Source organism: Loxodonta africana, chromosome 26, assembly GCF_030014295.1.
Source record: "Loxodonta africana isolate mLoxAfr1 chromosome 26, mLoxAfr1.hap2, whole genome shotgun sequence".
NCBI lineage: Eukaryota > Metazoa > Chordata > Mammalia > Proboscidea > Elephantidae > Loxodonta > Loxodonta africana.
In genome coordinates, this window is record NC_087367.1 from 673,235 (window position 1) to 808,343 (window position 135,109).

At 41.2% G+C, this 135,109-nt stretch overlaps 2 protein-coding genes across 8 annotated transcripts; one reads left to right on the forward strand and one right to left on the reverse strand.

The window, feature by feature from the left end:
* Nucleotides 1–48,286: 48,286 nt before the first annotated feature.
* On the reverse strand, nt 48,287–59,658 carry LOC135228692 (uncharacterized). 3 transcript variants are annotated; one of them, XM_064276987.1, is made up of 3 exons: nt 57,631–59,658; nt 56,841–56,886; nt 48,287–53,838 (listed from the first exon to the last, which is right to left on the reverse strand). In XM_064276987.1, the coding sequence occupies exon 1, from the start codon at nt 59,656–59,658 to the stop codon at nt 58,987–58,989; it is 672 nt and encodes a 223-aa protein (XP_064133057.1). In that variant the 3' UTR covers nt 48,287–53,838; nt 56,841–56,886; nt 57,631–58,986. The 3 variants fall into 3 exon arrangements, with proteins under 3 accessions (XP_064133057.1, XP_064133055.1, XP_064133056.1); XM_064276985.1 differs by having other exon boundaries at nt 48,288–53,838; nt 56,841–59,658; XM_064276986.1 differs by lacking the exon at nt 48,287–53,838 and having other exon boundaries at nt 56,492–56,886.
* A 577-nt stretch (nt 59,659–60,235) lies between these two features.
* On the forward strand, nt 60,236–102,874 carry XPO1 (exportin 1). Of its 5 annotated transcripts, XM_064276981.1 has the most exons (26): nt 60,236–60,350; nt 62,882–63,013; nt 67,832–67,933; nt 68,860–68,889; nt 71,467–71,539; nt 85,219–85,280; nt 85,510–85,554; nt 87,567–87,748; nt 88,651–88,699; nt 88,782–88,901; nt 90,105–90,233; nt 90,929–91,087; nt 93,099–93,296; nt 94,446–94,584; nt 94,768–94,949; nt 95,034–95,190; nt 95,269–95,432; nt 95,717–95,851; nt 96,187–96,370; nt 96,679–96,785; nt 98,160–98,354; nt 99,193–99,361; nt 99,899–100,033; nt 100,114–100,273; nt 100,365–100,461; nt 101,840–102,874. In XM_064276981.1, the coding sequence occupies exons 2-26, from the start codon at nt 62,888–62,890 to the stop codon at nt 101,984–101,986; spliced, it is 3,246 nt and encodes a 1,081-aa protein (XP_064133051.1). In that variant the 5' UTR covers nt 60,236–60,350; nt 62,882–62,887; the 3' UTR covers nt 101,987–102,874. The 5 variants fall into 5 exon arrangements, with proteins under 5 accessions (XP_064133051.1, XP_064133052.1, XP_064133053.1 ...); XM_064276982.1 differs by lacking the exon at nt 68,860–68,889; XM_064276983.1 differs by lacking the exons at nt 67,832–67,933; nt 68,860–68,889.
* The last annotated feature ends 32,235 nt before the right edge of the window (nt 102,875–135,109 follow it).

Consider the following 135,109-nt stretch of genomic DNA (forward strand, 5'->3'; position numbering starts at 1 on the left):
GGACTTGTTCTAATTCTTTTCAGCTTCACCTTGAACTTGCATATGAGCAACTGATTATTATTTCCACAGTTGAGCCCTGGTCTTGTTCTGACTGATGATATTGAGCTTCCCCATCTCTCTTTCCACAATTGTTGTCAATTTAATTCCTGTGTAGGGTGAATAGCATTGCAAAATTTAGCAACCCTATATCAACTGCAATATTTGGGACACACTTATACTAAAAAAAATTATTCACTTTATCTGAAATGCAAATGTAACTGGGTGTCCTGTATTTTATCTGGCAACCCTTCACATGAAGATTCGCACGTGTCCATCACCCTAAGAACACACACCAAAACAATCTTAATTCGTCATCCTCCTCCAAGTGGTACTTTTCAATCCCACCATGCCCAAGCCTCCTTCCACCGGAAACTGTGACAACAAAACCAGACCTACATCTCCTGTTGCCCTTGACAGCTGTGTTTGAACCTGGTGTGATCTGGCCCCTTCCTATCCCTTGCCACCTCCACAGCTGATTGGCCCTTATTCAAGGGTGGACCAATCCCAGGTTGACCCAAGGGCTTACTACAACTGTCACCTCTGATCCCAGAGCCTATCCACTCTTCCAGCTGAACTCCAGCAGCCCCACAGCTGCAGCAGTGTCAGTGGGCCAAGAGACCCAGCACCCGAGACCCAGGGTCCATCACTCTTGGTTACTCTGTGGTTCAAGGGTTCCTAGAAGTATTGAACACAGCCTCTGCTCAACGGTCTCAGCATTTCTTCTTTGTTACCCTGACTATCATGGGATTCATAAATGGGGGTGTAGGGGGACAATGACCTAGGGTTGCTGCCATAGCCAGTGAGGTGGGGCATTGTAGAAGTTCTGGAACAAGGGAGCTCATCCGGCATCTTAGGTAATACAGTGTTTCACATCTGTCTCTCCTAGACTTTAGAGCAGAAGCTATCACTTTTATGTGGTATGCTGAAAACTATGAATGAATGAATGAACCAACAATCAAATGGCGTACAACAGGAGATAACTAAGCAAACTGTGACACTTCAGCTACATGGGATACTACATAGCTACTTAAACTAAAAAGTATATATACTATGTGGACACACAGAAATGTATATACGAAACTGTGTAAGTTATCCAGTGCTGCTACAACAGAAATAGCACAAGTGGATGGCTTTAACAAAGAGAAATTCATTATCTCACAGTTTGGGAGGCTAGAAGTCCAAATTCAGGGTGTCAGCCCCAGGGGAAGGCTTTCTCTCTCTGTTGGCTCTGGAGGAAGGTCCTTTACATGAATCTTCCCCTGGACTAGGAGCTTCTCAGAGCAGGGACCCTGGGTCCAAAGGATGCATTCTTCTCCTGGCTCTTGTTTCTTGGTGGTATGAGGTTCCCGTGTCTCTCTGCTTGTTTCCCTCTTTTATATCTCAAAAGAGATTGCCTCAAGACATAATCCAATCTTATAGATTGAGTCCTGCCTCAACATAACTGCCACCTATCCTACCTCATTAACATCATACAGATAGGATTTACAACACAGAGGAAAATCACATCAGATGACAAAATGGTGGGCAATCACACAATACTGGGAATCATGGCCTAGCCAAACTGATAGATATTTTGGGGGGATACAACTCAGTTCATGACAGAAACCAATTAAATTCAGGAGACAGTACACAAAATCATTTGTATTCTGGTGACAATCATGCTAGAATCTACGCACAGAGTGCAATCAAGACAGGCAGAAAATTTGGAGTCATAAATAGTTTAGAGGCTAGTACTCAGTAGGGGATTTTTCTGTAAGTCTGCTCCATTTCAAAATAAATGTTTTCTTACAGCTGAGAATCCAGAGGGACCTCAGCCTCTGAAGCACTGGAATAAATAAAACCACTGGCCTCAGAATTTGAGCCCCTATTAAAATTGGCTCAAACTGAAAGCTTTTTCTTATTGGAAGGTACTGTTTGCTCTCATGCCCCCCATACTCCATTGTGACCGAAACAGTATCTAGTCAACACAAATTAAAGGGAACACTTAGCCATGACCTGGTTTGTTTGCTGAGTAAAGACCCAAAGTATTTATTCTCATTCAACCAGATAATCCCTGTTGTCTCTGCATTTTATGTTTGAATCCAAACTGTACTTAAGTGCAAGCCTAGTTCACACAACTATAAACTCAGAGGTCCATATGAATTCCTCTCAAGACTGAGTTTTCATCACAGTCCCCAGCTGAAACCTTCAGTGGCTCCCGGTTGTCCAATGCAAATCCCTCAGCCACGAAGATGCCTACAGAATCTGATGCCAACTGGCTTTTCCAGTCTTATCGTCCCCTAATTGCTTGTGTCTGACTAAATTTGCCTCTGGTATTTTGCCTATATAAATGCCTAATTCAAGCCCCATTTTCTTGGTGAACTCTCCAGGTTCTCCCTATCAGAGGAGAGTTTTGTAGTTCATAAAAATAGCTTTTCTACATCCTAATTTAGTGAGTCCCCCACGTGTCTGTCAGTTTGTCGTACTGTGGGGGCTTGTGTGTTGCTGTGATGCTGGAAGCTATGCCAGCAGTATTCAGATACTAGCAGGGTCACCCATGGATGACAGGTTTCAGCTGAGCTTCCAGACTAAGACAGACTAGGAAGAAGGACCCTGCAGTCTACTTCTGAAAAGCATTAGCCAATGAAAACCTTATGAATAGCCGCGGAGCATTGTCTGATATAGTGCTGGAAGATGACCCCCCCCCCCAGGTTGGAAGGCACTCAAAAGACGACTGGGAAAGAGCTGCCTCCTCAAAGTAGAGTCAACCTTAATGATGTGGATGGAGCAAAGCTTTCGGGACCTTTATTTGCTGATGTGGCACAACTCAAAATGAGAAGAAACAGCTGCAAATACCCATTAATAATCGGAACCTAGAATATACAAAGTATGAATCTAGGAAAATTGGAAATCATCAAAAATGAAATGGGACGTATAATCATCGATATCCTACTCATTAGTGAGGTGAAATGGACTGGTATTGGCCGTTTTGAATTGGACAATCATATAGTCTACTATGCTGGGAATGACAACTTGAAGAGGAATGGTGTTGCATTCATCATCAAAAAGAACATTTCAAGATCTATACTGAAGTACAATGCTGTCACTGATAGGATAATATCCATACACCTACAAGGAAGACCAGTTCATACGACTATTATTCAAATTTATGCACCAACCACTACGGCCAAAGATGAAGAAATAGAAGATTTTTATCAGCTGCTGCAGTCTGAAATTGATTGAACATGCAATCAAGATGCATTGATAATTACTGGCGATTGGAATGCAAAAGTTGGAAACAAAGAAGAAGGATCAGTAGCTGGAAAATATGGCCTTGGTGATAGAAACAATGCCGGAGATCGAATGATAGAATTTTGCAAGACCAACGACTTCTTCATTGCAAATATCTTCTGTCACCAACATAAACGGCAACTTTATACACATGGACTTCACCAGACGGAGCACACAGAAATCAAATTGACTACATCTGTGGAAAGAGACGATGGAAAAGCTCAATATCATCAGTCAGAACAAGGCCAAGGGCTGACTGTGGAACAGACCATCAATGGCTCATATGCAAGTTCAAGCTGAAACTGAAGAAAATCAGAGCAAGTCCACAAGAGCCAAAATATGACCTTGAGTATATCCCACCTGAATTTAGAGACCATCTCAAGAATAGATTTGATGCATTGAACACTAGTGACAGAAGACCAGATGAGTTGCGGAATGACATCAAGGACATCATCCATGAAGAAAGCAAGAGGTCACTGAAAAGACAGGAAAGAAAGAAAAGACCAAGATGGATGTCAAAGGAGACTCTGAAACTTGCTCTTGAGCGTCGAGCTGCTAAAGCAAAAGGAAGAATTGATGAAGTAAAACAACAGAAGATTTCAAAGGGCCTCTCGAGAAGACAAAGTAAAGTATCATAATGACATGTGCAAAGAGTTGGAGATGGAAAACAAAAAGGGAAGAACACGCTTGGCATTTCTCAAGCTGAAAGAACTAAAGAAAAAATTCAAGCCTCGAGTTGCAATAGTGAAGGATTCCATGGGGAAAATATTAAACGATGCAGGAAGCATCAAAAGAAGATGGAAGGAATACACAGAGTCATTATACCAAAAGGAATTAGTTGATAGTGAACCATTTCAAGAAGTGGCATATGATCAGGAACAGATGGTACTAAAGAAGAAGTCCGAGCTGCTCTGAAGGCATTGGCGAAAAACAAGGCTCCAGGAATTGATGGAATATCAAATGAGATGTTTCAACAAACAGATGCAGCGCTGGAGGTGCTCACTCGTCTATGCCAAGAAATATGGAAGACAGCTTCCTGGCCAACTGATTGGAAGAGATCCATATTTATGCCTATTCCCAAGAAAGGTGATCCAACCGAATGTGGAAATTATACAACAATATCATTAATATCACAACAAGCAAAATTTTTTTAATACAATTTTTATTGTGCTTTAAGTGAAAGTTTACACATCAAGGCAGTCTCTCACACAAAACCCATATACGCCTTGCTACACACTCCCAATTACTCTCCCCCTAATGAGACAGCCCACTCTCTCCCTCAACTCTCTCTTTTCACGTCCATTTCCCCAGCTTCTAACCCCCTCTACTCTCTCATCACCCCTCCAGGCAGGAGATGCCAAGGTAGTCTCAAGTGTCTACCTGGTCCAAGAAGCTCACTCCTCACCAGCATCCCTCTCCAACCCATTGTCCAGTCCAATCCATGTCTGAAGAGTTGGCTTCGGGAATGGTTCCTATCCTAGGCCAAGAGAAACACACAAGCAAAATTTTGCTGAAGGTCATTCAAAAACGGTTGCAGCAGTATATCGACAGGGAACTGCCAGAAATTCAGGCTGGTTTCAGAAGAGGACGTGGAACCAGGGTATCATTGCTGATGTCAGATGGATCCTGGCTGAAAGCAGAGAATACCAGAAGGATGTTTACCGGTGTTTTATTGACTATGCAAAGGCATTCAACTGTGTGGATCATAACAAACTATGGATAACACTGTGAAGAATGGGAATTCCAGAACACTTAATTGTGCTCATGAGGAACCTTTACATGGATCAAGAGGCAGTTGTTCGTACAGAACAAGGGGATACTGATTGGTTTAAAGTCAGGAAAGGTGTGCGTCAGGGTTGTATCCTTTCACCATACCTATTTAATCTGTATGCTGAGCAAATAATCTGAGAAGCTGGACTATAGGAAGAAGAACAGGGCATCAGGATTGGAGGAAGACTCATTAACAACCTGCTTTATGCAGATGAGACAACCTTGGTTGCTGAAAGTGAAGAGGACTTTAAGCACTTACTAATGAAGATCAAAGACCACAGCCTTCAGTATGGATTACACCTCAACATAAAGAAAACAAAAATCCTCACAACTGGACCAATGAGCAGCATCATGATTGATGATGAGAAAAGATTGAAGTTGTCAAGGATTTCATTTTACTTGGATCCACAATCAACAGCCATGGAAGCAGCAGTCAAGAAATCAAAAGACGCATTGCATTGGGCAAATCTGCTGCAAAGGACCTCTTCAGAGCGTTGAAGAGCAAAGATGTCACCTTGAAGACTAACCCAAGTCATGGTATTTTCAATCACATCATAGGCATGTGAAAGCTGGACAATGAATAAGGAAGACTGAAGAAGATTTGACGCCTTTGAATTGTGGTGTTGGCGAAGGATATTGAATATACCATGGACTGCCAAAAGAACAAACAAATCTGTCTTGGAAGAAGTGCAGCCAGAATGCTCCTTAGAGGCAAGGATGGCGAGACTGCGTCTTACATACTTTGGACATGTTGTCAGGAGGGATCAGCCCCTGGAGAAGGACATCATGCTTGGCAGAGTACAGGGTCAGCGGAAAAGAGGAAGACCCTCAACAAGGTGAATTGACACAGTGGCTGCAACAAAGAGCTCAAACATAACAACGATTGTAAGGATGGCGCAGACCCAGGCAGTGTTTCGTTCTGTTCTGCATAGGGTCTCTATGAGTCAGAACCCACTCGATGGCACCTAACAACAACAACAACAACAATTTAGTGAGTAGCATCTGGGGTCTTAAAAGCTTGTGAGCAGCCATCTGAGTTACAACTATTGGTCTCTTCCCATCTGGAGCAAAGGAGAGTGAAGAAAACCAAAGGCTCAAGGAAGTAATTAATCCAAAGGATGAATGACCCACGTGAACTACAACGTCCACTAGCCTGAGCCCAGGAGAATGAGATGGTGTCCAGCTACCACTACCAACCACTCTGACCAGGATCATAGCAGAAGGTTCCAGTCAGAGTGGGAGAAAAATGTAGAACAAATTCAAATTCATAAAAAAGACCAAACTTCCTGGTCTGATAGAGACTGGAGGAACCCCCAAAACCATAGCCTGGAACTGAAGTCACTCCCAGAGGTCACCTTTCAGCCAAATAATAGAAGGGCTTATTAAATAAGCAATAGCACCCATGAGGAATGTGCTCCTTAAAACAATCAACTATACGAGACCAAAAGGGCAGCATTTGCCCAAAAGCAAGGATGAGAAGACAGAGAAGGGCAAGGAAACAGGACAAATGGAAACAGGGAACCCAGGGTGGAAACAAGGAGAGTGCTGACATGTTGTGGGAATTGCCACCAATGTCACAGAACAATGTGCATATGAATTATTGAATGGGAAATTAATTTGCTGTGTAACTTTCACCTAAAGCACAATAAAATGTTTTAAAAAAAAGTTTTGAGTCTCTCCTCCACATTTCTTTGAGTAACATTCAATTTGCCTGCTTCCTTGCCTTTCTCAGCTTCTAGAGGTGCCTGCACCCCCTCCTCCATGTTCAAACCCAGAATGGGGGGCTGAGTGCCTCTTGGTCGCATCTCTCTGCCCTGCTCTTCTGTCTGTCTCCCCCACTTTTAAGAACCTTGGTGATGACACTGGACTCACTGAATAACCCAGGACCGTCTTCCCATCTCCAGGTCCTTTGCTTAATCCCATCTGCCAAGTCCCTTTTGCTACAAGGACAAAAGGTAACATGTTCTCAGATTGACCCATCTGGGGAGCCATTATTCTGCTCATGACAGTCAAATTTCTAAGAAGATATTAATGTGAAACCGACATACTGGGCATGAATTTTAGCACATAAGCAAAATAAGGAAGTATTACTTTTATTTTCACCTTTTGGCTCAGACTAAGGCGATAAGAAAGCAGTGATCAGTCACTTTCGAGGGTGCCTGGTGGTACCTACAGGGTCGCTGTGAGTCGGGATCGACTCGACGGCACTGGGCTTGTTAGGTGGTACCTGGGATGCCAAGGGGAAAGCTCAGATTTCTAGCTCATGTTGTTGTTGTTGTTCGTGGCCGTGGAGTCAATTCTAACTCATGGCATTGCCCTGTGCCCATAACGTCACAAAAATCTTCCTCAGGCCATGAGGTCCCTTAATGTACATGGTTCTCTGCTTTGTGGGGTGTGAGCATTTTTGCCCAAGAAGACACCTCGGGATGCTGACATCCTAGGCACCCCCTTCAGCTCTGAGGTTTTTTTTTTTTTTTTAGGGGCCCTGGGTGGTACAAAGGGTTAACACACTCGACTGCAAACTGAAAGGTTGAAGGTTGGAGTCAACCCAGAGGCACCTTGGAAGAAAGCCCTGGTAATTTGCTTCAGAAAAACCAGCCAGTGACGCCTCTATGGAGCACAGCTCTACCCTGCACACACGAGGCACCATGAGTTGGAATGGAACGTACTCAACAGCAACTGGTTTCGGGAGCCTCGAAGTAGTAAGAAAGTTCCTGGTACTCCAGGACCCTTCCTGTCTAGGACACTCTTCCCTCTTCCCTCAAAAAAAAAAAAAAAGAAAACCATTGCTGTGGAGTAGATTCCAACTCATAGTGACCCTGTAGGACAGAGTAGAACTGCCCCACAGAGTTTCCAATGAGCGGGTGGGGTGTTCAAACTGCCGACCTTTTGGTTAGCAGCCGTAGCTCTTAACCACTGCTCCACTAGGGCTCTTCAGGACAGAGTAGGACCACCCCATAGGTTTTCCAAGGCTATAATCTTTACGGAAGCAGACTGCCGCATCTTTCTCCCGTGGAGCAGCTGGTGGGTTCAAAACCCTGACCTTTCAGTTAGCAGCCAAGCTCTTAACCACTGCACCACCAAGGCTCCTTCTTCCTTACCTCCCCACACCTCCACACACACCCCATTACTCTCACAGGCAGGTGCCTCCCTCTGTCTCCCCTCTCCCTTTCACTGGGCTTGCACTTTTACAGAAGACCAGAAGAGCAGTTAGCTTTAAGCTGCTTTTGGCTTTCCCTTCTTACAAAAATTCCTAGAAAAGGAATTCCGAAAGACCTATACACAAAGGACCTGTGTGGAGCGAGGTGGGTGATGCAGATGCTGAGAAATAATATAATGAGCAAAACACACTGCCACAGTTAATAAATTAACATTTCAAAAAATAATCCTGTCACATCAATATAACCTCCTATTTTATGTTTTTCCACATAGGATTTATTTCTGTTTAGATAACTTCTTTCATGAGGAGTGAGGCATCTTCTTTACAAATTGTTCTGGAGAGGCGCTTCTGATTCTGACTCTCCTGCTCTTTCTTTTAGGATCTTTGCAAGCCATGAAGCTTCTGTTTACATTTGTCATTTACCTGTGGCTGTTCCTAGCACCACATTTCATCTTCTGTTAGCTAATTTAACCTGGCTGCTCCTTGAAGTCCAGCCAGAATGCACCTTAGAAGCAAGGTTGGCGAGACTATCTCACACTCTTTGGACATGTCACCAGGAGGGACCAGTCCCTGGAGAAGGACATCATGCTTGGTAAAGTAGAGAGTCAGTGAAAAAGAGGAAGACCCTCAACAAGACGGATTGACGCAGTGGCTGCAACAATGGGCTCCAACATAGCTACAATCGTGAGGATGGCGCAGGACCCGGCAGCGTTTCATTCTGTCGTACATAGGGTCGCTAACAGCAAGCTCCTTGAAGAAATTTGGGGGTGTAACCTAATTGATTAGTGAGGGGTTTGTAAAACTAGGTTAGGATGGGTTGCTTCCGCCTGAAGATAACTAATCTTCGTGTGTGCGTTTTAAACATTAATTTTATTTTTAGAGTTTTTATATTTATTTTTTCAGTGGATGTGATCATACAATCACAGTCAATATGAAATGCACACACGATATAAAAAAGTGTGCAGATAAAGGTCTGTTCCCCACCCCTACCTCACCCGTTTCTCCAGAGTGTGCTTCATGGTTTGCTTATGGGTATAGAAGCAAATTTTCGCTCGTTTTTACATAGAATGTACAATTCTATGCTCCCTGCTTTTTTTCACTTAACAATATATCTTTACACAGTTACTACAGTAGCTTACATATAGAGTAATATAAATTCCGTTTTGTTTGGGGCAGTCTCTCTTTATGCCTGTTTGCTGGGTGTTTGGATGATAAATTACATGATCACCCTACTTACATGGAGTTTGTAGCTTCTTTTTTACTGTGTACAAATTACAAACAATTTTGGGATCTAGGTCCAATATTGACCAGTTAATAAATATTTGTTGATTAATTTATGTATTCCAGGTGATTCCTAACCCAGACTTTAAAATGGCTGTTCTCATGAAATTTATAATGTGCAAGTGATCCTTAACCCCCCAAAAACCCAAACAAATCCGTTGCCGTCGAGTCGATTTTGACTCATAGCGACCCTATAGGACAGAATAGAACTGCCCCATAGGGTTTCCAAGCAGCGGTTGGTGAACTCGAACTGCTGACCTTTTGGTTAGTAGTTGAGCTCTTAACCACTGTGCCACCAGGGCTCCACATTTACCTCACAGAAATGCACAAAAACAAAGAATAAATTATCAATTAAATTTGAAGGTGCTACTTGTTTTTTCTTTTTCTTTGGAAAGCGAGTTTGCAATATAACAAACATAAATGAACATGTCTTCTGATACTGGAATTCCTCTGCTAGAAGTTTGTCTCACACATTTACACAGAATCTATACTATGGTTGTTCAAAGGTGTTCATTGTAACATTGTAACTGGTAACAACCTACATTTCCACCAGGAAGTTACTGGTTAAATAATTTAAAGTATAGTCACTCAATGAAATGCCCGGGCTTTCTTCCTAGGTGCCTCTGGGTGGATTCAAACAGCCAGCCTTTCAGTCCAAGTGCTTAACCACCGAGGGACTCTACGGAGTACTATCTACAGGCATCGCTGAGAGACATCCTACACAAGACGGAGTGTTGGGTGAATAAAAGAAGTTGTAGCACCATGTTTTATGGTCCAGTTGTAGCGGGGAAAAAAAGAGAATTAGAGAGAAATAGGTATGCTTATATAAACCCAGAACATTAATTAAGGACATAAAAGAATTTGCTAACAGAGTGGGTTGGGGAAATTTTACTTCCTTCAGTATACGCTGAAACTTTAAATACAAGCCCGTACTCCTGACAGTTTTTCCTTGATTAACTGCTTAGCTTTAATTATTTAAGTAACCAGTGGATACATTTTCTTTGCAAAATAGTCTAACAATTCAGATAAAGTAAAGTGCCCTTGACCTTTCTCCTCCCAACCTTACCTCTCCTCCCAGGAGACACAGGCAGTTGATGGTTTATTTGTATCCTTCTTTTATGATTTGAAAGTTTACGTAAATTCCTTTGAGCTACTTGAATCTCTGCGTTTATTATTAGTTGTGAAAGTCCCCAGTGACCACAGAAATGCTTCTTTTGGGGAAAGGGAAGTTTTAAAATAGGGGCACAACAATATTTGTCATAAACTAGCCCAGCAGCAGGGAAAACCCCAAGCCTTGTTTAGCTCTCTGAGAGCAGGAGAAAGACAGTTTAAGGTGACCGGCCAGGGCCTGAGAGTGGACAAAGAAAGGAAGCCCAGAACAATGGGGTCACTCCGCCTCTGCCCTTCTGGAGGAGGCGCCACGCCAGCTAGCGCAGGGTCTGCCTAAATCAGTGATTCAGGGATTAGAAAGCCACCAGGGTTAAATTTTTACATCTTGAGTTTGAATCCTAGGATAGACTGTGGAGAGAAGAGTGGAAAAGCTTGAGTGTCAGATGCTACTTTATATCCAAACACTGCGCTGAATGTAGGAAGGGCCACTGAGGACGGCAGCCCTCAGGCTCCATGGCCTGCTTTCAGTCATTGTTGCTGCTGCCATGGAGCCCCCAGCCCATGGCGACCCCAAGCACGGTCCTGCACCATCCCCATGACTGGTTGTTTTCACTGGCTGGTTTTCAGAAGTAGATCGCAGGCCTCTCTACCTTTACAATTGTTACGGGGATCAAAATAGGTGGGTGTTACAGAATGCTTTTATCCAGGAAGTTACTCCTCGGTGTCTTTTTTATTACTTGGCTATTTTCCCAAAATAAGAATTCATCTCCCTAGTCATCAAAAATTTTGCTGCTTTTTTCCCAACTTGGGCCAGAAGATGTATCTACAGAGCTGAGAAATTCCTAATCTGAGGCTCTGATTTGGTGGGAAAAGCCCCAGACTGGGCCTCATGTCCTGCCACTAACTATGGCTGAATCTCTCACTTAACTGTGTGATGCCTTGTCTCATCTGTAAAACAGAAGTGTTGGTACAAACGATCTCTGTGGTCCTATCCTTGAAAATCTGTTAGTCGAGCCTGTGTGGTTAAAGCTAGACTGTCAGACTGAACCACGCACTCAAAATGAAGTGGACAGTTAGATCAATTGTATGGATCACTCTGGAGCAACAAAAAATAAACTGGACCTCAATTAGCTATATTTCAGGCTGAATTGTTTATTCTGTTCTGTTTTTGGGGGGCTGTGAGACCAGAATCCTACCTGATGAATCAAGGTAGCTGGCTTGTTCTCATCTCCACTTCACATAAGTGGGTGCTTCATAGATTCAGGCACTTACATTTAACAAACCCAGAGATAGTTTCTCTATCTGTGCTGGAAAAAAACAGAGAAATCTTTCAATCCCAGTGCTGACCACATTTCACAGGTAGCATCTACCACCATTCCGATAACCTGTCCTTCTCAAACTTTAAAGTACCTAGCAGCATCACCTGGAGCCCTGGTGGTGAGGTGGTTAAGAGCTTGGCTGCCTAACCAAAAAGGTCAACAGTTCGAATCCACCAGCCGCTCTGCGAGAGAAAGATGTGGCAGTCAGCTTCTGTAAAGATTACAGCCCTGGAAGCCCTATGGGCAGTTCTGCTCTGTCCTACAGGGTGGCTATGAGTCAGAATCAACTCAGTAGCAACAAGTTTTTTTCTGGAGACCTTTTAAAATGCAGGTGCTGCTACGGTAGGTCTGCAGTGAGGCTCAAAAATCTGCGTTTCTAACAAACTCGCGGGGACGCTGATGCTGCTGTCTGAGGTCTATACCGTGAGCAGCAAGGGACTAAACCACCAGCCCCTCACTGTCTTTTGTAATCTTCTTTTTCAAATGCATGCTATTTTTGATGGAAAATAGCTAACTCTTTAACTGATAAAAACCAAAGGCTGCTTTCCGATAGTAATTGTGAAATAAAGCCAGAATTAAGGTCATTCCCAAAATAAATGTGTTGGGTCTCAATGCATAACACTTTGCTAACAGGTCAGGAAACTTGCACGGTATGTTTCTTTCTTCTTTTTCTTTAAATCCAGAGATAGGTACAACAGCAGAAATTTATTAATGTACAAATCACTTGCTCCAAAAAAGGATTCAAGGTAGTAGGTTTTAAAGATTAACTAGATAATCTATGTGAAATCGCCTATCCCTGTGCCTGAAAAAAAAAACAACGGCCATCAGAGTTGATTCTGACTCATCACCACCACATGCGACAGAGTAAAAATGCCCCACAGGGTTTCCAAGGCTGAAATCTTAGCGGAAGCAGACTGCCACATCTCTCTCCTGCAGAGCAGCTGGGGGTTCAAACTGCTGACCTTTCAGTTAGAAGCCAAGTGTTTTAACCACTGCACCACCTATGCCTAACCAAAAAAAAAAAAAAACCCAAACGCAGAGCCATCAAGTCGATTCAGACTCATAATGACCCTATAGCACAGAGTAGAACTGCCCATAGGGTTTCCAAGGAGCGCCTGGCGCGTTCAAACTGCCAACCCTTTGGTTAACAGCCGTAGCACTTAACCACTACACCACCAGGGTTTCCGTATAACCATATAGGGCAAAAGATATGAAGAGGCATTTCACAGAGAGAAATCTTGGATGGTCAATAAACACAAGAAGATGTGTAACTTCATCAGTAGCCAGAGAATTTAAAATTAAAACCACAGTGAGTCACCACTTAATAACAGATTGGCAAAAAGGAAATCACAAAATAACACATGCTGGCAAGGATATGTTACATACTGCTGAAGGGATTTAAGTTGGGACAACTACTTTGGAAAACAAGTAGACATTGAAAACTGAAGACATACATATCCAACTACCCAGGGACTCCTCTCGAAGCTGCCATGTCCTAGAGAAAATCCCACACTGTGCACCAGCAGACAAGAACAAGGAAGCTTCTGGCACCTCTGTTCACAAGAGCCAAAATTGGAAACAACTCAAATGCTCGTGAACAGAAGGATAAATAGCTTTATATACCTGTGATGGAATATTATGTGTGAAAATGAATGTAGTACAGCTACGTACAGAACCATGGACGAATCTCACAAATACAATGTTGTGGGTGGTAGTACATGCCATATGGAAACCAGAGTGAAAACACGTGTTACTAGAGAATACACGTATATTTCATAAAACCATGAAGGAAAATAAGAAAGGTGTAAGAACAAAATTCAGGATAATGATTACACTGGAATGACAAGGTCGTGTGATTGAGATTGTGTAAATGTCAACTGTACCGACAAAGATCTATTTACGATTTATTTTCTGAAGTTGGGTACTGGGTACACAAGTTTATCTTTTATAATTCTTTAAACTGTACATGTACTTTATATGCATGTATATATGATATAACTCATAATAATACAACTTATAAGAAACATGTGTATAGCCATATTGTAAAAAAAAATGGAGAAAAGAAAGAAAAATTGAATCAGTTTTAATTTTTGGTATTACTTTGCAATATTTTCTTTCATCCTTTTTTCAGATGCAAGTTGGGGCATCTCCTATTCTCTCTCTCTCTCTCTATAATTGTTATCGTAGTGTATACACACTTTTATATCCTGCTTTCTTCCTCTTAACATCATCTATGCTATGGTCTTCATAACCATATTTTAATAGTGATGTAATAGTCTATCATATTATATCAGGTAGAAAATTTACTTGGCTATTTTCATATTATTGAACACTTAGATTGTTTCCTCTTTTTTATTATTCCGGTTTCCAGTTTTTCTCTTCTTTTGGATAATCTCCGTATGATAAATTTCCTACAGAAAAATTATAAGGTCCAAGTGCTCGAACATTGTTGGAAACATGATTCTTCAGACGTGTCTGCAATGTAATTCTGACAGCCAAAAATACATCTACATTCAGACGTATTCCCACCACTTCAAATTCAGGCTTTCTAAAATAGAACTGATTATTCTCCTCTCGAGACTGCTCTCTTCTCCCGCGTCCTCTATTATGGGCAATAGAAACGTCAGGAACCCAGCCCCTGGCCAAACTCCTGCCCCTAAGATCTAGAAATATGCTCTCAGAAGAGACACTATCCAAAGAGGAGACAGGGTGTCCCTCAGAGGCCCAGACATGTGAAGTACATCTGAAAATTCCACTAATATTTTCAAGGATTCGTAGAGCTGTAGTGATTATGCCAAAGAAAATACACCACACTGGCTCCTTCAATTAGCATCACCATTGTTATTGCAAATTGGGACTCTGGTGGGCTTTGTTCTTTCTAAAAACTGTGTATACCTCTTTTAATTATAAAAACAATATATATTCATTTCAGAAAAGTCATAAACAAATGTCTCCAAAAACAAACACATGATTCCACAACCTTGAAAATACAATTCTGTGCCACCAAGAAAACCGCCGTGAACATCTTTGGTGGAATCTTCTTAACCCTCATCTGTAAGTATACAGGTACTCATAAAAAAAAAAAAAAAAAAGTTTTTTCCTTTCACTAAAATGAACTCATACTGTACAGCCTGTTTCGTAACTGTTTGTCTTACCTGAATATCTAGCACGTCAGTACTGGTGGCTGATACTAATACAGCAGTCTCTACGTGACGCCCTATTCTAAAACTTAACACGTATGCATGGTTTTATACATGTGTATATATGCTCATATGTATAATTACGTACACATATAATCTCAGCTCGTGTAATCGCCACAGCCACCCCTTGAGCTGGGTGTGATTATTATCACCTCCATTTTGCATATGAGGAGATGAGGCTCAGGAAGGATCAATAACTCCTGGAGTTTCGTGGTTAGTAAAAAGCAGTACCAGGGTTTGAACCTCTCTGAAGAGCTGAACTGCTGGTAGTTTCCTCCTTCTTGAAACTCTTCTCCTTTCACTTCCACACCGCCTTCTCCTGGCCCCCATCCCTCCCCTCTCACTGCCAGTCTTTCTTGCCTCTGTTTCTCAGCCTACGCCCACGGTTTTAGTATTCCTCAAGGCTGTCTTGGCAAGATTTCATTCATTCCATGATTCAACTCCTATGTACACCACCAAAGCAAAAACCACTGCTGTTGAGTCGATTCCTACTCATGGCGACCCTATAGGACAGTGTAGAACTGCCCCATAGAGTTTTCAAGAGGCACCTGGTGGATTAGAACTGCCGGCCTTTTGGTTAGGAGCCAAGCTCTTAACCACTGGACCACCAGGGCTCTGTGTACACCGCAGTGACTCCCAAATCTTCCTCCTTTCTGTTGAAGTCCAAATTCATTTTTTTGTTTGTTTACCTTCTTCCCGTCCGTCTCCACATCATAGACAGTATGTACAATATTAAAGTTATTATCCTCTTTTTTGTTTGTTTACCTTCTTCCCATCTATCTCCACATCACGGGCAGTATGTCCAATATTAAAGTTATTGTCCTCTTCCCTATTGTTCCAGGCCGGGCACTTTGCTGTCATTTGTTACTTCTCCTCCCCCCACATCTTATCTGTCTCTTGCATTACCTGTCTCAGTTATTTCCACCATTAATCCTGTCCCGGAAACAGAAATGTTTGCATCATCCTCGACTCCTCATCTCACCTCCACTACCACATCAACCACCAAGTTCTCTCATTTAAGTGTTTGTCATGTCTCTGCCTTCATCTCCACCCTATTACCACTAACAGAAGTTAGGGCCTCCATTCCTCTTACTGTCAGAATCACCTTCCAACTGTCCTCCCATCTCCAGTCTCCCTCCATCCTTCCTGTCTATCCTCCACTGCTCCAATAATCTTTCCAAAATGAAATCCATCTTGTAACTCTGCTAGAAATCTTAAATGGCCTCCATTGTATTCAGGATAAAGAGCACACCATGTCTCACAGAAGAAGACATTTTAATATTATGATAAAAAAATAATACTAATAAGTAACATTTGTTCATCACTTACTACATGTCAGACACCATTCAAAATGCTTTACATTTATCGACTTGTCCTCACAACAACCCCATAAAGTAGGCAGTACTATCATTACGTGCTTGGCTCTTAGCAAGTGTTCAATAAATATTGAATGAATGCACTCCTCCTTTACAGGTGGGGCAATGAAGCTCAGGACTTTGTGTTGCCTGAAATTTCACAGCTAGCAAATGGCAAAAAGCCACCCAGGGCAGTCTGGCTCCCATTATGCCTCAAGGCTCTTTAAGCCTGACCCTACCCTCCTTTTCTGGCCTCATCTCTGGATACTTCTTAGGGTCCATTTTCTGTTGTTGTTGTGTGCCGTAGAGTCGATTCAGACTCAGAGCAACTCTACAGGACAGAATAGAACTGCCCCATAGGGTTTTCTTGGCTATAATCTTTACAGGAGCAGATCGCAGGGTCTTTTTTCCTATGGAGTAGCCGGTAAGTTCCAATCACTGACCTTTCAGCTAGCAGCCAAGTTCTTAAGCGTTGTGCCACCAGGGATCCTTTGTTCATTTTCTATCCTAGCCAAGCACTAGTGACTGTTGTCAGAATTTACCAGGCTCCCTCATGCTTGCCCATCTTTATTCAGGCCCTCCTCTCCCCTCTCCGGCAGGTGAGCTCCTTCTCAGCCTTCAATACCCAACCCTCTTATTACCTCCTGTGGGAAGCCTCCTTCACCCCGAGGCCCAATTACTCCCTCTCTTTTTGCTCCCATGGCTTTATCGTGCCTTTAATTACAGCATTCTAGCATAATATTATGATTCATGTATGCCTCTGTCTCCACCGGGTTGTGCTCTCCTGCAGACAGAGGCTGAGCTCTACTCATGTGTGCCCCCAGCCTGCCATGTAATCAGGGTTCAATAAATACTTGTTAAATCAATGAGTATATGGATGTCTTTGATTTGACTTTGCAAAAGATATGGAAATATTTCTTTGAAAGGACTTTTCTTGTAATTACCTTTCTATAGGAGCTAAGGACATAAGATTAAATCTTAATTTAGCAAAGGCCTTTTGGTGGGAAACTATTTCAATATCAGCAAGGTATCTTGCTTTCTGACATTACTTAATAAAAGGCTGTCAAGGAATAGTTACAAAGACAAATCCTAAGTGTGCTTAAATGGAGGGGCCCGAACAAATAAATATGAATGGATTGTTGATACCAGCAATCTAAGAAATAATATACAGAGGACTTAAAAGCCAAAAAAAGCCTCAAATAATTTCACTTAGCTTTTAAATTTTAGACAGAGGAGTTGGGGATAGAGAAAAAACCACCAGGCACCCTGTGATAAGTCTTTTTTTTATGACTTCCAGTTTGAATGCCTTCTCAGAAGCAGTAGGGACAGAGAGTCCCTTAGCCTGCTGTCTCTTCTTTGTCTCTGAGGTGTAGATAACCCTGAGTTCAGTGCATGAGACCAGTCATTTGGGAGGTTATTCGGGTCCTTGGGTCTCTGGAAATTGTTAATTCCTGCCAACCTGTCTTGCTAACTACTAGCTTTGTGAGAGATACATCTGACTCATCGAGAGATCCAGGAGTTGGACCACCCTCTTCATTGTTATCGCAGTATAACACTTGACTATCATTCCAATATTATTTTCAGTAACTTGATGAAGTCTTTCCACTTTTTTCTTCCCCACCTTACTTTGTGTAACCAAGAACTCTCAAAAGAACCTCCTCTCTTCACTTCCTTCCACAAATATGGCCCAAAGCATCAACTTCATTGTGATGAAAAGCTTTAGAAGAACAAAATGTTTAGGGTTTTCTTCTAGCTACTTGGCACTGCTTATCCAGTAATCTAAATCTATACAAAATAAACGTATACAAAAGGAGCCAGAATAAGGTGAATAACACTTGGCCGCGTATGAGTGAAGCATCCCAGAAATGCCTGTAAATAGATAGGAGCCTTCCTGCTGATCTAATAGAACTGTTATATTGTAACTGACATTTCTAAAGACTAGTCAGCCAGAGCCTCAAGATTCAGAGAGGGTGATTAGTAACCCAAAGCCCAAGATAATGGTGTGTGTGAGTGTGTGTGTGCATGTGTGATCCACAGCATAGGTGGAAAAAATGGCCTTAATAGGAGGAAAGGAGGGGTGTTATTTTGAAGGCAGGAAGTCAGGGGAGTTCCTTTTAAAGCTTTCTGTTTTCTCTGAAGTAGGAGGTGAGGTCATTCTTGGAGAGTGAGGTGGGAGGGTCAGGGGTTCCTGGAGATTTGAAACGGCTGTTGTGGGTGATGGGAAATCTCCCTTTGCCTGGCAGCCTCAGGGACCTCTTTGCAAGGGGTACCCCAAAGGAATAGAGGAACGAGAGGTCGAAGTGATGGACCAAGAACTACAGGCTGGAGAAGGAAGAATCAAGGGCAGAAGGAATCTGACCCGAGGAGCAACCCAGGAAAGGACAGGATGGCGGAAAGTTTGGTTAAGAGTAGGGGTCCGATTATTATTACCATTTTAAATTTAAGAAATAGTATCAGCTTGAAACGTAATTAAATACTGTAATTTTGTTACCTACATTTGAACATTGGTTTTATTTTGGAGATTGTGGTTTTGAAGCTTTTTTTTTAAATGAAATTTTACGCAGACCTACCTAGTTGGATCCAGAATGGGTGACCTAGAGCTGTGTCCACCAGTCCCTTCTGCCTGCCTAAAGGCCCCCATAGAACCTCTGGGGCACCCCCCTTTACCCCAGCGCTCCTCGGAATACAGTTTAAAAATCATCACTAGCCAAGTTTCGAGACTGGAGGAAAAAATTACATGAAACGAATGCAATGGTAGCTTTGTTCTTGATAAGATGCTGCGGCACACACTATCGGAATCATAAAGTCGTCTCGAGGCGTGTTCCTGTATCCTCCGTGTTTTCCGTGGCGGACACCTGTGTGTTTACACCACATCCTAACTGGAGTCGGAAACGCAGGTGAGCCTGGATTCAGTTTCGACGATGCGTAAAGACACACCAACAGAGCTGACTAACCCGCTGTGGGGTCGATTCCAACTCACAGTGACCCTGTAGGACAGAGCAGAATCGCCCGTAGGGCTTCCGAGACGGTAATCTGCCACTTCTTTCTCCCGCAGAGCGAGCGGCTGGGGAGCTCAAACCGCCCACCTTTCAGTTAGCAGCCGAGTGTTTAACCACCAGGGCTCCTTGCCAAAAGAGATTAAAAAAAAAAAAAAAACCTATTGATGCCAAGTTGGATTCATAGTGACCCTATAGGACAGAGTAGGACTGCCCCATAGGGTTTCCAAGGAACAGCTGGTGGATTCAAACTGCCAACCTTTTGGTTAGCAGACAAGCTTTTAACCACTGCGCCACCAGGGCTCCCCAAAAGAGATCAAACCAAAAACCAAACCCAGTGCCATCAAGTCAACTACGACTCATAGCAACCCTATAGGACAGAGCAGAGCTGCCTCATAGGGTTTCCAAGGAGCGCCTGGCAGATTCGAACTGCTGACCCTTTGGTTAGCAGCCATAGCACTTAACCACTACACCACCGGGGCTCCCAAAAGAGATAGCCCTTGGGAAACCCCAGGCACTGGTCTCCACAGCTGTGAAAAAGAAAGAGTAGAGCTACTTCTCAATGTTACCAGAACTACCATGAGTTCTCCGTCTGCTCAGTCCCCTTATTCAACTTGTTAGAAAATCAAGGTAGTCTTGTCTCCTGTATTCAAATGCTACGATATATTTCCAATAAAGATTTAAACATAAAAAATTAAAATACATAATTAGAAGGAAATCTTAATATAAACTTAGTCAGAGAGGCCTAAACAACTCGGGAAATTTAGAAACCAAAAAGGAAAAGATAGACACATCCGACTGCACAAAAGGAGAAACAACAACTACGAAAAAGACACAAACAACCTAACTGTAGTCAAAAGACCAGTAAAACTGTGGAGACCCTGAGAGTATGGCTCTCGGACACCCTTTAGCTCAGTAATGAAGTCACTTCTGAGGTTCCCTCCTCAGCCAAAGATTAGACAGGCCCATACAACAAAACGAGACTAAAAGGGCACACCAGCCCTGGGGCAAGGACTAGAAGGCAGGAAAGGACAGGAAAGCTGGTAACAGGGACTCCAAGGTCGAGAAGGGAGAGTTGACATGTCGTGGGGTGGTTAACCAATGTCATACAACTGTATGTATACTGTTTAATGAGAAGCTAGTTTGTTTTGTAAACCTTCTTCTAAAGTACAATTAAAAAAAAAGATTATAAATAAATAAAAGGCATTGTGTGTGTATAAAGACTGGTAAAAAATTTTGCAATGCCTAAGAAAGGCAAAGGGTTAACGTTCTTACAAATTGACAGGAACAAGACAAAGGAAGCAAGAGAAAGGAAGGCAAAGAAAGTGAACAGGCAATCCGTGGAAAATGAAATCCAAATAAATAGTCAACAAATATAGGAAAATAGAAGTTTGGAAAATAAAAAATACCCAAGCAATTCCCTTAAAATTAAAAAGTCAATAAGATTTTAAAAATTACATACGCTTCGTTTTCTAACCTTTTATGTTAAATATTCAATCCTGTAAAGTTGAAAGAATAGTGCAGAAAACACACACCTTCATCTGGAGTCATCAGTTGTTAACGTTTTGCTGTATTCTCTCTCTCTCTCTATGTATGTGTGTACATATATGTATGTACATACACACATACATATGCACGTATATATGGATATTTGTATATATAATACTTTTAATATTAAAAATCAAGGAAAACATTTAAATAAAGATACTTTTATCTTGAGGTCCGCTAGGTCTGTGTCAATTAAAAAAATTAAATGGCCCTGCTAACTCAGAACTGAAGCCACTCCCAAAGCCCACTTTTCAGGCAAAGATTAGACTGGCCTAGAAAACAAACAGTAACACATGCAAGGAGAGTGCTTCTTAGTTCAATCAACTACATAAGACCAAATGGGCAACTCCTGCCCAAAAGCAAAGACAAGAAGGAAGGAAGGGGCAGGAAAGCTAGACGAATGGACGTGGGGGACCCACGGCGGAAAGGGGGAGAGTGCTGTCACGTTGTGATGATTGCAACCAACGTCACAAAATAATGTGTATAAATTTTTTATTGAGAAACTAACTTGAGCTGTAAACTATCACCTAAAGCATAATAAAGTTTTTAAAAATTAAATTGAATGGGACAGTATGCTGTGCACAAAGCAAACCTTTAAGACCCACGGCTCTGTTACGGTAATGGTAACAAAGCCCCGTGAAGGCAGGGATTTTGTCTCATTCGTAACTATATCCCTAGTGCCTAGAACAGTGCCTGGCTCTCAGTGAGTGTTTACTTAAATGAGTGAGTGAATTGAAGAAATTAATATGAAATTATTTTCATTCTTGTATCAGTCCTATATTTTCCATTTAGGTGGATATCTAAGACATCTAACTCAGGTGTCTCCATCTTAGCCGAATAAAATTTTACTTACAAATATGGTCTTAGCAAAACTATAAATTCCCACCATGATAATGGTGCTTATCAGAAATATTAAAGCTCTAAGTTTTGTTTGTCCATCATTTTTTCAGTCATTCATTCATTCACCACTTATTGAGCCCAATTCTGTTCTCAGCAGGATGTTGGCTATGCCCTTGAATCAGAACCACAAAAGACGCGATAGTGGGGTGAGGATGAGTGAGTAGACAAGTAAACAAAAATTTCTGATGGTTTTAATATAACTATGGGGTATTTTGGGCACACGGAGCAGGGAAGAAACTAAGCCAGCTTGGTCAATCAGGGAAGGCTACTCCAAGGAGGTGATATTTGAGCTGCCCTTTAAGGATAACTAGGAGTTAGGCAGATGAATGACATCCAAACCATAGGAAGTAGCATTTATTCCTTCATTAATTCCGTCATTTACAGAGCTTACTATGTGCAGTCAGTGTTCTAGGCCCTGGGGATGTGGCAGTGAACAAGACAGAGAAGGTCCTGCCCTCCTGGGAAGAGAGACAATAAACAAGAAAATTAGTGTACACATGAAGTAGGATATGAGGTGAGAGGAGGTCTGAGGTGGTGTGTACCATTCTGGGTAAGATGGTCAAGCGCAGAGCTGTTTGAAGAGATGGCACGTAAGCAGAGATCTGAGTGAAATGGGAAGAAACCATAGAAGGAAGAGCAGCAAGTGCAAAGGCCCTGAGGCAGCAGTGCGTCTAGAACTGAGCGAAGGAGTGAGAGGGCAATACAGCAGGAGACAAAATCAGAGAGATTGCAGGGGGAGATCATGCAGGCCTGGCACTCATCCACAGGGGGGTCTGATGAGATCACCAAGGGAAAGGGTGCAGAGCTAGCAGATAAACAGCCTCAGAACTGAGCTGGGAAACATCAATATTCAGAGATCAGAGAAAGAGGAAGATCCAGAAATAGAACCTGAAGTAAGAGGAAGCCCAGGCATCAACAATGTCCTGGAAGTCTAGTGAGGTGTGTTTTAAGACGGAGAAGACATGTGCTGCGTCAAAATGCAAGGACTGAGAAAGCAGACAATGCTCCAGGAGAGGTGAATAGTTCAGGCTAGAGGGAGCAGAAACCGAGTGTGGCAATAGCAGGAGGGGCGGGTCACAGGGCAACTTTGTCAGTCGCGGTACCTTCACAGCAATACTGATGAGGAGGCCTTAAACATAATAAGAGGCATTTGTGGAATGCTTTATAGTTTTAAAATACTTTCACTTATTTCAGCTCAGGTGTTCCTCCAAATGATGGCCCTGTGCTGGACAGTCTTAACTTATAGATAAGGGACCTGGGGTTCAAAAGGAGGCAGATGACCATTTAAAAGACACGCACCGACCGACGGCAGAGCCAGGCTCAACCCTTACTCTGACTCTACCTCCAGCGGCGTAGCTTCTACCCCTGACTGCCCCTCCTTTTAAGGTAAAAAGTTGTTTTTAGTTGCCATCAAGTTGATTTTGACTCGTGACGACCCCGTATATGTAGAGTAGAACTGTGCTCCATAGTGTTTTCAAGGCTGTGACCTTTCAGAGGCAGACTGTCAGGCCTGTCTTCCAAGGCCCCTCTGGGTGGGCTTGAACTGCCAACCTCTGGCCTGTAGTCAAGCACTTAACCATTTGCCCAACCCAGGGACTCCACAGGTAAAGAGTAACAGTATTCAAAGTAGGAGTAAACCTAATAAACAGTCTATTGTTCTGTTTGTTTTTTTCCTTTACAAATTTTGCTTTTAAAAAATCTCCACAGTTAAGAAATCAAGAGTGAAATCAATTGGCAGGCAAAATGGCAGCTTAGTCAGACACACCACACCATCCCTCTATAGCAAAGACCTGAGAAACCAAATGAAACAGATACAGAGGACAAAATTCTTAACCATAAACAAACACCTTGAGGGGCTGAGTCACTGGGCCTGTGGGGTTAAGACTATAGTGTCAGTGGACATCTAGGTCAATCAGCATAACATAGTCCATAAAGACAATATTCTACATCCTACCTTGGTGGGTAGTGACTGGGGTCTTAAAAGCTTGTGAGCAGCCATCTAAGATAAAACTATTGGTCTCTTCCCATCCAGAGCAAAGAAGAGTGAAGAAACAAAAGACTCAAAGAAGCTATTAGTCCAAAGGACTAATGGATCACATGAACCACAGCCTCCACTAGCCTGAACTGAGAAGAACTAGATAGTGCCCAGTTACCAGCACCGAACACTGTGATCAGGATCACGATAGAAGGTCCTGGACAGCGTGGGAGAAAAATGTAGAACGAAATTCAAGTTCATATAAAAGACCACGTTTACTTGTTTGATAGAGACTAGTGGAGCTCTTGAGACTATCTATGGTCCTTAGACACCCTTCAAACCTGGAACTGAACCCACTCCTGGAGATCACTTTTCAGCCAAACAATAAACAGGCCTATAAAGTGAACACAATCAACCAAACCTTAAACAGGCCTATAAACTGAACACAATCAACCACACGAGACCAAACAAGCAGCATTTGCCCAAAATCAAAGTTCAGAAGACAGAGGGGGATAGGAAAGACAGGAGAATGGAAACACGGAACCCTAGAAGGAAGTGGGTAGAGTGCTGCCACACTGAGGGATTGCAACTGTCATGAAACAAAATGTGTGTAAATTGTTGAATGGGAAACTAATTTGCTCTGTAAACTTTCACCTAAAACACAATAAAACGTTAAAAAAAAAAAAAGTGAAATCAACCCATAAGCTTTCCAATATAGGTAAAAATGAAAGAGATGAATCTGTCACCACGCAAGTTTTTTCATAGGGACTTACTGGAATCAGAACTTAATGAGATTCAAACACAACAAAAAAATGCACAAACAGCAGACGATAAACTAAATAACAGGACCTCTTTTTTTTTTTTTCCTAAAAGTTAAATACTTATGCTCATCAAAAGACTTTACCAAAAGAGTAAAAAAAGAACCCAAAGGCTGGGAAAAAGTTTTTGGCTACGACATGTCTGACAAGAGCCTAATCTCTAAAATATATAGAAAACTTTCACAATTAAACAACAAAAAGACAAAAAGGCCAATGAAAAAATGAGCAAAGGACATGAACAGACAGTTCACCAAAGAGGACATGCAGGCAGCTAACAAACACATGAAAAGATGCTTGTGATCATTAGCCATTAAAACCCACCCAGTGCCGTCGAGTCGATTCCGACTCATAGCGACCCTATAGGACAGAGTAGAACTGCCCCATAGAGTTTCCAAGGAGAGCCTGGCAAGATTTGAACTGCCAACCCTTTGGTTAGCAGCCGTAGCACTTAACCACTACGCCACTACAAAAAAAAAAATTGATTTGAGGGTTTCCCTAATAGAGCCATTAGAGAGATGCAAATCAAAACAACAATGAGATACCATCTCACTCCTGCAAAAATGGCACTGGTCAAAAAATCAGAGAACAACAAATGCTGGAGTGGTTGTGGAGAGATTGGAACTCTTATACACTGCTGGTGGTATTGTAAAATGGTACAACCTCTATGGAAAATGGTATGGCACTTCCTCAAAAAGCTAGAAATAGAAATACCTTATGATCCGGCAACCCCACTCCTAGGTATATATAGAGATATAAGAGCAGTGACATGAATGACACATGTTCATTGCAGCATTATTCACAATAGCAAAAAAATGGAAACAACCTAAGTGCCCATTAATGGACAAAAGGATAAACAAATCGTGGTACATACATACAAGGGACAACTACGCAACAATAAACAATAATGATGAGTTCTGAGAAACATGTGTAACGTGGATGAACCTGGAGGTCATTATGCTGAGTAAAATACACCAATCACAAAAAGACAAATATTGCATGATACCCCTTTTATAAAGTCAAAAATAAGTATACACACAGAAAACAATGTTCTCTAATGGTTACAAGAGGTAGGAGGGAAATGGGGGGGACTCACTTAGCAGGCAGTAAAATGGACACGTGTTAATTCCAGTGCTGGGAAAGGCAATGCACAACATAGGGGAACTCAGCACAACTTGGCAGAGGTAAACTAGGAGACGCTGAGTGGTATGCAAGAACAAAGGACAACTATGGTACATGCCCTGGTGGTGTAGTGGTTAAGAGCTCGGCTGCTAGCCGAAAGGTCAGCAGTTCGGATCCACCAGCTGTCCCATGAAAACCCTATGGGGCAGCTCTACTCTATCCTATAATGTTTCTATGAGTGGGAATTGACTCGATGACAATGGATTTTACGGTAAATGCTATAACATATACATTTTGCAACAGCAGTAATAACAAGCAAAAATATGTGAGTGGTTACATAGGTAGATATGTGTGCTATGAGTGTGGGCTGGCGTGTAGGTATACATGTGTGTACATATACAGGTATATGTGTGGACCTGTTTGTGTGTGCTGCATAGGTAGTCATACATATAATAAAGCACACAGAGGGCAGAGTCATGGATACTCCCTAGACATACCCACACACCTCGTGTCTTATTTACTGGATTTCAAAGCTCAGGACCATAGTCCCGTGGGACAACCAGGTCAATTAGCATAAGTTAGTTTATAACATTCTACATCGTAGTTTGGTGAGTAGCATCTGGGGTCTTAAAAGCTTGAGAGTGGCCATCTAAGATACATCTATTTGTCTCTTTCCATCTGGAGCAAAGGAGAGTGAAGAAAACCAAAGACTCAAGGAAGTAATTAGTCTACAGGACTAATGACACACGTGAACCACGGCCTCATCTAGCCTGAGACCAGAAGAACTAAATGGTGCCGGCTACCACTACCAACTGTTCTGACCAGGGACACAATAGAAAGTTCTGATTAGAGAAAAATGTAGAACAAAATTCAAATTCATTTAAAAGAAAAAAAAAAAAAGACGACTTCCTGGACTGATAGAGACTGGACCCCTGGGATGATCTCCCTAAGACGCCCTTTTAACGTGGAACTGAAGCCACTACTGGAGGTCATCTATCTGCCAAACAATAGGTCGGCCAATAAAATAAACAGTAACATCCATGATAAGTTTTCACTGGCTAATTCTTTTCAGAAGTAGACGGCCGGGTCCTTCTTCCCAGTCTGTCTTAGTCTGGAAGCTCAGCTGAAACCTGTCCTCCATGGGTGACCCTGCTGGTATCTGAATACCGGTGGCATAGCTTCCAGCATCGCAGCAACACACAAGCCCCCACAGTACGACAAACTGACAGGCATGTGTAAGGAAGGTTCGGGTCCGGGCAGTGTTTCGTTCTGTTGTGTACAGGGTCGCTATGAGTCGAAACCGACTCGACGGCACCTAACAACAACATCCTGAGGAATGGTGCTCCTTTGAACAACCATGAATATGAGACCAAATGGTCAACATTTACCCAAAAGCAAAGATGAGAAGGCAAGGAGGGGCAGGGAAGCTGGATGGATAGGGCCTGTAACCTCTTGCCTTTGAGTTGATTTCGAATCGTAGCGACCGTATAGGACAGAGTGGAACTGCTCCGTTGGGCTTCCAAGGAGCAGCTGGTGGATTTAGAACCGCTGACCTTCTGGTTAACAGCTGAGCTCTTAGCCACTGCGCCACCAGGGCTCCGATGGATGGGGCCTACAGGTGGAAAGGGGGGAGTGCTGACACATCGCAGGGCTTTTAACTGATGTCATGGAGCAATACGTATGAATCGTTGAAGGGAAATAGAGTTTGCTGTGTAAACTTTCACCTAAAACACAATAAAACATAAAAAAAAGAACTTAACGGGATTCAGCTGCCAGAACTTCCCTTCTCTCTGACGTGATGGAAGGTAAGACATTCTCCTTTTTCGGTGAGTCTTTTATCATGTACTTTACTCAGTTACTGAATGTTTTGACAGTCAGATACTGTTTTTAGAGACTTGAAAAAACACATGAATTTGACTTTCCCAAATATTTCCTCATTTATTGAAAATTCTTTCCCACAACTGAATACATGCATTATCTTTTTCATCTCAGATGTTAGCAAGGGTCTACGCTGGAGCCTGAAGTTCTTAACGACATGGTGAGTGTGCAGGTGCTGGGCTGGTTATTATTTCAGCTTTGTAAATGGCTTGCTGCGAATTCTTTATGGAAGAGAAGGATGGCTAGGGGAGTGTGAGGAATGTGGCTAGAAATAAAAAATAAATAATAGTTACTGATAAATAAGCTTATGTTTCCTACCACCTAGTTATTTCTATTTTTCCTTTCTTGACACCGACGTTTTTATTCAACCTTTATTCAATTCTTCTTTTGGCAGAGTGACCTATTTTTAATGATTTCCATACACCTGGTAGGGCCTTATCTACACTATCCCAAAGTCAGAGGGTTGGGGGGGGGTCAGAGGGGAGCATTTGCCCCAGGCACAAGTCCAAAGCAGACGCCAGCCAGGCGAGGCTGGCAGGTGAACCATGCCCCCCAAACCCCCAGCCCTCCATCAACAAGAGGGGGCAAATTTAGAGATTGCACCTGGGCCCTCATTACCCTCTGCCCAAATTATCCAGATTCACAAGACTTATCTAGCCCGTTTCCACTCAGAGTGCACAGTGGGAGATCAATACAAGTGTTTTTTAAGTAAGATAGGAATGAGAAAGGATAGATCAAATATTATTTCAGCTGGATGACCAAGATGAAAAAAATAATTTATACACAGTCACAGACTTTTTAAAATTCAAAATATTCTGTTTATTTTTTCCTTAACTTATAAAAGAAGTACCTACTCATTGTAAAAAAAAAAAAAGCTCAAATTATATAAAGCAAAGCAGAGGTCTATATAAGGGAGGCTTCAAGCTGTTCTGTAGACTTCCAAATATGCGTAATTGTACAGTAAAACCTGCAAAAGCTGGAAACTGTGTAAGCCAGAAACCTGTCGGAGAAGGCAAACTCAAATGTTTTCCACTAGAACGAGCAATACAAAAGTGTTCAGACTGCACCCTGTGAAAGGCAGAAAACTAGCAAGACCAAGAAAAACAAGGCAGTCCTGTCAAGTTCCAGCTCTCACAGGTTTTATTGTGTTAGTTTTTGCCTGTAATGTTTTTTAAAAATTGTTTTCCTTTCTACAAATTGGTAACTAGTTATCCTAATTACAAACGGTTAAGACCACAGACTCTGGAACCCGACTGCCAGGGTTCAAACCCTACTCTGCTGCTTCTAGCTGTGTGTCTGGCCTTGAGCAAGCCTCTCCACTTCTGTGCCTTAGCTTCCTCCTCAGTAAAGTAGCATGGGACCTCAGAGGGTCCTGAAGAGGGTTAACTGAGCTAACACATGTAAAGAACTTAGAAGAGTGCCAGGCAGAGAGAATATACTACATAAGCATTATTTCTTATCAGAAATATAATCTTCTTTTTCTAATTATTTTGTGCTCCCATTTACAATAGGGTATATATCCAGTCTGTCAGTTTGTCCTCCTGTGGGGGCTTGTGAGTGGCTGTGATGCTGGAAGCTAGGCCATCGATATTCAAATGCCAGCAGGGTCAACCATGGTGGACAGGTTTCAGCTGAGCTTCCAGACAAAGACAGACTGGGAAGAAGGACCTGGCAATTTACTTCTGAAAAAACGGTCAATGAAAACCTTATGAATAGCAGGAGAACACTGTCTGATACAGTGCCAGAAGATGAGCCCCTCAGGTTGGAAGGCACTCAGAAGATGACTGGGGAAGAGCTGCCTCCTCAAAATAGAGTTGACCTTAATGACGTGGATGGAGTAAAGCTTTCGGGGACTTCATCTGCTGATGTGGTATGACTCAGAATGAGAAGAAGCAGGGCAAACATCCATTAGTAATTGGAACACGGAATGTATGAAGTATGAATCTAGGAAAATTGGAAGTTGTTAACAATGAAATGGGCCGCATAAACATCAATACCCTAGGCATTAGTGAACTGAAATGGACTGGTATTAGCCATTTTCAATCAGACGATCATATGGTCTCCTATGCCGGGAATGACAAGGAGGAATGGCATGGCACTCATTGTTAAAAAGAACATTTCAAGATCTATCCTGAAGTACCACGCTGTCAGTGACAGGATAATATCCACACACCTACAAGGAAGACAGTCAATGTGACTATTATGCAAATTTACAGACCAATCACTGATGCCAAAGAGGAGGAAACTGAAGATTTTTACCAACTTTTACAGTCTGAAATTATCAAACAATGTCATACCCAAGTGAAAGTTTGCAGAAGGTCATTTAAAAATGGTTGCAGCAGTACACCAACAGAGAGCTGCCAGAAATTCAAGCCAGACTCAGAAGAGGACATGGAACAAGGGATATCTTCGTTAATGTCGGATAGATCCTGGCTGAAAGCGGAGAATACCAGGAAGATGTTTACCTGTGTTTTATTGACTGTGCAAAGGCATTTGACTGTGTGAATCATAACAAATTATGGAAAACATTGCCAAGAATGGGAATTCCAAAATACTTAATTGTGCTCATGTGGAACCTGTACATAGACCAAGGGGCAGTCACTCAAACAGAACAATGGGATACTGCATGGTTTAAAACCAGAAAAGGTGTGTGTTGAGGTTATATCCTTTCACCATGCTTATTCAATCTGTATGCTGAGCGAATAACCCAAGAAGCTGGACTATGCGAAGAAGAAAGCAGCATCAGGATTGGAGGAAGGCTCATTAACCACCTGCGTTATGCAGATGACACAATCTTGCTTGATGAAAGCAAAGAGGACCTGAAGCTCTTACTGATGAAGATCAAAGATCACAGCCTTCAGTACGGATTAAACTTCAACATAAAGAAAACAAAAATCCTCACCACTGGACCAATAAGCAACATCACGTTAAACGGAGAAAAGATTGAGGTTGTCAAGGATTTCATTTTACTTGGATCCACAATCAACGTCCATGGAAACAGCAGTCAGGAAATCAAACAACACATTGCATTGGGCAAATCTGCTGCAAAAGACCTCTTTAAAGTGTTAAAAAGCGAAGATGTCACTTTAAGGACTAAGGTGCACCTGGCCCAAGCCAGGATATTTTCAGTCACTTCATATGCATGCGAAAGCTGGACGATGAATATGGAAAATCAAAGAAGACTTGATGCCTTTGAATTAAGGTGTTGGCAAAGAATGTTGAATATACCATGGACTGCCAGAAGAAGGAACAAATCTGTCTGGGAAGTACAGCCAGAATGCTCCTTAGAAGGGAGGATGGCAAGATTTTGTCTAATGTACTTTGGACATATTATCAGGAGGGACCAGTCCCTGGAGAAGGACATCATGCTTGGTAAAGTGCAGGGTCAGCAAAAAAGAGAAGACCTTCAAGGAGACGGCTTGACACAGTGGCTGCAATGATGGGCTCAAACACAGCAACGATGGTGAGGATGGTGCAGGGCCAGGCAGTGTCTCATTCTGTCGGACACACGGTCAATATGAGCTGGAATCGACTCGACAGCACATGACAACAACAACATGGATCTAGGCTATTCTGTTTCAGTGGTCCATCTGTACAGTCTTGCACTGGACTGCATTGTTTTATTGTTGCTTTGTGTTTTAATATCTAGTATATGTTAGTATCCAGTAGCATGAAATCTACCCTCATAACTCCTCTTCTAAAATTAAAAAGTATGTATGTGTGTATATCCATGATTTTTAATTTTTACATGTAATTAATATTTTTTAGCTTTAAAATTATATTAATTTGTTTTAATGGCATTAAACTTATGGAATAATTTTATAGGCAACCTTTTTCAAATATCTAATTTGCTCATCCAACAACACTGGCTGTGTTTCAACTGTTAATAGTTTTCTATTTTTCTTCATACAAGTCACACTCCTTCCTTGCCAAAATTATTTCTAGGTACTTTATAATATTTGTAGTTATTGTGAATGAAGTCTCTTTTTCATCATATTTTCTTATTGCTAGTATGTAGAAATCATTTTGATATGTGTATGTTATCCTATAATATTATCTTCTTATTGGACCTGGCACTTTTATCTGGAGTGACTCAATGAATTTCATTAATTTGAATTAATTTTTGAAATAGTTCAAATAATGACAGTTTGCTTTCTGCTTTGGAATACTTTTACTTCATATCTAATACATGAGGGTTTTTTTTTAATAATATTTTATTGTGTTTGAGGTAAAAGTTTACACAGTAAATTTGGTTCCCATTTAACAATTTATACAGAAATTATTCAGTGACATGGGTTACATTTTTCACAATGTATCATCATTCTAATCATTCCGTTCTGGTTGTATCATTTTCAGTACTGTGGTTTCCCTGCCCCTTTACCTTCTCATCTTCGCTTCAGTGTAGTTTTTGGCCGTTTGGTCTCATATAGGTGATTTTATAAAGGAACTCATTACTCAAAGGTGATATTCTTTGTTTTATGAGCCAGTCTGTTATTTAGCTAAAGGGTGACCTCAAGGGATAATTTCAGGTTAAGATATAAAGAGTACCTCAGGAGGATAGCTAATAGGTGTTTGTTGCATTGGTCAGAACTTTTGAAACAATGTTACAGGAAAGCGACCACAGCTCACATCACAAAGAGCTCACCTCCCTTACTTATAACAGGCTCCTACCAAATACTGACAGAAAAGACCAACAAGGGAAAAACTGAGAGAGGATATGAATAGACTATTCAGACAAAACGAAATATATACTCTTAAAAGTAAGGGAAAAAAATGCTCCACCTCATTAACAGTGAGAAAAATGCTGTGATGTCATCCTTCACCCACTGGATTGGCAAATACCCAGAATCCTGTTAACACTGTGTGTTGAGAGGCTGTGGGAAAACAGGTGCTCTCGTCACTGCCGGTGGGAATGTAAATCGATTTCATCCCTGAAGAAGGCGATCTGGCAATATCTATCAAAATTACAGAGGCATACAGCCTTTGACCTACTCATGGCACTCCCAGGAATTTATCCTGCAGATGTATTTGCCCACGTGCTAATTGACCTGTGTACAAGGTGACTCATTGCAGTATTGCTTATAATAACAAAAAACTGGAAACAATCCAAATGTCTATCAATGGGGAACTTGTTAAATAAATTCCAGTATATCCATTAAATGGAATACTATGCCGCTAAGTAAGAACGATATGCCGATACAGAGATCTTCAGGAAACATCGCTAACTGGAAAAAAAAAAAAAAAAAAACAAGGCGCAGAACTACATGTATGGTGTGCTCTCTTTTGGAGAAAATAAGAATACATATTTTTATTTGCTTATATATTCATAAAGGACTTCCGGAAGAATGCACAAGGTACTCATAACACGCATTACCATTGGTGATCTGGGGCGGAGCCAACGGGAAACTGGAGTGGAAAAATTTTCACTGGACTTGCTTTTTTTTTTTTTAACCATGAGAACATCTTGTCTGTTCAAATAGCCACGTGGTGGGGGGGGCGGGGGAGGGAAGCAACATTATATTACATCCCCAGCAATTTTTTAAATTTAATTCTATTTTAAAACCGGCCATCGCGGGCCCCTTTTAAATTATTAACGGGGGCGGTGGAGTGGCAGGACACGTAGCCACAGGGCCTCGCTGTGCCCGCTTTGGAGCCGGAAGACCCGGGTAAGCTGGATTCAAGTGCTGACTGTGGCCTTGGGCAAGTCCCTTAACCCGCCGGTAAAATGCACCAGACACAGGGATTGTCATGAGGACTGAATAAAGGAGACGATGTTGCGCAAGATTAGTTCAGCACCTGGCACATGGCAAGTGGAAATGCTGGTTTTCATGTTTTCTGAGAGCTGGCACTTTCGCCTCCCCCCTCCCAGGTCACCTGGCACCTACTTTTGGTCAAAGCAGTATCATAGTCCTTGGTGGTGGTTTGCTTGCAAACCCGACCTCTGTGAAGGCAGGCACCCTGTTTTACTCATTTCTTTCTTCCCAGCATCCAGCGCATGCAGTAAGCACATAATAAACGTGGGTTCATTCACTTGACAAGTGTTTATTGAGCACCTACTGTTTGGCCAGGTCCTCTGCTTGCTGCAGAGCATTGAGGAGGCCCTTGTTGTGGCCCTTGTGGATGGTCTAGTAGAGGAGACAGACATCAGACAGGTGGTAACTACGGAGTGATGGAAAGTAGCACAGAGCACAGTGACAACCTACAGGGAGGGTCTTATCTGGGAGAGCCCCCGTGGGAAGTGACTTTCAAAGTGAGAACTAAGAACAGATGGGATTACTTTAGTCAAGATCACGGAGAAAGGGTTGCAAGGAGAGGAACTGCCTCCCCAATGTAAAGGGTTTTATGCCTCTCGGGGCTGAAGAGAGGCAGGTGAGGCTGACCCTCAGGAAGTGGGGAGGACAGACCCGTCTGCGGCGGCCCTGGAGGCAGACCGGGTAACGCTGATACCGCTGTTGCTGCTGTTAGGTGCCCTCAAGTTGCTCCCAACTCAGAGCGACTCTCTGTACAACAGAGCGAAACACTGCCGGCCCTGCACCATCCTCACGATCGTTGCCGGCTTGAACCCACTGACGCAGCCACTGCGTCAGCCCGTCTTGTTGAGGGTCTTCCTCTTTTTTCGCTGACCCTATACTTTACCTCTACTTTGTCCTCCAGGAGCCGGTCCATCCTGATGACATGTCCGAAGAACATGAGACTTAATCTTGCCATCCTTGCTTCTCAGGAACATTCTGGCTGTACTTCTTCCAAGACAGATTTGTTCCTTCTGCTGGCCCTAGTGGGTTTGATCCTAAGAACAACGGTTTTCCACTGAAGAAGAATGGGTTAATTAGCTTTTTTTTTTTTTTTTTTCAATTGGGTTGCTCTGGAGAGGTGAGTTAGAAGGTTTTTGTAAGACTTGCAGAGAATGACAGTGACTAAGTGTCAAATTAATGAATACAGGCATCTCAAATAATTATTCATACACCAATTATCTTCAAATAGACTAAGATACAAATTTACTTGGTTTGCACCTATTTTACTGAGACTGTGTCCTCTTAAGGAGTCCTGGGTGACTCAGTTAAAAGTTCAGCTACTAACCAAAAGGGTCCTGAACTCAGGAGCCTCGGAAGAAAGACCTGCTTCCAAAAGCTCACAGCCGTTGAAGAGCCCATGGGGACCAGCTCTGCTCTGCACGCGTGGAGTTGTCAGGAGTCGGAATCGACGTGACAGCGACTGGTTTGATTTTTGGGGGAGGGGTGGGGTGGGGTGGGGGATTACCTCTTTACTTTAGATTTAGGAATTTACTGATCTTCTCAGCTATAGATTATTAACCATTTTTAGGGTGATATCTCTACAGTTTTACCTTGTCCTATAGGGTCGCTATGAGTCAAAATCCACTCGATGGCAACAGGTTTGGTTCAATGGGTTCTCTACAGCTAGATCCTACTACCTGTTGACATAATTTTACTACAGAGGACAATTAAATCTTGAAACCTGTCTGTTAGTCAACTAGCAGGCCACGTAGTCTTCATTCTTGCTATCTCGTTTTAATTCTGTGCAAGCCTCAGGCAAGTGTACCAGATAGCTGTGGTTGTAGTAGAAACTCCTTGATGATATTATAATTCTGATAGCACCGCTTTCTGGCCTGTTATTCCAAGTCAAAATTTTGACTTGGTAAGGTTGATGAGCGCCCTCTGTGACAAAGTTATTCTTTGACCCCAAAGGAATTATAACTACCCTGAGGTAATTATATAGAACTTGAATTTTAAACCAAGGAAAACACTGTATTTTGATGGAACGACAAATATTATATCTTACTAGTATCTGAAACCATCGGCTGCTCCTTGGAAACCCCATGGGGCAGTTCTACTCTGCCCTATAGTGTCCCTATTTCAAGTTGGAATCAACTTGAAAGCAACGGGTTTGGGGTTTTTTTGGTTTTTAATATCTGAAAACCAATTTGACATGGTTACCATTTATCAGTGAATAAAAGATAAAGAATCATAAGAATAGCGTGTCCTTGGAATGTTCAAGTATAGTTGGAAGTATACCTGGATTGATGTGGCTTTAGGTCTAATTTTGCAGACAAAACGAGACACCTATGATATTTTCCCTTTTTGGAAAACTGATTCTATTAGTCTCATACCTGTGACAATCAGGTTTTGTATTGTACTTTTTCATCTGATACAGTGTGGTAGATTGTTTTCACATTTTAAGAAAGAATTTATTCTCCTTTCCTGGTTTACCACCAAGAGTTATGCAAATAGAGATGAAATAGCCTTTGTGACTTTGCGTATTATTTGTGTGTGTAATTAATTCTGACCTTGTTCGAAAATGTTTTTGACAGGATAGCAGACTTTGAACTTTAAACTTTTGTCATCACTTCTTTGATTGTGGAAATAATTAGGTAAAGGTTAAAGAATGAATCAAAGCATCCATTATATACACTAAATATGTTTATTATGTTACCTGTAAAGGTTATTGGTGGTTCCCACTAATAGGTTATTGATTAACTATAATGACGTCCTGTACTATACCTGACACATCTCCTTGTGAGTTGGCTTACTCTATTACTTCAGGAATCATCGTTCAATATTTTACAAGTTACAAGAAGATTTTCAGAGGGAATCTGAAAACATACAGGATTTTCCTGTATAGAAAGCAAATAACTCTGTTTCTGACATTTTGGACATATCTGTGTGACAGGATTTCTCTAAACAGGTGTAGCATATAATAGCATACACTGTAGTTTCACAGAGCATTAGACAAGGCATTGCCGCGTAATGCAATTCTAACTGGCTCGTTGCACAGACTTTTCTCTTTGCCCAGATTGTGTAAAGTCAGATCCTTTTAGGCATCTGCTTAAGAATAAGAGTGTCCTTTCTTCCAAGTAGTACTAGGAAATTTTGTAGGTTGATTATATTTGCCTTTTTTGACAACAGAAACATCTCATCAGCCTAGCTTTTCCAGTTCTCTATCGGGTATAAGGTGACTGCCTTAATAAATATTTGAGTCTTTTGCAAATCTAAGTTGTATGTGTGTTTTCGTTTGTTTTGTTTTGTTTTTAAGAGTAAGGATACATTAGTTCTAGCTTGTGTGTAACTATAAAGTTTAATTTATTCATTCATCTATTAATTCAACAAATACTTATTGAACACCTGATCTACAGGTAGGCACCACAGGTAACTTAATGGAGTACAAAGGCATCTACTGCTGAGTTCTTGCTCTTCAGAAGTTTATCATTCGGCTGGGGAGGGAAGGCGTACAGCAAACAAACCACCAAACCAAAAAAGCAAACCAAACCCATTACCATCGAGTCGATTCCGATCCATACGGGCCCTATAACCCATCGCCATCAAGTCAATTCCGACTCACAGCAACCCCATAGGACAGAGTAGAACTGCCCCATAGGGTTTCCAAGGAGCCCCTGGTGGTTAGCAGTTGAGCTTTTAACCGCTGTGCCACCTGGGCTCCGCAAACCACCAAGTTCCGGCAGTTCTACCCCCTGAACATTTCTTGAATCTGTCCGCAGGCCATGACATTAGTTCAGGCCACCACCAGCCCTCCCCTGGCTATCCGCAATACTTACTCTAACATATCTGCTGGTCCCAGTCTTACTTGCTTCAGATCTAGTCTTCACAACGTTTTTTCTAAAATGCTAATTTAATTACTCCCTTTCCTAAAACCCTTTAATGACTCACCATTGCCCTCAGGATAAAGACCAACTTGCCTAACTGGCTGACTCTACCCTTGCTTTTCTCTTTTGTCTCATGTCCAGCCATTTCCCTTCTTCAACTATGCCTTCTCACCATTCCAAATTGCTTCCAGAGTCTCACACTCACATTTGTTCCCCCCCCATGCTGTTCTCCCAGTTTGGAACGTCATCTGAAGATACGTGTTCATTAATTTATTTATTCATTCAAAAAATATTTTGTTAAGGGCGTCTACGTGTTTAGCCCTGTGCACCTCCGGGAAATTCTCACTGTTAGGAGACAGTACAGTGCAGTGGGCAAGTCCCCAGATGGATGAAGACACAGGAGCTGTGGGGGACCTGGATGAGCTCCCCACCTCAAGTCCAGGGCATCAGGGAAGGTTCTGGAGTGAGGAAGGGAGTGAAGAACAGCCGGACTGAGCATGCTGAGAGCGCGTTACTCTGGTGAACAGCAGACAGGTTGGCCTATGAGGACAACGTCCTGACCTCAGAGCACAAGCATAACTGGGGAGGCAAGTCTCAGTCACCAAGGGCCTTGCCTGTTGTGCCAGGAGATGAGTTGTTTTTTTTTCTGTAAGGTAATGGGTAGCCACTGAAGGAGTTTTAAAAAGTGGGAGAAAGGTTAAAGGGAATAGACAAATCCCCTGAAACACATAAACTCTCTACTTTGACTCAGGAAAAAATAGTGGATCTCAACAGACTCATAACAAGTGCAGAGACTGAATCAGTAAACAAAAACCTCCCAAAAAAGAAAAGTCCTAGAACGGATGGCTTCACTGGAGAATTCTATTAAACATTTAGAAAAGAATTAACACCAATTCTTCTCAAACTGTTCCAAAAACTAAAGAGGAGGAAACACTTCCTAATTTATTCTACGAGGCGAGTGTTACCCTGATGCCAAAGCCAAAGGCAGCACGAGAAAACTACAGACCAATATTTCCTATGAATATAGATGCAAAAATCCTCAACAAAATAATAATACTAACAAACCAAATCCAAAAATGTATTAGAAGGATTATACTCCATGATTACGTGGGATTTACCCCAGGAATGCAAGACTTGGCTCAACATTAGAAAATCAGTCAGTATTATACACCACACTAACAGGAGAAAGGAAAAGAACCGCATGATCATGCCCATAGATGCGGAAAAGGCATTTGACAAAATTCAACTCCCTTTTGTCCTGAAAAGGGTACATACAGCTAACATCATTGTACTCAATAGGGAAAAGCTGAAGGCTTTCTCGTTAAGATCAGGAACTAGATAGGATGACCACGCTCACCACTGATACTCAACATAGGTTGCAAGTCCTTCCAGAACAGTTAGGCTAGGGGGAAAAAAGGTATCCAAACTGAGAATGATGAAGTAAACTATTCCTTTTTGAAGAACACTTAATCCTATACAAAGAAAACCCCAAGGATTCCACAAGAACACTATTAGAACTAATAAAAATTCAGCAAAGCGGCAGGGTCCAATGTCAACACACAAAAATCAGTCAGGTTTCTGTATATCACCAACGAGCAAGCAGAAAGGAAATATTACCATTTATATATACAAGAGCATTTAAAAGAATAAAGTACCTAGGAATAAACTTAATCAGGGAGGTGAAAGACTTGGACACAGAAAACTATAAAACATTACCAAAAGAAACTAAAGAAGAAGACCTAAATAAATGGCTACCATGACCTGTGCAGCTGTGCACAGCACAGCTGCCACCAACCTCATCCCCTTGGTGGCTCTGCCTTATCTGCTTTTTTTTTTTTTTTTTTGCTGTCACTGAGCCTTTATTTATGCCTGGAACTTTCTTTATCACCTTCTTGTACCTTAAAGAAGGAGTCTTGGGAGGGAGGGTGGGAGAGGGGTATTCACTAATTAGATAGTAGATAAGAACTACTTTAGGGAAGGGAAAGACAGCACACAATACAGGGGAGGTCAGTACAATTGGACTAAACCAAAAGCAAAGAAGTTTCCTGAATAAACTGAATGCTTCGAAGGACAGCAGAGCAGGGGCAGGGGTCTGGGGACCATGGCTTCAGGGGACATCTAAGTCAATTGGCATAATAAAATCTATTAAGAAAATATTCTGCATCCCACTTTGAAGAGTGGCGTCTCGGGTCTTAAACGCTAGCAAGCAGCCATCTAAGATGCATCAATTGGTCTCAACCCACCTGGATCAAAGGAGAATGAAGTACACCAAGGACACAAGGTGATTACGAGCCCAAGAGACAGAAAGAGCCACATGAACCAGCGACTACATCATCCCGAGACCAGAAGAACTAAATGGTGCCTGGCTACAACCGATGGCTGCCCTGACAGGGAACACAACAGAGAACTCCTGAGGGAGCAGGAGAGCAGTGGGATGCAGACCCCAAATTCTCATAAGACCAGACTTAATGGTCTGACTGAGACTGGAAGGACCCCAGTGGTCATGGCCCCCAGACCTTCTGTTGGCACAGGACAGGAACCATTCCTGAAGCCAACTCTTCAGACATGGATTCGACTGGACAATGTGTTGGAGAGGGATGCTGGTGAGGAGTGAGCTTCTTGGGTCAGGTGGACACTTGAGACTAGGTTGGCATCTCCTGCCCGGAAGGGAGATGAGAGGGTGGAGGGGGTTAGAAGCTGGCGAAAAGGACACGAAAAAAGAGAGTGGAGGGAGAGAGCAGGCTGTCTTATTAGGGGGAGAGTAATTGGGAGTGTGTAGCAGGGCATACATGGGTTTTTGTGTGAGAGACTGACTTGATTTGTAAACTTTCACTTAAAGCACAATAAAAATTATTTTTAAAAAAAGGAGTCTTGGTGGTGCAGTGGTTAAGCGCTCAGCTCTAACCAAAAGGTTGGTGGTTCAAACCCACCAGCCACTCCACTGGAGAAAGCTGTGGCAGTCTGCTTCTGTAAAGATTTACAGTCATGGAAAACCCGTCTACTCTGTCCTATATGGTCGCCATGAGGTTAAATTGACTCAAAGGCAATGGGTTTAGGTTTTTTTTTTTTAAACAAATGGAAGGACATTCCATGTTTGTGGATTGGACAAATTAATATGGTTAGGATGTCAATACTACCCAAATCAACCTATAAATTCAATGCAATCCCCATCAAAATCCAACAGCCTTCTTTGCAAAAATGGAAAAGCCAATGCCCAAATTTATATGGAAAGGCAAGGGACACCAAACAGCTAAAGCAATCTTGAAGAAGAATGAAGTAGGAGAACTCGCACTTCCTGATTTCGAAACATACTATAAAGCCACAGTAATTAAAACAGCCTGGTACTGGTATAATAATAGACATATAGACCAATGGAATAGAATTGAGAGTTCAGAAATAAATCCATACATGTATGGTCAACTTTTTTTCAATAAGGGGAATTGATTGGGGAAGGAAGAGTCTCTTCAATAAATGGTGCTGGGAAAACTGGACTTCCACATGCAGAAGAATGAATCAGAATCCCCGCCTCACACCATACACAAAACCCAAGTCAAAATGGATCAAGGACCTGCATATGAAAACTAAAACCATGAAATTATTAGGAGAAAATATAGGGTTGTGGCTGCAGGACCTAGTTTTAGTGATGGATTTTCAGATATGACAGCAAAAGCACAAGCAGGAAGAGACAAAACAGATAAATGAGACCTCGTAAAAATTAAATACTTTTGTTCATCGAAAAACTTTATCAAAAAAGAGAATTGGGAGAAATATAGGATGAACTATATGCCCTGGGGAAACCCTGGTGGTGAAGTGGTTAAGTGCTATGGCTGCTAACCAAAAGGCTGGCAGTTCAAAGCCACCAGGCACTCCTTGGAAACCCTATGGGGCAGTTCTGTTCTGGCCCATAGGGCCGCTATGAGTCAGAATCAACTCGACAGCAACGGGTTTGGTTTGGTTTTGGTAGATGCCCTGGAGGCACAGTGGTTTAGAGCTCGACTGCTAACCAAAAGGTCAACAGTTCAAATCCACCAGCTGCTCCTTGGAAACCCTATGGGGCAGTTCTACTCTTATCCTATAGGGTTACTTTGAGTCAATATCGACAGCAACGGGTTTGGTTTTTGGTTTTTATATACCTGATAAGAAGCCCAGGTGGCACAGTGGCTAAGCACTCAGCTGCTAACCAAAAGTCAGTGATTGGGACCCAATAGGCCCTTGGCGGAAGAAAGTTGTGGCAATCTGCTTCCATAAAGATTACAGCCTTGGAAACCCCATGGGGCAGTTCTTTTCTGTCCTATAGGTCATTATGAGTTGGAATTGACAGCAATGGGTTTGGTTTCTTATATCTGATAAGTATCTAATACACAAAATGTATCTTGGTTTTCCAGGCTGAAACGTCTAAATACACCTATTGAGAATAGAATATATATATATATATTTAAAACGTCTACAGCTTAACAACAAAAAGACAAACAACTCAGTCAAAAATGGGCAAAGGACTTGAACAGACATTTCAACAAAGAGATATTCAAATGGTTAACCAGCCCATGAAAAGACACACAACATCATTAGCCATTTGTCATCAGGTGCTGTCCAATCAGTTCTGACTCGTGATGAGCCTATGTACAACAGAATGAAACACTGCCCAGTCCTGCCCCATCCTCACAATCATTGCTATGTTTGAGCCCATTGTTGCAGCCCCTGTGTCAATCCATCCCATTGAGGGTCTTTCTCGTTTTGATGACCCTCTGCTTTACCAAGCATGATGTCCTTCTCCAGGGACTGGTCTCTCCCAATAACATGTCCAAAGTACGTGAGCATCGTGGCTGTACTTCTTCCCAGACAGATTTGTTTGTTCTTCTGACAGTCCACGGTATATTCAATATTCTTTGCCAACACTGTAACTCGAATTCCTTAATTCTTCTTCAGTCTTCATTATTCATTGTCCAGTTTCACACGCTTATGAAGCAAATGAAAATACCATAGTTTGGGTCAGGTGCAACTTGTCCTCAAGGTGACATCTTTGCTTTTCAACACTTTAAAGAGGACTTTTGCAGCAGATTTACCTAATGCAATATGTTCTTTGATTTCTTGACTGCTGCTTCCATAGGCATTGATTGCGGATCCAAGTAAAATGAAATCCTTGACAACTTCAATCTTTTCTCTGTTTATCATGATGTTGCTTATTGGTCCAGTTGCGAGGATTTTTGTTTTCTTTATGTCGAGGTGTAATCTGTTCTGAAGGCTGTGGTCCTTGATCTTCATCAGTAAGTGCTACAAGTCCTCTTTACTTTCAGCAAGCAAGTTTGTGTCATCTGCACATTGCAGGTTGTCAATGAGTCTTCCTCCAAAACTGATGTCGCATTCGTCTTCATATAGTCCAGCTTCTTGGATTATTTGCTCAGCATACTGACTGAATAGGTATGGTGAAAGGATACAGCCCTGATGCATGCCTTTCCTGACTTTAAACCAGGCAGTAGCCCCTTGTTCTATGTACAGGTTTCTCATGAGCACAATTAAGTGTTCTGGAATTCTCATTCTTCAAAATGTTATCCATAATGTGTAATGATCCACAAGGTCAAATACTTTGCATAGTCAATAAAACACAAGTAAACATCTTTCTGGTATTCTCTGCTTTCAGCCGAGATCCATCTGATATCAGCAATGATATCCCTCATTCCACGTTCTTTTCTGAATCCAGCTTGAATTTCTGGCAGTTCCCTGTCGATGTACTGCTGCAACTGTTTTTGAATCATCTTCAGCAAATTTTTACTTGGGTGTGATATTAATGATATTGTTTGATAAGTTCTGCATTCTGCTGGATCACCTTTATGTGGATGGACACAAATGCCATTAGCCATCGTAGAGGTGCAAATGAAAACCACATTGAGATGCCACCCCGGTCCCATGAGAGTTGCAGCGATTAAAAAAAAAAAAGGAAAACAACAGGTGTTGGCAAGGTTGGGAGAAACTGGAACCACATCCATTTCTGGTGGGAATGTGAAATGATACAGCCACTGTGGAAAATAGTTTGGCAGTTCCTCAAAAAGTTGAATATAGAAGAACTACCATATGACCCAGCAATTCCAATCCAGAAGTGAAAGCCGGAATGCAAACAGACACCTGTACACCCATGTTCACTGCAGCAGTTTTCACAACATCCGAAATGTGGAAGCAACTGAAATGTCCAACAGATAGATGAATAAACAAAATGCAATACATACTTACGATGGAGCATTACTCAGCCATGAAGATAAAGGGAGTCCTGACGCATGCCAAGGCGTGAATGAACATTATGCCAAGTGAAGTAAGTCAGCTACAAAAGGACAGATACTGTATGATCTTACTTATATGAAGTTAGCAAATATATAGAAACTAAAGATTATTAGTAGTTACCAGAGGTGAGAGGGAGGCGAAATTGCTTAGTGGGTGCTGAGTTTATGTTAATGGTAAAATGATTCAGGAAAGGAGAGTAGTAACTGTTGGAAAACATGAAGAATGTAATCAGTGTCACTGAATTATACATGTAGAAATTGTTGAATTGGTGAATGTTCTGCTGTGTATATTTTCAGCACACAAAAAAAAGTGGGAGGAAGCGCTGGGGAGGCTGGAGAGGAGAGAGGAGAGCGGCAAAGTCACACGCATTTTTGGAAAATGGACACTCTAGTACCATTGCGAGAAAAAGTGGCAATTTCTCACAAGTTGTGTTAGTAAGCAAACAAAGTCTTGAAGAAAAAAAAAATCACCTAAGAAACATCAGGGCCACCTTATGAAGCTGGGGCAAACGGCAAGCTTGCTAAAGAAGTTCGAATCACATAAATGCTGCCAGTTTAAATTTCTCCTCTTTTTTAATGGACCCGAGAAGATGAGTTCTTTGAGGGCAGGAGCTTTGCCTGACTTGTTGCCACCAAACCTTCAGCACCTACAACAGACCCTGGTATGGAGTAGATTATCAATAAATATTTCTAACCAAGTGACTCTGAAATGTCTTCAGAGACTTCTTCCAAGATCGTTCAATGAAAAGAACTTCCTGATATCAAAAAAAGTCAACAACACAACTAAATTAACCCCCACTAGGTAAGAATAATGTGTTCATATTTATGAAAGTATGTGTGATTACATAGAAGCTACTGTATGTAGAATTATAGAAAAAATCATATCGGAAGAAAATATTTTTATAATTTGGACTTTTTTCTAGGGAAGTAAAAGGTTTTTCTCATCATTGTGTCCACAGCCCCAGCACAGTACATGACACATAAACCAAAAAGAAAAAAAAAAACCAAACCCATTGCCATCAAGTTGATTCTGACTCATAGCAACCCTAAAGGACAGGGTAGAACTGCTCCATAGAGTTTCCAAGGAGTGGCTGGTGGGCCCAAACCGCCAATCTTTTGGTTAGTGGCTGTAGCTCTTAAGCACTGAGCCACCAGGACTCCACATGACACATAGCATGACTCAAAATATTTGTTAAATGAATGAATGAATACATACAGAGAACACATTCTAACGAAAAACCATTCCTACACTTCTCTTTATCTGCTCTAATCTCCAAGAAGAAAAGAGCACACACAAGTTAAGGATTGTCATTGAGCCCCAAGGGACCTCAGAAACCTAGTAGTTCGACTGCTTCAGAGACGGCGAAGAGTTCTATCTATCTATTCAGGACAGAACTGGAAGGCGAATCCAGGTCTCCTGATTCCAAGCATCTTTCACTGTCCCACTTTACAACACCAATTTGAAAAAAAAAAAAAAAAAGTGGTAGCATTTATAAAAATTTGGTTGGTCTTGTGAACTTCACTTTTGCAGCTCAAACCTATTTCCCCATATTGCGGAGTTACTCCAGGGTCCCATATATCTCCTGTAGGAGCAGAATTTGGGATATAGATGTGGAATTCATAAAGGAAGGCACTCTTGGCCCTCGAGTAAGCCTTGTGTGTTTTTCTGTGTGCAGTTTTATTTCCAAAGTATAAGTTGTTTGGCTTCAGTCTTCAACAACCAATGAGGTTATGTTACACAAAAGAACTTGGGGATTTTGTGTTCACTCATGCTGTCCTACCAAGGACCCTGCTGCGACATTCTGCTCATTGCCTTCTCAGATCTACGTGTCCTTCTGCTTCCCTCTCTAGGTTCCAGGGCAGGCAGAGTTGGTCTTGAAGCTCTGTTTGTTCTATCCACCCTCACTGGTCTTCTCTCTGCCCCATTAGGTCCCTTTTGTGGCCTTCCTTTTCTCCCTTAGCCACCTTTCTCCCAGCCCCTAACCCAATCTCATAAGAAATGCACTCGTAGATCTTCCATTACCACTAGGTTAAATGCCTGAACACACTCCCCATACCCCACCCCATTTGTTTGTGAGAGAAACTGGGAGGGAGCGGTAAGTCTTGCCCAGGGCCCTGCTCAGCTCCCCTAAAGGCAGAGCCTAGGAGACAGCACTTCTAGGATCTTCTCCTGATGGTCTCAGGGCCTGCCTACGGTCCTTTGGGTCCTCTCTGGAGAGAACTGTGAACAAAGCTGGACAAATTCCCAGGAGGGCCTGAGCGAAAGTGAGTAAGTCCTCTGACTTGCCTTCATCTGGTCTTTTCTAGCCCCGGCAATGGAAGCATGAACTCGCAAAACCAAGGCCCTTGAGGTCCACCCTTGATTTGGAAAATGCTAGGATAAGCGCAAGGTCTCCGGGCAGTGCAAATGATTTACACTTGACTGGTTGACAGTGCACAATGAAAAAAACTAACCAAAAGGTTGGTGGTTCAGGCCTGCCCGGCAGTGCTACGTAAGAAAGACCTGGCAATCTGCTTCAGTAAAGATTGCAGCTATGAAAACTTTATTTCCATTCTGTGACACATGGGGTAACCATGAGTCAAAATTGACTCAAGCAAGGGGTTTGGTTTTTTTTAGAATAGGCACGGGGATCTCTCCACAGAAGCGTGGTGGGACGGTGGGGCAGAAGGGGGCACTTACCCCCGGGGCACAAGTTCAAGGGGGTACAAGTCCAAGGGGGTGACAAATGAGGCGCGAAATGACATTACCTGGTGCCACAAATATGAAGGGCACCTGACTGAGGCAGCCGGACAAGAGGGGGAAGGCGTTTCTGCTCAGCATCCCCTCCATCAACGTCTGTTCATCTTGAAATCGGAGTGGGGGGCATTCAGAGATTGCCCCTGGGCGCTCCTATCCTCGCTATATCCTCGTACCTCCAAACCCCTGGACTAATCCCTGTACAGCATGGGCTTCTTGGCCTCCTGGACCATTCCCCTGCTCATCAGAAAACGGAAACCTTTGCAGGTAATACAGCAGTTTGCGTCCTGGCGAGGGTGGAAGACGCTGGGACGGTGTGCACAGGCTCCATTCATCAGGCCCCTTCTTTCTCCTTCACAGCCTCCCGGGCTGAGCCCATTGGTCTGCGGCAGAGACGCTGTGTCCGCCTGGAAGAGCGCAAACCCCACGTGGGTGATGAAGCCTGTGACGTGACTGTCCCCACCTCACTGCATCTGAAGACCGGCCCGGCACTGTGTTCTGCTTCCTCAGTCTGGCGCTCTGTGGGCTTGTTGTGACTCAGCCTGCTGGATGGCATATGGTTCCTGCGAAGCCGGTGCCTCCCTGTTCGGCGGCTCATCCCCAACCACCCTGCAGCCCCAGCGGGGGCCACTTCTGCCAGGGTTGCCACTGTGCGTCCTGCAGCTCCAGGCACGCTTGGCCGTTTTACCTGCTCACCCCGTGCTCTCTCCCCTCTCTTCCCAGGTTCACTGTAAGCGCCTTGTTGAGGGAATTCCATTGTCACCCAGCAGAGAAAGCAGCGCTGCTTGTCATGGTGTAAACACAATCTGGAAAGAAAAGGCTGTGTAGTACACTAGTGATGAGCACAGAATTATATTCAGGTTCCACAAAAAAACTATAGTTATTAGGCAAGCTGCTTGGAATGCGTCATTCGGTATAATTGGACTTTCGTAGGAAAGCCTTGAGAAATGTTTTCAAAATACTTCACTCTTCATCAGTCTCAGAATAGGTAAAAGAAATAATTGAAAAGATATTTAAAGCATTAAAACACTTTTCACGGAGTGTGTCCGATAGAGCGGCTGGCTGCAGGCAAAGAAAAGTGAGAAACAATTATCTAGATAAATCAGGAGAATTCGTTTTTGTTTAGAATTTATACTGACACACATCTTACTGGGTCACGGTATTATGCAAAAAAAAAAAAAAGTTTTTTTTTTTTTTTTTTGCCACATATAAGGATTTCTTAGAGTCTTACTTTTTATTCTATTAAGCATTCAAACTTTTAAAAAGTTGCATTTACTTTGGCCTTATTTATGACTGACTTACGACTGTCTCTCTATATAAAGCATACTGGTAAGTGGTAACTTTATCAGGCAGTTTTCTTAAAAACGACAACCACTACTTGATTCCCAGCAGATTATTTCACTCAGACAAAAAAGTTAAGTCCCCAAGATTCAGCCTTGTAAAGAAGTCCCTTTGACAACCTTCAAAATGTGTCACAGAGGTTTGGGGTTATTTTTTGGAAAGTGTTGAGTAAGAAAAGAATTTCCAAAGATTTCTTCAACCTGAGAACCTCACCCCCGCACCTTTTTCCTTTCCAATTTTCCCAAAGTGAGAAGAGATGAATGTATGTCTGAACTCGAGAAAAATTCTGCACACACGTGGAATTGAACGATTACTATAAAAGGGAGCATGGAGAGGGGGTCTTGCCATCTAGGGCTGACACACGTATGGTGTTCTCCATGTTTCCTAAGTAAATGGCATACACTCTCTACAGAAGATCAGAATTATTGAACTTATGACTGTAATGGCCCATGTATTTATGACATTTTTCACTTTACTTTTCATGTGAAAATTGGTTTAAATAGTATTCATTTGAAAATCTTCAGATTCTGGTTATATTACAAGCAACGAGTTGTACCGGCAAATCACTTTAGACCATTCCTAAGAAAATATTCCTGGACTGTGGCGATTTTCAAAATGCCTGAGCAAATGTGGTACCTGTTATTTGTTTATTTTTTTATTGTGGTAAATACATAGGTAACAAAGCATTTGCCATGTCTTAGTTCTCTAGTGCTGCCATAACAGAAATACAACCAGTGGATGGCTTTAACAAAGAGAAGTTTATTTTCTCAGTCTAGTAGGTTACAAGACCAAATTCAAGGCGTCAGCTCCAGGGGAAGGCTTTTCCTCTCTGTCGGCTCTGGAGGAAGGTCCTTGACTTCAATCTTCCCCTGGTTGAGGAGCTTCTCAGGCACAGGGAACCTGTGTCCAAAAGACGTACTCCACTCCTGGTGCTGCTTTCTTCGTGGGTGAGGTCCCCAACTCTCTGCTTGCTTCCCTTTCCTTTTATCTCTTGAGAGATAAAACGTGGTGCAGGCAACAGCCCAGGGAAACTCCTTTTACATTGGATCAGGAAGGTGACCTGAGTGAGGGTGGTGTTAGAATCCCACCCTAATCCTCTCAACATAAAATTACAATCACAAAATGGAGGACAACCACACAATACTGGGAATCATGGCCTAACCAAGTTGACACATATTTTTTGGGGGACACAATTAGATCCATGACATGCCGTTTCGACAATCTTCACATGTATAGTTCAGTGACATTATGTTCACCCTGCCGTTCAGCCATTGTCCTAGCCATTCCCTAATCTTTCCATCACCCTTAGCAGAAGCTCCGGGTCTCCAAGCTTTGAGTCCTCCTTTCTCCCTCCCTCCCTGGTAACACTAATAATCTTTGGTCTCCATACACTTGCCTGTTCTAGGTATTTCATATAAGTGGGATCATACAAGATTTGTCCTTTTGTGACTGACTTATTTCACTCAGTACAATGTTTTCAAGGTTCATTCATGTTGTAGCATTATCAGGTGGTTCCTGTTGTCAAAATAAACACTTCTCTGGGTACAGATAATGGAATGGTTAAATATTAAATAAAGAGTTAACTTTTAGGATTTACGCTAAAGCTTTTCTTCGGAATTCTGACCATATCTCTGAAATATACTTTAAGAAAACTTTGAAGTTTCTAGTTTAGCCAAGCTAGATTAAAGGTTCTTTTCTTTTTTGACAGCATTACATCTACATGCTCCAGTCCTTCCAGTGGATATTATTTCTGTTTCTTTTCGTTCCCCCAATATTCCAGAATTTACATCCAGATGGAAAGGAATGAGATCTAAAAGAGTTTATTCTCTCTAGGAAACTTCTTCATACTTCATATGTTTGTTTCCTATCAGGGTATCCTTGTATTCTTTTAAATGACCTAAACTTTCTGTGCTTTAAAGTTTTCTTCTCAACAGGGTTTTGAACAAGTTCATTCCGGTTCGAACCCCTGCTGAGAATTTGCATGTCTAACAAGTTCCCAAGAAGTCATACATAAGAATCACCTGGGGTTCTTGTTAAAATACAGATTTTGATTAGGTTTATCTGGGAAGGAAATGCAAATTCCCAGCAGGGAACTTGTCAGACAGGCAAATTCTCAGCCGGGGTTTGAACAGGAATGAACTGGTCTGAAACCCTGCTTTCAAATTACCATAGCCTTCGGTCTGAATTCGGTTCCCGCATCTTAAAACAGCAATAACATTTGTTGTGAAAACTAAACGAATGAATATCACACAGACAGCACTTCGAAGAGTTCAATAAATGCCAGTCCTTACTATCTTGTTGTTTTTGTTATTATCTTCACTCTCTGTTCTACTGGCCTTATAACCTACAGGCTCTGTTTTGATTCTGACATTCCTGGTAAGTATGTAGAAATCAGCTTGAAATGGTTTAAATGTAGTACCACCTGAAGGCAGGGTGAGGTACTGAGATTTTTCTACTACTGTGTTTATGATGCTAATTTGATCTCTTCAGAGGAATTTCTTCTGCTCTAGAAATAAATTTCAAAACTTTTCCCAGGAGTAAAGAATTACAAAATACAGAGTACCCAAAAATAACATACTCTTGTACGAGCCCAGTACAAACTTCAGTATACCATGCTCGGAACGTTATCCTGGGGAGGCCTTCACTGTACGAATTCGTACCCCACCAGACACCAGAGTAGCGTGATCTAGTGCCTTGTTACTCAAAGCGTGGTCCACGTCTGGGAGTTTGCTAGAAATGGAGGATTTCAGGCCCTACCTCGGACCTAAGGAATCTGGGTAGCACAAACGTTTAAGTGCTCAGCTGCTAATTGATAGGTTGGCAGTTTGAAGCGACCCAGCAGCTCCACGGTGGGAGAAAGACCTGGCAATCTGCTTCTGTAAAGATTACAGCTGCCAAGAAAACCCTATGGGGCAGTTCTACTCTGTTCACATGGGGTCACTACCAGTCCAGATCGACTTGATGGCACTTACCAACAACTTCAGACCTGCTGAATTAGAATCTGCATTTCTGTAGGATCCCCACGTGATTCGTATATAAAGTTTGAGACGCTCTCATCTATCTAGTTGATATTTAGCTCAGCTGACTGAAAGGTTGGTGGTCCAAACCCACCAGCTACTCTGTGGGAGAAAGATGTGGCAGTCTGATTCCGTAAAGATTACAGACTTGGAAACCCTATGGGGCAGTTCTACTCTGTCCTACAGGGTCGCTACGAGTTGGAATTGCCTCGAAGGCAACAAGTTTGATTTGGTTTAGTTTAATGGGCCTGGATACCTTCAAACATTTTATAAATAGATCAGGGTTTCGGAGACTCTGCACTACTGGTATTTTGGGCCGAGTAACTTTTTGTTGTGGGGGGCTGTCCTGTGCATTGTACGATATGTATGCAGCAGCATCCTGGCTTCTGCCCACTAGATGCCAGTGGCACCCTCACCCATACGAAAGCTGTGGCAACCAAAGAAGTCTCCAAGTTAGCCATTATTATATTTATTTTTACCTTCATCTTCTGATCTACCTGGACTATAATGTGCTCTGTTTGATTCTGACATTGGCTAACAATGTTAGTGGTTTGTGAGAAAACGTTCGATGGATAAATTTCTCCTGGGGGGGCAAAATTCCCGTGATTCTGAACCACTGAAATAAATCCACTAACTTCGCTTGGCTCTTCATTTCTTCTGAAGTCAGACTACCTGATAGAACAGTTGTTATTGTTGTTAGACTGTATTATCAGTTTATTATCTGAGACTAAGCCTGTGAAACATAATTCTGATAGGAGATGATCAAAATTTGATAATATATCCTACTCCTGTTTGCTTCTAACGCTTTCAGCTAATGGCAATGCCTGACTTTCTGCTGGCAGCAGAGGGCTAGAGAGCCCGGCAGGCAGTGAGGTACAAGGCAGAGCCGGACAGACCTACTGTGGCGAGAATTAACGGAAGTGCAGCAGCGCTGTGGAGCCCTGGTGGTGCAGTGACCAAAAGGTCAACAGTTTGAATCCATCAGGTCCTCCTCGGAAACCTCATGGGGGCAGTTCTACTCCGTCCTGTAGGGTCACTATGAGTTGAAATCGACTTGAGGGCAATGATTTGTTTCTTCATTTGTTTGTTTGGAATGGGCCTATGGAGTGGGATCTAACAGCTTTTCTCCTTTTGCTCAGAGTCACAGAATATCAAATCTGGTAGCATCTCATCATCAACATTAATTTCCAGGACTTCATCTTATTGCAAAACTTAAAACATTAATTCATGACATCAACAAATATTTATTAAGCATCACTAAGAACTTGGTGGCCAGCTAAGGTGGCGCAGTGGTTAAGAACTTGGCTACTGTCTTGGTCACCTAGTGCTGCTATAACAGAAATGCCGCAAGTGGGTGGCTTTAACAAAAAGAAATTTATTTCCTCAAAGTAAGGTAGGCTTAAAGTTCAAATTCAGGGCGTCGGCTCCAGGGGAAGACTTTCTCTCTGTTGGCTCCGGAGCAAGATTCCTTGTCCTCAAACTCCCCCTGGTCGAGGAGCTTCTCAGGCGCTGGGACCCTGGGTCCAAAGGACAAGCTCTGCTCCTGGGGCTGCTTTCTTGGTGGCATGAGGTCCCCCCTCTTTGCATGCTTCCTTTTCCTTTTGTATCTTGAGAGAGAAAAAGTGGTGCAGGCCACACCCCAGGGAAACTCCCTTTACATTGGATCAGGGAGGTGACCTGAGTAAAGGTGGTGTTACAATCCCACCCTAATCCTCTCAACATAAAATTACAATCACAAAATGGAGGAAAACCATACAATACTGGGCATCATGGCCTAACCCAGTTGACACATATTTTTGGGGGTACACAATTGAATCCATCCATGACAGCTGCTAACCAAAAGGTCGGCAGTTCGAATCCACCAGCTGCTTCTTGGAAACCCTATGGGATAATTCTACTCTGTCCTATAGGGTCACTTTTGAGTCAGAATCAACTTGACAGCAACAGGTTTTTTCTTGGAAACCCTGGTGGTGTAGTGGGTAAGAGCTATGGCTCCTAACCAGAAGGTTGGTAGTTCGAATCCACCAGGCACTCCTTGGAAATTCTTTGGGGCAGTTCTACTCTGTCCTATAGGGTTGCTATGAGTCAGAATTGACTTAACAGCAACGGTTTTTTTTTTTTTTTTTTTTTCGGTTTAAGAACTTGGCTCAAAGTCCCTACCTTTAATGTGGTCTGATGGGGCGTTGAGATCCTAATTCTACCCCATCCCCCAACCTGTTCCTTCTGCAGACATCCCCCATCTCAGAACATCGTTACTTCACCCTTCCCATCACTAGGGCTGAAATTCATGGAGTCCTCCCTATACCGTCTTTCTCATACATCCCACTCCAATCCTTTAGAAAGTCCTTTCGACTCTACCTTCAAAATATATGCAGAATCTGAACAGTTCCGTGGCTACCACCCTGGTTGATGCCATAACCAATTCCTGGATTGTTTCAGGGTCTCCTAACAGGTCCCCCTTTTTTTTTACCCTTGCTCCCCCAGGCTATTCCCATTGCAGCAGCCAGAGTGACCTTGTTAAAAATTCAGTCAGGTCAAGTCATGTCTATATTCAAACACTTTGGTGGCTCTCCATGTGAAAGGAAAATCAAAGTGCTCACAATGGCCTACAAAAGGGCCTTCAATCGTCTGCCCCCATCTCACCTCCTTACTGCTCACACTTCATCTCCCACCTGCTCAGTCAACTCTGACCACAGCTTTGGCCTCCTTGATCATCCTTAACCCACAGTAGTGCACAGGTAAACGTTTCATGACCGGCTCTCAGGAGAAAAAGTTCCAATTTTTAGCTGACCCCCCTGGTGGTGAAGCTAACCAAACGGTCAGTAGTTGGAATCCACCAGCTACTCCTTGGAAACCCTATGGGGCAGTTCTACCCTGTCCTGTAGACTCGACGCCAACGGGTGTTCCACGGTGTAAATACTTTAGGCTACCGATGTGACGTCACAAATCGTGGAGCTGTGAAGAACTGCTCAGTAGCACACGGTGACGCACTATTTCCATCACGCAGACGCCATCACACATTGCCGCGGAGCTGATTCCAACTCGCAGTGACCCCGGAGGACAGATACAGCAGACGTGAGCAACCTCAAGTGCGCAGGCGACGGGAAAACGTAACAGCTAATTAGGAAGTAGTGAATTTTGAGTATTTTTAAATTTTGTGTTTAATATCATTTATTTAATTGTATAAGTTAGTATAATTTAGCTTTATAACAACGATTGTGTTGAACAACCAGCTTGGAGAATTCCTGAAAATTTTAACAATTGGCTCCCAGGAGCCAGTAAGAGCTGGCTACAGTACATGTTTCTGCCTCAGGGCCTTTTAACTTGTTTTTCCATTTGCTGGAAAAGTTCTCCCAAATAATTGCAAGGACTATTTCTCTCATCTCCTTTTCTCAAATGTCACCTTCTAGGGGATGCCTTCCCTAGCCACCCTATCTGAAACCGCAAACCGCCCCTGCCCCCCTCAACAGACACACTCCCTAAAAGGTCAAATTAAAATGCAAACATTGCTCACTTGAGTCATCAGATTCTGGTGTGACCTTAACGAATGTTCTTACAGGTATGTGCTGTATGCTGCCTCATTCTAATCTTAGCACTTACCACCATACGACACACTATTTCTCAACTTATTTAGTTATTATGTCCTCCATTAGGCTAAAAGCTCAACGCAAACAAGGAATTTTTGTAGTTTTGTTTGAATCTTCAGCACCTAGAACAATGACTGGCAGAGAGTGGGCTCTCAACGTAGTAATTGTTGAATGAATGGGTGAGCATCATCTCTTTTCCTTTCCTGTTTTACTTCTTTTTCCATTTCTCGTTGCCTAGTACATAACGGGCTATCCCACACATATGCCAACACACCGCTACCAACTTTAGCTTCCTTAATTTTTACTTCTTATTTATGTAAACCTATAACCCCGGCTCATTTTTATTTTTAGCTTTGGCAAAAGCAGCTCTGTGACTTTCCTTGCTCTGAGAATGGTCCCGATTAAAAGGTACTTCATCTTTCACTTTGTAAGAAACTCTGGGACCTATTGTTGAATGTCACCTCATAGAAGGGTATGAATTTCTCAGACTATCAAACTATAAGTTCCAGGTTTTGCAGCCTTGCCAGATACTTGTTGGCTGTGTTCTCAAGAAGGCAGTGACTCACTTTCAGACAATTGCTGATTTTGTTCCTGGTTGACTTGAGGTTGGTAGAACTATCAGGTGGATAGCTCACTGAGGTCCTGGTGACAGAGACAGTAACGCACCATTTTCCGTAAACGTTCTCAACTCTGTCAATTGAGCTTAGTAAGAATAAGGCTGTGATCTGGAGTACACCTCCCTGGTCAATTTTTTCTTGAAAAGAGTATCTCTTCCCTCCCACCCCCGGGGCCGCCCCACCCCACTTCAGCATCCTTCACAATTATCCAAGTTAGACTGGGAATGTTTTTGAAATCTAAGGATGTGCTGTGATGTACTGTTTTATGATGTCTTTTTAAAGCAAATAAAACAACAATTTTCTCATTAGATATTTATAAAAAACATTTTGTTCAGTACTTCCCTTTAAGCCTCGCTAAGTACAAACACGTCCCCTAGCTTATTGGAAGAAAAAGCCTGAGGAATTGTGAGTTTGAGATCAAGTCATGAATATGCACAGTGAATTAGACGATGCATGGTGCTTGCTCAGTCCAAGTGCTTGTTCTATGGTTTGTGGAAAGAAATGCGTGTTAGAAGGCCACTGCTGTATCTCTGAGAGCAAAGTGGTATTAATTTTCTTAAAAACAACGAAAAGACCAATTCTGTCATTAGAATAATAGATTTAATGTACATATTTATCTTATTTTTTTCCTACATTATATGGGCATTTAATGTTATCATTTGTGGATTCTTTGAGGTGCTCACAGTCAGTAGAGATTGTCTTCAGAACCAAAAGGTCAAATTAAAATGCAAAGATTGCTCATTTGCATCATCAGACTCTATGATGTGACCTTAAAGAGTGTTCTTGTAGGTATGTGTCATAATTTAATCATCTATCATACTGGAGGAAACCCTGGTGGCGCAGTGGTTAGGTGCTATGGCTGCTAACTAAAAGGTCAGCAGTTTGGATCCACCAGGCGGTCCTTGGAAACTCTACAGGGCAGTTCCACTCTGTCCTAAAGGGTCGCTATGAGTCAGAATTGACTCAATGGCAATGAGTTTGGTTTTGAGTTTGTATCATATGGGAATAACAAATACTGATGGCTTTTATAGGAAATAAACATATTGTTCACATATTGACTTAGGTATGTAATTTGCTACAATCTTTTCAGGGGACACCCTGACAGTACCTATCACAATAACAGATACACATACCCTTCAACACAGTAATTCCACTTTTGGGCTTTAACCTAGAGATAAAGTCACATTTAGGCCAAAAGATAAATGTGCAAGGACATTCACTGGAGCATTATCTGCAAGAGGGAAAACCAGGAACAGCCTACTGTCCTCAGTAGGGATACGGCTGAATCATTTATGGTACTGAAATCACGGGGAAGACTAAGGAGCTGTTAACAAGGATGTGGTGGATTTATACATTCTCACCTGTTAAGTAAGAATCAAGCTGCTGAACGATACGTGTGGTATGTCATACATGTTGAACAAAACACAAAAGAAATACGTTCGTAAGTGCATAAAAAAAATCTCGAAGTATACACACCATCCGGGAGATGATGGTTATCTCTAGGCAGAAAGGGGGGGGTTAGTATGTGAAGGAGGACTCCCACTTTTTACTGTAGATATTTCTGTATTGTTTGAATTGTTAAACATGACCAGGTATTTTTTTTTTTTTTAATTTTTAAAATAGTAATGAATAACAAGTGGTGAAAAAGGAATTTGTGGACTTCTCTTATTTCTGATGAATGTTATTTTGTGAAACAATGTTAACTAGTAGAAAGACCAAAAACATGGGTTCTAATATTGACTCAATCACTGTGGGTGGTATGTTTATGGGAATAAAGAGAGAGGAGAGAAACTAAGAGCTACATATACAGTAACCATCTCATATCTCATCAGGCTGTGGTGAGAATTCAGTGAAATATTGTACCAAAAAGTCTTACAGCTTGGTGGACTCCAAGCAGACATTAGAGTTTACTTACATTTTCTTATCCATATTCCACTCCAGGGTTTGAAATCCGTTCAATTCTAGCAAATAAAGGTAATAAGACAGTATTAGACAAATAATATCATACCTTGCGTTCTGATTTTGATCCTGAAAATACCGTGATGAAAGGTAATCATCTGTCCGTCACTCCTTTTTGCAGTTGTTAATGAGATAAATTTATAATGAATACTCCATCTTCTGCAGAGAACTCTCTGGCTAACTCTAAGCAAAATAGACAGGCCAAATATTTATACCTCATTCACTACAATCAGACAGATATGATCCTTTCAGGGGTGTGATTTAAAGATGGGATAAAAAGAGCCAAAGGAGGGGACAGCAGACTATTTTAACTTTACAAAATGCTTTATGGTTTACACTGCTCCTTCAGAAATATTATCCCATTAGATTCTTAACCCCAGTCTTCTGAGGTGGGCCTGGGCCACATCAGCCTCATTAAAAGCGTAAGAAGAAAACTGAGGCCCAAAGAGGTGAAGTTATTTATCCAAGCTCACATTCTGAGCAAAGCCAGGTCTCACTCCTCACTATTTTTATTCCTACTACATGGCTATCCAGAAAGTCAGTACCAGTGGCCTGGGGGGAAAAAATCTTAAAAAAAAAAAAAAGAGGAGAGCCCTCATTTTCCTGTTAATACAACCTAAGTATCACAAGTGATTAGTGTATAACATCTTGTATGTCATTGCTGTTGTTAGGTGCTGTCACTTCCCACCCATACCAACCCTGTGTACAACAGAAAGAAACACTGCCCGGTCTTGCACCATCCTCACCACGGTTTGCTATGTTTGAGTCAATTGTTGCAGCCACTGTGTCAATCGTCTCGTTAAGGGTCTTCGTTTTTGCTGACCCTCTACTTTACCAAGTATGATGTCCTTCTCCAGAGACTGGTTCCTGCCGGTAACATGTCCAAAGCACTAAGATGAAGTTTTGCCATCTTTGATTCCAAGGAGCACTCTGGCTGTGCTTTTTCCAAGACAGATTTGTTCATTCTTCTGGCACCCCATGGTATATCCAATATTCTCTGCCAACACCATAATTCAAAGACATCAGTTCTTCTTCAGTCTTCCTTATTCATTGTCCAGCTCTCACATGCATATGAGGCACCTGAAAACGCTATGGCTTGGGTCAGGCACACCTTAGTCCTCAAAGTAATACCTTTGCTTTTTAACACTTTAAAGAGGTCGTCTGCCACAGACTTGCACAATATACATCATTTGATTTCTTGACTGCTCCTTCCATGGAAGTTGATTGTGGATCCAAGTAAAATGAAATCCTTTGCAACTTCAGTCTTTTCTCCGTTCAGCATGATGTTGATTATTGGTCCAGTTGTGAGGGTTTTCGTTTTACGTTGAGGTGTAATCCATACTGAAGGCTGTAGTCTTAGATCATATAAATGATATAAAAAATTTTTTTTTATCATGTATTATACATATTTAATACTATCGTTAAGCAATGAACAAAAATCCTAGGTCTGAAAGTCACCCACTGTCATTTTCGTAAATCTAAGTCTTGGGTTGTTACCGGGCTTCTTTACTGGTTGGGGAGAGTTATTCTTCAGCGGTGCTTCGGTGTCAGCTATCGTCCATCCTGAGAGCTGCTGAAGAAAACTGTGTTGATTTAATAAGCCATTTATCAACCTCTTGGTGGCAGAATGGGCCTAGTAAGTTTTGGTGGGCTGCTGTTTCTTAAGCATAGCAATCGGTAAAGCTGATTTGGAGGGCACTTGGGGACAAACGACAGGCAACCATGTAAATTGTTACAGGCAACCATGTAAAAGAACATATACCTGTGACTTTCACAGAAAATACTATTTGATGATGACGTACGTAAAGGGCAGCTAAGCTGAAAAGAAAACCGAGAGTGGGGGCAGCCCAAGGGCACCAGGTGGGAGGCGGTTGGCGTGCAAGCTTACCCAGCAAAAATACTCGTGGTTAAAGCAATTACAAGGGTTACAGTGTTTAGTTCTTAGGATCACCCAAATGGCAGCCCAGGGAGGCACAAGTAAGATTTTAAAGAGATTCCTGCGCAGGAACCGCTCGGCCATCTCTTCCCGGGCTCTGATCACGAGGCGCAGGGAGAGCACGCCCCAGCCTCTCCCAGCTACTCTCACCCCCAGACTCAGGCCTCTAAGGCGAACTGGAGGGGCTCGGGGCCACGACAGGTCTTCCCGCTACCACCCCGTCCTCGACTAGGAAACCGCCGGGGGTGCCCTCCCTTTTCGGGGCGCAGCCCCCACCCGAGGCCCCCGCAGCTTGGCGGGAGCAGCCGGGGGCGGGCCAGCGCGCCGGGAAAGCAGAGCGAAGCCGCCGCGCGCCGCGCTCAAACTCGCGCCGCCACCAGCTCCGGAGCGGCGCCCCACCCTCTCCGTCACCAAAGGCGCCCAGCCAATGAGCGAGCCGGAAAGGCTGAGCCTGCGGGCTACGCACGGGGAGGGGGAGCGGCGGGAGGGGGAAGGGAAGTGGGGGCGGGCTGCGCTTGATTGACAGCTCGCTGGAGCCAATCCTCCACGCGGCTTCTCTTGGTTCTCTACTCGGCTCAGCTCTTCGCCCCACCTCCCTCTCCTGCGGCCCCCCCCGCTCCCTTTCGACCCCCCCACTTCCCCTCCCCCACTCTGCGGGCAAATCGCGCTGGAAAGAGGCGGGGGCCGAAGCGGCGGGCTCGTGTGGAGGCTTGAGGCGGGACTGACGGCTGCACCGGCCAATCGGAGCTAGGCTGATGGCGCGGCTGTGGCGGGAGCCGGCCAATGGGCGGGCGGGCTGGGGGCGGAGGCCCAGGTTCCAAACGCTCCGCGGCGCCATGGGCTGAAAACTCAACCGAGATGGAATCTCCCAGTCTGAACCGGTTGAAACCGGTTCCGAGTTTGAGGCACTAGGAGGAGGGGGAGAAGCGGCTGCAGCGGCCGCGGCAGGAGCAGCGGGAGCTACAGCATCAGCAAGAGCCACAGTAGCGACAGCGCGGCGGCCGTGCCTGCTCCGTCCTCGCTGCCGCAGTCCGTGCCGCCGCCCGGAGGGGAGGGGGGCCCCGGTCGCTGAGGAGAAGGGGGGAAAGTTTAGGCGAGCCTCGGCGGGGGCCCGCGCCGGAGCCGCGTGAGGGAGCCGCGCTTCGGCAGGGGGAGTCGGACTGCACCTGGCAGCGGAGCGTCCCCCGCCGTGTGGACTCTGCGCCCTCCTGCCGCCGCCCGGGCTGCGGGGTCCCCGGGGCTGAATCTGTGGGACTCGACCGCTCCCCTCCCCCTCCCGACTCCCCGCGGGCGGGAGCGCCGACTCCACAGACTAATTCCCTTCTTTTTGGGGGGCGGGTGGGTGTGTGTGGGGGGAGGTGTCCCGGAATTGTAAATATTATTGAGCCTTTTTTTCGCCCTTTTCCCCGTTTTTTCGGTTTCCCTTTTTAAGGTGGGAACACTGTGAATCCCACCTCGGCCCCTCTCCCCTCCCGCCTCCCCTGCCCTCGCCCCGACAAGGAAGGAAGCAGCAGTTGGTTCGCTCCCTGGGTAAGTCGGCCGGCGGGGCGGCGGGCGGGCGGCGGCGGGCGGCGGGCCGGGGCCGAGCGGAGCCGCGATGAATGGAGGCGGCGGGGCGGCCGCGTGTGCGGCGGCGGGGAGCCCGGGAGGGGAGCCCGGGAGGGCACGGCCGCCCCGGCCCCGCGGGCTGCGCGAAGTTGGGGGACTGCGGGAGGACCTCCGTAGGCTCTGAGGCGTGGAAGTTTCCAGAAACATGTAGTGCAGCAGCCCTGAAGCGTCCGCCCGCGTCACGTGGCCCTCGGCGGAGGCTCGGGATCGGGAGGGACGGAGGGAGGGGCTGCGAGTCCCGCTTCTCCTGGCGGAAACTCGGCGGCTTTGTGGCTCTGCGGAGCGGCCGAGGGCGGCTTCGGGGCCGGGCCGCGGCGTCCCTCGTGGGGCGCGGCGTCCCTCGTGGGGCCGCAGCCTCGCGCGCCCGCTTCAGGGCCGGCGGGGTACCATGGGGGATGCCCTGCTTCTGCTCCCTTCCAGCGGCCGAGTGTGGGGTGGCGGGAGGGGGGAAGTGGTGTGGGGAGGAGGCCTCAGGCTGGGCCCGGCCCTGCTGCCCTCCCGCCGAGGCCGTGCTGCGGAGGGCCCGGGGGTCCGCAGACCTCAGCGCCGGGCGGGCCCTTTGGGCACCTCGCTCTTCGGCCCCGTGTGGGCTTGTCACTGCCGCCGTGACGGTGTTCGGGGTCTGGGGCGGGAGCTGGCGGCGAGCTGCCCCTGTGGAGCCTGAGGTGGCGGTGGAGGCATTTTGGCAGTCACTCGTGGAGTCACAGCTATGTCGGCTGATCCCTGCGACGTGCCATCTATGCCATCTAGTGAGTGGATCTTAGGGTCGCGGCGCCCCAGGAGAGGAGAGAGCGTCTGGGGTGTCTGTCCTTAGGCTCTTGCTCTTGGCTGGCTGCGGGATCGTGTATCCTGAGAGCGGGGCGCCGCTCTCAGTGGAAGAGTGTTTGGGGAGCCGGTGGACTTGGGGGACGGAGTGCCTGGCATTTCTGTCCTCCGACGGCTCGGGAGTAGGCAGGTCGCTGGGAGGGCCCCGCCGGCTGAGGGCGGCAGCTGCCCGCTGTGAACACGGGTCTTCTCAACCTGCTTGTCCGCCCGGGGGCGCGGGGGACTCCTCAGGGACGGGAACCTTGGGAGGAGTCGCTTCATTCCTGTAAAAATACCACAGGTAGAGCTGCATAGAAAAGTAAAAGTTCGGTTTTCAGCCCCCCCCCATTAGAAAATTTATGATGTGTAGAGTTTGGTACTTTCTGGGCAGTGCTTTCAGGTCTCGATTTTTAAGATATTTCTGACCTAAAGTGGGCGAAAATTTACGCATTTCTTTGTGTAGTGTTCTGTTTTTTTATGTTACGTATTGAGTTTTAAGACTTTTTTTGGGTATGACAGGTATTTTGCTGTTTCAGAATTGTGTGTGATACCTGTTATAAAAAAATATGATGTCCCGTCAGTTTTAGTTGTCAATAATGGGCCAGAAGACTTCAGAAGAATAAAAATGTCTTGGAACTCTTAATATCTCGATGTTTACATTATGTCCGACTTAAATGACTTCATATTTTAGACTAATAGTTGTTGTAATTGAAATTGCTGTTATTGTTGTTAAACGTTTTTTAAACTACTGTGAAAGAGCCTTAGAAATCACACCTTTCCCCCTGTCAAACTAGTTTGTCTAAATATAATGCCATCAAATTATCCACTGTCTCCTGATAATGGAAGGTTCCTAAGAGGGGAAGAAGTGGAAGTGGCCATCCGCCCTGGTTGGTTGTAAATACCGTAAACCAGGGGTTCTTAACCTGGAGTTTTATGGATGATTTCGAAGTGTTCTGAATCCTCTAATTTTATACAAAATTGTGAGGTTTTTTTTTTTTTTTTTTTAATTGGGCAAGAACTATAGTGTTCTCTGATTCTAAGGCATCTTGACCCAAAAAAGGCTATGGAGTTGAAGGGCATTAAGTTTGAAGAAAGCAAGCTAAGATGTTCTATAACACTGAGCAACCAAAATGTGCCTGAGTTCCAGCATGGTGGAGTAGAATTCTCTTAAAAGGGTAATGTTGCGAATAAACCAGTAGGTTTTAGCCAGTGCGTTTATTAGAGGCCAAGTAATGATGTCTTTGTTACGGTATGGTTTGTTTTCATTTGGAAAATACATAGTTGGTGAACTGAATACCTGGACGTTTTCTCAAATCTCACTTGGCCACAAAGTTTTCTTTTTCCTAAACCATGTATTCAAGGATTTTATATACTTGTAGTATAATTTTAACCTTTAAATTTGTGTAGTCTTAAACACTGGAGAAGTTGAATGGGCCCTAATAGCAATTCTACAATTGTGTAGTAGCTAAGTAATTTCAGCTTTTGTTGCTTTTAATTTCTTGGTAGTTTTATAGTAATTAAAGTCTGTATAAAATATTTGTAAGAACGTGGTTGAAGTAAAATAACTTTAGTAGAAAGTTTTTGATTGATCAAGTCAGAACTTCATGGGGTAGCGTCAATTTTTTTGTTTGTTTTTGTTTTTTTTCCAGTAATCTATGCCAGCAATTATGACAATGTTAGCAGACCATGCAGCTCGTCAGCTGCTCGATTTCAGCCAAAAATTGGATATCAACCTTTTAGACAATGTGGTGAATTGCTTATACCATGGAGAAGGAGCCCAGGTAAAGTAGCTGACCAAAACTTTATAACATTACTCCAATGTCAGAGTGTTGCTGGATTTAGAATAAAATTTAAATTATCTTTTTAAAGGGTATTCCATAGTTTGTTAATCTTGGCATTGTGTATTAACTGTAATGAGAGTTGGTCTGGAGGAAGAAAGGGCACAAAGTTTTGGCACGGTTGGAGTGGGATACTTGGGGTATTGTGCTTATTCTCCCTTTAATTTCAAACACTTTTATATAGCATTTGGTAAAAGTTGAACTCAATACATTAAATGCTTTGTGGACTTTAAAGGTTATGTACAACTTTATATATAACTTAAGATATGTTTGGAGATGATATTCAATTTTTGGAACATTTTAAGTTACAGAAATGCTTCACTTATAAACTTGTGAAAAAATCCAACATTATTGAGCATCCTGTGCCACTTGAATTTTAGCACTTGTAAAAGTAGTATTGTTAATGTAGAGAATTGCCTCAAACATAAGCCATGTTTTTGTGAGTTTAAGTTTGGGTTTTTTTACACCTGATTAAAAGATAGATGAAACAGATGTCTGTAAAAATTTTAGTTAGTCGTATATGTCACAGGAAATTGGACAATCCTTAAATCTTCACTTTGAGGAACTAAATACGTAGAAAACTTGGATGAGCAAATCTTTTCAGGTGATGGGACAAATATAGGAGTGCAGTTTTGTTGCCAAAACATTACATCCCTGGTTAGGTAATGTTCAGCTAGTACATACAACATTATATTGTCAAAATATTTTTTTATATTTGCTAGTTTAAAAAACCTGAGTGCTGTCATATTTTTAGAACCTGAAAGGTGGATGAGGTAGGTACCTTTTATAGATAGGCCAAGATGTGATGTATCATGTGTATAAATATTAACATTCTTCTGTGAAATCCAGCAATACTGATTTCTCTATAATAAAGACAAAATTAAGAAGGAAACAGGGCCATAGAAGTTGTAAGAGTAGGAGAAATAGTCTGCGACTGTTCTGTAAAAGCTTGTTAGTCCAAGCTTATCGTCCTAGCGACTTTTTGTCGGCATGTACTTGTGTCCAGAAGCATTCCTGAAAAAATTTTTCCGTGAGTATTTATTACTCATGTAATATGGTTGTTTCCTCATGCTGCGCATGGAACACGGGGCTTTAAGCTTCGTCCGTTTTTATCCTGACACAGATGCAGCTGCTTTTGGAAGAAAGTATCAAAGTAAGGTTGAAATGCACGAAGTAAGGCTGGGCTCAACTTTGAGTATGTTATCAGAAACACAGGTCCGTAGCCATCAGGAAAGGTGGATATTGAATTTTTCTCATCATTCAGCTACTACTACTGATGAATCTTTGTTTTTAACCTAGTTCGCAGTAGTTAATAAGCCGACATAAACCAGTGTTCTTCTAGGCTTGTAACTGAGAAGTAGCAGTACTTCTTGTCACGAAGAATAGGCTGTAGTAATAGTGCTTTTATTAACGTCTCACAGTATAAAGATTTTATGATTTGTTTTAAAGTTGACTTAGAAAAGCGTTTCTAAATATTTTCCGTTTATAAAGGCAGTAGGTTAACTTTCCCAAAAGGAAGAATTTTTTGTGAGTTACATGATCAGTAGACTGATGTTTGTTGTAGATGAAGCTGAGACTTACGGGCGAAGTGGGTTAAGAGACCCTCCTGATCTCTAAAAGTCATGTCTTCAAACTCCTAGTTCAGTCAACATTTTATATAGCACCTCCTTGGGGGCCTTATTTCAAATGATACAGGGTAGAGAGCTACAGTGGAAAATAGTTATTAGTGTTAAGTATCTTAACTCCATTCCGTTAAGATCTCCTGTACTAGCTCGAGTCCCAGTTACCTTGCAAGAGGTTGGGGGATTAGTGGTGGAGTTTTTAAGTACCGGGTATGCAGAAACAATATATAATGAAAATTTAGTTTTTGTGATATAAATTTGTTCAAAATGGTTATTAGATTTGGTTTTTTGCTAATCTCATTAAATGTTATGATGAATTTATGCAAATTAAACTTTTAAATTAATTGTAGGTAGCCTAACTTTTTCAAAAGGAATACTTTGGAGGGAAAGACGTCATTTACAAGGGTAGTTTTTAATCTATAGAAAGAACTTTTGCCTAGATGGGTAGGATAGGATATTTAGCATTGCAGCATTGGGACTACCTTCTGTTATTATAAGCGTTTTTCTATTTTTAGCCAAGTAGACAGCCAGGAAAAAAAAATCTGAGTATGGCAAAGAGTTGGATGTTTTTTCCAATATTGTGTTCTGTTAAGTATCTTGAACTCTTTAATCTGTTGCTTAGCAACTAAAATGCTTTCACCATTCAGTTAGTAGCACAGGGAGATGCCAGATTTTCTCCCTCTAGTTTTCTTTTGTGTTCCTTTTTTTTTAACCCCTTCTGGGCTTTTAAATTGATAAGAGCATTAGTAAGGCTGGTGAGATAAGGACAAAATAAAGAAGACATTAGAACGCAAGTATTAGAAGTAACTTGAAGTAAGGTAAAATTACGACTAACCAGGAATGACCATGATTTATGCAAAGATTGAAATGAGTGATGAAATAATGTGGGATATACTTGGTGGAAAGTATTCCCTTATAGACACAATTCCCATCATTTCAGAAGACTTGGCAGTGTGATATCTTGACCAGATAACTTCACTAGGCACGAATCTCTGATACACCTCAAACCAGTCGAGCTGCTTTCAGCCACAGCTGCGCCATGTTGTGTCGTGGGTGACTGTTCTGAAGTAGATCACCAGGCCTTTCTTCCGAGGCACCCTCTCAGCGGCCAAGCACAGTAACCATTTGTACCACCAGGAGAGTCCGATATGCTTTTTCTTTTTAGTATTTGTTAACTGTCCTATGTGCAAGCCTGTATCTAGTTTGCTATGGATAGCTAATTAGATATCCTCCGGAAGAGTTACCAAACATCTAAAATGTGCTTTGGCCCTAGAATACACCACTATTCTTTTTTATGCCTTTTGTCGTTTTTTGTATGATTCATTTATGCTTATTTAAAGGTATTATCCTTTTAATAAAATCAATTGCAAGATGTATATAGTGGTATTTAAAGATCTTAACACCCTGCAGTACCACCAGGGTAGGATCACAGTGGTTCTGGTGGTATTTTCAGAGTAGAGAACCACTACATAACTTAAAGTAATAAGATCATAATGCAATAAACAGTATGTATTGCTGGTTTGATTAGAGAATAGTCATGAGCTTGATATTGTATTTGCTACCTACGGGGGAAAATGTTAAGATCAAAGCCAAAATGGGTATATGATTTTTTTTTTTTTAGTTGGAATAAAGACCTGAGCTAAAGAAGATTATGAGGTGTCTGTCAGAGATGGCTGAAATAAGAATGCCTTTTTTTTTTTCTTTCTTTTTGATGCATGCTTGTTTATAACCCATAAAATTAAACTATTGATCCTGTAAATTAGAGTCTAAGAGAAGGGTAATCGACAAATTTAAAAACCGTCAAACTTTGGTGCTTACAACTTGTGATAGAAATAGGTAAAAGAATACAGAAGGAAGGGTGCAGTTAAGCTTACATCATCAAGAGAATTTAAAAGCCTTTGGCAGAAATGGGGCGATCATATCATGAAAAACTGTAGGGGTAAAATAAAACTAGATACATACGTCAGTATGGCTAGGTCTCAAAAATTATGTGAAATGAAAAAAACAGATTGCAGAACAATTTCTATAGTTCACTATATAAAATTTCATGGTCACAAAACTATTGTGTATGAAATTCATACATATGCTATGCAGATAGTGACAGGAAAAGACATTAAATTCATGAAGGTGATTCTTTTTAAAGAATAAAGGAAGGAAGTGGCACTGGAAAGAAACAAGCAACTTCCATAAGTTTTAGGTCTTTTCGTGTTAAAAAAAAAAACTGACACAAGTACAGCAAAATGTTAATTCTAGATGATGTGTACATAGGTGTGATCTTTTTGTATCTGCATTAAAAATTTGAAAGCAAAAGGAATAATTTTCATATAAAAACCCAGTGCCGTCGAGTCGATTCCGACTCATAGCGACCCTGTAGGAGTAGAACTGCCCCACAATAAGCTAAGGTTTGTTAATATATGAAATTAGTGGAATTGTGGAAGATGAATGTTCACAGCAAATTGTAAGAGACCTTTTTTAAAAGGTCTAAGGATTTTGGGGAAACCCGGGCAGCGCAGTGGTTAAGTGCTACGGCTGCTAACCAAAAGGTTGGCAGTTCAGATCCACCAGGCGCTCCTTGGAAACTATGGGGCAGTTCTCCTTTGTCCTATAGGGTCATTATTAGCCGGAATCGACTTGACGGCAATGGGTTTGGTTTCTTTTTGGTTAAGGGTCTTGGAGTTTTGTATGTATCTACAGGTATTTGAAATGTGTAGCCTTACTTAGGTGTAGTTTTTCATCAGTTTTCCCAGAAAATGTATTTTTGTAGATTATTTAGGAATATCTTGGTGACTCTTGTTGTCTGAGTAGATTTGAATATATGTTGGTTTTGATGGTGAGTGCTGAGAACTCATTTCAGAGTAGGTTTTTTTTTATTAGCATTGATAGAACTTAAGTTCAGTTTTGAGCATATCAGATAAACCAGATTGCAAACAAAGCTTTTGTTTTTCTAAGGAATAAAATAGTCCCATTTTTAATTGAAATTTGAGTGATGTTTAACATTTTTTTAATTTCTGTAAAACCTAATCATTTCTTGAGTGTTGCCAAAAGTCGATAGAAGCACTGTCACAGTATTTTTGTCATTTTAATGAATGATTCAAAAGAACAAGTGAGCTTAAAATTTTTCTTGTGTAATATTTTTTAGCAAAGAATGGCTCAGGAAGTACTGACACATTTAAAGGAGCATCCTGATGCGTGGACAAGGGTTGACACAATTTTGGAATTTTCACAGAATATGAACACGAAAGTAAGCAAGTGGTGGTTTTAAAATCCATTATTTCTTCTTTTCTTCCAGTCATAAACTTTGAGGAAGGTATCTCGTTTTCAGTATTAGCATTTGTTATTTAAAATCATTTTAATATTGTTAGCTTATTTCAAAATTTAGTGTTTAGACGTAGAATTAATTCTTGCAAATAGTCCTAAGAATTATGAAAGAAGTTTTGTAATTGGGACTAATATGCAAGTATGCAAGGTGGCTTTTTTTTTTGGTTGTTTGTTTTTTGCTTTTTTTCCCTCTTTTTAAGAATATGTATACAGGTTTAAGTCGCATAAATTCTGAATGTTATTCAGACATGAAACATCAGAGGAATTATTTTGGGCAAGTAATCAATATAATACAGGCTAGGCACCTCCAACACCAAGTTGTGTGGACAGCTTAAAACCCTATTCCATTGTACCAATGCTTTAATGGGACGGCACTCAGTTTTTATTTGCAATTGAAAAATGTTATAATTTGGGTCCTTTTTTAAGTTTGAACAGAAGGGTTGATCAAAATGTGTTTTGACTGTTTTAGGCTTGATGATTCACGCTTCTCTTTAAACTGCCTTAAAGTTATAAAATACCGTGCATGGCCTTCTGTTGGATACACACGAGGTTTCCTCTTGATGTGCACGTGTTAAAACAGAAAATAGCCATGTTCACATCTGTTTCTGAAATCAGACTGTGTTAATTAACAGTTTAAAAATATTAATTAGTTTTGACATTTTGTAAATTTTAGAGCAAAAATACACAGACCAGAACTTCCTCAAAGTGCTAACCATAAGTAACATAACAGTGTTTGCCTGTTTGCTTGCCTGGTAAATTTTGCTTTTTATACTGACAGACATTACTAATGTGTAAGTTGATTTATCAACAGTATTTTTAAAAACTCAAATTTGTCTTGTGAAAAATGAGATGATTAGAGGAACAGAAAGAAAGCAACAGGTAAAGAATTCTTCAATTTCCGTAAATTACGAGTGATTTGGTGCCGACTTTATGCACTATGACATTTGGCTTTTATGCAGTCATTTTTTTTTTCTTTAAAGATGTTAACACTACCTGATATTAATCATAATGTTCCATTATGTTGATTGCTTGTAATAGGAAGAAAAGGGGTGTCTTCCTGTGCAACTGACACAGCTAGGCTTTGACGGCAGGCCTCCACAAGGTCTACCCTTTTGATTCCCTTTAACTGAATTCTGTTCATCAATTGTTTTTGTTTCATGGGTGGTGGGAGGGGAAAGGGGCATTCAATGCATAAAATAAGTATCTCTTGAGGGCTCAGTAGAAATTTCTACCATAGGGATCATTTCATGCCTTTTTTCCTTTCTGTTTAGTCTTTGCTGTTATCTGCCCCTCATCTTCGTAACTCAGCACTGGATTTCTCAAGTCCTGAGATCATAAAGCAGAAATGCAGCGATTTAGAATGATGCTGGGTTATTTGTGGATATTTCCAAAATTGTCATTTATCATTGGCTTTCAAGATTTGGCTATCACTTCAGGTGTTTGAATTAAAATACTTAACCTCTTCAAAGAATGTGAATTTTCTTTTTTTCCTTCCCATATGCATATTCCTATTATCTAGGTGAGTGGGTGGGTTTTAGGATATATGGTGATGTACATATTCTTTGACCTAACTTGTGAAAAGTTTTTATTGGGCTCCCTGCCTCAGCCCGCTTGGCAGACAGATTTGAAATACGAATTATATTTCAGCAAGCTTTGGCTACCTTTTTACAGTTGGAGATAAAGGACTAGAGATTAGTAAATTAGGTGATTTAGGTAACAAAGTATCAAACAGTAAGGAAGAAATAAGTGAATGTGATGATAGGAAGGGGAATACCCTTCTGTTAAAAAAATGAAATGAAAATTTTTGGTTTCAGAGGTGAGGTTCTTTACCTTTAAAGCTATTTTTATTACGTTCTACTGGTATATTTTGTATAGTGATTTTGGTTCTTGGTGGTTTTGTTTTTCAAGATTTTTTTAATTCATTGGGAATTAGCGAAAGGGTGTGTTCCATGTAGCAAAAAGTACGTTGCTTTGACTTAAACTTTTTGACAGTCTGGTTTTATGTCTATTAAATTAATTTTTTAAAAAAATTTTAGAGTAGTTTTTTTTTTTAAGTTAAAATTTCAGTGAGTCAGAAACTTTTGTCCTTTTTGCTTATTTATATTTTTTGAGAGACCTAAAGCTACAGAGACAGGTATTCTTAAAAATGAAGAGGCTAGAAGCTCCACTATTTACTGCTGATTATGGAAAATTAAAGGCATCAAATTTATAATTTTGGAATTTTGCCTTGGACTTGTTTTTATTTTGGAAGGCTTTTTAAGGAATGTTCTGCAAATGCAGGATTTGAGTTGAAATGGCAAAATTTTCCTAAAAAGTACAAAATGTTAAAAATGAAAGAAAACAGCAAAAACATTGACTGAGCACAATGTGGTTTGGGACAGTCTGTATTGTGCTTTGAGTAAAACGAGCATTCCCATGATCCCTCTGGTTGAAATACTAGCGCTCCTATTTGATCGTGTCATGACTAACCGTTTTAAAGATGAACTCTTCTTCTCAGCCAAAACGTGCAATCTGACATTGTCTCTATATGAATGAGTTTACCTTTCAGGTATTGTAGTGGATTCTTCCCTAATTGTCCAACTTGAAAAGAACCACAATATCTTTGTCCCTTTTCTTCCTCCTGCCTATCCACACTAACTGGTCGTGGTAATATTCTTTGGGTAATAACTGCTGGAGCATTAAAGACTTTTAGAACCACTGTTGACTACTTAGAGTGAGTAAGCAGCAGGAGGGACAGAATGGCTTGTAGAGTGGTATCTCTATTTTTTAACTTTTCTACATTTTTAGTTATGACTTATATTTAGGAAGGAATACCTGAAAGATAGACACAGATTGCAACATGCGTTTGTGCGTTGTTTTGACTGTGCACAAAAGTTTATCTTTAAATTAGTAGAAATAGCAACTATAAGGGTGGGGTTAAAATGTAAAGTAAACCCGTGCTTTGTCTTGCTGATCCTTAAGTAACACACCAGTGATGCTTGTAAACACTTCCTATAGAAAATCTGTGACAATACTTTAATACTTGACAACTCTTAGAGGATGGTAGGAAGCTTGACAGTATCCAAGCTGCTAAATTCTTAGGAGCCTGGTCGTGTTAAAGCACATGAGCCTATAAGCAGTCATTTATGCTGTGAATTCATATCTGGCTGCTACTTTTTCTTCTACAGATAAGCCCATTTGGCTGCTCAAGGGCTTTTTATTTGTTTTTTCCTCCTGGTGTGAGCATGTATAAACAGCAGGACGTTATCTAGGGTAGTAAACAGTGAAATGAGGAAAATGCATGAAAACTCAGTATATGGGTGAATAGATTCTTGTTTCATCTATGTAATTAAACTTGGTAGCATAATGTTTTTGAAGCTTTAGATGTATACATGTGAATGTCTGTCCGTCTGTGAACCCTGAAGTTTGCCCGTCCTGCAGCAGTGTGTTCACATGCCTCTGCTCTCCGGTTTTCAGTATTACGGACTGCAGATCCTGGAGAACGTGATAAAAACACGCTGGAAGATACTCCCCAGGAACCAGTGTGAAGGTAGGAATTGGAAATTTAGAATTCTGTTATTCCTGCCATTTTTGTCATAGTTCATTATCGTGGGGGGTAGAATATACTGAATTTTTAGGAATTTCTTATGCTCTAATGAAGATAACTACTTTCATCATGTAGCAAGGCAGGTTCTATTTATATTTTGGAGGAGTGAGATGAGGTTACCTTTTGGGGGAAAGACCAGCCTGGACAAACCTTTTACAACGAAAAATACTGTGGTGAAAAGTGTGTGTCAACTGGAGTTCATGACTTGTTTATTCCTAGTCATTGTTTTTACAACGTACAAATTCAGTATAGCAAAGAATTTGTACCACTGTTTGAAGTGAATAAAATTCGATACATTACATGTGCTTTTACTCGTTAAGTTCACCTGACAGTGATGGATAAGCGATCAATATTACAGCGTGGAATAACAGTTAAATTTAACATGGCAAAGGAAAAACCAAGTACTAAAAATCACAAGGCATTGCCTTTTGTAGTTTTGGGGATGCTTCTGAGAGGTTGACTTTTAAATATGGAAAGAGATCAGAAATGAAGGTGTGGGGTGCTTGGTATTAATGTCTAACTTTTCCCTCTTGTGAAAGGTAGTCATCATTTAAGAGCCTGGGGCAAGGTTAGTCTCTTGAAATTCTTTGATTCAGTTATTTCCAGTTATCGCATACTGCATTTATTAGCTGCTTTATGTCACTTGTTTATCTTTGAAAAGAGATAAAAACCTAGACTTTATAATAGCAGTATGTTACTTCTGTGAGGATGAGCCAGGACTGGGCATCGTGTCTTTCTGTTGTATGTAAGGTTGCAGTGAGCCAGCGTCTTGACAATAGTATCTGCCTGTGTTACTTCTGGTAACATTTTTGTCTGTCAACATATGCCCCCTTTCTTTGGTTCGGAGCCCTGGTAGTGCAGTGGTTAAAGCATTCGGCTGCAAACCAAAAGGTCAGCAGTTCAAACCCTCCACCACTCTGCGGGAAAAAGACTTGGCAACCTGCTTCCTTAGGGATTTACAGCCTGTCCTGTAGGGTTGCTGTGAGTTGAAATTGACTCAATGGCAATGAGTTTTGGTTTTGATTATCTTTAAGTAGTTATTCTTCTGCTTTCCTGTCATCTTAATGGTGATGTGATAGTGACCTGGACTTAAATCCTGGCAGCTTTCTAGCACGATTAAAGATGAACGAAACACTTTTTAATAGCAAAATCTTTAATACACCGTGAGCCATAGATTAAGAATGGGCAAGAGGAAATGGTGGTCCCCAAAAGAGGTTCCAGTTTCTTTCAATGTTTTATTATGGGTTGAAACTGTTTTAAATCACGTCTGTGACCTTTTGAGAAATTGTAGTTTGAGTATGTGACCAGAATAGACCCTTTATCCTTTATCTCCATCTTCAGGGACTTTTGGCATAGCCATTTTCTTGTTCTTTTGCTACTGTTACAGGTTTAACTTCATTCTCTACCATTTTACTGTAGTGTAGTTGAAGTCTCTGTTTTTGAACACCTCTGGACCTCTGCTTCTCACTGAAGGATTATTCTCGATGATGTACATCTTTTCCAGTTTGAAAATTAGATGGCAGTGCTAGTTTATCAAGGTCTTTGGTTGTATCTGTTTCTGAAAATTTTATTTGAGGCTAAAGACCTTCATGAGAATTTAACATGTTTTTGCTTTCTACATGAGTAGGAGTGGTGTCTTCTTGTTTATCGTAAAGTCATGGTAGCCCCCCATGTATTTTGTACATAAGTGTCAAATATACACGTACTCCAAGGCACACAAAACTGTTAACTTTTAAGGATATGTCATGTTTGAAAAAACTGGAGGGCTGGGTAATTGTTCAGCCTGGCCTAGGGGCGCCCTGTTTTACTCTCGTGTTCCTTTTCTGTATTGTTGGGAAACTTGATTTTCTGGAAGGAATATTTTTTTAAAAAGGAATATTTGTTAGAATCACAGCACACCCCCCCCCCCCCCCCCCCCACGGAGCAGTGCTAAGATTCAGGTAGGGTATAAGCTTTGCAGAAGTACCTGAAGTTACTTTGATGTCACCCACATATGGTTGCCATTGATGGGGAGTCATTAATGGATGGGGGAAAGTGTGTGGGTTAACTCGTAGGGTCTTCAGAGGCGTGTTGTTAGAGAGCGCGGAAAGTGAACTCTAGGTTTAGATGTGCAGCTACCAACTCTGATTTTTGCACCTAATGACCGTGTTTTGGTTTAAGGTATACTTGGTCTCCTTTGTAAAACCTTGAGAAATAAGTTCAACATAATTATATTAATTTTATACTCTTATTTAACATTGTTAATTCTAGGAGGCTTCTCTAATTTTGAGATTTTGTATCCCAGAATGTACTAATATTTCTGAATGTTAATTTTCCTTCATCTTTAAGTAACTTCGATGTTGGAAATAAATAAGTATAACGTCAAAAGAGTGTATTCTCTTTGTCTGTAATCATACCTTTTTAAGTCACTGTCTTCACTTGCCAGCTTACTACTTGTCCATCTTCCTTGAGAAGATGAAACATGTATGTTAAGAAAAGGAATACGGTAACATGTGAGGATTAATCCCAATCCAAACCTATTGTCATCGAGTCAGTTCTGACTCATAGCAACTCTATAGGACAGAGTAGAACTGCCAAGTCCCCCCCACCCCCCCACCATAGGACTTCCAGGGCTGTAATCTTTATGGAAGCAGACTGCTACATCTTTCTACCCTGGTGTACTGGTGGCTTCAAACCACCAGCTTTTCAGTTAGCAGCTGAGCACTTAACACTGTACCACCAAGGCTCTCTGTGAGCATTAAATGAGGTATATATAATGAGTGCTGCAGATACTAAGAGAAGGGAGCAGTGACTAGGCTGGGCCTTTGGGCAAGCTTCATTCTCACAGATGGCAATACTTTGATACATTTTTAAGGAAGCATAGGTTTGACGGCACAAACAGCATGCCAAATTAAGTTTACTACTTCCCCCCCCCCCAGTATAGCATTTCTTTCATCTACTTTCAGATTCTTGTCTGTAGGCATATGTTAATTTTTACATGTTCTTTTCGATTACCGTATTTTCAGTTACTTACCCTTGTGTCTAAAGCACTTTGCTGGGAAAATCTGACCTCCCCATGCTGAGTTAAGTATCCTTGCGGTGTGTTCTCCTAGTGTAACCTGCACCAGTGGGTTACAGAAGAATACGGTTCCAAAGAGCAAAAGATATTTGTAGATAAAATGGGGCAAGTAAAGACATTTAAAAAATTTTTAAGACATTTTAATAACAAGCATGGGAGACATAACTTAATAAAAGACTTAAATAAATTTCGTTTGTGTTATACAGCATTTATCACGTTGTTCTGAATTTTCTTATTTTGCCTCCCTACCCTAACGTTGCACTTAGCTGTAATTGTTTTTCCTACTCCACTTTACCCACCTTCCCCAGACTGTAGTCTCCATGAGGTCAGGGGTCAGAGGATGCCTTTGTTGCACTCCGATTTGCTGGCATATAGGTTCTCAATGTGTAATTACTCGATTAATGAGTTACTATAGAGTTAGTGCTTGCCACGTTATTACTTTCAGGGTCTTAGGACTTCCTTGATATTTTTGCTCTTAGAATATACAAATAGTCCCTGACTTGGTGCATACTTGAGTTACGACTGTCTGGTTAGTTGGTGGTTTTTTTTTTTTTTTTTTTTTTTTGCGGGGGGTGTGTAGCATCTTATTAGTCATACGTACTACATACAATTTTTGCAGCTCATAATTTCATGGTGTTATTCTCAGATATTCAAAGGTTGAATTTATGAAGATACCGGTAATAAAAAAGGCAATAATAATCGAAACAAAAAAAAAAGTTATTCAGCAGAGTCGTCAAAATGGGACCCCGTTGTAAGTGGGGGACTGTCTGTGTATTTGCCTTTGATACGTGTTATACAGTATTGAATGTCTTTGAAGTTAAGTTTTGAAAGGAACATTTTCTTAAGGATTGGCGTTATTGTAGACCAAGGGCTGTAAATATTCCTTAGTTAAGGAGGGTGAGTAGGGGTGGCTGGGTGGATTTTAATATGTAAAGTGGAAGCGTTTATACATAGGTGGTGGGTGCTGTTCACTGAAGCCTTAAGGGTAGGACTAGGGCTACCGGTGGCATTGATTGTCCATCTTAGCTACTTGTTGGTTTCACTACCGAAGTGGCCTGCCTCCATTTTTAATGTGATTTATGTACTTGGTGAGAAAATTCAAACCATAAAGGAAAAAACCAAAAGCCTCCTTTGTCCCTTCCTTCAAAATAGATTTCTTTTGGTGACGCTATCTGTATAAAGGTGCCCTGGTATTTTCATTTAAACCAGAAGACCATGTTATAATCATTGTTAAGCATGTGGCTTACAGATGATTGCGTAAGGTAGGTACGAACTTGACATTGAATAGCACAGTGAACAACTGTGAAAATAATAGTTGGAGGTGACAAAGTCTTCTAGAGGTTAAACATGTAAACTTAATTGGGTTATTCGAGTTACTGAGTATGAATAAACAGCATCTGTGATGCCAGCCGTTTTCCAGTGTTAACGTCTTCATTTCTCTCCGTTTCACCTGATAATGATATCCTTATCTCAGGTTATCATTTTCTCTTGCAATAGCTTCCCAACCTGGCTCTCTAACCCACTTTTGTGTGTCCCTTAAAGTATATTCGCCATGAAATATTTCAGATGATATTTTTAAAACACAAGACTCTTCCCTCCCCTGCTTAAGATTTCCCATTGTATTGAAGACCAGACTTTTAATATGTTGCGTTTAAGTGGTAGTGATTTCTTTTGGGGGGGTTTGTTTTTTATTTACTTATTTATTTAGCATTTGCTGTTTTTCAGCTTTACTGAAGTGTAGTTGACATACACAGTAAGCTGCCTATGTCAGGAGTGTGCAGTTTGATAGGTTCTCGACTGTATACACCCGTGAAACCATCGCTGTCATCAGTGTCTGTCCTTTTGTGATTACTTTTGCGTTCATTCCCCAGTCTTCTGTCATTTATTAGATTAGCTTTCATTTCTCTTTGCATAAATACCTAGGAGTGGAATGACTGAATCATATGGTAGGTGTGTTTAAATTTTAAGAAACTAGCCAACTGTTTTCCGAAATAGTTGTGTTATTTTACATCCTACCTGCAGTGCGTGAGTATGCTTCATTCACATTTCCACCAGTACTTGGTCTGAGCAGTGTTTTCATTTTCATCGTTCTCGTACGCATGTGATGGCATCTCATTGTGATCTCAGTTTGTGTTTCCCTGATGACTGATGCTGTTGTGTGTTTATTTTCCATCCCTGTATGTTCTTTGGTGAAGTGTCTGTTCACATGTTTTGCCCATTTTTATTTGGGCTGTTTCCTTACTGAGTTGTAAGGGTTCTTTATAGTCTAGATATGAGTATTTTGTCAAACACATGTTTTGCAAGTATTTTCTCAGTTTAAAAAATCTTCACCAAATCCAAGGTCACTAAGATTTTCCATATTTTCTTATAGAAGTCTTATACTTCTAGCTCTTAGGTTAAAGTTTATGATCCATTTAAAATAGCTTTTGTATGTAAGATTAGGGTCGGATTTTTTTTTTTTTTGCCTATGGTATCTGTCTTGGTCATCTAGTGCTGCTGTAACAGAAATACCACAAGTGGATGGCTTTAACAAAGAGAAGTTTATTTTCTCACAGTCCAGATCACTAGAAGTCAGAGTTCAGGGTTCCGGCTCCAGGGGAAGGCCTTCTGTCTTTGTTGGCTCTGGAGGGAGGCCCTTGTCACCAGTCTTCCCTTTCTGAGACCATCTTGGTGTAGGAGCCTCAGATCCAGAGGACAGGGTCTGCTTCTGCACTGCTTTCTTGGTGGTATGAGTTCCCCCTTATCTTTGCTCGCTTCTCTGTGTTACACCTCAACAGAGATGGGCTGAAGACTTTATCTGTTCTTGGACATCTCATCACCCATGGGACCCCCAGTCCATCTCATTAACATCACAGTGGCAGGGAAATCACATCAGATGACAGGATGATGGACAGTCATAACAGTGCTGGGCGTTAGGACCCCTAGCTAAGTCGACAGACGGTTGGGGAGGACACAGTTCAGTCCGTGACCTTCTCCAGTTGTTCAGCACCGTTTGTTGAAAGGCTTTTTTCATTGTGTTCCATTGATCTGTCTTTAAGCCAGCACTACCCTGTCTTGATTACTGTAGCTAAGTCATAAAATCGTTTAGTCTTTGAAATTTTCTTCCCAAAGTTTTAACTATTCTTGATCCTTACCTTTCCAGGAAGTTCTTAGAAATAGCTGGCCAATTTCTACGAAAATCTTGCTGAAATTTTGTTGAGATTACACTGAACCTGTAGATGAATTTGGGAAGAATTGACATCCTAACAAAGTAGTGAATCTCTAATCGGTGAACCACAGCATAGTATATCACGTCGTTTATTCAGGTGTTCTTTAACTTCACTGTTTTGTAGTTTTCCGTTACGTAGGTCTTTCATATCTTTTGTGAAATTTCTCCTTAAGCATTTTATGATTTTCATGCTCTTACAAGTGAATTTATTGTTTCTGATTATTCACTGGTAGCATGTAGAAATGCCATTGTTCATTTCTCCTGCACATGTAGTTTGCTCCAGCTGTTGAAAGCTCAGTTCAAATGCTTGTGGAAAGTTAGCATTTGGACCATTTACTTATTAGATTGTGCTCTTTTAATTTTTATTTTTCTGTTGATTTTGCTTGCGCTGTTCAAGTTTTTCATACCTCATTAGGTATTTAGTTCACAGCAGAAACCTGACCTGACTTAGTAACTTCCTTATTTACAGGACTAGGGGAGATAGGTAAGTCTCTTTATTGGTCATTATTTCAGTGATAATTACATGGTAAGTGTTGCCCTTAATATATAACACAGGTGATTGTTCTTGCTTCCTTTGTTGGTGATTTTGAAAAGAATATTTAAGCTTTTGGGCCCTTAGGCCCTTGTGTCTGAAGAGAATCCATGAGAAATTCCACAGAACGCAGCGTTGGAGAGCGAATACTTTTCCTCAGTCTGCGAGTTGACAGGCAAGCACTCCTGCTCATTTGTTTTTGCCAGTTTATACCATGATGGGATGATAAAGGGAAGAAAAGTATTTACAGGATGTTCTACATTTCAGCGTGAAGTATAATTGACAGGAACTTTGTTACTGTAGGTAAACATATCTTTCTACTTGTGGTTAAGGCAACAGTTTGGCCCCTCCCAAGTATCCTGATCATGTGGAATTTTCAGAGGCCTAAACTGCACAAGAGACCTGACAGTGCTTAACGGCTATCGTGTCTGCATTGCAACAGGAGACAAGCTTTATTAAAGGGAGTGGATTTTGTTCCAAGGTCATATAAACTTGATGTTTTTGTGATTTGTAGGAAAAATTTTTGAATTTTTAAAATATTGCTACATATCCTTTAGATTTGTGTTTAGTATGTTTGAGGCCGTAAACCCTTTTAAGAATGATAAATGTTCCTTTAGATACTTTCCTCTTAAGTAAACATGCAGGCATAAGTTATAGTTTGATTGTAACCACTGTGAGCATCTAGGTGAAGAACCCGTGTTTTAGAATTGCTTTTGTTTTTATTTCTTAAAAGTATTTCAGTGAGTGAGGATTGGAACAATAGTCCATATTCCCTTAGACGTTAAGGTAAAGAGGACAGATAAGTAGTGACCGTCTTTCTGAAGCTCAGTGTTGGCGATTTAAATAGACAGGTGTCTGTGTTAAGTGTATGGCAGAGTTGGTGAGCAGTCCCCAGTGGCGTTTTTGGAGCGTATACCCATTTGGCATATAGAGTAAGCAAGTATGTACAGTTAGGTTGATTGGTTACTTGTGGTATTGCCCATTGGTTGGGGCCGGATTGAGGTCAGTTTTTCCTTTGTAGTTTTACATTTGTAGTATCGTTTTCGTGCTTTTTGTTTCCTGTGATAGGTGAACATTAGCAACTGTGAGAGAGAAGAGTTGGAATGTGCGGCTCTTGTGCGCATGTGTTTTACACAGTTCATGTAGGAATGCATTTTTCTCTTAATAGAACACTATTTGGTTGAAAACTGACTGCGTGACGGTGCATGACTGACTATGTAAGATGCTACCGTACAACTTTGTGGACTTAAACTTGGAAGTCAGCCTTTCGCTTCCATGAAAACATGGCACCACCAAAATGTGGTTGTGTTAATTTGTTCTTACAAAGGGCTTTGGTGAATCATCTTTATATAAAATCAAGTTCAGTAATGCATGATTTTAAAACTATGATTAACCAAAAACCCATTGCCATCAAGTCAGCCTTACTCTTAGCAACCCTATAGGATGGAGTAGAACTGCTGACCCATAGGGTTTCCCAAGCTGTAATCTTTGCGGAACAGACTGCCACATCTTTCTGCTGTGGAGCAGCTGGTAGGTTCAAACTGCCAATATTGCAGTTAGCAACCAAGCACTTAACCACTGCACCACCAGGGCTCTAAGCTATGATACTGAGTCCAATATTTGCAAGGAATTCCTGAGGGGGTAAGATGAATATTACTGTGTAAGTAACTTAAAAGATGATAATGTAGCTTCCACATACAGCATGGGGTTTATTTAAATCTCATCTTTTTAGCAAGCTAAAGCTGATGCTATCCAGTTGGAAGTTTATACTATTTAATATTAGGCTTCATTTGAAATGGGTCTGTGAAGGACATTTTTCTTGAGATTAATTGAGAAAATCAATTTGGATTATAAAAGATACATGCATTGACTCTTGGATTTAGAAAATCTACATGTCATAAGCTGCCTACCAATGACTAATTTGGGTATTTTTTTACTCTAGTGTATCTTGTTTTAAATAAATGACATATGGCTGGCATTTTGTTGTTGTTAAACGCTTTTCAGTGACCCTATAGGACAGAGTGGATACCCTGGTGGTGTAGTGGTTAAGTGCTATGGCCGCTAACCAAAAGGTCAGCAGTTCTTCTCTGTCCTGTAGGGCCTCTGGTATGAGTCGGAATCGACTCCACAGCAATGAGTTTGGATTTTTTATAGGACAGAGTAGAACTGCCCCATAGGGTTTCCAAGGAGCGGCTAGTGGATTTGAACTGCTGACCTTTTGGTTAGCAGCCAAGCTCTTAACCACTTAGCCACCAGGGCTCTCCAATAAATTGTCTAAAAACTTTGGAGATGAACTTTTGTTCGTATTGACAAGAATTTGGTTTGGGGGGAGTATGATTACAGGAATGCTACAGCAGTGTGTGCATCCACTGGGAAACTTGATGACATAGTGACCACGGGAAGACTTGTAAACTTTCATGAGCACTCTTCACTAAAATGTTCCTGATTTTTATATCAAGTTTTCTTGATTTCCAAGGAAGAGTGTGGAAAGCTCTACTGGAAGGAATATCTCAACTTTATGTATGCTTTCTGGATAATTGGAAATGAGTAATTACAAATTAATGTGGTTTTTACTGAATATGAACCTCTCCAAAAGTATAGTAGTAGTGCCTTGTTTTAAGAAACTTGTTTTACATAAATGGCAACTTTGCAGTTGACAGACATTAATTCATTTGGCACAAAGAAAATTGATTCTGGTAGCTGAAGCATGAGAGACGTTGGAGTATGTTGTTTTCTGTTCAGATCTCAGAAGCTGAGCTATCCCTGCTACTTGTAAACATTTTGGCTTTTTTACCTTGATATGTACGGCACCGTTGATGTATGTTTTTAAAGGAGCAGTTCACAGTCTGTAAAGCAACCACTTTTATCCTTTTTAGCATGGGGCAGACTACAAGGAAGGGACTTGGGGAAAAACGGCGTTCAGATAAGCTATGCAGTTAGCAGTAAGAGGTTGTAAACAGACATGTTTATGTGGAGTAGTACTTCAAAAAAAAGTGTTGTGGGTTATGATTCTGATGTTTTGAAGGGTATTGGTACTGAGCTACAAGTATTGATCGTTGTATAACCTGTTGCCGTCGAGTTGATTCCAACTCATGGTGACCCTGTAGGACAGAGTAGAACTGCCTCACAGAGTTTCCAAGGAGCACCTGGTGGACTCGAACCGCTGACCTCTTGGTTAGCAGCCGTAGCACTTAACTACACCACCAGAGTTTCCTGATCATTGTATAAACCCAACCCACTGCTGTCAAGTCAATTCCAACTCATAGTGACCCTATAGGACAGAGTAGAACTGCCCGATAGAGTTTCCAAGGAGTGCCTAGTGAATCTGAACTGCAGACCTCTTGGTTAGCAGCTGTAGCTCTTAACCACTACGCCCGCAGGGTTTCCGATCATTGTCTAGTGGCTTTAAATTGAGGATTTTTTTTGCTTGTTAAGGGACCTACCAGTTGTTGACTACTTCACTTTTCCTGATTTCATGTTTTGTTCTTCTCCCCATCTGCAAGCGAATCTCAGTAGCCTCTTGAAAGAGGGAGAAGATACTTAATTTGATTAAATTGGTTACAGGAGAGTTGAAGGATCTGTCTGATCCCATTTTCTTATTCCCTAAACCTGAGAAAAGCCTCCAAATGATCCATGCTCTGAATAGAGGCTGAACTGGTGGTTTTAGGTACTGGCTTGTTCCTTGTGACAGACCTGGAGTAAAACTACCAAGTCTCTTGTGATAGTTCTGTTCTTGTTAAATTGTTTGAAACAGTGTGTTGCCTGTATCAAGAGGTTTCAGAGAAGTGCTTTACTTGTTGAAGTCATCCTCTTCCTTTTGTGGGAGGACTTTGTGATAGTAAATTACCTGTAAAGAACAGAAGGGTCGATGGTGCCTGGTTACCACGACCCACCACTGACCAAGGACTCAGTAGATGGTCTCTGATAGAATGGGGTAAAAATATAGAACAGACATCAAATTCCTAAAAAAAAAAAAAAAAAAGACCGGATTCACTGGACCAGTAGAGACGAGATGAACCTCCAAGACTCACTGTGAGATACTCTTTAAACTTGCAACTCCATCCTCTCTCAGAGGCCACCTTTCAGCCAGGTGACAGATTGTCTCATAAAATAATCTCACCCATGAGTTCTGTGCTCTTCAAAGTAATTGGTCTAGAGGAAACCAAATGGTTAACATTTACTCTAGATCAAAGATGATAAGGTTAGGGGGAACAGAGAAGCTAGATTAATGGAAATAGGACAACCAAAATGGAAATAACGAGAATGCTGACCATATCGTGAAGAATGTAACCAGTGTCACTGAACAGTATGCCTAATTTCCTGTGTAAACTTTCACCAAAGACACAATAAAATAATTAAAAAATAAAAAACCAGAAGGGGTCAGTATTACCAGAACTAATTTTCATTACCTCTAACGTATATTGAGGGCGCATGGCAAGAAATTTTTCATAAGATGTCATTGTAAAAGTGAGATGATTATGTGTGGATTGTCCTAAGTAACTGGTAAAATGTAGTGCTCATTTTAAAATAACTTTGGTTCCCCTAATTGTTGCTTTTTTAAAAATCTTCTTATTAAAACTAGACTTGACTGTTTTTGTATCTGTCCACAAAGCCTCTTTTGTTATTTTGAAATAATTTTAGGCTTAGAGAAAACTTGTAAAAAAGAGTAGAGTTCACGTGTATCCTCAGATAGCTCCTAGTACTGACAACTTACATAACCATAGTAAAATGATCAAAACCAGGAAATCAGCGTTGATGTAACAGTATTAACTGAATTACACTCAGATTTGATTCAGGCTTCACAGATATCCTCCCTCATATCCTTTTTTCTGTTCCATGATCATCCTACATTATGTTAGGTTTTTGTGTCTAATACATGAGACTTTTTAATTGTCTTTTGTGTCCCTGATACTTCCCACGAGTTCTGGTCAGGTTTGTAGAGTGTGCTTCAATTTGGGTTTGTCTCTTGTTTTGTCGTGATTTGGTTGAGGTAGGTTTCACTTTTTTGGGTTTTGGGGAGGTGAGAACACCACACGAGCGTGTCCTCAGTCCCTCATACCAGGGGAACATGGTATTGCTGTGTTTTACTACTCATTGTTCACGTTGATGAGTTAGTTTTTGTGGTATCTGCTTGTTTTCTCCTTACAGAATTACTCTTTTTCCCCTTCTAGTTGATAAATATCTTGGGGAAATAATTTGGAATTATGCAGGGTGATAGCACACTTTTCCTCAGACTTTTTCCCATTGGTTTTAGTATTCATTAGTGGAGCTTGTCTACAGTAGTTATTACTGTGGTCTTTGCCTAATGTAGACCTGACTTTTTAAAATGTAAATGAAGTTTACATAAGGCTGTTGTTGCTTATATTTAACAGTCAGTAAAGATATTTTTGGCACCTAGTAGGCAGTTCTTTAAACTTTCCTCATACTGTGGTTTAAGTGGTTCAGTTTAGGCTACTAACCCAAAGGTTGGCAGTTGGCTTCTGAAAGGTCACAGCCTTGAAAACCCTGTGGAGTGCAGCTCTGTAGGGTCACCATAAGTCAGAGTCCACTTGATGGCAGCTGGGGTTTGGTTTTTTTTTTGTTGTTGTTTAATTGGGACGTGGGAAATGGCCAGTTTTGTCTTAGGTGATAAAAGTTATATTTTCAAATACTGATGAGACGTAACCATAGTTTAAAAAGAGTGAATTTAACTCTGTAGCTCATGAAGATGATTACTGTGACCCCTCTCATTGGTTCTGAAGATGTGTTATCTGCTGTTACATGTGTTATTAAGGTAGTTTTAGAATCAGGTAAGCATTTCGTTACCTTTGAGTTGGTGTATTTCTTGAAAATTCTTGGGTAAAATTCATAGCAAATCCCTTCTCGTTGTAAAAGTTGAGTCCAGCGTTCCACATTTGTTAGGTGAGCCTGGGAGCACACAACTCCACAAATCCTTATCTGTATTTTCAAGTTGATAAAGCTCTGCGCACTGAAAATCTTTGTAACTGGTTTGGCTACAAGCCTTAATGAAACAGATGTGATAGAATTTATAGACTTCATTCCACATAGTCGGAAATATTAATTTGTTCAGTTAGCAGTGTTGCCTCATTAGTTTTTTCAAAAAAAATATAAAATTCTGAAACATGTTTGCCGCTGAAGAGTTTTAGATAAGGGATGCCTATAGGTCTACTGTAGATGCTCAGCAGATTCTGAACGATGCAGATTAAAATCAAAGGCATGAAGTCTTGAGAGTTTAAAGACCAGGTTGTAATAAGTGTTCCTAAGGGAAGACCATTAGAACCAAACATGTCATGGGAGAAAAAAATTAAAATTATTATATTCATGGTATTAGTGCTAGAATTACAATAAATTAGAAAACTGTAACATCTGAACTTGATTTATAAATATTGCACATAAACTTGTTTTTTTTTTTAATACTTAAAAGTTGTATCTTCAGGGTTTTTGTAGTTTTAACCCATAAAAATAAATTGACGTGTATCTGTTAATTTAAGAGAACAACGCATAGTCTCTTACAGTGTTCTATATTTAGAAATCACAGAGACTCAGATAAGCGATTCGGTAAATTGGTTGGTGTGCCTTAGTTGTATAGCATTGAAAAATATTAACCTGTATTCTGTTGTTGATGGAAAATGAAAATTTAAAAAGTAAAGAGTATTACAGTAAAATGATGGGCATTTTTTTAATGCCAACATTGGTGATGGGTTTGGAGCCTGTTTTAATCTGACTTTACCCTGACCCCCTGCCATTGGTTCTGAAGATTTGTTACCATATTGTATAGTGTTAAACAATTCTTTTTATCCCTTATGTGTGATTTTTTTTAATAGGAATAAAAAAGTATGTTGTTGGACTCATTATCAAGACATCATCTGACCCGACTTGTGTAGAGGTAAGAGTGTTTCAGAGATTGTTTGAAGAGAGTAACATGGTTCAGATACCGAGTCTTTGGCTAGATTTACATTTGGTTTCCATGGCAGACGTAGGTAAACATACATGTGTGCCCAGTCATTTACGGTAGAGCTGAAATTACTTATCACGGGGATTGCCTGTTGCTTATATTCTCATTTTTTATACCTAGTTGAGGTTCTTGTTTAATCTAAACTTTTTTCTCCCCTTAGAAGGAGAAGGTGTATATCGGGAAATTAAATATGATTCTTGTTCAGGTAAGCCTTAACTTGATTCACTGTTTTCTTTAGGAGAACTAAATGTTTCAGTTAGGCTTATTACTCAGACAAAATGTCCAAACTTAGTTGTTTATTGAATAACTAGACTAACAGTTTCCAGAAGTACCGGTAAACCCATTGCCATCAAGTCAATTCCGACTCATAGCGACCCTATAGGACAGAGTAGAACTGCCCCATAGGATTTCCAAGGAGCAGCTGGCATATTCGAACTGTCAGCCCTTTGGTTAGCAGACGATCTCTTAACTACTGCGCCACCAGGGCTCCCAAGTACTAATAGTAGTCTAGTAATAACCGGAGCTTAGAACCTGTTTGACTTAGGTCAGTCATGGCTGACGAAGTGAAAACAGGAACAGACCTGAAGTTTTACGATTTGATTCACCACTGTAACCGGAACCCTGGGATGGGTGACTCGGAAGAGGTGTCGTGAGCCCTTTCAGGATCTTGATGCTTGAGATTGGGTTGTTGGCAGGAGTGCTGAGAGGGGGACACACCCAAAGCTGCATGGTGAGATGTCCACTTGTAGATGGGACGCGCTGTTTCCAAATCTGCTGAAGATCAGAGGGCAAGAGATTTGGTTGCTATGCAACGTGTATGCCGTCCCTGTTTTCTGAGAGGGAGATTAAGTTTCTAGCTGGGCTTCGACTCGTAATTTTTCCCATTCTGGGTACCATGGCGAATCACCCAAATTTTTAAAATTCGAGCCTGTTGTAGTGACGCCTGCTTAGCCATGATTAAACCAGGCAGAACCGGTTAGAAGCCCTGGTGATAACTATGATATTTAACCTATTGCCTAGTGTTTGAAATTGTTAGTTTGCCATGACAAATATTATAAACCTATCCTTTATATTGAGTTGTTCGTAATTTTGTCATTTGCCTGGTGTTGCGTATGTGTTCTTTATATGAGATCTGTCAAAACCCTAATTCAAATGTCATTGCCTTAGAATTCTTCATTCTTCTTATTTGTCTGTGCACTTAGTTTGCATTTTTATATCTACCTGTTTCTGTAGTGGTACATAAAGAAAATTCCCAGAGAAAATTAATGGGTATGCAAGGAGAAGAACGTTTTCCTGTTTAAACAAATTTGGAAACATTGAGTTTCCCAGAACAGTAGGGCTTTCACTAGGTTGAACTGGATTCTTTATACTTGAGGGCTTTCTGGGGAGAGAGAAGGGGAAGAAAGTAGCTGCTTAACCACTTACAGCCCTTGGTGGCACGATAGTTAAGCATTCATCTGCTAACTGAAAGGTCAGCGGTTCAAACCCATCAGCAACTCCAAGGAAAGAAGACCTGACAGTCTGTTCCCATAAAGGTTAGAGCCTAGGAATCATTATGGGGCAGTTCTGCTCCGTCATGTAGGATTACTGTGAGTTGAAACCGACTCAGTGGCACACAGCAACAGCATTAGTGAATGATCTGTTTGGAAAATCCCTAGTCCAAGAAAACATACAGTCCAGACTTAATAAATAGCATCTATAAACCCTTCGGTCTGTTAGGCTCTTGGTCAAAGATGACTGTATTCCTGGTTGCGGTACCTCCTTTCTTCCAAATTTGTATGTCCAAGCTGTACTACATTTCAAGGCCTGGGCTCCAGCCAATGGAAATGTGTCTTGTGTACCTGCGTACCACCCTTTACCGTTGAGAAAAAATAATAAGAAAGTATTCTTTTGCTCCTATGAAGTTGTCCTAAGTTTCTAGCTTTCTTTTAAGAGTTAGTCTTTGAGATTTCTAGGATAATATGCACATACCTACCAAGCAAATGTTGATATCCTAACACATTGTGATCCTGATTAGACGATTAATTAGGATAGGATAAAGGGAGCTTACGAGGTATCCACGGGCTGTGTTCTGGTTTCTCTACCCAGTGTGCATAGGGGAGTGTGGCACCTTTCCTGTTGAAGAGTGAAGCATGGAAAGTGGCTGGTATTTATGCCTGATGTGTTGTATTTGCCTTTGACAAGTGAAATGAAATTACATTTTGTGTCTTATTTTAGATACTGAAACAAGAATGGCCCAAACACTGGCCAACTTTTATCAGCGACATTGTTGGAGCAAGTAGGACCAGTGAAAGTCTCTGTCAGAATAATATGGTGATTCTTAAACTCTTAAGTGAAGAAGTGTTTGATTTCTCTAGTGGACAGATAACCCAAGTGAAAGCCAAGCATTTGAAAGACAGGCAAGTAAATTTACTTTGTTTCAGAGTTTTCAAGTCATTTCTCAAATGATTTTAAGTAATTTGGTGATAATTTTAAATATCGAAGGAACTGATCAGAAATTTCTTACAGTGGCTTTGAACTACAGGTTAAATGGCCCCAAAGGTGGGGCTGATGATATAAATCTGGAGGGTTGGAGAGTGTGTGAGGGGCTAATAGTTATGAGCTCATAAATTTCTTACATCTCATGCTAAAGGATTATAGTTCAGCAGGTCCCAGGAATGACCTTGTGACCTATTTTATGATGCAGTGACCGTTTCCAGGGAGGTGACTTGTGTCCAGACCCCTGCTGAATTCTGAGTAGGCCTGCTCCTTGTCAGGTCCCCTGTAGGCACCACCAGAAACAGAGCAGACTTGTCTTTGTAGAAAACAACCAGGGTGAACTATAAGTGCACTGTTTTTTCCCACTTAATAAGAATTTGCTCTAGTCATTGGTAACCCAGTGAAATTTTACCTTTATATATTCACACCATCAGAATTCACCGTTTTTCCTCTGGTTTGGTACTTAAGCACATTTCAGGATTTGGGTACGTCATGTCCGATGCCATTTCCCTCGTTCTGGAGAATTTTGTTGCAGTTGTTTCATTGAAAGATGCTGGCTGAAGTGACTGAAGTAAAATAAGGATGGCCAAAAAAACCCAGACTCCCAAGAAATGAAATGAAATGCTCTTGCAGCAGTCAAACAGAGTGACACAAAGCCTCGTTTTGATAGCTTTGTAGATTTTGATGAAGTTACTGATGTGCGTAAATAGAAGTCACTAGAGTCTTTGGTAACCAGATTGTTCCGATTTTAAATCATTTTTGTAAGTATATAATCACGATGTTTATTTCTGTGTCTCCTGAATCTGATCATTTTTTTTTGTAGCATGTGCAATGAGTTCTCACAGATATTTCAGCTGTGTCAGTTTGTGATGGTGAGTGCTTTCAATTTCATTTTGAAAACTAACAGTTAACATTGTAGGAAGTTAATTATTTACAAGTCTGTGTTTGTCATAGGAAAATTCCCAAAATGCTCCACTTGTACATGCAACCTTGGAAACGTTGCTCAGATTTCTTAACTGGATTCCACTGGGGTATATTTTTGAGACCAAGTTAATCAGCACGTTAATTTATAAGGTACAGTAAATACATTTCAGTTATATTTATCACTAAATAGTCACGTTATTCTTTTCATTTCAAAGCTCTTTCATATAGAAAAACTTTTCTGCATTTGTAATCAGAACCAACTTTGTTTCTGAAACGAGGAAACTGCTCGGAAACCTTAAGTACTTTTCCACAGTTACAGCTAGTAGTTGTTTGAGATGGGTCTCCATACTGGCTTCTGCCACTTGCACCATGTAAGTCAGGAATTCGGTGTGAAAAAATTCACGGATTTGATTAATATGGTCATCTTTTAGTTGAGTATATGTCACAGTGAGGTAAGTCAAGTTTCTACAGATTGGAAAGTCTTTTTTTTTTTCCCCTGATAATTTTAAAGTAGCAGCATGTTATATCAAGACCTGTAATTGTTCCTTTGAGATAACTACTGTTACCATTTGGTTGTATTATCTTTACAGATTTTTTTGGGCAATTATAATAAATTATGTATTTAATTGGGACGTTATAAAAGCAGACTGTATTATAACTTAGTTTTGAACTTTGTAGTTCAAGGTCGATAGTGTAGTATTCTAATATGGATTTACAATATAATCACAACAGAGCCGCCGTTTTATTGATAGACAGTTAAGTTACACGGTTCTGCTATCGTCAGCAGAGCTGTGGGAGCGTTTTTACACATAGGATATTTCTGCACTCGTCTGAGTATTTACTTCATTTAAATTATACATGCAGTTATCAGCTCAATAGGTTTGTCCATTTTTAAGGTTTTTTGAGGCTTACCGAATTGCTGTCCACAAATAGTACGTCATTTTTGTGCTTTTTCAACAATAATAAAGAGCCAATTTTTCCACACTGTTACGTATTCTAAGTATATTATCCGTCAACTAAAATTCTAAGCAGTTGTAAATCTTGGGTTCTGTTTATACAATACAGAAAAGGTCACCTCCCTATTGTGTTGTAAGTTCTGGGAAAGCCACTGGGCAACTTTGAGGACATCAGAAGAAAGCACAGTTTGCTTCCACAGTATTCATTGTCTGTTGGGTGAATGGTGAAATTCCTCAAAAAATGTGTGCAAAATAAAACACTCGTCACCCATTTCTCTGTATCTTTTGCATCCCTGTGTTCTTGATTGTTAAATCCCCCTCCTTTTTTTTAAGTTAATTTTAAATTGTGTTTCATGCCACTGAATTTCATGTTTTTTTTTTTTTTTTTTTTTAATAGTTCCTTAATGTCCCAATGTTTCGAAATGTCTCTCTGAAGTGCCTCACTGAGATTGCTGGTGTGAGCGTCAGTCAGTATGAGGAACAGTTCGTGACGCTGTTCACACTGACAATGATGCAGCTCAAACAGGTAACGCGACGCTGTCTCCAACAGCTAACGCCTCAGAAAATGTTAGATTGGACTTGAACCATTTTAGCACAAGTTACAGTAGATTTGTGATAAGGTTATTGTATGTTTATACATAAAATCAACAGTAAGCTGTGAGTTTTGTGAGCACTCTGAAACTCCTTCACGTACAGGTTCTGGGAGTATTGTGGCAGTTCATTTCTATAAAATTCAGAAGCTGGACAGACACTGGGCAGCCTGGGATCTGATGATCAGCTCTGCTGCCGACCTTGATTCTTGAAGTGCAGGAGACATTTCCTGCACTCACACGTTGATGTTGTACTCTAGACTCTTGTTTCAAACAGACTTGTGAACACCAACCACTGGATAAAAATTACCATTGGTCATACCATTAGTTTGATTCCTTCTGTCAAACCCGTATTGATATAATTAAGATTCTTGGAAGAGAGAGACCCTAGAGACGCCATTGATTTACTGCGAGGGAGGAAGCTGAGAAGTTGAGGCTCAGAGTTGCAATGAGTTGTCACTAAATCCCACCAAACTGTACTGTGTGTAGCAGACCACGGGGCTCTAGTGAAGAGTAAGCTGTTCTGCTCTTAACGCTTCAATGTTAGTAAAAGGGTGATGGAATCATAGCTCTTATTCCTGCCTTTTGTTTTAATAAGATGTAGACTAATGGTTCATTTTTAAACTTGCAGATGCTTCCTTTAAATACTAACATTCGACTTGCGTACTCAAATGGAAAAGATGATGAACAGAACTTTATTCAAAATCTCAGTTTGTTTCTCTGCACCTTTCTTAAGGAACATGGTCAGCTTATAGAAAAAAGACTAAATCTCAGGGAGACACTGATGGAGGTAGGCTTGGTGGAGCCTTTGGTTCCTGCAGTTCTTCTCTGCATGGTAACTCTTAAAGTCTGCCTTTTCCCCAGAATGTATGTACCTTCTGAGATGCCTTGTTACTTGTCTGTGTATGTTAAATAACAAGTTGTCAGTACTGAATTACAGTTACAAGCCAAGTTTCCTGATTTTGTGTTCTTCGTAATGCCAGAGCCAACAATTTATAATCAAAATTGAAAATTCCTAAGGGATGTTGACAAGGAAGATAGATTGGTCTTCAGTCTCATCATACACTGTGATATGATGCTCCCTGACTGAGTGGAGCTGGCACGTTAAATCGAGGCCCGGTTTTGTTTCTGCGTACATGTCTGTATTTCTTTAAATTAAGCACTATATTTCTATAGTGCCTTTATGTAGTAAAAACTTATTTTTTTGTCAGTTAAATTGGATTTTTTTTAATATGGGGCATAATTCACATAATAGAACTATTCATTTTAAAGTGTACAATTCAGTGGCCTTTAATATATTCATAATATTGGACAACTATCATCTCTGGCTAGTTCTGAAACATTTTATCACCCCCAGGCAAGACCCTGTAACCCATTAAACAGTCCCCATTCCTCTCCCCGCAACCCATGTCAACCACTAATCAGCTTTCTGTCTTTATAGATTTACCTATTGTAGGTATTTTATATAAGTAGAATTATAAAATATGTGACCTTTTATGGCTGGTTTCTTTCATTTAGCATAAGGTTCCCCCCCCCCTTTATTTAGATGAAGGTTTACAGAACAGACTAGCTTCTCGTCAAACAATTGGTACACATACTGTTTTATGACATTAGTTACCAACCCACATGATATGTCAACACTCCCTTCTTGACTTTGGGTTCCATATTAGCAGCTTTCCTGTCCACTGCCCTCTAGTCCTTGCCCCGGGGCTGGTGTGCCCCCTTAGTCTCGTTTTGTTTTGTGGGCCTGTCTAATCTTTAGCTGAAGGGTGAACCCCGGGAATGACTTCATTACTGAGCCAAAAGGGCAGCCGTATTCTCAGGGTTTCTCCAGCTCTGTCCGGGACCCTCTATTGTGACCCCTGTCAGAGCAGTCAGTGGTGGTAGCCGGGTGCCATCTAGTTGTACTGGACTCAGCCTGGTACAGGCCGTGGTAGTTGTGGTCCATTAGTCCTTTGGACTAATCTTTCCCTTGTGTCTTGGGTTTTCTTCATTCTCCCTTGCTCCCACAGGGATGAGACCAGTGGAGTATCTTAGATAGCCAGCTGCTCACAGGCTTTTAAGACCCCAGATGCTACTTACCAAAGTAGATGTAGAACATTTTCTCTGTAAACTATGTTAGGCCAATTGACTAGATGTTCCCGACACCATGATCCCCACAGCCCACGGCGCAGCAGTTTGGTCCCTCAGGGAGGTTGGATGTGTCATTCCATGACCTTGCCTTGTACAGGTTGTGCTGGCTTCCCCAGTATTGTGTACTCTCTTACCCTTCACCAGAATTACAACTTACTATTGTCTATTTAGTGTTTTTCCATCCCCACACCTCCCCTCCCTCATAACAATCAAGGACTGATTCTTCTTACGTGTGAACCTTTTGCATAAGTTTTTGAGGTTCGTGTATGTTGTAACGTATATCAATATTTCATTCCTTTTTATGGCTGAGTAATATTTCATTTACGAATATACCACATTTTTTAAATCCATCCATTCATTGATGAACGTTGGGGTTTGTTTCCACCTTCGGCTATTTCGACCAAAGGCCTTTAAACTCCATACTTCCATAAGAGATTTGATTAAAACATGTGTTTATTAACAGCTGTGTGAGAGGTGTTTGAGATGTTCTGGTGTGTGTCAGAAGAAAGCACAGTTTACTCCCAGAGAACTTAGAGTCTATTGAATGAATAATGAAATCTCAACAAAACATGGATTTTTATTTCCCATTGAAGTAGCAAGTGGAAGACAGTTTACGGTTGGTTAATAGTGTCTAAGGATTATTTTAATAGTTTTGGTCTTATGTGTAGGCCCTTCACTATATGTTGTTGGTATCAGAAGTAGAAGAGACAGAAATCTTCAAGATCTGCCTTGAATACTGGAATCACCTGGCAGCTGAGCTCTACAGGGAAAGCCCGTTCTCCACGTCGGCCTCCCCGCTGCTGTCCGGAAGTCAGCATTTCGATGTTCCTCCCAGGAGACAGCTCTATTTGCCCGTCTTGTCCAAGGTAACAGTAAAGCATAGGTTTGAATGCTCTTCCTGCTGCTTACTTTCGGGGTTTTGAGAGCTAAATGCACATATTTGCATTTATTTTTTGGCTAATCAGTCCAAATTCATGTGTTAAAAAAAAGAATCTGACAACTTCTTCATGAAGGTTAAAAACTAGAATATGAAAAGGATTGGCTTAAGAACCAAACGAAACTCACTGTCTTGGAGTCAGTTCTGACTGCTTGCGAACCTGTAGGACAGAGTAGGCTGCCCCATAGGGTTCCAAGGCTGTAAATCTTTACAGCAGCAGACTGCTACATCTTTCTCCCTCTGAATGGCTGGTGGGCTTGAACCCCACCCATCGTTCGGTTAGCGTCCCAGCAATTAACCTCTGCATCACCAGGACTCCGGTTTAAGAACCAAAAACCAAACCAAACCCACTGCCATCAAGTCCATTCCGACTCAGCGACCCCGCTGGTTTCCCAGGCTGTAAATCCCTATGAAGCAAACTGCCCCGCCATCTTTCTCCTCTGGAGTTGGTGGTGGTTTCGAACTTCACAGTTAGCAGTCAGTTGCTTTAACCACTGCACCACCAGGACACCTTGGTTTAAGAACCAAAAAACCAAACCAAACCCAGTGCCGTTGAGTTGATTCCGACTCGTAGCGACCCTATAGGACAGAGTAGAACTGACCCATAGAGTTTCCGTAGAGTTTCCAAGGAGCGCCTGGCGGGTTCGAACTGCCGACCTCTTGGTTAGCAGCCATAGCACTTAGCCACTACGCCACCAGGGTTTCCAGTTTAAGAACAGTGGCTCCCAAAGTGTGATCCTTCTACCAGACGTTTTGGCATCACCTGTGAGTTTGCCAGAAATGGATATTGCAGTCTAGTGAATCGGGTTCTCTGCGGATGGGATTCAGGAAACTATTTTAATTTCTCTAGGTGATTCTTATTCATAGGAAAGTTTGGGAGCCATTGGTTGTAGGCTTACCTTTTAAGTGTTTGTTTCTTTACATTTTATTATTCTTAACTTGGGAGAATCATTCTGTTTGGTACGGTGATGGTAAGTGCATACCTTAATTTTGAGGGGTGGTTGCATTTCTAGATTTGATGTGGCTGATTTAAAAAAAATCTTAACACATTTTTATTCATTGGTTTATTGTCGAATAGGTCCGTTTGTTGATGGTTAGTCGCATGGCTAAACCAGAGGAAGTATTGGTTGTAGAAAATGATCAGGGAGAAGTTGTGAGGGAATTCATGAAGGATACGGATTCCATAAACTTGTATAAGAATATGAGAGAAACATTAGGTAAGTTAATCTCATTCTGGGGTGATGAGTGATTTTTAGAAAATACGATAGACGTAGTTTCTGAATCTGTTAATGGCCATCTTTGTATTTAATAATGTACAGCTGTTCCTTAGCAGTAAATCATCTTTTTGCCTCATCAGTTCGCATTTCAAACATCCGGACCTTTTTGTTCCCTTTCTGTAGTTTATCTTACTCATCTGGATTATGTAGATACAGAAAGGATAATGACTGAGAAGCTTCACAATCAAGTGAACGGTACAGAGTGGTCGTGGAAAAATTTGAATACGTTGTGTTGGGCAATAGGCTCCATTAGTGGGGCAATGCATGAAGAGGACGAGAAGAGGTTTCTTGTTACCGTTATAAAGGTATGCAGGGGGCACGTCTGAACGAGAGCCTTTATATCGGTGCACCTTGTTACCGTACGTGACCAAAATTTGTCTGTTCTTCAGGATCTATTAGGATTATGTGAACAGAAAAGAGGCAAAGATAATAAAGCTATTATTGCATCAAATATCATGTACATAGTAGGTCAATATCCAAGATTCTTGAGAGCTCACTGGAAATTTTTGAAGACTGTAGTTAACAAGCTATTTGAATTCATGCATGGTAAGTCTTTATTTAATATATATTATTATGATAATTATGTTAGTTGAACAAAATAGATGAATGTTTCTGTTTTGTTAGAGACCCATGATGGAGTCCAGGACATGGCTTGTGATACTTTCATTAAAATAGCTCAGAAATGCCGCAGACATTTCGTTCAGGTTCAGGTTGGAGAAGTGATGCCGTTTATTGACGAGATTCTGAACAACATTAACACGATAATATGTGATCTTCAGCCTCAACAGGTGTGTGAAACACGGCGGGTCTTATTCCCCACCCCCCCCCCAAAAATCACTTTTTCAGTCAGCGGTAAAGATGGGAGTGGAAGGAATGCCACTGCTGGGTTCAGGCCAAGTGTCTCTAGTTAGATAGGGAGGCAGAAGCTTTACCAGAGGTTTGTCAGGCTGCTGTCTTTGCTCATATAACATGTCCCTAACACATATGTAAATGGCGTGTGTGTGTGTATATATATTATGTTTTATCAGCATGAATAAAAATATGAATGTAAAACATCTGCCTTTTAAAATAGGTTCATACATTTTATGAAGCTGTGGGGTACATGATTGGTGCGCAGACAGACCAAACAGTACAAGAACATTTGATAGAAAAATACATGCTTCTCCCTAATCAAGTGTGGGACAGTATAATCCAGCAGGCGACCAAAGTAAGTTATTACTGCTTATTAAAGTTTTAATTGGGTTGGAGAAGGCAGTGTTACTTAAAAAGGTGAATTTCGTCCTTTTGATAAGTATACCTCATCTACAGGTGCCTTTCTGTGTGGTTTTGCCCATAATAAAATTGCGTGTAGTGTGTTTTTCTTTTGTTTTTTTAGGTGATAAATTAAGACTGTTGCACTCCATCCTTGAGTAGGTGTGAGCGATGAAGACACCTGTGTTTTGTGATTTAGGGTTATAAGTGTGATGGTGGTTTGAGGCATGGGAAGTATTTTTTGTTTCAGCAGTTAAATTTGGCAATTGGAATTTGTTTCTTCCTTTGCAGAATGTGGATATACTTAAAGATCCTGAAACGGTCAAGCAGCTTGGTAGCATATTAAAAACAAATGTGAGAGCCTGCAGAGCTGTTGGACACCCCTTTGTAATTCAGCTTGGAAGAATTTATTTAGATATGCTTAATGTATACAAGTGCCTCAGTGAAAATATTTCTGCAGCTATCCAAGCTAATGGTAGGTACTGCTGAGTTCTCAGAGTGGCGTGTAGCAGGCCAGCCTACCTTCAGTGACTTCGTTCAAGCACTCGGTGTTTTTCACAGATTTAAATTAATTCTTCTGTTATTCCACATAACCCTTGACTTTTTTTTTTTTTTTAATCACTTGTATTCCCCTTTGAATTAGTGTTAAAGTTTGTTTTCCCAGTAAGTTCACCTTGGCTCTAGGTTTTTAACAGTAAATGGGAATAATGGCCCCTGAAGCACACGTAACTGCCACTGTACGGTTTTAGGTGTCGAACTAGATTCCGCTGGATTGTTTTTCAGGCGAGATGGTTACGAAACAGCCGCTGATAAGAAGTATGCGGACAGTGAAAAGGGAGACGTTAAAGTTAATATCCGGGTGGGTGAGCCGCTCCAGCGATCCACAGATGGTGAGTCAAAGAGATCGTCGAACCCGGGCTTCAGACCCGCGCCTTTGGATCCGGCCCCTGCTGAGGATTTGCCTTTCTAACACGTTCCCGAGAAGTTATACATAAGAATCGCCTGGGGGTCTTGTTAAAATGCAGGTGCTGATTCAGTATATCTGGGGGCAGATGCAAGTTCTCAGCAGGGAACTTGTTAGAAATTCAGAGCCTCTCAGCTGGGGTTCAGACCTGACCAAAATGGTTCAAAGACTCGTGTCTGACTTTCTGTTGTGTTTTTTTTGAGTTGATGCTGCAATAAGCTGCGTTTGTCTACACGTTTAGATGATTAAAAGGCGATGTAGGCGTGTACGTACGGGGCTGTTCTGTCGCACTCCGTCTCATGGAAGTTCATTTAGGCGTGTACGTACGGGGCTGTTCTGTCGCACTCTGTTTTATGGAAGTTCTTTACCAGTAGTTAGGTGCTGTCTTCTAGAGACGTTGCTGTAAAGTGGGTGCTTTCCAGCTTGAAGTTGTGAACGCGTTTAGCTCTTGCTCCTTTTAGTCTTAACATGATTTCCAGAAAGGGAAATATGCGTCAACTTGAAAAAACATGAATTGTTTTTAGCTTTGTTGTTGTTAAACCTTTTCCTCCACTTGAGCCTTGGGGCTGTTGAACCAAAAATACCCTGTTCTCTTATCACTACTGTTTGAAGTAGTGGCCGACAGGTGTGCTGTTTGCTTGGATAATTTTGAATTTTTAATATCGTTCCTTAGGAAATACTTTTCAGGAAGCTTGTTCAGAGTACAACTCTCATGCCGTTCTGCAGGTTGCTTGCATAAACATTGAACACTTTGGAACATGTCGTGGTTTGACTGTATCGAAAACTTGAAAGTAGAAGGTCAGATGAATTGAAAGAATTTTGAAGTCAGTAATTTACAAGAGTTATTTATTAAAATATTTTCCAGTTAGAATTCATTAAGTTACAATTCTTTGAGCAGGTGTTGACTAGTGTTTGATTGAGTTCCTTGGTTCCTATAGATTTTACCATCCATATAAGAAATTCTGCTCTCATGGTTTGAGAGACTTCATCCCGTTTTTTAGGTTATTATCCCACATTCACAGCATTTTTAGAACCTTGGGACCAGTCACTTCATGTTGGGCCTCAGCTTCCTTACTGTAAGAGGGATTTGAACCTCGGCTGTGTCTGTGGCATTTTCTAGCCTATGAACGTGATTTTCTGGTTTCTTTTTTGATTAAAAAGTGTTTATGTAGGAAAGCCTAATCAAAGCACAGAGTTTTCTCATTTTCTTCTGATGGTCAGCCTAAATCATACAGGCAGCAATGACCTAGTTGCTTACGATAGTAAGCGCGTGCCTAGCTTACAATTTTTTCTTCAACAGGTAGCTGAAAATTTTGTTCCTCCTTTGTTGGATGCAGTTCTCATTGATTATCAGAGAAATGTCCCAGCTGCCAGGGAACCAGAAGTCCTTAGCACCATGGCTATTATTGTCAACAAGCTAGGGGGACACATAACAGCAGAGATACCTCAAATATTTGATGCTGTTTTTGAGTGCACGTTAAATATGATAAATAAGGTATGTGGTTTACATTTCGGTTATATCATGGAAATTTTACGGTATATCCTTACAACTCCTGAACTCAAAAATAATGTCTACTAATGTAGCAGAATTTTAAGCCCTTAAAGTTAAATGTTTGAATATTTAGATCAGGAAAAGACTGGTTTTTAAATCTACTACATAAAGATCTTCACAGCAAAAAAGAGTGAATTTAGATGGTAGCAGGTTTTCGAACAACAGCTAGCATTTATTGAAAACTGTACATCAGATATTTTTCTAAGAACTTAATGTTATTAATTTGTCTAAATCAACGAAAAGTTAGGTCTACTATTTTCATATATAAAAGTATAGTGTATGCTCGTAAGAAAAATTGAAAAACACATCAGCCAGGAAGAAAAAAATGTAAATGTGAAGTGTACAAATTTACACAATGGTTAACATCTTGCTGTATTTTTTTTCTAGTCTGTTAGTAATCTCAAAGTCACTGTAAAAGAGTGGTAGTGTAATAGGCTTAGAGTTAGGAGAAAATTGGAAGTTCTTCTCTGTGAGTTTTGATGAGTTCTTGACTAAAAGGTTGGCCATAGGGGGTTTATGTTTCTCATTTAAGTTACACGTGCCAAGTCATCCTTTTATCAGTTAAGGTGACCTTCTCTTCCTTTGATTTGGTGATTCATATATGTCACAGTAGGTAGCTTCCCATTCCTTAATAGGTGTGAATTAGATTTTCTTTGGGGTAACCCTTCAGGAGGCAGTATATCTTGGAAGGTCTTAGGGCTGGCTTGCTTTTTACCTCTGATTTAAGCTCCGGAGTTAATGGTATTGAAACTCTTGTTTTGTTCCCACCACTTATTTTTAGGACTTTGAGGAATACCCTGAACACAGAACAAACTTTTTCTTACTACTTCAGGCTGTCAATTCTCATTGTTTCCCAGCATTTCTGGCTATTCCACCTGCACAGTTTAAACTTGTTTTGGATTCCATTATTTGGGCTTTCAAACATACGATGAGGAATGTCGCGGATACAGGTAAATACGTGGAAACGGTGTTGGGTTGACATTGCCTGCCAGTTCAAGAACCGCTTGTTACAGACAACATAGATAGATGTGTGTAATTGTACATAGGTAGGTAACACTTCTTTTTTTTCAGCATTCTGATTGCGGGTACCAAGTGTCTGAGTGTGTCCATAGGCAAGATCGAGTTACGGGAGGCGGGCCTGGGTTCAAGGTAGACGGAACATCACTGAGATGGAGTTCCAAGTCCTGGCCGGTGACTGAATGTTCCTTGTCCCCAACTGTCTTGTTTCAGGAGGGGGCATGAAGTAAATTTTAACTAAGACTTAAGAAATAGTAGAAAGGTGGCAGTAGTCATTAATTAGATGATTATTTGTAAATAAGCATCGATTTTTAGTGGATCTCCATCACTAACGTAGGCAGATTATTGTGTTAGTTGTCAGCAGAAAAGAGGGAGAGTGGGCTTTGAATGTGGCTAGCTTGACGAACGCTGAAGTCTTCTCGTGAATGTTATGCTTCTGTGACACCTTTTCCGTGTTCTCTGTCTCTTAGGGTTACAGATACTTTTTACACTCTTACAAAATGTTGCACAAGAGGAAGCTGCAGCTCAGAGTTTCTATCAAACCTATTTCTGTGAGATCCTTCAGCACATCTTTTCTGTTGTGACAGACACCTCACATACTGCTGGTAAGAATATCAGCCATCAGGGTGTTGGTGTTCCAGCCATTACCACATCGTGTAGTTAATTCTTTTCTTCACACCGACAGGTTTAACAATGCACGCGTCAATTCTCGCGTATATGTTTAATCTGGTAGAAGAAGGAAAAATAAGTACACCCTTAAATCCTGGAAATCCACTTAACAACCAAATGTTTATTCAGGAATATGTGGCTAATCTCCTTAAATCTGCGTTCCCTCATCTACAAGAGTAAGTATGTTTGATAATCAACTTAAATATGTTTTAGTTTTAAAAAGAAATCAGTACAGTGATGATTTGATGGTTGTGTTTTGATTTGCAGTGCTCAAGTTAAGCTCTTTGTGACAGGACTTTTCAGCCTGAATCAGGATATTCCTGCTTTCAAGGAGCATCTTAGGGATTTCCTAGTACAGATAAAGGTGTGTATTTGCAACTGCAGAAATCTTAAGACTACTGTGATCACTTAATTGTTGCGTGGTAAAATTAATCACTTCATTGGTAATAGAAAATCAGTGTCTTTTTATACTGTACAGTGTACTACTCAGTGACCCTGAGACTGGTTATAGAATGAAAAACTAAAGGCCAGGAAGAGGTTAGGTTTGGGATGTTTTTGGAAGCTTGTTATTAATGTAATTCATTTAGATCATCTAAATGTCTGTTTCAGAACTGGTAGGTGAAGGATCCCACAGACGTTAAGGAATGGAATGGGGGAAAGAAACACATTGGTAGCTCCTTTTAGGATTTTTTCTCCATTTTGTTATTGTTCTACGAGAGTGAAGAATTCATTTGGGAAACATGAGAGCAGAAGGCAACCTGTTTTTGGCTGCAGTGTTTTATTTACTCAGGCTTAACGGGAAGAACTTTCCTTGTATCATCTTGTTTTAAAGAAATCAAAAAGTCTGTAAAACCCAGAAGTAATTTGTGAATGATCTTAACCATGACTGTTGAATAAGAACTGGTCACATAAGATCTTAGGGCTGTAAACCTTCGAGTTTTTTCCTGTAAAATACAAATCGTTTTGGTTTTTACTGTAAAAACGGTTAAGTGTAAACCCATTTAATTCACAGAGTGCAGAGAGAATGCAAAGAAGAATGAAAAATTAGACGTACTATACGAAGGAGCCCTGGTGGCGCAACAGTTAAGCTATCCAAAAAGTTGGAGTTTCAAACCCAGTGGCTCCATGTGAGAAAGAGATGGCTCCCATAAAGATTACAGCCTAGAAAACTTGATGGGGCAGTTCTACTGTGTCACATGGAGTTGCTGTGAGTCCGAATCGACTGGAGGGCACAGCGGTGTATGAAAATGGTGATGATACAGCCAATTTCAGTTTAACAGCTGTCGTTAGCCTTAGGAGATACATCTCGCTGGAATCTTTCCTTAAAAAACCAAACCTGTTGCCGTCAAGCCAGTTCTGACTCATAGCAACCCAATAGGACAGAGTAGAACTAGTGCCCCGTAGGGTTTCTGATGCTGAAATCTTTATGGAAGCAGACTGGCTGGAGGGTTCAAACTTTTGGACCTTGCTGTTAGCAGCTCAGCGCTTTACCACTGCACCACGAGGGCTCCTCATCTTTACCTACCGGCTATATTTCATACATGTCTCTTCCACAACCTATTCGTTCAAGTAACACCTTTGGTTTTTAATTCAGCTACGTAGCATTGTGTCAGTGTACCATAATTTAAAACCCAGCCGTTTGATGGATAGTTTCTGTTTGTCTGCATATGAGGCTAGTGAGACAAGCCATTTTCCCAAATTGAAGTTGATCATGGCGACATTCCAACTGTGTGTCTTCACAGGAGTTTGCAGGTGAAGATACATCGGATCTGTTTTTGGAAGAAAGAGAGACAGCGCTTCGACAGGCTCAGGAAGAGAAACATAAGCTTCAAATGTCTGTCCCTGGCATCCTTAATCCACATGAAATTCCGGAAGAAATGTGTGATTAAAATCAGAAGTCTTGCTGTTTTTTGTTCTTTGTACAACTCTTGTTGGCAGAAGAAAGCAGCATCTGGATATTTGTCGACCAAAATGATGCCAATTTGTAAATTGAAATGTCACCTAGTGGCCCTTTTTCTTATGTGTTTTTTGTATAAGAAATTTTCTGTGAAATATTCTTCCATTGTTTAAGCTTTTGTTTTGGTCATCTTTATTTAGTTTGCATGAAGTTGAAAATTAAGGCATTTTTTAAAAATTTTACTTCATGCCCATTTTGTGGCTGGGATGGGGGGAGGAAGCAAATTCGATTTGAACATATACTTGTAAATTCTAATGCAAGATTATACAATTACACAGTTTTTCCTGTAAACTACCAATTTTTAATTAGGGAGCATTTTCTTTCTAGCCTGTGTTTCAGTCTAGAAGAAAAGGTAATGAGTAAAACAAATTGCGTTGTTAAAAGGCTACGGTGCTGCCTCGTCTGAAGCTGGCACCCTTTGGACTGAATGGTTTGTCGAGACTTCACGTTCTGCAAGTCTGTACGGCAAGATCATGTGCATATCATCCCATTGTAAAGCGACTTCAAGAAATATGGGAACACAGTCAGTTATTTTTACACAGTTGTTTTGTTTTTGTGTGTGTGTGCTGTCGCTTGTCGACAACAGCTTTTTGTTTTCCTCAATGAGGAGTGTTGCTCATTTGTGAGCCTTCATTAACTCGAAGTGAAATGGTTAAAAATATTTATCCTGTTAGACTAGGCTGCATCTTTTTAACAACTCATTAAGAAACAAAACAGAACTCTGGCTTTTGAGATGACTTGTACTAATTTACACTGTTTACCAAGCTGTAGTGCTTTAACAACACTACTTAAAAAGCAGAATAAACTTGGTTTACATTTATTTTCTCTCTTTTGGCTCAGTTATTCCTATATTAATGGAAGTGGTTATTTGTGTTTAAGCATCAGATAACATTTTTAAATGAAGTTTGACATCTTGTTGATTCACAAATAGAATTTTATGCTTATTGTTAGGGGTGAAGGCAGCAGCTGTGTAAAGTGAACATGCTTCTAAGTTACACCTTTGGCCCCCAAGAAACAAATCCCTTCTGTGACAGTTTGACTTTGCCTGTATTTGGGATTGGAGGCTACATTTTATCCTTGTCTGATCTGGTTAGGAGCTGAATGTAATAAAGCCTAGGGACTAGCTTCAGAATGAGAACAGAGGTGCAGGAAACCATTCCAGATACTCCTGATTAACTGTATTCTTTTAAAATGTGTCCCTTAAAAGTCAAACCCTTTTTTAAGGTGGCTGGAGGGACCGGGGTGAGATGTGTGGAGAACACATAAAACATAGAGCTGAGTGGGGAAAGAAACCAGCTTGGATGATGCAACTTCTAGGGGATTAAAGTAGCCCCTGACCCTGGACAAATCGAAGCATCTCAACTGCTGCTTCATGTGTTTGGGAACCGGTGGCTTTGTGGTTGCTGCGCACCTGATTCTGTGTGTTCAGCAGGAACGTGATTACAGTGAGGCGCTGGTGGCTGGTGGTGGAATTGTCACCGTCCCTGCCGAAGACCCAGGTTGAATTTTTTGTTTTGGGCTAATGCACCTCATGTGTAGTCACTGCCTGTCAGTGGAGACGTATGTGTTGCTATGATGATGGGCAAATTTTCAGCTGAGCTTTCAGGCTAAGGCTAAGAAGAAGGTTCTGGCAGTTTACGTCAGACAGTTGGCCGGTGAAACCCCGTGGATCACAACTGCCTGTTCCCGTCGTGCACGAGGTCACTGGGAGCCGGGGGGCCGGCGTGATGGCAGCGAACAGACACACCTGATGGTGGAGATGACTCGGGACCCGGCAGTGCTTTGCTCCATTGTGCGTAGGGTCACTGAGTCAGGCCAGCTTGGGGTAGTTAAGAATAACATAGTGGAACTTTCTGCATCAGCAAATGAGAATTTAAATACAACTTGAGAATTGGAAACAATTTGCTTCTCAGAGGCCTGTGGTAGACCTGATGTTTTTACAATTTCAGATTTGAGTTGGGCTTACTGATTTATTATTGGGTCCATACCTAAAAATATCTTTTAAAGAGGTTTTCATTGGCTTTTTCCTTGATAAATTTAACCAAGAGTTTAGGTCCATATTGTTGGTTCTAGTTGCATTAGCTTATAAAGTCCAGATTACTAGCTAAGAAAAGCTGTAACTGTCTCTCCTTCCACAGTGGCCTTGGATGGGGGTCCCTTCCTCTCCCCACTCCCCAGACCCCTAGTGTTGTAAGGAACCAAGCTTTGGCTTGGGAACCAGGCTAATCCACTTTGAATTAGAATTGATTGGGAACTCAATCGCTGCTAAAAGCAAGTTTACACTTTCCACCTAAAGCACAATAAAAATGTTTTTTAAAAGGCGTTTTTTGGTTGCTAATGACCTCTTCTGAAATCAGATGTCTGAACCTTGTTGTGTTCCATCAAGTATACTCCAACTGAGCGACCCTATAGGCAGAGTAGAACTGCCCTATAGGTTTCCAAGGAGCAACTGGTGGATTTGAACTGCTGACCTTTTGGTTAGCAGCCTGAGCTCTTCACCAGTATGGCACCAGGGCTCCATCCGAGCCTTAGACTTAGCCTGATAATCCTGACCTAATGTCCATGTTTTGAGTAGGTCAGTGTGAACTCTTAAGACTGACAGAGAGGCCTTAGGAAATCCTAGCTTGTCGCTTGGACTGGGAGCGTAGGTATCTGACCCTGCGGGTCTTGGCTTGGATGCTGCTGAAGGAAGTCCGAAGACCGCTGGCTTTTTGGGAATCCCGAGTTCACAGACTTTGATTGCCTGTTACTGTCTGCTATGAGCTGTTCCAGCCCCAACATTAGTGCCAAACTGAAATCACCTGAAACTGCTGCACCCAAAAAACAACAGACTCGGGCTCCTGTGATTGAGGAGATTCCTCTGTGGGACGGTAAACGAGGAACATGCCATGGGTGCTGCTGGGCCTTCTGGGTCACATGCAGATAACCACGGAAAAGAGTTCTCTGATTAAACCATCTGAAATTGAGCGGCTGATAACTGTACTCATGTGATTCTCCCCAAAACTGCAAGTTGGGGGGCATGTCACTGGGAGTGACTCCCCCATCCCCGACTCCTGACAGATGGGACTCCGGACCCCTAGGGTGGATGTCTCGCTGCAGGTTGACTGGTATCTGGCTTTCCAGATGCTGGAATTGGCAGCAGTGAACTCAGAGACATGTCCTTGGCCTTTCCCCGGGTTTAATTTAAAAAAAAAAGTTTACCTTTGTATTAACAGGGTAATTACAGCTATAGACAAAATCGTTCCCTCAATGCTTAAAATATAGAAACAATAGAAAGAAAAAGTAATTCAGAAGTGAACTAAATTCACTTAGAGCACAATAAAGATTTTTTTTAAAAAGAACTAAAATATCGAATTTGCTAAGTGTTTTATATCTTTAAAGTGGATCTCATCAGAGGTAAACTTTCAATTCCTTGCGTGAGGGTTCTTTCGCTGGAGTAATGAGCAAACAAAAGATAACGGCTAAAAGTGGAAAAAAGACATTAAATTTAGGGTGGGAATTTGCTTAATTGAATGTTAATTGTGTTTGGGCGAATCTCCACGTATTTGGCAGGAAAGCATTCCAATAACGGCCATTTTAAATGTTGAGTTGTATTCAGTTTTGAGATCTAAAAAAAAAAAAAAAAACCCTGTTCCCATGAAGCTGATTCTGACTCAGCTATGCTGTAGGAGAGGGTAGAACTGCCCCATAGGGTTTCCAAGGAGTAGCTGGTGGATTCGAACTGCCAGCCTTTTGGTTAGCAGCCGAGCTCTTAACCTCTATGCCACCAGGGCTCCTTTTAGAAGTAAAAGGATCGTTTGTCACAATTGATTGTCATGAATTGTGAGAAGAACTGGCATTCCCTTCCGTGGTGAATAAGTCAGTCTTAGTCTAGATATACCAATTAACTATGGACTCTTGGACAAATCATTTGAACTATGAGTTTTGCCTGAAAAATGAGATCCTAAAGCTATATTCCAGGATGGTTGCAAGAATGAGATATAAATAAATCTTTGCAAACATGCCTCTTAGGATTTTTTTTTTTTTCATATTTTGTTAGCTGCCATCGAGTTAGCCCCAGCTCACGGTGACTCCACACACCACAGGATTGGACCTTTGTGATCTGAAGGGTTTTCATTGATTTTTTGGAAGCAGATTGCCTGGCATTTCTTCCTACTTTGCCTTAGTCTGGAAGCTCCACTGAAACCTGTTCGGTATCAACACGCAAGCCTCCACTGACAGATAGGTGGTGGCTGCACTTGTGAACCTGGTCCCCGGCGTGGGAGGTGGGAATTCTACCACTGAAAGGAGGAAGAAATGAAGGAGGTTTTAGCCCTTTTCAACAGGGTGCCCTGAGAGGGCCTCCCTGAAAAGACGAAGTAAAGGTGCATTGGCTGAAAATTGACACCAGGTCTCCCACATAGAAGGCGAGAATTCCACCACTGAACCCTGGCTGCCCTCCTTCATGTCTCACGATGTGTGAACTCAGGGTGTATCTTACAATCCATGGCATCTTACTGTTCCCAGGGGCCAGGCAGAACTCCTGACAAGTGTCCTTGCCTGTCCACGTGTGAATTTGGCCATTGCTGCTTGTGTGCATTGTGAGATTAATTGCCACTTGAAAGGTCTTCAAAATGATGGCTCAGTGACAAAATAAAATGTTACTGTCTGTGAACTAAGGCACACAAAACAGGACATTAATTTGATATTAAGGAAGCAAATAAATGTTCCTTGTCGGGGGATAACCACAATTACATATTTTCTTACAAAGCGACAACCAAATTTTTTATGGGACCTCAGCAAAGAAGATGCCCACAAAATACGTGCAAAAGAATTGTCTACCAAATATCAAGCAATTCAGTTTTATTCAGGAGAGATTGTGAAATATCCCTGAATAAGTTAAATTTCAAAAAGAGAGAGGCTGCTAGAACCAGTTGATGCGTTTTGTGGGGCTGCCGTAAACATACTGTGTCAGAACCGGCAGTGTTTCCTCACTCTTGGTGGTACATAAAAAAAAGGGACATTTTGCAGGCCATGCGAGCTTTGATGAAACAAAGCAGTAAATAACCCGAATGAGAGCTCAGTCTTCACAGACCGCCCTTCCTCCACTTTGAGTCTAATACTTTGAGGGACTGGTTTACCCAGGACACAGACGTTGGTGGCTGGAAGCCAACATAGAGATAAGCAAGGGTAGAGTTGGGAAAACTGATTCAAAATTTAATACTGAAAGCAATTAGTTGGTTAAATCGGGTGGTCTGCTGTAGTGGGCCTTCCTCCAAAGATGTTACCAGCTGAATCCATTCTACAGAGTGTACAGGCCTAAATCTTCATGGAAAAGAGCTTCATATTAAATAATAACAAGGATTTCAGTGCTTAGAAGCACCAAAAGGTCTTTGGATTACAAATAATTATATAAAATTATATTTAAATACTATTGGTAAATATGGAGCCACGGTGGCACAGTGGTTAAGAGCTCAGTTGCTAAAAAAAAGTCAGCAGATCGAATCCACTAGCCACTCCTTGGAAACCTTGTGAGGCAGTTCTACTCTGTCCTGTAGGGTCATTATGAGTCAGAATGGGCTCCATGGCAATGGGTTTGGTTTGGTTTTTTGGTATTGGTGAATATATTTTTTTGTAATCTAGGTTTTATTGTAAAATTTCTCAGCATTTTTTGCACTTTGTCTTTTTGTCTCGGGTTCATTCTGGGTAAATTCAGGGAATTGATGTCTTGTGCATACTCAAATTTCCTCAATTGTCCTGAGAATGTTTTTCGTGACTTAAACATTTTTCCAAATGAGAATCCAGTGTAGATTCATGCTTTGCATTTATGGTCATTGAGCTTCTAATTTCAGTAGGCATTTTCACTTCTTAAAAGTCCTATTTCTTTGTTTTTCAAATCTTTTTCTTAATAGTATTTTCTCATGTTTATTGAGGCATAGTTTATATTCACTATCTTTGGTTACTGAGGTTGGCAGAAACCCCTGCTACCTCCCACTGGCGACCTTGGCTTCAAAGCCCACTTGTTTTGATTTAAACTTTCTCTTCATTTTGGGGGCTTTGGTGCATTCCCTAGGGTATTTCTTACTTGCTTCCAAAGTAGTTACATATTTAAGAGAACATTTTTATAAGTGAACATTTTAAGGTTGGTGTGGTTATTTAGGGGGGTGAGGGGCTTCATATAACAGTGACTTAAGTTTATCCCACTCTCATGTCGATGTTAAGTCCAGAGTTAACCAATCCAGAACCTATGAAATGTAGTTTTATGATATCACTGGGAGCCCCAGAAAAGTAGGAATTTTCTGCCCTATTGTTCTTATACCTCACGGTCGAGAATGGCTCAGTAGTTCCAGCCACGACATCTGCATTGCAGGTAGCAGGAGGAAGAAAGTCCCAGAAAACCTACATTTTCCAGTACATCTCTCCTGGCCCCACCCAAGAGCTGAGAACTGGAATCTTGAAGCAGAAAATTAGTACTTTATTAAGGAGGAAGGGGAAGTTGATTAAAGAAGAAACTAGCAGTCTTAACCAAAAATTGAACAGAAACGAATGACTGAAAATAAAAAGCGAAAAGGCAAGCGACTCCATGCAAAGAATAAAACAAGCCTTTTCTAAGTGTTAGTACTGATAACGGCCATGGACCTGCCCTGTGGCAGTGACAGCTACCTTGGAGTGATTTCACCATCCAACATTTGAAAAAGAAAATCCATTTATACTGAATGGCAGACAAAACCGTTAACTCCTCGTCTTTGTCACCAGTTACTGTGTGGATCATCAAGATGCGTAAAAAGAAGCTACTGAAACCAATATCCTGACTTTACAGATGAAAACTTTCAAACCTACAAAAGAAAAACTAAAACAGAGGTTGAGGGGATGAGGGAAAGGCTATGCCCAAAAAGAGTTGGAAAAGTTTATATAGGGAATCTGTCATTTCTGGTGGAAGGAAGGTCATTTGGAAAAATGTTAGGGGCTGTGGGGTCAGCTTTGACTCATGGCAACAACAGAAGGAAACACTGCCCGGCCCTGCACCATCCTCACAATCGTCGTTATGCTTGAGCCCATCGTTGCAGCCACTGTGTCAATGCTTCATACTGAGGGTCTTCTTTTTCACTGACCCTCTACCAAGCATGATGTCCTTCTCCAGGAACTGGTCCCTCCTGATAACATGTCCAAAATACATGACATGTACTTCCAAGGAGCATTCTGGTTGTACTTCTTCCAAGACAGATTTGTTCATTATTCTGGCAGTCCATGTATAGTCAATATTATTCGCCGACACCATAATTCAAAAGCATCAATTCTTAGGTCTTCCTTATTCATTGCCCAGCTTTCGAATGCATATAAGGCTACTGAAAATACCATGGCTTGAATCAGGCGCACCTTAGACCTCAAAGTGACATCTTTGCTTTTTAACACTCTAAAGAGGTCTTTTGTAGCAGATTTGCCCAGTGCAATATGTCGTTTGATTTCTTGACTCCTGCTTCCCTGGGTATTGATTGTGGGAAAATGGCTATCAAAAATTCCAGAGTCCCTTCACACAAAGATTAGGCTGGACTATAAGACATAAAATGATACTCGTGAAGAGTGTGCTTCTTAACTCAGTTCTTGGTCTCCCTCGCTTTGGTCTTAGTATACTATGAGGCCAGCCTTATTCAGTGTGCCCAATCAGTTAAGACCAGTGTAAACCATAAGGAAATATCATTCCTAAATGCGTTTCACCTTTTTTAGGATTTTGCTTGCTCATAAACACAGAAAGAAGCAGCGTGCCTCTTTACCTTGTTTCCTGGCCTATGGTAATGGTCCACAAGAAATCCTTGTGTTCCTGAGTCCACCTCAAGTTTGGGCCTTCATCAGGAACACTTTAACAGGTGGAATCAGTACCCCGAGCATTAAAGTTAAGCAGAAAACCCTGGAGGCGTAGTGGTTAAGTGCTACAGCTGCTAACCAAAGGGTCGGTCGGCAGTTCGTATCCACCAGGCGCTCCTTGGAAACTCTATGGGGCAGTTCTACCCTGTCCTATAGGGATGCTATGAATCGGAATCGACTGGATGGCACAGGGTTTGTTTTCTTTTTTTTTTTTTTACCAGCCTTTTTTTTTCAAGGAGCCCTAGTGGTGAAGTGGTTAAGTGCTTGGCTGCTAACCAAAAGGTCAGCGGTTTGAACCCACCAGCTGCTCCATGGGAGAAAGATGTGACAGTCTGCTTCCATTAAGATTTTATAGCCTTGGAAACCCTTGGGGAAGTTTGACTCTGTCCTATAGGGTCGCTATGAGTCAGAATCCACTCAAAGACAATGAGTTTGGACCTGCCCTTCTGATTGCCTCAAGCATTCCAGATAGTGGGTTTTTTTTAAGGACCTCAGAACAGAAATAATTACAGTTATTGTTGTTAGGTGCTGTTGAGTTGGTTCCCACTCATAGCGACCCCACGTAAAACAGAAGGAAGCACTGCTCAGTCCTGAGCCATCCTCACAATCGTTGCTATGTTTGAGCCCATTGTTGCAGCTACGGTGTCAATTCATCTCCTTGAGGGTCTTCCTCTTTTGTTGACTCTCTACCAAGCATGATGTCCTTCCCAAGGGTGGATTATCCCATAAGCAAGGTAAGCACAGGCTTACTTGTGCTTACTTACTAATCTGTAGTGAGCAATTTCACATGGGTTTCACTTTGATGTTTTATCTTAAAGATCTTATAGGTCTCTGTGCTTCCTGACAGCCAAGGTAAAGACAAAAAGAGCTCTCTTAGAACTTAGATCGCTTTTACTACAGGGTTCATTTTTAACTTCTGGAAATGCAAACTTGAACCCCAAAGCTTATATTAATCTAAAACTTACAAACTTTGTTTATATAATTACATGAAGCCATAATGCATATCTAGGGTGGGAAATGATGTTAGTTCATAAATGTATCTGTTAACATTTGCTTAAATTGTCCATTAACTCTCTAATTTGTTGTTGTTGTGTTTGCTTCTTTCCTTTCTTAGTTCTTCAAAGCTAAAAATACTCAGGGTAACCTCTGAGGCAATTGCGTCTTGTCTCCATGAAGCACCTGTATGAAAAATTGAAGGAGCTTCCAGAAGTTTTCTAAATTTGCTCATCACAAAATAAGTTGGTTATTAATATTAATGACTTACCAGCTTCACTGGAATCATAACTGTTTAGTAGATACAGAGTTACTTAATAGATGTAAAGTCACAACTTCAGAAAGGATTTGTAGAATTTGGTAATTCTGAGCTATCCTTTTAAATTTCTCAGGTTACCTTTGGAAAGCAAACTTCACAATGTGCCTGGACTGTGGCTTGTTTCAGAATGCCCATGGAATTTTGGAGACGTGGATTTCAGAATAACCTTGAAAAATATGCTTTCAAACACTGAGCAAAGCCCACCTGTGGTCCTGTGAAAGTATATGGTTTTTATGAAATGCCTGGAAGAGGAGCTGAAAGCCACGAGATAAATTTGAAAAGTGCTATTTCTTCTCAGTCTCACCTCAACAATTCCTTGGGGCTTAGACCTGGGCCTTCTCATTTCACTCCTGCGTCTACTGAAGTAGTCTCTACTCTGTGGCTTCAAATACCATACATAGCTGCCTTTTCAAATTGGCAGCTCCTGCCCAGACTTCTTTTCTACCTCCCTGATCCACACAGCTTAGTATCTCAAGCGCAGCCTGAGACTGAACCCTGCCCACCCCAACCCCTCAAAAAATCAAAACAACTTGGTTCTCCTTCAGTGTTTCTTTTATCAGTGCGACCAACATCCCTCGTTCATCTTTCTCCCGTGACGCAGCTGGCGGCTGGGACCCGTGGACATTTCGGTTAGCAGCCAAGCACTTAGCCACTGTGCCACCAGGACTCCATAGTGTGAAGACTGCTGATGCTCAAATCCCTCACGATTCAGGCCACGCCGACTGCCTTCCCAAGTCTGCCATGCGCTAAGAGGAGGAGTAGTGTGGAGCTTGACACGAAGCTCGTGAAGTTTAAGCTTCAGGGCTTCTCCTTCGCACAAGCACCTTCCAAGGCCGTGGGCAGATCTTAGCTCTGTGCGGTGCCTGTAGTTTTTGTCATCTTGTCTAAAATTTGTGGTGGTTATGATTTTTTCATTCTCAGTAAGTATTTGCTTTTGTACCTAACTTTTAATTTACAGTTTTGTATTCTTTTCCTTAAAGTGCCCCCCCTCCACCCTAGGTTGTCTAAGCTTCAGACCCCACAGAACCTGGACCCACCCCAACACATACTATTTTACATTTACTTTTTTTCCTCTCCCGATCCCTGGGTAGTGCGAATTGTTAACATGGTTAACGTGCTTGGTTGTATCTGGAACATTGGAAGTTCAAGTCCACCCATAGGTACCTGAGAAGAAAGGCCTGGCAATCACCATGAGTCCCAGTTGACTCCATGGCATAGCTAATTTGCATGGTTATATGGACGTACATCAAGTACTCAGCATGCTCCCGGGACATAGGAACTCAAATGTTAATTTCCTTCTTTCCATTTCCTATTTGCCACCAGCAGGAGACAGCACAGCGGGCTTTGGGCCCACGTAGTGAGAAAGCTGAGTGTCTTTGGGCTGAGGCTTGCCAGCAGAGTGGGGTGCCTTCATTGATGGGGCTAGGTTTGCTGACCCATGGAGCTGGAGCTGAGTGCCTTTGGGCTGCAGCTTGCTGGTAGAGTGGGGTGCCTCTGGGCACTTATCAGCAGAGCTGAGAGAGCTTCGTAACACTTGCCCTAGCAGGGCAGAGGCCAAGGGGCCAGAGAGAGGCATGCCTGTGGACACAGCTGAGGAGAGGCTGTCCTGGTGGAAGACCTGTATCCTGAGCGTTCCTGAACCTGAAGGTAACCTGTTACTTTCCCTGCAAACCCCGTAATTGTGAGTATGGTCTATGAACTCTGTGCGGCCATTGCAATGAATTATCGAACCCAGCAGAGGAGTAGACAGTGCTGTGGGAGGGAGGGTTGGTGTCAGAATTGGTAAAAAGGCTGGGAGGTGATGTCAGGATTTGTTAACAAGTTTGGAGGGTGGAGGCATGTCTGACCTCCACCTCACAGGACTCAGCTCAGGCTCTTGATCTTGATTTCCCTTCCTCCCTGTGAAGTCAGAGGTGGTCAGATGCCACCCCCAAACATGGCCAGCCCCCACCTGAGTCAGGTTATTAGCATAAACCCTCAGGTGTGATCTGGAGCTCTTAGAGATGAATTACTAAGGAATTTCCAGGGTTTTTGAGAAGACCAAATTCTCTGAGAGAAGTTAAATTCTTTACCCCACACCCATTTTTTTTCTATTGGATTATCTTTTTCTTTTTGATTTTTGCTAGTTCTTTACGTATTCCGGATGTTAACCTTTTTTTCTTTTTTTAATAATTTTTATTGTGCTTTAAGTGAAAGTTTACAAATCAAGTCAGTCTCCCACATATAAACTTATGTACACCTTACTACATACTCCCATTTACTCTCCCCCAATGAGTCAGCCCGCTCCCTCCTTCCAGTCTCTCCTTTCGTGACAATTTTGCCAGTTTCTAACCCTCTCTACCCTCCCATCTCCTCTCCAGACAGGAGATGCCAACACAGTCTCAAGTGACCACCTGATACAAGTAGCTCACTCTTCATCATCATCTCTCTCCAACCCATTGTCCAGTCCCTTTCATGTCTGATGAGTTGTCTTCAGGAATGGTTCCTGTCCTGGGCCAACAGAAGGTTTGGGGACCATGACTGCCGGGATTCCTCTAGTCTCAGTCAGACCATTAAGTCTGGTCTTTTTATGAGAATTTGGGGTCTGCATCCCACTGCTCTCCTGCTCCCTTAGGAGTTCTCTGTTGTGCTCCCTGTCAGGGCAGTCATCGGTTGTGGCCGGGCACCAACTAGTTCTTCTGGTCTCAGGATGATGTAGGTCTCTGGTTCATGTGGCCCTTTCCATCTCTTGGGCTCTTAGTTATCGTGTGACCTTGGTGTTCTTCATTCTCCTTTGATCCAGGTAGGTTGAGACCAATTGATGCATCTTAGATGGCCGCTTGTTGGATGCTAATCTTTTGTAGTTAAATTAGTTACATGTGTTACAAATATATTCTCATTTGTAATTGTAACTTTTAAATGCTGTTTATTGAATATATCACATTTACATTTTAACGTGGTAAAATCTGCCAGTCTTTTCCTTTATGGCTTGTGCTTTTCATGTCTTCAAAATTCTTCCCCACCCTGAAATTATGCTTCATCCTAAAAGGTTTAAAGTTTTTCTTTTTCACACTTACTCAGAAACTCTTGGAATTGATTTTTGCATAAGGTTTGAGACAGGGATCTTTGTTTAATTTTTTTCCATATGGATGACCATCTGTCCAGCATAATTTATTGAATAGTTCCCTCCTCACTGCTTGGTAGTGCCACCAATGTCATATATTGTTTCAAAGTATTTATTGCCTGTCTGGGGCTCTCTATTCTGTTCCTTGGAGCCCTGGTGGCACAGTGGCTAAGAATCGGCTGCTAACCAAAAAGGTTGGCAGTTCAAATCCACTAGCCACTCCTTGAAAGCCCTGTGGGACAGCCCTACTCTGTCCTATAGCATCGCTGTGAGTCAGAATCGACTTGACAGCAGTGGGTTTGTTGTTGTTGTTTTGTTCCTTTGGTCTATTCTGGTACCACTATAACATATGACATATTTCTCAGTTTTTAACATATAGACAGACAAGTTCTCTGACTTTGTTTCTTCCTTTAAAGCACGTTGGCCCTACTGGCCCTTTGCACTTCTTTATAAATTTTAGAATCAGTTTATCGGGTTTTACAAAAATACTGTCAGGACTTAGACTGGGAATTACATCAAATTGATAGATTAATATACGGAGAATTGACATATTCATGCTATTGGGTCTACCCATCTGTAAACATATATAGCTCTCCACTTATTTACAGGAAGTCTTATTCCTCTGTAAAGGAGTTGTGTATTTTGTGAAGTGTATTCCTATCGTTGCTGTTAGTTGCCATGGAGTCAATTCCGACTCATGGTGACCCCATGTGTGCAGACTACTCTCCCTAGGGTTTTCAAGGCTGTGACCTTTCAGAAGCAGATCACCAGACCTGTCTTCCGAGGCACTGCTGGGTGGGTTTGAACCCCCAACCTTTTGGGACTCCAAGTGTATTCCTAGGTACTTTTTATTTTGCTCTTGCAATGGCATTTTCCTATTATAAACAGTATCTCTAAAAAACTACATTTGTTAACTGCTGCTGATACAGAGAATACAATTGACTTTTGGTGTATAGAAACTTCCTGAATGTTGTTACGAATTCTGATAATTCATCCATCTCTTCTCTTGAGTTTTCTATGTGGATAATTGTGTCTGTAAATTATGACAATGTTGTGCTTCCTTTTCACGCACTAAGCCTTTGAGTACTGTCTTGTCTTAATATACTGGCCCTACAGTGTTGGATGGAGGTGGTTCTGTCACCTTGGGAGTCCTTCCACCCTACCCCCGCTGTGATGTCAGTGTGGGTTGTAGGTGGCTGCCCTTTGTAGGCTGAGAAAGTTCTCTTCTATTCCTTCGCTGCTGAGAGCTCTTTATATTCTGAATGAATGATGAAGTTTATCAAATACTTATTTTCTCTTTTGCATTTGGTGAGATCATCATGTGGTTTTTCTCCCTTAACTGTTTCTACATACCATTTATCAAACATTTTAGTGTCACTGAACGCTTCCAAGGCCAGCATAGCAGGGGTGGGGATTTGGGCACCATGGTTTCAGGCGACATCTAAGTCAACTGGCGTAAGAAAACATTCTGCATCCCACTTTGAAGAGTGGTGTCTGGGGTCTTAAATGCTAGCAAGCGGCCATCTAAGATGCATCAATAGGTCTCAACCCACCTGGAGCAAAGGAGAATGAAGAACACCAAGGACACAAGGCGATGATGAGCCAAAGAGACTACATCATCTTGAGACCAGAGGAACTAGATGGTGCCTGGCCACAACCAATAACTACCCTGACAGGGAACACAACAGAGAACCCCTGAGGGAGCAGGAGAGCAGTGGGATGCAGACTCCAAATTCTCACAAAAAGACCAAACTTGATGGTCTGACTGAGACTAGAAGGACCCCGGTGGTCATGGACCCCAGACCTTCTGTTGGCCCAGGACAGGAACCATTTCCAAAGCCAACTCTTCAGACAGGGATTGGACTGGACAATGGGATAGAAAAAGATGCTGATGAAGAACAAGGTTCTTGGATCAAGTAGACACTTGAGACTATGTTGGCAGCTCCTGTCTGGGGAGGGGAGATGAGAGGGCAGAGGGGGTCAGAAGCTGGTGGAGTGGACATGAAAAGAGAGAGTGGAGGGAAGGAGTGTGCTGTCTCATTAGGGGGAGAGCAATTAGGAGTATGTACCAAGGTGTATAGGGTCCCCGTGAGTCAGAATTGACTTGACAACAATGGTTTTTTTTTTTTTTTTAGCAAGGTATATATAAATTTTTGTATGAGACTGACTTGATTTGTAAACTTTCACTTAAAGCACAATAAAAATTAAAAAAAAATTTAGTTTCAGAGAAACTATTTGTGTGAATATTTCAGTGGGTGGTTGGTGTGACTGAAAAACACCAGTAGGTGTGTTCAAGAATATAAGGTTTCTTGCAATGTATCCTTGCAAAGGATTCTGAAATTTACCTGGAAATAACTGTAGTTGGAGACACATGCTCCCTGACTACAGCCTTCCAAGGTCACCTAAATTTCATGGAGACATCCAACAGTGACATTGCTTTCATGGAGTGAAGATTGCACCAGACTAGCGTTTTTCCAACATCTGTGTCTTTACACTCTCCACAACTCTTTGTCAATGGCCTGCTTGTTCACCAGGTGTAAGAAATGGATACTAAGAAGCACAACACATTCCAGCAAAACGTAGCTTCTTAGATACACTAGACATTTAAATTTTTTAAAATGTATTTTGTTGTTGTTGAGAACATACAAAGCAAAAATGCACCAATTCAACATTTTCCACATGTACAATTCAGTGACATTGATTACATTCTTCGAGTTGTACAACCATTCTCACCTTCCTTTTCTGAGTTGTTCCTCCCCCACTGACATAAACTCACTGCCCTCTAAGGTTCCTACTTAATTATTTAAGTTGCTGTGTCAGTTTGACCCCATATAGATAGTTCTTAAAAGAGCATAATTAGAACAGTAGATATTTGATATAACGTGTCTATAATGTAGCTGGTTACATGGCTGTTGGATGTGGCAGACAGTCTTCCCCCAACACCCTATTAAAAAGATAGAAAAGGACACTTTTTTTTTTAGAGAAGTATAAACCCGCAAGGATAGGGAGAGTAGGAGAAAAGATTATAGCACTATACTTTTTGGAAATTTCTGGAAAGCAGATGGACAATTGGTAAATGACTTAGTAGACCAAAGAAACTTATTCATACCTCAGAACCTCCTAACGTTTCAGGAACTGGCAGCATCAGCTATACTTGGAAGTGGGGTAAGAGCGAGCGAGGTGGTTAAAATAAGGAGAATTGGTTGATAATCTGTACAGATAGACTTTTCTGGCTCCCAGGAATTTTTATGTGAAGGAGGCAAAATAGAGACTCTGGAAAGGGGAACCAGGTACAGTTAAGGTGAGGTTACTTCACTGAGAACAGGAAAATTAAATGAACCTGTGCATCCTAGGTGCTGAGATCCCTAGTCTTCTTTCCTTTCTTGGTTCCTGGGAATGCTGGTAGCTTAAACCCTCACGCTCCTGGCAAGAGATTGGAAGAGCCTTCTTTGGGAATCTGACCAGCTCAAGAGGAGGGACTTATAGGTATTGGCAAAAGTTCTCCAACTAAAGAGCTCAGTCAGACCACTCAACAATGAAGATCACAGTAGACAAGCCCCACTTATGGGCATGGAGCTTCCGGTCAACTTTTTATTCTCTCACTTTTAACTATCGATGGAGGACTGAGGATTACCAGACATCTGAGACAGCGCAATATGAATGATAAAGATGGAAACAAACAGAAAAAAAAGCAACTTGGAGAAAGCAGAGGCTATGCACAGGTAAGAAAAGTAAATAAGAAAACTATTACCAATACCCTCAGAGAAGATAAGAGAAGCTATTCCAACCAAGAAATAAAGACAGAATGCTATAGTAAAGGTAAATTTGGAGACTAAAAAAAGAACTTTTGGAAATTAAAGAATAAAACCCATTGCTGTCGAGCTGACTCCGACTCTTAGCAACACCATAGGACAGAGGGGAACTGCCCCATAGGGTTTCCGAGGAGCACCTGGTGGCTTCAAACTGCTGACCTTTTAGTTAGCAGCCACGGTTCTTAATCTCTGTGCCACCAGGACTCCAAAGAATACAACAGCAGAAGAAAAAAACGTAGTAAGAATTGGAAGATAAGGTCAGGAAATGTTCAAAAAATAGAGCAAAAAAGTGGAAAACAGGAAAGAAGCTATTAAAAAATTAGTAGACCACTTCAAGACCAACATCATGAGTTCCAAACAGTGAGAACAGAGGAAATAGAGGGAAGGAAACAAAAATCAAAGAAAAGATTCAAGAAAAAATCTCAGAACTGAAGGACCTCAATTTGATGATTGAAAGGGCCCACCAAAAACTCAGCCCAGAAGATAAAAGTAGATCCACCAAAACATGCCATGAAATTTCATAACACTGGTGAAGAAGAAGAAATGGACAAATTTCCAGAGGGGGCAGAAGTTACACGAAAAGATCAGCATTGACTTCTTAACAGTAACACTAGAGAGTCTCAAAAACTGGAAAGAAAATTATTTCCAACCTAGTATTTTTTACCTCTCAAATCAATTGAATATGAGTGATAGAATACTGACACAGACATGAGAGGTTGAGTAATTTTCCTCCCAGACAGCCTTTCTCAGAAGCAACCGGAAGGATACAGAAAACAGGATACGGACAGTGGAGAGTGTCAAAGGTGCTCGCCAGGGTGACAGGGAAGGGCGACCCCTAAGTGCCAGCTGTGCACCAAGCGAGACAGAGAAGGCAGTTTGTCCAGGCCTCGGGGGGCTTCTTTAGGAGGACGAAACCGACAGAGTGCTTCATGCAGCAGGCGACAGACCACATTACAGCTGCTACGGACACTGTGCAATAGTGATGTTCACCACTTTTTCAAAATTACTTAGTTGTTGAACTCACAACCACAGCTTGTTTAATGCATTGAAAAAGCACGTGTTACTATATTACCCACATGCATTAAAATCTTTTTATGACTTTGTTTCAGTGTGATTGATTTTCTTTGTAGTTTTACATATTTTATCATCTCAGGAGTCCGAAGGCTTCACCTGACTGCCAAGGGGGTCTATGGCACAAAAAATTAAAACCCCTGCACTGGAAGTTTCTCAGGGGTCTCCATTTTGTCTCTAACCCAAACCAAACCCACTGCCATTAGGTCAATTCAAAATCATAGTGACCCTATAGGACAGAGTATAGCTGCCCCATAAGGAAGCAGACTGCAGAGTGGCTGGTGGGTTCAAACCACCGACCTTCCAGTTAGCGGTGGAACACTTCACTTCTGCACCACCAGGGCTCCTCAGCTGTCCTAGGATACAGTGCAAGAGTGTGATGTTCTGATGGCCAGTGAGAACCCTCGATAACATGGTAAGGAAAGCCAAGAGTGAATTTATCCTACAAGAATGTGGTGGTTGGTGGGGGAAACCTGCGGAAGTGGAGTAGAAGGGAGGGGATGCAGACAATTATTAGTTCATAGACGTTTGTGATTAAAAAAATCAATGTATCGTTCTGAATAGATAATACATTCATGAGGCAAAATTCAGAAGGTACAAAGAATATAGTAGAAAAGAAGTTTCACTTTCTACCTCAATCCCTCAGCCATGCTTCCTTGGAGAAAATCACTGCTACCATGTGTAAGTTCTACCAGAGATATTCTGTGCATGTACCAGCAAGCACATAGATTGGGGAATGACCTTTTATTTTATTTTATTTATTTATTTATATTAACTTTTATTGAGCTTCAAGTGAACGTTTACAAATCAAGTCAATCTGTCACATATAAGTTTACATACATCTTACTCCGTACTCCCACTTGCTCTCCCCCTAATGAGTCAGCCCTTCCAGTCTCTCCTTTCGTGACAATTTTGCCAGCTTCCCACTCTCTCTATCCTCCCATCCCCCCTCCAGACAGGAGATGCCAACACAATCTCAAGTGTCCACCTGATATAATTAGCTCACTCTTCATCAGGATCTCTCTCCCACCCGCTGTCCAGTCCCTTTCATGTCTGATGAGCTGTCTTCGGGGATGGTTCCTGCCCTGTGCCAAAAGAAGGTCTGGGGACCATGGCCGCTGGATGCCTCTAGTCTCAGTCAGACCGTTAAGTATGGTCTTTTTATGAGAATTTGGGGTCTGCATCCCACTGATCTCCTGCTCCCTCAGGGGTTCTCTGTTGTGCTCCCTGTCAGGGCAGTCATCGATTGTGGCCGGGCACCAACTAGTTCTTCTGGTCTCAGGATGATGTAGGTCTCTGGTTCATGTGGCCCTTTCTGTCTCTTGGGCTCTTAGTTGTCGTGTGACCTTGGTGTTCTTCATTCTCCTTTGCTCCAGGTGGGTTGAGACCAATTGATGCATCTTAGATGGCCGCTTGTTAGCATTTAAGACCCCAGATGCCACATTTCAAAGTGGGATGCAGAATGTTTTCATAATAGAATAATTTTGCCAATTGACTTAGAAGTCCCCTTAAACCATGGTACCCAAACCCCTGCCCTTGCTCCGCTGACCTTTGAAGCATTCATTTTATCCCGGAAACTTCTTTGCTTTTGGTCCAGTCCAATTGAGCTGACCTTCCATGTATTGAGTGTTGTCTTTCCCTTCACCTAAAGCAGTTCTTATCTACTGATTAATCAATAAAAAACCCTCTCCCTCCCTCCCTCCCTCCCCCCCTCGTAACCACAAAAGTATGTGTTCTTCTCAGTTTTTACTATTTCTCAAGATCTTATAATAGTGGTCTTATACAATATTTGTCCTTTTGCCTCTAATTTCGCTCAGCATAATGCCTTCCAGGTTCCTCCATGTCATGAAATGTTTCACAGATTCGTCACTGTTCTTTATCGATGCATAGTATTCCATTGTGTGAATATACCACAATTTATTTACCCATTCATCTGTTGATGGACACCTTGGTTGCTTCCAGCTTTTTGCTATTGTAAACAGAGCTTCAATAAACATGGGTGTGCATATATCTGTTTGTGTGAAGGCTCTTGTTTCTCTAGGGTATATTCCGAGGAGTGGGATTTCTGGGTTATATGGTAGTTCTATTTCTAACTGTTTAAGATAACGCCAGATAGATTTCCAAAGTGGTTGTACCATTTTACATTCCCACCAGCAGTGTATAAGAGTTCCAATCTCTCCGCAGCCTCTCCAACATTTATTATTTTGTGTTTTTTGGATTAATGCCAGCCTTGTTGGAGTGAGATGGAATCTCATCGTAGTTTTAATTTGCATTTCTCTAATGGCTAATGATCGAGAGCATTTTCTCATGTATCTGTTAGCTGCCTGAATATCTTCTTTAGTGAAGTGTGTGTTCATATCCTTTGCCCACTTCTTGGTTGGGTTGTTTGTCTTTTTGTGGTTGAGTTTTGACAGAATCATATAGATTTTAGAGATCAGGCGCTGGTCGGAGATGTCATAGCTGAAAATTCTTTCCCAGTCTGTAGGTGGTCTTTTTACTCTTTTGGTGAAGTCTTTAGATGAGCATAGGTGTTTGATTTTTAGGAGCTCCCAGTTATTGGGTTTCTCTTCATCATTTTTGGTAATGTTTTGTATTCTGTTTATGCCTTGTATTAGGGCTCCTAGGGTTGTCCCAATTTTTTCTTCCATGATCTTGATCGTTTTAGTCTTTATGTTTAGGTCTTTGATCCACTTGGAGTTAGTTTTTGTGCATGGTGTGAGGTATGGGTCCTGTTTCATTTTTTTGCAGATGGATATCCAGTTATGCCAGCACCATTTGTTAAAAAGGCTATCTTTTCCCCAATTAATTGACACTGGCCCTTTGTCAAATATCAGCTGCTCATACGTGGATGGATCTATGTCTGGGTTCTCAATTCTGTTCCATTGGTCTATGTGCCTATTGTTGTACCAGTACCAGGCTGTTTTGACTACTGTGGCTGTATAATAGGTTCTGAAATCAGGTAGAGTGAGGCCTCCCACTTTCTTCTTCTTTTTCAGTAGTGCTTTGCTTATCCGGGGCTTCTTTCCCTTCCATATGAAATTGGTGATTTGTTTCTCTATCCCCTTAAAATATGACATTGGAATTTGGATCGGAAGTGCGTTAAATGTATAGATGGCTTTTGGTAGAATAGACATTTTTACTATGTTAAGTCTTCCTATCCATGAGCAAGGTATGTTTTTCCACTTAAGTATGTCCTTTTGAATTTCTTGTAGTAGAGCTTTGTAGTTTTCTTTGTATAGGTCTTTTACATCCTTGGTAAGATTTATTCCTAAGTATCTTATCTTGTTGGGGGCTACTGTGAATGGTATTGATTTGGTTATTTCCTCTTCGGTGTTCTTTTTGTTGATGTAGAGGAATCCAAGTGATTTTTGTATGTTTATTTTAAAACCAGAGACTCTGCCAAACTCTTCTATTAGTTTCAGTAGTTTTCTGGAGGATTCCTTAGGGTTTTCTGTGTATATAATCATGTCATCTGCAAATAGTGATAACTTTACTTCCTCCTTGCCAATCCAGATACCTTTTTTTTTTTTTTTTAAATTTTTATTAAGCTTCAAGTGAACATTTACCATTCCAATCAGTCTGTCACATGTAGGTTTACATATATCTTACTCCCTTCTCCCACTTGCTCTCCCCCTATTGAGTCAGCCCTTACAGTCTCTCGTTTCGTGCCAATTTTACCTTCTTCCCTCTCTCTCTATCTTCCCATCCCCCCTCCAGTCAAGAGTTGCCAACACACTCTCCCGTGTCCACCTGATTTAATTAGCTCACTCTTCATCAGTATCTCTCTCCCCCCCACTGACCAGTCCTTTTCATGCCTGATGATTTGTCTTCGGGGTTGGTTCCTGTCCTGTGCCATCAGAAGTTCTGGGGAGCATTGTCTCTGGGATTCCTCTAGTCGCAATCATACCATTAGGTGTGGTCTTTTAATGAGAATTTGGGGTCTGTATCCCATTGGTCTCCTGCTCCCTCAGGAGTTGTCTCTTGTGCTCCCTGACAGGGCAGACATCGATTGTGGCCGGGCACCAACTTGTTCTTCTGGTCTCAGGATATTGTAGGTCTCTGGTTCAAGTGGCCCTTTCTGTCTCTTGGGTTCTTAGTTGTCGTGTGACCTTGGTGTTCTTCCTTTGCCTTTGCTCCCGGTGGGTTGAGACCAATTAATGTATTTTAGATGGCTGCTTGTTGGCATTTAGGACCCCAGGTGCCACAATTCAAAGTGGGATGCAGAGTGTTTTCATAATAGAATTGTTTTGCCCATTGATTTAGAAGTCCTCTCAAACCAAGTTCCCCAGACCCCAGCCCCTGCTTCGCTATCCTTTGAAGCTTTCATTTTATCTCGGAAACCTCTTTACTTTTAATCCTGTCCAATTAGGCTGACCTTCCTTGTTTTGAGTGTTGTCTTTCCCTTCACCCAAAGCAGTTCCCATCTACAGATTGATCAATAAAAAGCCCTCTCCCTCCCTCCCTCCCCCCTTTGTAACCACAAAAGTATGTGTTCTTTTCCGTTTTTTCTATTCCTCAAGATCTTATAATAGTGGTCTTATACAATATTTGTCCTTTTGCAACTGACTCATTTCGCTCAGCATAATGCCTTCCAGATTCCTCCATGTTATGAAATGTTTCAGAGATTCGTCACTGTTCTTTATCAATGCGTAGTATTCCATTGTGTGAATATACCACAATTTATTTACCCATTCGTCCGTTGATGGACATCTTGGTTGCTTCCAGCTTTTTGCTATTGTAAACAGAGCTGCAATAAACATGGGTGTGCATATATCTGTTTGTGTGAAGGGTCTTGTATTTTTAGGGTATATTCCGAGGAGTGGGATTTCTGGTTTGTATGGTAGTTCTATTTCTAACTGTTTAAGATAACGCCAGATGGATTTCCACAGTGGTTGTACCATTTTACAATCCCACCAGCAGTGTATGAGAGTTCCAGTCTCTCCGCAGCCTCTCCAACATTTATTATTTTGTGATTTTTGAATTAATGCCAGTCTAGTTGGTGTCAGATGGAATCTCATCGTAGTTTTAATTTGCATTTCTCTAATGACTAATGATCGAGAGCATTTTCTCATGTATCTGTTGGCTGCCTGAATATCTTCTTTAGTGAAATGTGTGTTCATATCCTTTGCCCACTTCTTGATTGGGTTGTTTGTCTTTTTGTGGTTGAGTTTTGACAGAATCATGTAGATTTTAGAGATCAGGCGCTGGTCTGAGATGTCATAGCTGAATATTCTTTCCCAGTCTGTAGGTGGTCTTTTTACTCTTTTGGTGAAGTCTTTAGATGAGCATAGGTGTTTGATTTTTAGGAGCTCCCAGTTATCGGGTTTCTCTTCATCATTTTTGGTAATGTTTTGTATTCTGTTTATGCCCTGTATTAGGGCTCCTAGGGTAGATCCTATTTTTTCTTCCAAGATTTTTATCGTTTTAGTCTTTATGTTTAGGTCTTTGATCCACTTGGAGTTAGTTTTTGTGCATGGTGTGAGGTATGGGTCCTGTTTCATTCTTTTGCAAATGGATATCCAGGTATGCCAGCACCATTTGTTAAAAAGACTATTATTTCCCCAATTGACTGACACTGGTCCTTTGTCAAATATCAGCTGCTCATACGTGGTTGGATTTATATCTGGATTCTCAATTCTGTTCCATTGGTCTATGTGCCTGTTGTTGTACCAGTACCAGGCTGTTTTGACTACTGTAGCTATATAATAGGTTCTGAAATCAGGTAGGGTGAGGCCTCCCACTTTCTTCTTCTTTTTCAGTAATGTTTTGCTTATCCGGGGATTCTTTCCTTTCCATATGAAATTAGTGATTTGTTTCTCTATTCCCTTAAAGTATGACATTGGTATTTGGATTGGAAGTGCGTTGTATGTATAAATGGCTTTTGGTAGAATAGACATTTTTACTATGTTGAGTCTTCCTATCCATGAGCAGGGTATGTTTTTCCATTTAAGCGTGTCCTTTTGAATTTCTTGTAGCAGAGTTTTATAGTTTTCTTTGTATAGGTCTTTTACATCCTTGGTAAGATTTATTCCTAAGTATTTTATCTTCTTGGGGGCTACTGTGAATGGTATTGATTTGGTTATTTCCTCTTCGGTGTTCTTTTTGTTGATGTAGAGGAATCCAAGTGATTTTTGTACGTTTATTTTAAAACCAGAGACTCTGCCAAACTCTTCTATTAGTTTCAGTAGTTTTCTGGAGGATTCCTTAGGGTTTTCTGTGTATATAATCATGCCATCTGCAAATAGTGATAACTTTACTTCCTCCTTGCCAATCCGGATACCTTTTATTTCTTTGTCTAGCCTAATTGCCCTGGCTAGGACTTCCAGCACGATGTTGAATAAGAGCGGTGATAAAGGGCATCCTTGTCTGGTTCCCGTTCTCAAGGGAAATGCTTTCAGGTTCTCTCCATTTAGGGTGATATTGGCTGTTGGCTTTGCATAGATGCCCTTTATTATGTTGAGGAATTTTCCTTCAATTCCTATTTTGGTAAGAGTTTTTATCATAAATGGGTGTTGGACTTTGTCAAATGCCTTTTCTGTATCAATTGATAAGATCATGTGGTTTTTGTCTTTTGTTTTATTTATGTGATGGATTACATTAATGGTTTTTCTGATATTAAACCAGCCTTGCATACCTGGTATAAATCCCACTTGATCATGGTGAATTATTTTTTTGATGTGCTGTTGGATTCTATTGGCTAGAATTTTGTTGAGGATTTTTGCATCTATGTTCATGAGGGATATAGGTCTATAATTTTCTTTTTTTGTAATGTCTTTACCTGGTTTTGGTATCAGGGAGATGGTGGCTTCATAGAATGAGTTGGGTAGTATTCCGTCGTTTTCTATGCTTTGGAATACCTTCAGAAGTAGTGGTGTTAACTCTTCTCTGAAAGTTTCGTAGAACTCTGCAGTGAAGCCGTCCGGGCCAGGGCTTTTTTTTGTTGGGAGTTTTTTGATTACCGTTTCAATCTCTTTTTTTGTTATGGGTCTATTTAGTTGTTCTACTTCTGAATGTGTTAGTTTAGGTAGGTAGTGTTTTTCCAGGAATTCATCCATTTCTTCTAGGTTTTCAAATTTGTTAGAGTACAATTTTTCATAATAATCTGAAGTGATTCTTTTAATTTCATTTGGTTCTGTTGTGATGTGGTCCTTCTCGTTTCTTATTCGGGTTATTTGTTTCCTTTCCTGTATTTCTTTAGTCAGTCCAGCCAATGGTTTATCAATTTTGTTAATTTTTTCAAAGAACCAGCTTTTGTCTTTGTTAATTCTTTCAATTGTTTTTCTGTTCTCTAATTCATTTAGTTCAGCTCTAATTTTTATTATTTGTTTTCTTCTGGTGCCTGATGGATTCTTTTGTTGCTCACTTTCTATTTGTTCAAGTTGTAGGGACAGTTCTCTGATTTTGGCTCTTTCTTCTTTTTGTATGTGTGCATTTATCGATATAAATTGGCCTCTGAGCACTGCTTTTGCTGTGTCCCAGAGGTTTTGATAGGAAGTATTTTCATTCTCATTGCTTTCTATGAATTTCCTTATTCCCTCCTTGATGTCTTCTATAACCCAGTCTTTTTTCAGGAGGGTATTGTTCATTTTCCAAGTATTTGATTTCTTTTCCCTAGTTTTTCTGTTATTGATCTCTGGTTTTATTGCCTTGTGGTCTGAGAAGATGCTTTGTAATATTTCAATGTTTTGGATTCTGCAAAGGTTTGTTTTATGACCTAATATGTGGTCTATTCTAGAGAATGTTCCATGTGCGCTAGAAAAAAAAGTATATTTTGCAGCAGTTGGGTGGAGAGTTCTGTATAAGTCAATGAGGTCAAGTTGGTTGATTGTTGTAATTAGATCTTCCGTGTCTCTATTGAGCTTCTTACTGGATGTCCTGTCCTTCTCCGAAAGTGGTGTGTTGAAGTCTCCTACTATAATTGTGGAGGTATCTATCTCACTTTTCAATTCTGTTAAATTTTGATTTATGTATCTTGCAGCCCTGTCATTGGGTGCATAAATATTTAATATGGTTATGTCTTCCTGATCAATTGTCCCTTTTATCATTATATAGTGCCCTTCTTTATCCTTTGTGGTGGATTTAAGTCTAAAGTCTATTTTGTCAGAAATCCATGACTTTTTTTACACAAACAATATCTTATTATACAGTGTTGTACACCATGTCTCTTTTTTTTCCCCTTAATGGAAGTTTTGAGATGGATCAAGTGTTTTAAGGAAGGTCGGGAAGACCTTAATGATGAGCCAAGTGGGGGAAGATCATTCAGAAGATTATGGCAGCTGTTTTTTGGGATTCCAGTGGGTCATCTTGATAGATTTTCTTGAAGAACACAGGATGATCATGGGGGCTTATTATGAGCCTTTAAGAAAACTGGAAACTGCATTGGTGAGAAAAAAGCCAGGAACGTTGCGCCAAGAAATTTTTTTTTTCCATCACAACAATGGAGCTGCTCATTCTTCTAGGGTAGCAAGGGCTGCTCTACGAGAATTTCATTGGGAAAGCTTACCCCACCCACCCTACAGCTATGATCTAGCCCCTTCAGACTTCTTTTTTTTCCCCAAAACTCAAAGAACATTTAAAAGGAACACGATTGTGCCCCTCAAAAATGCCAAAACTCCCATTTTGACATGGTTTAAATTGCAGAGTGCAGAATTCTTCAGGGAAGGGTTAGAGAGATGGAAGCACCGCCTTCAGAAGTATACAGACCTAGATGGGGAATATGTAGAGAAATAATAGCTTCATATTTTGATATTTTTAATAAAGGTTTCTATGATTTTGTAGTAAAAAAGACTTTTTGGCTTACCCTGTATCCGTCTGATGGTGGAATGGAATAGCGAGATCTTAGATGAGGATTAGTATTTGCTATGTCCCACATTGAATTAGTTCCAATAAAACGTGCTATGTTTCACAAGATTTAGTATTTCAACCTCTAAGCTATTTCTAGATTGCACTTTCCTCTTGTAATGCTGGAGTTTACACTCCACCTTGCTGCTCTGACACTGACATAATTACAGTGAAATACGATGAAACTTTAAGACAGCACAAGGATTCGTGGAGCCTAACAGCCCTTGCTGGGGAAATAAGCAGTTGAAGAGGAGTGGCTATCTGTAGCAATACCCCTGGCATGCTGCTCTAAGCAGTGTAATACTTTCTAAAGCCACTTGTGAGGACGTAACTATGCCAAAAGTTTCTTACTTGATTTATAACTTCAGGTTTATTTTTCACAGTTAGAAATTTGTCCTAAAACTTTATTTTTCATAGTAATTTCAATTATTATCCCACCATCAGATGATCAAGAGTATTCAAAGGGAAGCTGTAATGATAATAGTTTCGATAACAGACTCAGGATTTGAAAAAAAATCTTCCCAGATAGTACAAATAAGAAATCCAATAAATAAGTTGCATTTTTCATCCATAAGATTGGCAAAGATTTCTTAAGATTACATCCAGTATAGTCAAATGTAAAGAAATGAGCGCTCCCATCACTGCTGCAGACAGTATAAAATGATACAACCTTCATACATTCATTAATTCAACATTATTTCCCATTCTCACATGCTTTTCTTTTTTTGTAGTAAATACGCATACCAAGTGAATACATACAAAATACCTGCCATTTCAACAATCTTCACATGTACAGTTCAGTGACAGTATGTTCATCACAGTGTTCCACCATCACCCTTATCCCTTCCCAAATCTTTCCATCACCCTTAACAGAAGCTCAGTGACCCCTAAGCGTTGAGTTCTCCTTTCTACTCCCTCCTCTTGCCCCTGGTGACTACTTGCCTGTTCTAGATATTTCACGTAAGTGGGGTCATACAGTATTTGTCCATTGGTGACTTACTTCACTCAGCATGTTTTCAAGGTTGAAATATGTTGTATGAACTGAGTATGGCTGAGTGATATTGCATTACATGTATGTAGCACATTTTGTTTATCCATTCGTCGGACATTTAGGCTGTTCCCACATTTGGGATGAGAGTGTCGCAATGACCATTGGTGCACAGGTTTGTTTGTGTTCCTGCTTTCAATTCTTTTAAGTATAGACCTAAGCTTGGAATTCCTGGGTCATGTGGCAATTCAATGTTTAACTTTTTCAGGAACCACCAATCTCTTTTCTCCAATGGCTATACCATTTTCCAATCTCACCAGTGACAAGTATAAGGGTTCTTATTTCTCCACGTCCTCGCCAACCACCTGTTGTTTTCATTTTTTTCAATCATAGCCATCCCAGTGGATGTGAAGTGCTCTCAATGTGGTTTTTTTTTTTTTTTAAATAATTTTTATTGTGCTTTAAATGAAAGTTTACAAATCAAGTCAGTCTCTCACACAAATCTCACTGTGGTTTTGATTTGTATTTTCCTAATGACTAATGACATCAAGCATCTTTTCATCTACTTGTTGGCCATTTGTATATGCTATTTTGTAAAATGTCTATTCAAGTCCTTTGCCCATTTTTGGTTGGGTCGTCTTTTTAAGTTCCAGGAGTTCTTTATATATTCTGGATATTAAGCCCTTATCCAATATATGGCTTCCAAGTATCTTCTCCCACTCTGTAGGCTGTCTCTTCGCTTTCCTGATAAGGTCCTTTGATGAACAAAATTTTAAATTTTGATGAAGTCCCATTTACCCTGTTTTGTTGCTCATGCTTTTGGTGTCATATCTAACAATCCACTGTTAAAAACTAGGTCCTAAAGCATTACCCATTTTCATCTAAGGGTTTTACAGTTTCAGTCCTCATAGTTAGGCCTCTGATCCATTTTGGGTTAGTTTTCGTATACAATATGAGGTATGGGTCCATGTTCATTCTTTTGCTTGTGTCAGCAAATACTTAGTGTTTATTATGTGCTCAGTATACAGCAATGAACAAAACAGGTCAGGCTCTCATGGAGCTTATATTCTAGTGAGAGGGCAAGACAATAAAATATACTCACAGGTATATTGACTTGTCTGACATATAGTGGTCAGAGAAGGCTTCTCTGACAAGGTGACATTTGAGCAGGAAGTTAGGAAGCAAGCCATGCGATTACCTGGGGGGAAAGCATTCAAGGTAGAGGAACAGTGACTGCCAAGGCCCTACAATGGAACAGCCCTGGTGTATTACATCAGGTATTTCTCAACCTTGCTATTGACATTTTCGGTTCATTGTGGGGGGCTCTTCTGTGCATTTTAAAATGTGTAGCAGCATCTCTGGTCTCTACCCATTAGATGTAACACCCACTCCCTGCTAAGTTGTGACAAATACCTCCAGCTGAAAACCACTGTGCTAGAGGAACAGCAAGGGGGTTGGGGGACTAGGGTAGCATGAGTGAAGGGGAAGTGGTGGAGAAGCTGGTCAGAGAGGTAACCGAAGGTCAGATCATGTAGGGACTTAAACGATCACAGCAAGCACTATGAACTTTATCCTGAATGAGAACAGAAGCCAGTGGAGGTTTTGAAAAGATAAGTAACATTATCTAATTTATAACCCAGGCATGAAGTGATTGTGGTTTGCACCAGGTGAAGTGGTGAAAAGTGGTTAGATTATGGATATATCTTGAAGGTAGCGTTACAGGATTTGCGTTGTACGTGGAGTTTGAGGGAAGAAGTCAAGATTTTTGGCCTAGCAACTGCTTAAATGAAGATGCTAATTACAGAAATGGGGGAGCCTGGGAAAAAAGTAGGTTTGGCAGAGATAATCAAAAGTTCAATTTTGAACCTGTTAAGTTTGAGATACTCCTTAGACAAGTGGAGATTTCAAGTCAGCAATCAGATTCAGGGGAGAAGCTGGGTTAAATATATGAATTTGGTAGTTGTTAAAACAAACAAACAAACAAACAAACCCATTGCTGTTGAGTTGATTCCAACTCATAGTGACTCTATAGGACAGAGCAGAGCTGTCCCCTAAGGTTTCCAAGGAGTGGCCGGGGGATTCAAACTGCTGACCTTTTGGTTAGCAGCCAAACACTTAACCACTGTGCCACCAGGGCTCCATACCAAACCCACTGCCGTCATGTGGATTCTGACTTACTTGTTAGGTGGTTTTTATAACCATGGGACTGGACTGATCACCTAGGGGGTAAATGAGGAGAACAGACAGAGCAATGAACCCTGGGCACTCTAGTGTTCAGAAGTCAGATGAAAATAATTCAACAAAGCAGATAGTGAACAAACCTCCAGGATACAAAGGGTCCACTGGAAGACGGTCATATCCAGCAATTCCGTTTCTAAGAATGTATTCTAAGTGAATAAATGGAACAGTACACAGATATGTATATATTAGAAAGTTTATTGAGGTATTGCTTTAAAAGGGGAAATTTGAAAACAATTTAAATATTCATCAATTGGGTCCAGTTTCAAAATTACTGTGCATCCATACAATGAAACGCTATACACATGGACAAAAAGTGACATACACGTTAACATAAAAAAAACTTCAGCATTTTTGTCCCATTTTACATGCCTACAAAATAAAAGAACATGTACTAAGATATTAATAGTGATTACTACAGGTATGGGATAATAGTATTTTTTCGTATTTTCTGTAGTTTTTACAATGAGCACGTTATTTTTATAAACAGAAAGGTTACAATAATAAATAATTGCAAAATATTGCAAATAGGTTAAAGTGACAATTGTAAAAGTACAGGGAGATTTAACTTGCCAGCAGGATATGTGAAAAACACCTAAATATCTTGATTAACTATAGTTTAGAAGGAACCCTGGTGGCGTAGAGGTTAAGTGCTACAGCTCCTAACCAAGAGGTCGGCAGCCCAAATCATACATCCCCAGAACAAGAGCGCTCATAATGTTAAGCTACTCTGTGCTGTCAGACTGTATTTCTAAATGCCGTACTTTATGAAAACACCGCTCTTCTCTAGACAAGGTTTAATTTCTCAATCAGGACCATGTCTAGACCTGAAATCACGTGACATGAGGAAAAGGTACAAGAACTCTGGGTGTTCTAGGCCAAAGAAAAGTCACAATGGAAATCAGACTTCCTGCTTTCGAATACAGGAAGAATAACTTGTGGAAGTGGGGTTAAACTTAACTATACTTTTACTCACAGGGTCAGACAAGAACCACCTGCATCAGCATTACCTGGAGTGCTTGCTAAAATTGTTGATTTCTGGCCCCAGCCTAGGCATACAGAATCAGAATCTCTGGGTAGTAGGCAAGGCCCAGCTATTCTCATGAGAATCAAAGTTGAAAAATTACTGCACGTAATTTGACAGTAATCCACCAGACAAAAGAAATTCCAGGCAGGCAAATTTTCTCCCTCAACGAGTACCAGCTCGCATTTACTCTGTGCTCATTGTACGTTGGGCAGTATTCTAAGCACTTTATTAAATCCTTACATCAACCCTGAGGTAGGTACTATCATTAACCCCCATTTTATAGTTAAGGAAACTGAGGTACAGAGAGGTTAAGTAACTTGCTCAAGGCCACGCAGTGGGAGAATTGGGATAAATAGAAAAATCCTTCCGATGTAGTAAACCTCCCCTGGTCTGTAAGATTCAGGACTAAACTCTGTGAATGGTTGTAGAATCTTTATACTTCCACTAGACAACAATCCAGAGCCCTGGTGGCACAGTGGTTAAAAGCTCAGCTGCTAACCAAAAGGTCGGCAGTTTTGACTCCACCAGCCGCTCCTTGGAAACTCTATGGGGCAGTTCTACTCTAGGGTCACTATGAATCACATTCGACTCAATGACAATGGGTTTTTTAACGGGTACTTCCCTAATAAACCTCTGTGAGTGTGGCTGGTGCAATGAATTACCGAACCCACCAGAGGAGTAGAGAGTGCCATGGAACAGACTGTTGGTGCCTCACAGGAGTCAGCCTTGGGCTGTTCGTTTTAACTCTCCTTCCCCTTGTGAAGTTAGAGAAGGTCAGAGGACGCTGCCGTGTCCTTTTTCCAAGGGGATGTGCCAACATGCATGGAAACAAAAAACTTGGGTCTATAGAGTTTGGCTGCTATACCAGCCCTGGACTGCCTACTCCCAGTTTGTTACATGAGGAAAAAAAAAAAGCTTGTTAAAGCCATTGATTTTTTTTTTTTTTTAACTTTCAGCCCAATGTGTCCCCAATACGAGTAAACACTGAAACAAAGTAATTATAGACTATAGTGAAAGCTATGAAGGAAATAAACAGAGTACTGTACTATGATAGAACACTAGAAGGGAACCGTTTTTTGAGATGATGTTTAAGTTGAAACCTCAAGGATTTCAAAGTTAGACAGCGTGTCCTAGGGAAGAAATAACAGACCTGGAACACGATAAGTTTTTATGGGATCAAGGGGAACAGTGTGGCTGAAATGGTTATAGTAAAAACCAGAGAGACAAGTTGGGGAAGGCCCAAGTGAAGAGTTTATTCTATTCCGAATGCCACAGGAAATTACTGAAGAATTTTATGTACAGAAGTGATACAATCCAATTTATGTTTAAAAACATCAACTCTAGCAATTTAAGAATCAAACAGCACTTTGCTGAGCTAATGTACAAAGTACTATGGTAGGTGCTGTGGACAGAATAAAACAGCATACCTGCCTTCTAATAAGGGCCCTATGTTCCACAAGACAGGGACTGGAGCATGGGTGTGAGGGAGAAGAGTAAATGCTGTTAACTCCAGTCTCCAGTATCAACACCAGGCCTTAACCTCAAACTCCAGAGACAATAAAAAGATATAGGTTAAAATCCTACATCCATAATAGCAGAATGCTAACAGGAGCAAATAATTTCCATAACAATGATCATTTTCTAAAGTTGTTTACATGGGGGTGGTTTTCCGGCAAGTACCTAGGAATATACTACCAACTGTGGAATTAGAAATTTCACGAAAGTAGACTGTATGATTTTACTCAAAGCATAATTCTACCACTAGATGGTGACATGAAACAAAACATTGAAAAGTCATCCATATACATCTAGCTACTGAAGATAGTATGGTGAGTGCTGACCTGAAAATTCAGGTTTACAAGGAGAATTTAGGGGATATTTTACCAATAATTCTGCTTCATTATTCTTTTGAAATGCACACCATTCAAATACATTAAAAGGCCCCGGTTGATACATATGCCAAGTCAGCACAGACTAGTGAAGAGCATAGAGTTAGGGTGCACAAAGCCTTGTTTCTACTGTCTTCTGTGCCTTTACCTATTATTAAGCAGTTAAACTTGGTAAGGGATTGGTAAACTAGTCTGTGGCCAAATCCTAACAGTTTTTACATTTTTAAGTGTATAAAAAATAGTATTTTTTAACAAGAAAATTGTATGGATTTCAAATTTCAGTGTCCACAAATAAAGTTTTACTGGAACACAGTTAGCTCATTCCTTTATGTACAGTCTACGGCTGCTGTCATGTTATAACACCAGAGTTTAGTTGTGATATGAAACCACGTGGCCTACAAAGCCTAAAATATTCACTATCAGGCCCTTTGTAGAAGCCTGATGAGCCCTGAAGTAGACAATTTACAATAATGATCATTTATGGCAATACATAATTCTCTAGATTCTAAAAGCTTTTAAAGCCAAGCACCATATCACATAATTTTAAAACAAAACTACAACAAACTAGGAAGTAAGCGATTGTAAAAAAAAAAAGATACTGGCTTTAATGGAGGTCAGCATGGCTTCAACACAGCGCTCCACATCTATGAAGTGCTATCACGGGTCCTCTGTAACCTTAAGAGCATAGATGACAGATGCTTACAAATTACCAAAAGAAGGTCTCCATCAGTTAGGAATGTGTCTGGCCATATGCAATGAAAATCTTAGCGTGGCTTAAGGAAAAAGGGACTTATGTTTCTCACATTAGCAATCTCGGTGCAGAGAGCAGCTGAAGGATGCATCGGGGACCCACACTCTTTATTATTCAGTATTACCAGCTTTACGGTTGACTTTTCTCCTTGAGGTCTCATTGTTAAAAAATCACAAAGTGG

Bases quoted from the DNA above. Each gene is read 5' to 3' on its own strand.
- LOC135228692 (XM_064276987.1), bottom strand. From the start codon at position 59,658: ATGGCGCCGCGGAGCGTTTGGAACCTGGGCCTCCGCCCCCAGCCCGCC.
- XPO1 (XM_064276981.1), top strand. From the start codon at position 62,888: ATGCCAGCAATTATGACAATGTTAGCAGACCATGCAGCTCGTCAGCTG. The intron at 93,297-94,445 runs GTAACAGTAAAG...ATTGTCGAATAG, and splicing joins ATTTGCCCGTCTTGTCCAAG to GTCCGTTTGTTGATGGTTAG. The intron at 100,462-101,839 runs GTGTGTATTTGC...GTGTCTTCACAG, and splicing joins ATTTCCTAGTACAGATAAAG to GAGTTTGCAGGTGAAGATAC.